Genomic DNA, 120,317 nt, shown 5'->3' with positions numbered 1-120,317 from the left:
TAAATCATAAAGACCTTTCTGTTTGGTTTATAACATCAACATTAACCTATTAATCATATTAATATGTTGTAGGGGGGAGCTAGAGCAATATAAGACTTTCCCAAACACATTTTTATAGGTTCAAAAATAGTGTTTGTTTTAGTTGCCGGCAAAGGATCCAGGTATGAATTTTTGTCAATATCGCACACCCCTAGGCTGCATAAATGCACAAAGGTAAGCTATTATTAGAGCAATAAGTTATTTTACACTTTTATGCGCATGCCCAGTTACGTGATTGGTCATGTTTCATGCGTTTACGGTCGTGTATAGTGTGGATAAAGATTATTTTTAAAATGCCAGTATAAACGAGGATCGTTTTCATCTTAAAATGCCGTTTTAAAACGCAAATGCTCTAATGTAAACAGGGCCTAAGACCGACAGAAAATTTTAAGTTGCGATTTTCTAGGCAGATGAGGCTAGGAACTATACACTAAAACTGGCGTAATAATTAAAGACTTTGCTGATGTAACACGGCTGCAGCAGGCGTAGTGATATTACGCACTGCCCGAAAATAGTCCCCTGCTATTGAAAGTAACCAAGGGGACTATTTTCGGGCTGTGCATAATATCACTACGCCTGCTGCGCCATGTACACGATGTAACTACAGAAAAGTCAAGTTTTAAATAGGAAAAATATTGAAACGCTTTGGTTATTTTTAGCGCAATGCTAATGCAGGGGCGAAAATCTCATCTAAATGTTGGGGGGGACAATAAACATAAAATTTTTCAAGAACAATTTTTGAAGGGGACACCAATAATACAGGCAAAATTGTACTTGCAAGGAAATGGGTACAGATAGAAAACGTTTCTCTTTCTCTATGAACGGACGCAAATTTAATTTTAATACATATGAATGCAGAGGTGAAAAGAGTAATACAATTTTCTACTTAAGTAATAGTAAAGTTACTTTAATAATATTTTACTTAAGTAAAAGTAAAGTTACTGGTCTAAAAATCTACTCAAGTAAAAAGTCATTTTAATTTTAAGAGTTACTTTTTTACAGCGGGGAGAGGTTTCTAGTATAGTTCACAAAGGAAGGATATATACATCTCAAACTATGTTTTTAATTGTAAACATCTCTACAATTAAAGTGCAATAACAAATGTTAATAAAATAAAAAGCTTTTTATAACTAAGAAACATTTATGGAATTATTTAATGATTTTTACAGGTGAGTTATGCACTTTTGAAGCAAAAATAATATGAGGTCAGCAGCTAGTAAATACAATCATTATATGAAGGTTGTAATTGATGTATTGCTGGTAACATACATTGTTATTAAACTATATACATAAATGAACATATAATGAGATGAGTGCCATGGCTATACACTATACATCCTTTACACGTTTATTAGCTCCCAGACCTGTGTACCTGATGTCTTTCAATCTATCTCTCTCGCGCTCTCTCTCTCTCTGCAATGTCTAATGATCTGCGCATTCTCGAGGACGTTCTCAAGTTGTTTGACTTGACGCGAAGCTGCTAGACCTCGGAAGATAATGCGCATGTATTAAAAATGCATCGTGCAAATTAGCGGTTAAACACGGTCGGCAATTCTCAAACTCCGTACTCAAGAGCATGAACCCTACCTGAATGAAACAATCGCTTTGCGTCAATGGCCAGGGGTTTCTTTCGTAAGAATTGAATTGAGGGTCTGCATTAGCCTGCGCCTGTCTCGTCCCTCTCCATGGTTCTTTTTGCGCGTTCCCCCGCCCATCAATCAATCATCCGACCGTGGCGCGTCTTTATCACCTTACTTTTTTATTTATTTTTACTCAGTAACGGATATGATTTAACATGTAGCGAAGTAACCAACAATACTTTAAACATACTTAAGTAAAAGTAAAGTACAGATTTTAAAAACTACTCAAAGTAAAAGTACACAAAAAACTCAGTTACAGCAAGGTGAGTAAATGTAATTTGTTACTTTCAGCTCTGCCTCACCTCTGCATGAATGCATAAAAATGTTTTCTTGATCGTTTATCTGCTTCTGTTCTCAGAAAACGAAATATGTTCATGTTTATATGTCAAAATAGTCCAGTTTTAAAACATATGAGGATAAACTGATAAGTGATGGGAAACGTTGTATTGTATATAGCTTATTAACGCGTCGGCTCCGTACACTTCTCTACCACCGGAATGTGTGGTGGTGAGGTAAAAGGGGCGTGGGCAGTGGACCAAACCACTGTGAGGCAAGGGAGGGGGAATCCAAATATTTAAAACGTTTTTTTGTTGTTGCTCCGTTTGCATTTGTATTGTTTCACTTCTTACACAACTAGTTTAAGTATTATAAATCATTAAATTATTTTCAATACACATATTCTAATGATAATTTAGGGGGGACAACCCTCAGATAGGGGGGGTCCTGTCCCCCCCGACCCCCCCGGGATTTCCGCCCATGTGCTAATGGTCTAATCAGAATCGATGGATTGTGCTAAGCTATGCTAAAAGTGCTAGCACCAGACCCGGAGATCGGCTGAATGAATCCCAAAACGGTAACAATCAAATGTTCAACTCTAGGGGAGCTGGAAAATTAGCATATTTTCAAAAAAAGTGGAATGTCCCTTTAACTAATATTTTTTAAACTGAATTAACACCAAATTTTAAGGCAACCTGGTAAATTTCTCTTTTTTATTTTAAGTTTAAACAACAAATCTCTTTTACATTGATAGTATTTTGTCCCTGTGGGGAAAGATGAGTGTCTAGGCCTATTTAAGACCCCCACAGATTTTGAAGTAAATAATGTAAGTGGGAGGGTGAGGGCAGAGAGGTGTGGCTTCATGGACTATGCTAGAATCTTCTGACGTTTTCTCCTGCACTGTGGCTTAATCCATGGAAATCACATGTTTGAATGGGTTTATGTAATGTTTTAGACACAGACTGTGTTATATTTGGTTTAATTGCTTAGCCTAAATGTTTTTTCCAGTGTGCTGCTATAATAACAATATATAGTTACAAAATAATGTAAAACTCCTATTCACACAGCTGTGTTGTCACATCTTCTGCACTGTCAGAGAAAAGGTACAAAAGCTGTCAATGGCACGGTACCCTCTTTAAAAGGTTGTAATGTGTACTATTTAGGTACAGATGAGTAGCAAAAGTACCTTTGAGGTACTAATGTGCACTCTTTAGGTGTATTTTTCGAAAGGTACCTTTTCCTCTTTTTTCTTAGAGTGTGATAAAGGCGTACTGCATAGTAAAATTATCTTAACTTCATTCTTATGAAATCTGTACTTTAATGATGCCCTTACTGTTGGAGAAAATGATTTTATTACCATTTATGGATATGTTTCTTTTTATTACCAATACTTTGCTTCTTCCTTATAGCAACATAAAAAGAATACGTACTGTTCTTTTAATCTTAAAACCCCCCACCCTTTAGAGTTTTGGTGTGGTGGAAAGTTTTGCTTATCTATTTAGAACACAGCTTTCATATAGTCCAGTTTAAAGATGTTTTAGATGTGTGTGTGTGTGTGTGTGTGTGTGTGTGTGTATGTGCGTGTTACATTCATGACGTATGTTGTCTTGCACTTATCTTTTTTGGGTGTCAACCCATCTAATAAAATGAGCTTGCAGACAAAGAATCTGAGAGAGACAGCTTAAGCATTTCTTGAAGAGAAATCTCTCTGGTTCTTTCCCTCGCGAGTTTAAAACCTTTATTCTTGGTCTGATGTGTCTTAATTGTTGTTAAGGTAAATTGAATAAACCTAACACTTACTAATTAAATTATGTAGAAAGGCCAGAAATCAACAGGCGTATGGTTATTTAAAGAACCGTTAGCTAAGTCAAAAGTGATATATTAAAAGGAAAGATCATTATAAAACAAAAGTTGTCTACTACTTTTGAGCTTCTAGAAATCTGTAAAATCCTTTAATTTTATAAATTTCACGTGAACTACTCTTGTGACAAGAGTGCATTGCCTTCTTTGTTCTTGATAGATTTGTGTTCTTCCTCATTACATCTATGAGACATCACGTAGCCAGAGCTATTAGCAGTTTGATTTGATAAGCACTGCTCATGTAGGAGATAGAGTTACAGACACAGGCTGCAGGGCAACAGACTCCCATCTGCTTGGATGGGTGAAACAAGAGGCAATGCACATTTATGTGCCCTGCCTTTGAAAGAGCTACCACAACAATGTTCCTCTTTGACTGTCTAAAGAATAAATCTGCAGTTATTTTGATGTATTTTAGAGGTAGGGTGAATTCAGGTAGAGTGGGACATCAGGTTGAGTGGGACACTTAAGCTTTTGGGTACTGTAAGGGGTTAATTTTGTAAGCCAATCACAATAATTGTTACTATGTTGTGGCTGAATGTCTATTGAATATGAAATAAAGGTTGTGATTGGTGTGACATCACAGATGTGGGCTGGTTGTTATTTGTCAAATTGCTTCACTCCTGGGACCTCACCGTAAGCCATCCGGCAAGTGCAAATCTATTGTAGAATAATAAGGTTGATAATTCTGTCACTTATGATATAACAATAAAACTTTTGCTTACACATACATTTATACTGTCTGTGCATTAGAGATTAATAACAATGAGCATCTAACTGTATACAATATTTGTAAAAATTAGATTCACAGCACTGTCCCACTCAACCTGACAGTGTTAGGTTGAGTGGGACAGTGCATTTCAGGTTGAGTGGGACAGTTTTAGGGGTAATGCTAGCAAACACAGTGCAGCCATTTCATGAACAAGAAAATGCAATTTTTAAGTTATAAGTAATAATAATGTGTAACATTTTTATAAAATGTATATTTTTCAATATACACAAGATGGCATCCTTACAGAGAGGAGAGGGAAAGAGAGAGAGAGAGAACCCCTGCTGAAAAAACAGCATCAAACCAGCATGGACCAGCATGGGAATTATGCTGGTCTATGCTGGTTTGATGCTGGTGGTCACCAGCATACCAGCACCAAAACACAACATATGCTGGTCTTGCTGGTATGACCAGCATGGGATGCTGGTGCTAATGCTGGTTTGATGGTGGTGGTTTAGCTGGTGCTAATGCTGGTTTGGTGCTGGTTTAGCTGGTGCTAATACTGGTTTGGTGCTGGTTTAGCTAGTGCTAATGCTGGTGCTGATGCTGGTTTAGCTGGTGTTCACTAACAAACCAGCACCAAAACACAACATATGCTGGTCTTGCTGGTATGCTGTTTTTTCAGCAGGGAGGAAAAAGTGACAGGGCAATACAGAAAAGAAAAAGACAGTAAAATACGAAAAGAAGAAAATTAAACCAGTGGAGTGAAGAGAGAATGGAAGGGGCTATTGAAGAATATGAGCAGGAGGTGACCGAAGGACACAAACCAAAATTAAGGTTTTTAGCCAGGGCCAAAAAATAGTGTCCCACTTTCCCTAACAAAGTGTCCCACTCAACCTGATTGCTTCCAGTTTGCTGAAGAGGGTGTCAGATGATGTTTAAAGATAAACAGTTTGTTAATAAATTCATAAATTGTAAAAATTTCACCATAGTGGCCTTCATTACAATCTATTTAAAAAAACACATACACTTTTAATACATTCTAACTGATTTAGGTTGTTTAAAATGCAATTTACCAAAAAGTGTCCCACTTTACCTGACTTCACCCTATATAACGTCTCTAGCACTTGCTTGTAATAAAAACATGATTGCATGGAAATTGCAGTATGACAGTTTTACCACCACTATATTGTTTTATACCTAAATTGTGCTCTTAAGTTGTTACTATAGTGGATGCTAAAGTATACTACAGTATTTCCATGTGGGGAGTTTTAGGTTTTAGGAGTCAACATTATTATTATAATATTATTATAATAAATGAAACGTGCTCGTGTGCACGTATAAACAAACAAATACACGCGAGGTTATTTTTAATAACACCATTGCTTAATGACTGAAGGTTACATGCTTTGTGAAACGTGTATTTGTGTACTGTTGTCATATAATGTGTGTGCGCACAGCCATGTCACGCGCTCGGCTTATTCGCGCGCGCATTGGGTCGCGCGGGGGTCTGGCCAGAGCGCGAGACGCTAGTGGCTGATGACAGGGTGGTGTTGCCCTTCAGTAGGTGGAGTCTCGGGATTTTGTGAGTACTGACAGCGTCCAGCGCGCGCACACATACCCTACTACTGTTCATGAGACGCGAATCCGCTCTGCCACAAAGGTAAGCGATGCGTTTTTACCCGTTTTTTCTTTAAAAAGCGAAAAGTTCAATACGCCTGTGGGCACTGGGTGTTAAACGGGTGTAGGTTGCCCTAGCTTGTGAGGAAATAGTGCTGAAGGGTGAGAGAGATAAGAGAGGTGTGGCCTCGAGCAGAGAACAGTGTAACTTTTTTTAATGTTGCAGCAGAGGAAACAAATATTACAGAGCAAGAATACACAACATAATAGCTATATCACGTGCAATGTATGACGTGCAATATATTAAAAATCTGAACATATAAAGCAATACCGAAGATACAGAAAACTACTAGGCTACAATTAACAGGTAGGTGCAGTATAAAACAAACAAGTCGTTACAAAACTATGTTAATCTTGTTTTTGAAAAAAAAATGCAATATTTACAACAGTATTTATTTCAAATATTAGACTATAAGGCATCTTATTCAAACCGCGCGAAAATCTCCCAGACTTCTTCCGCCGTTTACGTTTCTTTGTTAATTACAATTGCGAAGTTTATTATAAGAATTTATTTTGCTGAAATTTGTTCTTAACCTCGATGGACTGTGTTGTAATTTCATAAAAATACGAATTAAAAATAGTAGTCAACTTAAACTCTTTTCCTCATCCTGTCACGAATAAAAACCACAAGGAACTGTTCTAGGTACCGTTTAATTGTAAATACGGCACTGAGACTGAGCACGCGGTTCAATGGCAAAATGATGAAGCTTTCGGGGTGGGGCTATGGGACAGGAGTTGTTTGGTGTGTATTGAGAGAGTCAGCTGAGATACAGATAGGCTAGATCGTGCACGCTCGCATGGTCATATATTGGATATCCAGGAACAGGAGCGGTAATTCTGAAGAAGTCTGGGCATATTGAGATCACAGTGAGCGGGCAGACGCACGCAGGACACCGCGGTGAGTCTCGGATCATGAATGCTTTTAAATGTGATCACGGAGCTGCGTTTAAAGAGCAGGGCAAAGTTATTAAAGGGGTTTGAGGGAGACTCGTGCATGGCGGAGGTTTAAATGAAGAGTAGGGGGCAATTGTGTGGGGTGTGGGAAAGGTTTGTTAAACTTATCTTGTTCCCTTACGAAACTTAATAATGTATTTATTATAAAGAAAAGTATCGTAACATGTTTTATTTGTAGTGAAACCATTGATATTTTTGTAAATAATGTAATGCATCTTGATTCTCATGGACATTCACGTGTATTTAACCTTCTGACCAGATTTATAGGATTCATTAACAATAGACAAGCTTTTCCCACATGCAAGAATCCTGCAACCCTTTACTAAAATGTTTGGAACCTAACACTAGTAAATATTACAGTATACTACAGTATTTACTACAGTTTATCAATTAATTATAGTTAATACTACAAGATACTATAGTATTATTGAATTACAATACTGCAAACTTACTATGATATGCTAATAGTTTAGATTTATTAATTATTTACTGGATAACTATCTGAAGTATACTAGAATCATTTTTATGTGGATTTCTTTTAATGTAAGAAAGTTAAAATCCTATATACTTTTGTCATTGAATGTGTCCTAAATATCACCTTTACAATTTGATAATACTACACTAACTACAGAAAATAATGAACAATAAGTAGGCTACGTTTATCTGTTTAAATTTATTCACACTTGAAAAATAATGTAAAGAATTCTATTTGTTGTATTTGTTTATTCCCGTTACTGATAAAAGTGAATGCAGTATCTCTTCATATAACCCTGTATTATTATTTCCCCCGAATACTCCCTCCCTGTATATAACTTGTAAGTGTATTGGGCTTCTCTGTCTGGCCCTTGTATGTGTGCAGTAACGCAAAGACTAGGTAATTTATTTATTTAATGTGTTATTCCACGGTTCAGTTATTACATTATTGTCAGTTTTCATACTTCTGCGTCATCGTCCGCGTTGATGTGCAAACACACATGCAGACTGCTGGTAGGCAGTGTCCACGCGTGTAATCACAGTAGCAGCACGACCGTCAATGAAGAAGCAGCTTGGCAAGTTTAACCCACAAATGAAGAAGAAACAGCAGATTGTTGTGTATGATTTGAGAAGACCAGCAGTGATGGAATTAAATAAACAGCGACTAATGTTGCCGTTTAAGTTAAATCACTCATCAACTTGGCTTATCTCTAAACTCTCTGTAGCAAACAGAAATACCTAGGACGCAGTTTTTGTACACGACGGGAGGGGTTCTATTGGACCAATCACAGCACTTGCGGCCCGCATACAACTGACGCGCTGTTATAAATTTGGTGAGGTGCATGTCAGGCTATGGATAACTTACAGCGTAGACCTTACGCACGACTATAACATAGGCTTTAGACATTAGTGTTAGATTTACCTGTTCCAGGATATTTTTTATTAAACAATATTACATGGACAAATGATCCTGGACCATGAGATGCATACTGCAGAGGGAATTTATTACAGATTTTATGCCATTGACTTTTAATGGCCACTGGACTCTATTGATGCGTTCTATTCTACCTTCTGTCAGTTTGCAATTATTCAAAGTCTGTCTTGGGGCCATATTTCAATGATCTTAAGTGCATTGTCTAAAGCGCACAGTGTAAACGGGCATGTCTGAACCCACTTTTGTTAATTTAAGGACGGGGGAAATGGATTATGCCCCAAGTGCACGGCCTAAAAGGGTTGTTCCTATTTTCGTAATGAGTAATGGGTGTGTTTTGGGCGTAACGTGCAATAAACCAATGAGTCTTTAAAAGTCCCCTCTAAAAGCAAGTTGCACCTGGCGCTATGCCCAATCCCTATTTAGAAAGCGAAATTTATAAACTGAAAAACTAACCGGAGGAAGAAGATCACCAGTTTAAGATTAATGTTAAAAAATTGTGTTGCTTTTATTTGTATTGGAATTATAAGCCTTTTTCTTTCAGTCATGGAAGTAAAAATAGCAGGCTTTTAATTGCTGTAAATGTATTGATATCCTATACAATCACTGTAATCTCAAAATAATTTGCAAATATGCAAGAAAAGGTTTGTACTCTAAAAATTCAAACAAGAGATAAAGGATTTACAAACGTGAAGAGAGCCGAAGCGTTTCAGCACTCGGACAGCGCCATGGGATTTTTAAAAAGCATTACTTACAATGTTTCTCATTTCAGCATATCCACAGGTACAGGGTCATCATATACAATAAATCGGTAGGGTAGCATTTAAAAAACATTTGTTGGGGTAGCATTTAAAAAATAGATGCATTTGTTTAAAGCAGGGGTGGGGAACCCTGGTCCTGGAGGGCCACTGTCCTGCAGAGTTTAGTTCCAACCCTAATTAAACACACCTGAAAAATCTAACTCAAGTCTTCAGTATTACTTGAAAATGAAATTCGGGTGTGTTTGATTAGGGTTGGAACTAAACTGTGCAGGACAATGGCCCTAAAGGACCCAGGGTTCCCCACTCCTGGTTTAAAGCAAAGCATTTAATTACTTACCAGTCTACAGGTGATGCAGCTCTTTATGCCTTTTAACGTCTCATAATCGGTGCTCATTTATGTCCAAGAGACTCAATAATAATCTTTTACATTTTAATGCTTAAATTTTTCATATTTAAAAGCTTTTTTGTGCTGCTGCGCATCCATGTGTGTGATAAGCTAACCCGCGTTGTCGTCCTGTTTATAGGCGCATATTACTAAAGCTCTCTTTAAATAACGAAAACAATATTGTGCAATTGACTTTAGACTTAAGACCAGGTTTTAGTTGGTCAACGGCGTAGTCCATTTTAGTTGCCTCAAAATAGCAATTCGCCAACAATGTGCCTGAACACACCTCGTTTTCAGACCAGAACACCCATGGGCAAAATTGGGTGCAAATGCGTTTGCTATTTAAACAAAGTGGCGCTAAACATGAAAATGATAATTGCGCTGGGTTGAAACTAGCAAAAGACACATTGCGCTGGTTTATGATAGAGCCCTTGGTGTTAATACCCCTCGGACTTATTCGAGGACAGAACGCTATAGACCTGAGACATCACAGTTTGGCCCATGGAAAACCCTTCTGTTCATTAATTTAGCTCTCAAGTACATTGAGTAAGTGACTCATGAGGGATGATTATATTCTGTTGAGTACTGTGTGGGTCAGAGCGATCTGTCCCAGAGCTTAATGATCCCACGTTTCACCGCTTTAGGACTTACTGACAGTATAAATACACTTACTTCATCATTGCCGTGGTTATCTTTCGTCCTGGCTTGTGTTGCAACAATACACTAGGGGAAAAAAATTCAAGTTTGATATAAGGGCTTCTTTCCCCACCAGCGCTTTTAAAAAAGGCCAGCGCCAGCATTTTATGATTTTTACAAAGTTTAACTTTTATAAGTGTAATGCCTTCCAGAAAATGTTCTTCTTTAAATATATTAACATACAATATATCAAATGAAAGAAAAAACCCTCTACTCTAATTTGTTCTCTTTTTATCACCTCTCAAATATGGGTATGTTTCTTCAAAAAAAAAAAAATTGAGCAGAAAGCTGAGATAATTGCATTTTTTGTAAAGGACTTTTGATAGAAATCAGATTCAGAGTGATGATCAAAACATACACAAAGTTTTTACTGTTTTAAATCCATGCACACTTTAGGTTTTTATAAGTTGTGTAGAGCACCACCTAGTGGATAATTGCAGGAATATGGATTGCCGTAAAAATTCGTAATTGGCAGAGAAGCGTTTTGTCTAAAAGACAATATAACTCGTCAATGGCTGGAAATAGTTAAATGCTTAACAATTGCAAAAAAGGTGAAGGTGCTACACAATGCCATAGAAGAACTATTTTGGGCAAAATGGTTCCATAAAGAACATCTGAAGAACCTTTCTGTTGCACGATGAGTATAAAAAGATAAGAAAGAAATGGTTCTTAAGTAGGGATGCTTAACGATTAATCGCGATTAATCTATAGCAAAATAAAAGTTTTTGTTTACATCATATATGTGTGTGAACTGTGTATAATAATTATGTATATATAAATATGCACACATGCATGTATAACTATAAGAAAAAAATATATTTATATATTAGGTATTTATATTTATATATAATATAAATTATACATAAATATACAAATGTATATATACATGTAAACATTTCTTAAATATATACATGCATGTATCTGCATTTATTTATACAAATTTATTATATACAGTTCACACACATATCTCATGTAAACAAAAACTTTTATTCTGCTATAGATTAATCGCGATTAATCGTTAAGCATCCCTATTCTTTAGAGAACCTTTGACTGAATGTTTTTTTTTTTTTTTTGAGGCCAAAAATGGTTCTTCTGCGTCATCACTGTGAACCTTCTGTAGCACCTTTACTTTTAAGAGTGTGTCTTTGTATGATGTCTGTTTAAAAAGCATCACAGGATATAACAGGTTTAGCATGTGCAGAGCTGTAATAAATGCAGACTACTTTGCCTAATTTGAACGATTCTCATACTTCCATTTGTGTTTTCACAGTTCGGTTACTTTACGATTATGTGAATGTAAAAGTAGCAATAATAAAAAATTGATGGGTGTGTTCAAATTTAGTTCCAGGCATCTTGCTTCAATGCTTCTGCTTCTGCTTTCTTTCTAGTAAATCATAAAATTTCAGAAGTAGCCCAGTTGTAATTTTCAAATCCACAAAAAATGTTTTGCCAGTGTGTTAAGTGCCAAAGGATGACAAAAACATGAGAGTAACGTTTAAGAGAAATGTATACAAGTTTTATACGGCATGTAACTAAAAACAGAGGTTTGCTATTTTGCTTATTGCAGCAATTTATTACCTTATTGGAGACTTTCCCCCTTAGGAAAATCATTTCTTGTTCAGTCAGCAAGTTTTTTATGGCACCAGAAACTCTTTAATTATACAAATCAAACTATAAATTCAAGTAGAACTTATTGTAACGTATGATTCAGACGTGCTCATTGCCGCAGTTAAAGAAGGAGCCCAATTTCGGCCACCCATACAGCAAACTTGTGTACAAATGTAGGAACTTCACTTCCATTCATCATTCAAATTGCATAAGAGCCTTCTCCTCATTGCCCAGTGAATCGCTCATCCAATTAGCAGTTGTCCATGTTTCCAAAAGCTTTTCTCCCTGGTTGTCCATTCAGCTGTCCGTATGACATCATGCTTTCTTATAGGGCTAGAGAAAAATGCGATGTATGAAAATCTGCTAAAGGGCACGTCCACATACAATGTGCATGATGCAATTTTCGTCATTAGAAGAGTACTGTCTGGCGTACTGTAAGCGCACCGCCGGATTTTTCAAACCCTGCGTGCATTGTATGTGTAGGTCGCGCATGTGCCTACAAGAGAATGTAGTATGAAGCCAAGAAGATACATTGCATTTTGTCACAATGTGCATGCATCGTGGTAAACTAACCCTTTAGACTAGAAAATGTCCAAATTAGTTTTTTTACCCAATCATGTGTTGATACAACCCAGCATTGTTAAAAATGTGGGTTAACAGTTTTAAGGATCCAAGCCTACTGAAGTTACCGAGTTATTAGGCCACTAAGGCATATGTCTAAACTGGCAAGACCTCTGTTCATTGAGTAATATAAATAAATATTATTTTTGTTACAGTGAAGTCTCTCCCCATCCCACCTGTTTTCTCAAAGTGAAATCAAACCACACATCACTCCCCTAATGATGCAACAAAGCGTGTTTGTTTTGGAAGATAAGCTGGCAAATGGCCCGATCTTCTCTCTTTCAGTCTCTTCACTCGCTCAGCATTTGTGTGTCTTTCATAGCCTATTGTACATGTATGTACAAGTGTCTTGACACAGAGCTGTCTCTTGCGAAATAAAGCCTTTGCACAAAAATGTAGATTCTGTAGTCATCTGATATCCAGGCTTGTCTTCTCATCCTCACTTTTCTGTAGCCTGAAGATCATACACTCTTTAAAATAAAGGTGCTTTATGATGCCATAGAAGAACCTTTAACATCTGAAGAACCTTTCTGTTTCAAGAAAGGTTCTTTGTAGTGAAAACGGTTCTTCAGATTATCAAAAGGTGTGAAAGAAATGATTTTGTCAAATACACTGTACGTTCGCAGCATAAATTGCAGATTTTCGTGCGCAAAATATGCAGGGCTTGCATGATCATAATCCCTGCAATTATTGTTGCAAAAATCACATATATCTTAGCAGAAAGTTGAACAAATGTTGCATTTACTTCAAACAAATGCAGCCATGTCCCATGTTGCCATGGGAACGCTATGAAGTGACGTGATTATGTGACTAGTGAAAAGCTACAAAAGCTGCAAACAGTTTTTGCAAGTTCCCGCAGTTTTTGCAATTTTCGACAATTTCATCGCATAAAATTGCATAAATATCCCGCATATTCCATCGCATTTTTTAAGAAAATGTACCGCAAGATCAAGGATTTTTGCCCGCAACAATCACAAAAATTCGTTTTTTTGGAAGGACTGTTTTAAAGCACCTTTATTTTTAAGAGTGGTACTGTATTTATCTTTAAAAATAACCAACTTTCCATAGGTGGAGGTGTATGTACTGTTATATGATAGACAGGTATTAGATGTGGGTAATTAATGACTGACATAGATTTGGAGTCTAAAGTGAACGGTTTATCTTTAGTTCATAGTTACAATCTTCACTTTAAATCTTGACTTTAAATAATACATGCATCGTAAAAATGTGTCAGCCTATGTTCAAATTTAGTTTGTAAGTATTAGTGTAAGATATTTTAAAAGCTTCATATACAAAATCTCTTTCCACTTAGAAATGCCCAAAGCTATTCAAAAGTTGATTTCATTTGTCAATGCATTCTGAAGTATGTTGTAACACAATGCAGATAATTTATGTGCATTGTCAGCAATGCATAAACATTATTCATAAAGCAATGGTAAGAATCTCGCTGAGCAAGTTAAAGTTAGTTAAACTTATACCTAACTATTGTATCTATATAAAGCATGTGGTTTAATTACATAGATGTTTCATTTACATTTATGCATTTGGCAGATGCTTGCATTACAAGGTATAATTGTTTTTTTATCAGTATATGTATTCCCTCGGTTCTTTTGTGCCTCTCTACCAATGAACTATACAGGAGTTTTTTTACTGAGCTTTGAAAGTGTATACCTTTGAGTAAATATTAAGAGTATATTACCAAATACTACTATATTGTAAAATTGTGTTTGCTAATTCCTCTATTGTGTACAGTTTGCATTTAGATGTTAGCATTAGGATCTATTGAAAGTTAATTCTCCACTGTTGAACTGAAAAGTAAACTCTCCTCATCCATTGTGCAAAAGTTGTGGACTATAACTAAAAAAAAAAGCATGCACGCGTGTTTAAGTGCTTAGTGAATAGTGATGATGGATTGTTCCTGGCACAACTTCAACAACTACATATTGCCCAACACCATGTACTACTCACTATTCTGGCCACTATCTAAAGATGAATCAGCCCTGGTACATCTACAGAATACAGCATTTTCCTCAGGGAATTGGCTGTACAAAATCCATTTTTTCTGTTTTTATGGGTTTTCCAGTCCTCGAAATCCCAAGGAAGCATCCCAAATAATGCAGTACATCTTTCACAGTGATGTTCTCAGTTTGACCCAGAATTTGTTGAGTATTAAATTCTGTTGGTTAGTTTTATCAGACTATCTCACTAACTTTGTCAAAACTTAAGTTCATTTATTTATTTACAGAAACGTGCATTTACATTTATGTATTTTAACTCTTTCCCCGCCAGCATTTTTCATGATTTTCACAAAAGTTTAATGCCTTCCAGAAAATGCTCCTTTTTATATATATAAACATACAATATATGAAATAAAAGAACAGACCCTCTGCTTTCAAACAAAAAAATCTGTTTCATCCTACCTTCATGTGTTCTGTTTTATCACCTCTCAAATAGGTGTAGGTTTCATCAAAAACATAAAATTTTGAGCAAAAAGCTGAGATAATTCCATTTTTGTGAAGGACTTTTGATAGAGATCAGATGCAGAGCGATCTTTAAAACATACACAGACATACAGCCTAGGCCTAGGGCAGTAATTCTCAAAGTGTGGTCCGCGGACCACTAGTGGTCCGCCAAACCCCCCCAGTGGTCCGCCAAAAGATGACCTAAATTAGGCAAGTGTTTATACCAGGGCTATTCAATTGGCGGCCCGCGGGTCAGACCCAGCCCCCAAGGTAATTTGATCTGTCCCTTTATGTAGTCTGTAAAAAAGACATCTCTAGAATAAATTTAGTAAGTTAGACAACGGGCCCTACAGTTACGAGTTGATGCGCGTGCGTCTGTTTCATACAGCATGAGCTGCAGAGCGCGAGTCACGTGACTGGTGCGAGCAGCTGTGTCACGTGTTTATATTCGCGCTTTGGTCCACAAGTTCAACGCGATCGCCTCCCACGCTCGCGCCCGCGTCTCAAGACGCGATAGCTGACTGTGGTGAGTTAAGAGACCGGACTCTATGGCTGTTTTAACTTTATTTGTTGTATTTCCAGCTTTAAAACACTGCCTTTTCCGACAATTGTTGTCTGATAAGTCTGCTCAATTATGACTTGCTTATCAACAATGACATTTACGTTACATGTCTTAATAAATGAAACTGCCTTTTTTCCAAAATTCAAAGCATCGTTCACACACACAATAATGCAATTTAAAGGAGTAACAGTTCATTTGCACCACTGTATGCGTATCGTGCTGACAAACATACACCTGATTTCACTGCTCTTGCGAAATCTAAAAACATATTCTGTCTTATTAGAAGCTAGCCTAATGTTTGCCAATTATTAAGATGGCTGTTGTTGTTGAAATAGGGCTACTGTAATAATTAGCTTTGACAAAAAACTGCATAAAACAATGTTATGTTCCATGTTATAAACTTTTTTTGATATATGCACTGAAGTGAGTAAATGAGTTAAATTCTCAATGAGTGTGATATGGATCTTATTTACCTATTTAAATGTAGAATAAAGCTTAATGTCAAGCATAAACTGAAAGCAGCTAAAATCCACAGATCTATTAGTTTTGTAATGTACTAGTTTTTGTTTCATGTGTAAAATCCCTGTAATTTCAGTGATTTTGGACATTAAGGGGAATTTTTTTTCAGCATTATATTGTTACCATAGATACAACCATAGACTTCATATACCCACCACCTCAGTTTTAAACTAATGGCTCTTTGGAATGACATTAAGTGGGACCTAGGCTGTTACAGTATGTTTAATTGCAGTTTTTTTTCACATGTGCAGTTTGTCGTTCATATTAAGCTGCAACTCATTTTACATTTACTTTTTCAGATTAAATAAAATTCATTTAATAATTTCTGAACATAGCATTGCATTTGTGTTTAAAAAATTAGTTTTTGACTTAAAACAGTTGCATATTAAACTTAAATTTAGCTTATCTTTCCTATTTTGTTGTTTTTTTGGGGGCGTGTTAGAGTCAGATTCTGTTAGGTGGTCCTCAGAAAAATATTGGAAGATGAAGTGGTCCTTGGGCTGAAAAAGTTTGAGAAACACTGGCCTAGGGCAATACTACCTGGTGGATAACAGCGGTATTACAGATTGACGAGATAACTCGTCAATGGCGGGGAAAGAGTTAAAATTACTTTTATCCAATTCATACACATGACTTTCCAGGGAATCAAACCTTTTTGAGCTACAGAAAGGCTAATTTCAATCTCATGTGGGAGGAGTCAGACAGAAGGGGGTGGGGAATAGCTCATAAATAATCATGACGTGCTGTATTTGGGAAGGCCCCTTTGCCTCTGGATAGCACAGCTGGACATAAAAGTTCACATTCCAACTTCCCTCCCTACCAGATTTGCTCTTTCTCTCTTTCTCTCTCTCTCGTCCTATTTTCAGCATGTCTCTGTCTTATTGCTGCACTTTGCCCCACAAATCAATGCATCCCATTTTGCGGCTCTCTTCCCAGTACCCTATGTGGAAAGAATGTGCTCCTAGCATTCCCGAGAAGATGCTGCATTTTGGCTAATGGTCTCTGGAGTATTCCTTGGATGTTGCATGGGAATGTTGTAGTGGGCCTGGACTGAAATTCTTTCTCAGTGATGTAAATGTGTTTTAAATGGTCACAGCATGTGAAGTCATGTATAAATGTTTATATTAACCAAAAATAACTATAAAGTAACTGCATTACTGACATATACTTCTGTGTTTACTTATTTTTGTATGCGGTGGATCTTGTAAATGTCGTTTTGTCTGGATTAGTCATTTAGAATAACCTCTTTTGTGGTTATTTATGGGTATTATGGTTTTATTTATATAAGTAAAGACTTCAGGAGTGTGTGGTTGGCTGTTTTGATACAGGCAGGTCTAAAACAGGACCCAAATGTTTTCATATGCGCTTCAATTAGAAAGAAAGATAATTTTTAGACTGCAGAACACAGGCACAGTCTGGGAGTGGAGCAATTTCACCAAATACCACATGGAAGTCAACAGAAATCCCAGTGGATGTTATGTTACTGCCTCAGTATTTCAAATAGATGTCATTCATTCCATGCATTTTGACACACATTCTGTTATTTGCGCTAATATCACCCATTCACCCATTTTTTAAACCGATCTTGTGGTGTTTAAGTGTCACATTCCTTTTCAACGAGAGCCTTCTAGTCAGTGTAATGAATCTCAGTGCATACTTGGGGCATAACTGTAATGCTTTCTGCATTAAGGGATTTACTGTTCCTGCTCCGTGTCACGGATGAGTACGAGGCAAATGTACAGATGCTTTTGGGAAGAATTGAGTTTGGGATTGTGTAATACGGCAGGCTGCCATCCACCCTCCCCTCTTGCAGAAACCCTTACATTACGCAGTGGTTTTGTGGACTCTGACAACCACACAGAGAGGTTTAAACTGGAACTGAAGAAGACACTGGTGGAAATGTGTCACCAATCTAAAGTACCAGTGTGCCAATGTGATTGCAATCGCTTATGAAAACGAGATTTATTATCTGATCATTCTTTGGATGGTTATTCATAGATAATTTTTTATTGGAGATTTAGATCACCTGTTTATGTAAGCCTTCAGTATAATAAAGGTGTGTTGATGCCCCTGGACTTTTTATTAATTTAGTAATAGTCAAGCCAAGCCACTTGTGGTCAGATTTAATGAATGGTGCAAATTAGCGCAAGAGTACAATTCCAAAAACGCGCCCATGGGAGTGGTAATATTTGCGGGTTATTTACTAAAAAGTTGCCAATTACATAACACAGGCACAACAGCTGATTTCCATAATGACCAACGCAATCTACTAAGAGCAGTGCAAATTAGTTCAGGGGTGCAAATAAGCAGAGCTGATGATCTTGCAGGTGCAGGGGATCTACTTACGCCTGATGTGCTTGAGTTCAGCACCACGGACATCCCAACTGAAAATTTGGGGTGTGAAATCCCAGCTAACAAAGCCATAGTACACTAAAAAGAACAGTATATATCAAAGGAAGATATTTTGAGGAATGTTTACAACCAAACCAATCGAAGGCCCCATTGACTTCCAAAGTAGGAAAAATCAATACCATGGAAGTCAATAGGGTTTTTGGTTGCAAACATTACTCAAAATATCTTCCTTTGTGTTCATCAGGACAAAGAAATTGATACAGGTTTGTAACAACATGAGAGTGAGTAAATGATGAGTATCCCTTTAACATCCATCATTGGTCTTCAGCTTGAAACCTAAAGGTCTCCAAAGAGGACTGTTAGTCCAGTTTCAATAAGGATTTACTTTAAATAGCTGGTGGCTGGTGGTGTTTCTGGATTTGGCATTGGGCTGTTTACACTTGGTATTAAGATGTGTTTTCATCGATCGGATCACAAGTGGACGAGAGAGACACATTACGTTTACACCTGGTATTTAAATCCGTCTCTTTTGTCCACTTTCGATCGCTTCTGTCCTGAATACTGTGAGGGGGTGGTCTGTGAGACGGTGGGCGAGTCTCTCTGCTGTCATTCAAACGCGAGCGGGAGTAATTATGAGTTTATATGGATGCAAACTAATATTATGTTGGAGTCCGCTGCTTGTTTAGCAAGTATACATGCTGCACAGTGTTTTGTACATTTTTTTTTTTTGGAGCTTTCTCTGAATTTTCAGCGCAATTGATGAAATAGGATCGCGCAACTTTCACGCTTTAGAAACGAAACTACGGAGAACACCCGCAGTAGTTTTATCAATGAAAGGCTAAAAATAGCGCTGTTCACCGTATGTTCACGCCGGAAGTCAAAAAAGACGTAAAACTAAAATGGGCGGAGAGAAGGCGGTCGCGTGTGGCTGTTCGAACACATTCAACCACATATGCGTTCCGCAACTCCAAAGCGATCCGATCGAAAGTGGTTTCGATTACCTCTGGATGTGGTTGAAAGTGGTCGAAAGTGGACGAGCTCAAAACGTTTTGAACACCGTTTACACCTGGCATTAACGTCGTCCACTTGTGATCCGATCGACGAAAACGCATGTTAATGCCAAGTGTAAACAGCCTCTTACAGTCCTCTCTCAATCTGTTGTTTGGTCTGTAGTTAATAATGGAAAATGCAGTGCAAGTCTAAAATCCTAGAAATGAGTACAGCAGAATACTGGCTGCTTGACTTCACTCTTGTTTATTTAAACAAATTATAGACAACATATTGAAGAATGTTTTTGTATCCAGGACAAATCCAATTTAGCACATAATTGAAATCTGGTTGGCAAATGTAAACAACACAATCCGATTTATACCACACTTTATTTAAAATGCATTTCTGGAGATATTTTTCAGTGTCAGAATTGTAAAGACATTTTCCCCCAAATGTAATGAAACCTCTCATAATTCACTTACCTTTATTCTATCCTCTATGATTATGTTTTCTTTCTTCAGTTGAATGCAAGCAATGTTATCTTCTCATATATTTGAGCCAACATAGTAAAGTACACACATCTATCATTAAAGTAATCTATATGGTGGTGCCAGGGGGCCTAGTTTTATGACATTTAAAAATAATAATAATCATAAATTTAGTGTAATTAAACTTCAGAATAATTGGCTACTAAGCAATATCACTACATTGTATAATTTAATATGCTTTGGTTCATTTTAATACTAAATTTTAAGATCGTTTTATATCATAAATATTCTTTGGTGGGACGCACAAGGGGATGCAAGCTACACAAGGGCGGTACACAGCAAAAAGTTTGAGAACCACTGGCTTATTTTGATCGATACACTGCTTTTCTTTTTTAAATACAATTTTCTTTTAAACGTAAATTTTTTTACAATGGGAGGGCCCATAGTTGCTACATTTTTTTACATTTTGAATGTTTTGCTGTCTAAGAGCTTTGCACTTTTGATATTTTAAGATTTCTAAATGGGATGTCATCCCATGTGACATGACTTGTTAAGGAGAGGTGTGCTATATATATTTAAAAGGGATTATACTTGTGATTTTTGGCTTGTTGGAAAATAACGTAGGTAAAATAAAGCCCATGAAAGTGGGACCTGAGCCATACATTGAGGACAATGGTGTGTACATACCAAACGCGAGTTGAATATGCGCACCGCGTTAGTCGTTTTAGATTTATTTGTGGGATAATTTTTTTCAACATCATTTGCACAAATGAAAACAATGTTCTCCCTCTATTTTCTTATACAATTGGACATGTCTAACCAAATAAGCTCTTCACTGATTGGCTTGCTTGACAGTGCATCATGCGAACTTGAAATTCCAATTCAAACCATTTGCTTTGCATGGAGCGAATTTGCGTCTTTTTGCATCTTTGCATTGACTTAATATGTAATGTATTTGTGCAATTACATTTACTCTTTATGTGTATACTCTCAGAAATAAAGGTACAAAAGTTGTCAATAGGATGGGATATCTTTTGAAAAGGTACCATTTTGGTAAAAATATGCGATGCGCACGTGTTGATCGCCGGCTCTCCTGATTTTACCAAGTGGTTGATGTCCTCAGGGCAACATTATGTTGACCCTGGGACAACATTTAAATCAGCCAATCAGATTTCAGAAATAAGTTTACAGTTTGAGCTTACAACCAGGATTAGCTGTTTCTAGACCATTGTTTTTCACTTATCATGTCCCTCTGGTTTTAGGGTTTGGTTATGGTTAGGGTTAGGGTTTGGGGTGGGTTTAGGTTTTATTTCGAAAAATGTTGTCCTTAGGTCAACACAATATGTTGCCCTGAGGACATCTCTCACTTGGCAAAATCAGTTTGAGCGTTGATCATCTGTGTACACATACGAGTCAAATAAACTATACTTTCAAGGCTGTGCATTCGACGGTCTGCGTACGTTCGTGTACACATAAAAACAGACTACACTCCTGCTGAATGCCTAAATGTAATGTAGATAAAAGGTTCTTGAAATCCAGAAACTGTGTCCAGTAAGTTTCAAAATGGTGAATCAACAGAAAAAGCCATACGTTTTAGTTCCCTTTCAGTCGGTCACTACGACGTCACGTCGTGACCGACGAATTGGGAACCGCTTCGCGGGTGACCTATCTGCTTCGAGAAACCTTTAAAACGCCAATGAACTTGGCATGCAGATAATTGCATCTGCCGGCGCCGCCCCGCCGCACAGGTATTTAATGAGCGGCAGGTGCAGTTATCAAATCAGCTTTTTAGCTTCGAAAGCTGGCAGACTGACTGCTCACGAGAAGCTACTCTCTGCTCTTTGGAGAACTCTGCGTGTTTGATTTGGTTGGGCAAAGGCATTTCAGCGGAGGCTCGCGGGTGTTCCACCTCTCTTTTTAATTTTTTTTTTTTCTCACTCTTAGTTGAGTGTGTGCGTAGCCGTTCCCCTGTGTGCTTCATCAACATCAGCACATTAAAAGAGTGTTTCCTCTAAAAGAGTATTGCGGTGTTCTGCGTCTTTTTAAAGACAGCATTTCACTTGCACTGAGGCAGGAGCGTCTTTTTAAAGATGTCTTTCTGTCCGTGTTTCTGGATGCGGCAAATGTATGGGTCCCCGGGTGGCCACGATCGTCCTCTCTCGTGCGCAAGAGTGCATGCTGAGGCGGCGTTCGTGGAGGGTTCATACTCCTAAGAGAGCGTGAACCTCTTGGATGGCGGAGACGGGTTTCGTACCTCCGGGAACGTCACCCCCTTTTTTCCGTTGCGGAGCCCCGTTAAAGGTGCGGTGGCAAAACTCCGGAAATCTTATCTCCGTATAAACGGTGCTGAATCGGTTAGCTGGTTCGTCCAGTGACTCTCAGCACCCCCATCCACAGCCAGAGGTGCCGTAAGAGACGGGTGGCGCGTGTTCTACGTGCTCTCGTCCTCTTTCAGTCCTCACGAGGATTCTATGTCTGTCACAGCATCGGAGAGGGGGTCGTCTATTCGGTCGCCGACTCGGACCCACTCCCGCCTTCGGGTTGGGTAGGGGCTCCCGTGCTCGACCCCGAGTGGCGGCCATGTACGCTCGGGAGCGCGGAGACGGTCTGTGTGGAGCGGAGAGCTCCTCCCCCACCCGCACCGTCCCGCCTAGATGATTGGCACTTCAGGACTGCAAGAACAGCCCCAACCTTCTGTGCCTTTCTTCCCGGGGTGCATGTTGGTTGACACGGTCGTGGAAAACTCGTTTTCCTCCCGGAACCGACCGTTCAGCCATCACCTCTCACCTCTCCTGACGGCGGGGCCGCTAAGGGTTATGCTGCTCCAAGAGACCAGCCTCCCTCCCCTCACAGACCCACGGGCTTGTGAGAGGCGGCCTCTGCCGTGCGCGCCATGGCGCGATGCAGGTCCGCCAGGCTACGGCACTGAAGGATCTGCACAGGCGAGGTCACGGTTCGGCAACTAAAGAATCCTGTGTGGCTCTGACCTGGCGCTACGAGCGACTGGGTTCACCCCACAGGCCGCCGGACGTGGTATGCCCACCCCCCGGTGGTCCAGGGACGCCATCTCTGGTTGTGTCTTGCGGGCATTAAGTAGGTCATTAATAATCGCCCTAATGTTCCTTTTTAGACCAGCCATTTCGGCGACGCGGCTGAGAGTGTCCAACAATGATCGGCCGCTTTAGAGCAGACTGAGGCTTCATGCCACGTCGGAGCCTAGCTGCCCCCTCCGTTACGTCAGTATATTGGTCTGCTTTCCGCCGAGGGTGTCCTGCTACGGCTTTTTTCGTTCCTTCATCCCGGCAGCTCTGAGGAACCTGTCGTAAGCTGCTCACCCGCCCACTCAGCCCGCTACAAAGATGGAAAATGAAACTTAGCGGCTCTGAGTCGGGCGACCTGAAGATGGAGAGGATCGCTCGTCAGGAGATGGTGAAAACATCACTCTCCCCCCCACCCCGTAGGAGGGCCGGGTGGGGAATCCTTGGTTTCGTTTTGTGTTCCGCCGACTTCAATCGGCACCCACTAACCTCAAAGAGCGAATTCCTCTTCTTTCTCCAGGTCCCCGGAGGCATATAGGAGCTTCGGACGGGCTCAAAACCCTACGTTCTCCTCTTCCTCATTCGCCAGCGGATGTATCGAGCGGGACATCTACAAGGGAGCCCCTTTGCTCAGCATCCATCAGCGGTTTCGGGTGAGTGTTTCATTACACACAACATCTCACAATGCGGCCAAAGAGCACGCGTCGTTGAGTTCCCCGTCTCCGCTCGCCACGGGTACACATCGTGCCGTTAATTTCCTCTCGCTCGGTATCTGGGGGCCTGGAAAGAGCTTCCCAGCCCGTCGCGTTGGCTTTTACGCACGATCCGTCTCGGTTATACATTCAATGTGCCCGGCTACCTCTCAAATATTCAGGCTTCACCACGTTGAAGGCTGCCGATGCGCACGTACTGCGTGCGGAAGATTGCTGTCCTATTGGCGAAGGACGCGAGCGAGCCGGTCCCTCCAGCCGAGATAAAGTCGGGGCTTTACAGCCCTTACTCCATTGTACCCAAGAAGAGTGGCGGGTTGCGTCCGATCCTAGATCTGCGTACTGAGTCGAGAATTCACAGAATTCACATTCACAGAATGCTGTTCAAAATGTTTACGCAGAGGAGCATATTTTAATGCATCCGCCCCCAGGATTGGGTTGCAGCCTTCAACCTGAAGGACGCGTACTTTCATGTCTCCATACTTCCCCGACACAGGCCGTTTCTCTGCTTTGTGTTCGAGGGGTGGGCATATCAGTACAAAGTCTCACCGTTCGGGCTTCTCTCTCTCTCCCTGTGTCTTCACGAAAGTTGCGGAGGGCGCACTGCAGCCCCTGAGAGAGAGAGAGCGGTGTTTGCCTTTTGGCGTATTGGCTCATAATAGCTCAGTTTCGTCAGATGCTGTGCACACACATAAATCGTGTACTTAAACACCTCGCTCGTCTCGGTCTTCAGGTAAACTGGGAAAAGAGTAAACTTTGCCCCGTGCAGAGGATCTCTTTTCTCGGAATATAACGGGATTTGGTCGATTTAACAACACGTCTCATAGAAGCGCGTGTTCAGTCAATTCTGACTTGCCTAAACATTTAAAGGCAGGGTTGCGGTTCCACTAAAATAATTTTAAAAAAACTTCTGGGGCATATGGCAGTAGCTGCGGCTGTGACACCGCTCGGGCTGCTCCATATGAGACCGCTTCAGTGTTGGCTTTATGACCGAGTCCCGAGGAGAGCGTGGCTCACCGGCTTTCACAGTATTATAATTACATCGAGATGCCGTCACACTTTCACCCCGTGGTCAGACCCAGCGGTTCTCAGGGTGTGGATGCCACTGAGATAGGTCTCCAGGCATGCTATTGTTGGCAAAAATGTCTCTACAACGGGGTGGGGAGCTACGTACGGCGGGCTCGTCGCTTCGGGGGTCTGGTCGACATTCCAGCGACATTGGCATAAATTGCCTCGAGCTGTGCACTGTATATCTTGCGCTCGTCCGTTTCATCAACGCGATTCGATGCTTAAGATGTATTAGTGCGCACCGACAAAACTGCGGCTGTAGCGTATATCTATCGCCAAGGCGGTCTGCGCTCTCGTCACCTGTCGCATCTCGCCCGTCTCTCCTCTTCTGGAGTCAGAAGTATCTGAGGTCTCTTCGTGCCATTCACATATCGGGGTCGCTGAACACAGCGGCAGACGCGCTCTCACGAGCAGCGCGCCCCGGCGAGTGGCGGCTCCACCCCCGGTCGGTTCAGCTGTTTTGGAAATGTTTCGGCAGAGCAGTTAGATCTGTTTGCTTCTTCAGAGACAACCCATTGTCGCCTGTTTTATTCATTATCCGATGGAACACTCGGCGTGAATGCACTGGCACACAGCTGGCCGCGGGGTTTCCCCCCAGTAAGCTTTATTGCGCAGACACTGTGCAAGTCAGGGAGGACGAGGAGCGCATTCTATTAGTTGCGCCGTACCGGACAACTAGGAATTGGTTTAACAGAATTCACTCTCCTCGCGACAGTCCCTCCCTGGCTGATTCCCTGGCACATTATGGCACCCTCGCCCCGATCTGTGGAACCTCCATGTGTGGTCTCTGGACGGGGCGCGGAGGTTTTAGGTGATTTACCCCAGGCGGTATCTAACACCATCACTGTAGCGCGAGCGCCGTCTACGAGGCAGGCGTATACGCTGAAATGGAACCTGTTTGTTGTATGGTGTACTTCTCAACGAGAGGACCCCCGGGAATGCTCGATCAGTATTGTGCTTTTATATCTCCAGCACCGCTTGGAGAAGACACTTATCATTAAAATAGATATCGCGGCAATATCCGCGCATCACGTACCCATAGACGGTAGATCTGTGGGTCAGCACGATCTGGTCATTAGGTTTTTAAGAGGTGCACGGAGGCTGAATCCTTCGCGCCCTCCCTCTATTCCTCCTTGGGACTTGTCCATGGTGCTGAAAGCCCTTCAGGACTGCCCTTTCGAGCCTCTGCGGACTGTGAGCGTCAGGTTTCTCACTATGAAAACTTTGACGCTCCTCGCATTGGCTTCTATTAAAAGGATAGGGGATCTTCATGCATTTTCGGTCAACGATTCGTGCCTTCAGTTCGGACCGGTTGAATCCAGCGTTACACTAAGACCCCGGCCGGGCTACGTGCCTAAAGTTCCCACCACTCCCTTTAGAGATCACGTGGTGAATTTACAAGCGCTGCCTTTGGAGCAGGCAGACCCAGCCATGGCTTTGTTATGTCCTGTGCGTGCATTACGTGTGTATGTGGATTGCATTCAAAGCTTTCGGACCTCAGAACAGCTCTCTGTCTGTTACGGTGGTCAGCAGAAAGGGAAAGCTGTCACTAAACAGAGGATGTCTCATTGGATTGTAGACACAATCGCCCTGGCTTATGAAAAACAGGGCATTCCTTGCCCTTTTGGGTTGAGAGCCCATTCAACCAGAAGCGTGGCTTCATCTTGGGCTTTGGCTCGTGGTTCCTCACTTTCAGATATTTGTAGAGCTGTTGGCTGGGCGACACCTAATACGTTCACTAGATTCTATAGTGTTCGTGTTGAGCCGGTATCCTCTCGAGTTCTCTCGTCAGATCAGTGAGTACATCGAGGAACGGCTCCTGTGTCGGCTTGGTGCCTTTCTTTTCGGTGCTGCACGACCGCACCATTATGGAAGGCAGTTAAGGCAAAAACGTTACAAAAAGCTGTTTTTTGTCTCCTCCACCGCTTGGTGGCCGATGTTGCGGAGCATCGGCTGCCAGCCTCTCACTAGATGTATCCTTGACTATCTGGGTGAGGCTAGCGCCCACATTGCGCCCCCTAGTGGTTTCTTTGTGAGTATTTCCGTGGAAAGTTTCTGATTTACCATGTTTCCCTTAGCGGAGTTCGTTCCGCGCCTCTCTAGTGTTGCTAAGAGAGTGTATTTTTTATAGACCTCGTGTCTTTTTATCCATCACCTTAGTGGTAGACCCCTAGAGGGTTTTCTTTCCGCAGCGATCTTAGTCCCGCCTGACGAGTTCGCTTCCCAGTTCGCCTAGTCACTATCGTGGGTTAAGGAACAAGTAGTGACCGGCCTCTGCTTCAACCCCATTTCCGTTCCCTTAAAGAGGAGAGTCGGAGGGTTTATGCAGGCACTGGAAGGGTCAGCTTCAGTGGCGCTTTGGTAGGGATTCCCAATTCGTCGGTCACGACGTGACGTCGTAGTGACCGACTGAAAGGGAACGTCTCGGTTACATATGTAACCCTCGTTCCCTGAAGGAAGGGAACGGAGACGTCACGTCCCGTCGCCACAGTTTGCTGTTCCACTGCTGATATCGGCCGGACCCTTTCCTTCTGTCCAGCTTTCTCAGCAAAAAATAGCTGATTTGATAACTGCACCTGCCGCTCATTAAATACCTGTGCGGCGGGGCGGCGCCGGCAGATGCAATTATCTGCATGCCAAGTTCATTGGCGTTTTAAAGGTTTCTCGAAGCAGATAGGTCACCCGCGAAGCGGTTCCCAATTCGTCGGTCACGACGTGACGTCTCCGTTCCCTTCCTTCAGGGAACGAGGGTTACATATGTAACCGAGACGTTTCCTACAGGACATAATTTTACCCTCCAAAAATAAGATCCCATTATATGAGTGAATATGCAATTTTGGGCTCAGTGGAAATGTTTGCAATTGGAGGGCCATATGATCTGCTTTTTTTGGCTCATCGCAAGTCAAGACGCTTTTCCAATGTCTTCAATTTCTTCAAGAGAACGATCTAACTGGTCTGTGTATGTACATTATGTTGTAACTGCACGATTGGTCAGCTTTAGATTCTGTATTCCCCTCAATGTTTTTCTCAATGTTGTTTACTGACCCTGTAGGACTATTTGGGTTAAGAAGTGCTCTGTGCTATTTGGTAATAGCCACTTAGACTCAACTAAGCAATAGATTGCTTTTTACCTTGAAGAAATATTCAATGGAGCTGAGGTCTTTTGTTTTTGTTTCATTTCAGACTCTTTCCTCATCTGTCTGAGGTGAATGTGATATCTGACGGAGAAACATTTTACAACAAGTATTATGGCTGTGGCCGGATGTCCGGATTATTTTCTGCACCATCCAAACTACCAGGTAAACAATATTTATGTTTGTCTTGTTTGATTTTACTTAAAGGGGACATTTCTTTTTTAAGATGTCAAATAAATCTTTGGTGTACCAAGAGTATATATGTTAAGGTTTAGATCAATACCAAATAGATAATTTATTATAGCATGTTAAAGTGGCACTTTGTAAATGTGAGCAAAATACAGGTATGTGTCGTTTTTGGTGTGTTAAATCAACCAGATTACTCTAGAGATGTACTTAAAGATTTATATCACCCAGTATTACACAGTATTTCTTTGATATAAAAATAAGCAAACTAAAAGGAGATGTCATTTATACTTAATTATTGAGCTGTTAAACGATGAATCACAATTAATCACATACAAAATAAAAGTTTGTGTTTTGCATATTTACATATACACAGTGCACAGTATAAATGGATACAACCCCTTTGGAAATTAAGATTTTTCTCCATTTGTCAGTAAATATGAGACCAATTTGCTTTCTTTTTACAAAATAGTTTTATTAAGCATTTATTTTTATTAACAAAAGAGTGAAAGTCTTTCGACCATCTTTCGTATACAAAAAATAACTAATTTAAATCAAATGAGGTGATGCAAAAATGAGTACACCAATATGAATATGTTAGCAAAAAAATTAAGAAAAAATCTTAATTTTCAAAGGGGGTGTACTCATTTATGCTGTGCACTGTATATAATACACAAACATTCATGTGTATATTTAGAAAAAATTTACATTATATTAGTGCTGGGCAAAGATTAATCGCGATTAATCACTTAAAAATAAAAGTGCATTTTTGCGTAAAATATGAGTGTGTGTAATTATTATGCATATATAAATACACAAAACTTCATGTATATATTTAACAAACATTTACATGTGTATATTTATTTAGGTTTGTATATATTCTTTACAAAACATGGATATATAAATAAAAATGTTCTGAAATGTATACACATATATGTGAATGTGTGTGTGCGTGCGCATGCATGCGCGCGTGTGTGTGTGTAATGCATATAAATTATGCAATTATGCAAACACAGACTTTTATTTTGTATGCGATTAATTGTAAAAAATTATCTCTGCATTCCTTTTTATCTCCTCTCATAAACAGTCAATTATAGTAAGAATATATTGCTAAAAAAATATTATTGCAAGCAAGCAGAGTCTTAATTTTAAAAGAATACGAACAGAAGTTTCATATAGTTCATATCAAAATCTCTCACTTTTGATAGCACACTTTGGTATTTAGGCAAGTCTGAGCACAGCAAGTCTATAGACATCTTTGAGATATACCTCTGCAACCTTTCTCAGAAGTTCTCATTGCTATTTATTAATATCATTGCAAAGAACTGGGAGCTGAATTTAGAGAGAGAGAGAGAGAGAGAGAGAGAGAGAGAGAGAGAGAGCAGAAAATAAGGAGGGCTTCTGTGTATTTTGAATGTGTCTGTCATGAGCAGTAGATTTAGATTCTGATCATGAATGAAGACGGAGGGTCGGTGAATGGCTATGGCATCAGAGTGCATTCCTTTCAGCTGAACGCATTGGATTCACATGGTGTAACCTGACATAAGAGCATCTAAACTCACTGGCTGGATTAACCGGCTGCTTGCGAGGGGCTCTCTTTGGCATTGTCTGCATTCACGTGCAACGGTTACTGGGAAATATCAGTCAGGCCCATCGGGAGCTGGAATTGGTACAGCACGTCTTCTGGTGTCAGCCCTACACCATTTTATCATTCAAGACACTCAAATGAATTAGTCGTTTCAGTGATGCCTGTCAAGGAACGTTTATGTAAAGGTGTTTCTTCAACCATAGGCACTCCACGTATGTCTCAAGGGTTGTTTATTACTCAAACAAGCCGATTTTTTGCTATGAGGGTCACCATCGCAGCTAGCGAAAAATAACACAATTTTTTCAGCACTCTTTTGCCTTTTTACCTTGAATAATCATTTATTTATGCTACTTTTCAAATGATTTTGTAGGTATAGACTTTATTTTTTGATACTAGTACAAGACACTAGTATTTATCTTTGAAGAAAATATATCCTATTATATAGATTATGCTTAGAAAGATCCAGCACCCATAACTGTTTTTCTGAAGTTTTTTGTGTTTGGGAGGATGGGATAGGAAGAGGATTTTGGAAACGGGTAAATAACATGCAGTCGTCCGCAGCATCTGTCGGTGTAAGTCTGGTAAGTAAGTGGGATACTGGGCCGGGCTCCAGGCTTGGCTAACACATGAGGACTGGAGGTCTGCCCAAAGTACTTGGAGGAGAGCTCACTAACTACTGTTTTTAAAGAACTGCTGAACTGGCTTTTATTGAGCTGTGCCTCTCGCCTTTGTGCTCTCAATTAAGATGTTGAGCTAATGTTTGAATTGCTCTTAAAGTGTGAGCCCTCCATTTCTCGATTAGGCTCGGTCTTGAACTGAATGAAAATGTAGCGTTCTGCTATATTATCTGGTTTTCCTGAGCGTAGATACTTGAGGTCTGAATACCAAAGCATTGTGTGAATAGTAAAAGTATGTTAGTTGGGTGTATCTTTAAGTTTTCTTGTATGTACAGATGAACACTGCTGTACTGCTCCAGAAATGTGGGTTTGTCATTTGTTTGCCAGCCATGTGGTTATTAAAGGGCTTGTTGTCAGAGCGCTTCGTTTTTTCAGAGCAGTAAATTTTGAGGCTTTAGTTTTATAGCTGTTTTCGAAGGAAATTAAGAGCAACACATGCTTCCTTGTTCCTGGAAGTCAAAATTCCTTTCTCAGTATTTCTGGAAACTTGAGGATTCGGCATCAGGGCTTTTAAAATTGTGTTGTTTTCTGGAGATGTCAGATTTAGATGTATTGAAATAAAAACACCTTTATGTGGTGAGACCAGACAGTGAAAAAACAACATTAGACTAGCTTTAAGTAGGCAATACAGTATTATATATTAAAAAAAATTGACCCTGAAGCACAAAACCAGACATAAATTGAAATTTATACATCATCTAAATAAATAAATTTTCCATTAATTTATGATTTCTTAGGATAGTAATAATATTAATACAACTATTTGAAAATCTTGAATCTTAGGGTGCAAAAAACATCACCTTTAAAGTTGTCCAAGTGCAACACATATTACTAAGGATAAATATATATTTTTTTATATATTTACAGTAAGAAATTCAGAAAATATTTTACATAATATTCTAACCCTTTTTTTCCATGAAAATTTATCATTTTGACCCATACAATGTACTGTTGGCTATTGCTACAAATTAAGAGTTTGGTTCCAAAACAAGATAACTCCGTTTTTTTATTTTTGTCAAAATATCTTTATTATTATGCTATCATGTTTTATTGTGTTTTATTTGGCAAATTAGTTGTATTTTTTATTTATGAAGACTTAAATTAAAACAAGCCAACTGCAGTTCGATATTAATTGGAATGCACAAAAACAAGATTTTGGGAAACAATGAGTTAAACTCATCAAATATAACCTTGCAACTCACATATGATGTTTCTATTATTAGCTGTCATCTTAGCCCCCCTAAAACTAGCAACGCTATCAAACTATTAAAATATATTTCAGAAGTATCATTTTATTTAGAAAAGTATTAATTTATTGTAAATAGTGCACAATGCAGGACAATTTGATGAAAATGGAATAAGAAGCAGTTTAAATGGAGTTTAATTTAATTAGCTGTTTTGTGCATGCATGACAGCCGTGCTTCGCCATTGTGGTACCAGTGATTGAACGTGCTGCACATCACCTGGAGGCAGCGTCAAAATCACTTTTTTAACAGATCATAGGAGGTATTTTAACCACAAAGAATTCACATTTCTCAACCGGAACCTGAGGGTAAATCATCCGTCTTTTGAAGACTGCTTTGAAATCTTCTTTGCATGCTTCTTTAAGTAGTATAGATGATTCCTAGTAAATATTATTCATGTTTCATGACATTATGGCTGTTGGTTTCAGCCTTAATACTGTACATCCAGACATCAGAATAAAGCAATAACCGGAAAATGGGATATGTACACCCATAGATAGCCCAAAATTAGCAATTTTTACTAAAAATTGGCCTTGTTTTGTAAATGAATGTTTGAGATAGACGAGAAGTTGTGGTTTAAAAGTGCATATTTTTTATTTTTCTCGTCAAAAATGACAATCGTTTCGCTAGATAAGACCCTTATGCCTCGTTTGGGATCGTTTGAAACTCTGTTGCAAAAAACTGTTAAGTGTTGAGTTAAGTGTTAAGTGTTGGGTTCCATTAAAGTCCATTAAAATGAGAAAAATCCTGGAATGTTTCCTCCAAAAACATAATTTCTTCTCGACTGAACAAAGAAAGACATGAACATTTTGGATAAAATATTGGTGAGTAAATTATCTGTATTTCTTTTTCAGAAAAAAGAATTTTAAAATCCTTTAAAAGTACACATTTGCACACAAAAAGTTAATCATAGTAAGTCACAGGTACATATTGGTACCACAGAATGCATATTAGTACCTTAAAAGTACCAATTTGGTACCAAATATATACTTATCTGTACCTAATTGGTACATAGCAGGACTTTTTATAAAAACGTACAACCCTGACATCTAGGGACCATTTTTTGACCATTTTTTCTAACAGTGTAGAGTGCTGAGAGAAAAGGCTTATGAAAAGTATTGTGGGATTAACAATCAAAATCAAACAGTGTCGAATGAGAGCCTCAAGTTTCAGTTTGATTAATATTACAATATTGAATTATAACTGTAAATGAATTCTTTAAATGTAATTGTGCCTATGACTTCTTTTGACCAATCCATACTAAAGACAGTGCTCCATACAGTACAGACACAGATTCAATGTTTCCCAAACTAGTTGCACATTAATATTTAATTTCTAACTACAATTTTCCTAATAAATTCTGTAAAATGAACTTGGACATGGGATTTGTGATGATGTTTTTAAACAATAAAAAGGCTTGCAATAGTTGCCCATCTACATAAAAAATTCTGGTTGAAAATTAGTTTGACAAAAAGCATAAGCCGCAACTATTGTTTTCCTCAACGCCATAATCGTAACAAGCAGCACAGATGCATGCGTGCAGCACCCGCAACCGCTGCACATTTACACCAGAAAACGAAACAATCTCCCTCTGGAACATCCAGCAGTAAAACTACTGACGCTCTTCAACCACATCACAGCCAGACTCTGGGTCGTGCGGTCTCGCTCCGTACACCATCTCTAAATGGGAGGGTGTCACAGGACATTCTGTTCCCAGCTCGTGCTGTGAAAGCTCCAATCAGTGCTGAAAGAGATATCCCACAATCCTACATCCCACCACGCACAAACCGAGCTTTTGTTTTGGTACATCGTCCAAGAATTTGAAGTGTTGCCTTTCTGGTAAGAGAGTCGAGAGGCTTTGCTGTGTAACGGGACGAGTGATTGGATTTAGACAGTACAGAGGAACCCCTGGGAATGTGACTCTCAGCTGCCAGCTTTAGATCTTATGACGTCAGTGGCGCGGTCTCAGCTGATCACATGACAAGCCTGTGCATGAACGTTGCTGTTTTTCTTGTGGCATGTAAACATGCCTGTGACCCATCCTGGATACGATGTGGGGCATCTGAGGACAGTGGGAGAGCCTCCTCCCCTGTCCATCATCACACTCAATAATGAAAGTGCTCTCTTTAAAAAAAAAAAGAGGGGGAATCCACATACACTAGTAAAACCTTTTATTTTTAAAAGCGTAGGTTTGAATGCAAAATGCAGATGTAGTCTGTAAAATCGTTTGTGATGAAATTCCTAGATAACATTAGCGATAGAAATGCATCATTTCTACATACAGTACTGTGAAAGAGCCTTAGGCCACTATGCCACCATTAGATTTGTTGTTTTTGCAATGGTAAAGTGACCATATATTATTTCTAAGACTTTTTATCAAAATACAACTGGGGAACCTGCAGGCCCCCTTAAACCAAAATTACATAAGTCTCACTCAAAAAAATGAACTTTCACTTTTGCCAATTTTACTTAATTATGTCATGTTGTGATAACTTAAAAAAATCTATTTAACAATTTGAACTTAATTTAATCTAATTCATTCAACAAAAAAATGTGTCTTGTCAGCTTTATTTAAAACTTTGTTGTTTACCCAACATAACATTGTTGCATAAAAGTAACAAATTTATAAAATCAATACAGACTTGCATCTCATTGGCTGAAGATTTTGCAGTGCATTATGGGTAATTGTTGTTCTGGCACCCTCTTGCAGAAGTGTAGCACTATTAGATAGGTATGTGAGTAATAAGAGGCCAGGTATGAGTCAATGAACTTGTTCTGATATTTTTAAGAACAAAATAAACAATCAAACGGTTTGGATACGATTAAATCCTAATTAAAGGGGGTGGAGTTTATAAAATGGCATTATTCAAAATATTTGTCATCATTAATAAAAAAAATTGTGTACAATTAACTCAATTTTTATTTTAACTAAATAATTGTTTGTTGAGATTACTTAAGCAAATTGCGTGAAACCTGTTGACATAATTATTTTAATTAAACCCAACACTTTTTTTAGTTCTGATTTTAATTCTAATCAAATGACTTCAGTATTTCAGTCTCATTCAAAAAGTTCAAGATGTGCACACTAAAAACTGACCTTTACCTAAATTTTCTATTTGCATTTTAATAAAGAGAACCAAAAAATAATATGTCTGATTATTAAATGTGTGCAAGTGGTGCTTCAAATGTAAAATAAAAGTACTTTTTTTGCTTTGTTCTAGCAAGATACCGTAGATCGGGCTGCCAATCGCAGACAAGCAGATCTGATTGGGCAAGGATTTCAGCCGTCAACCATTCAGAGCTCACCCAGCCATCAAGGTCAGTAAACGTAGGGTGCACTCACATTGCCCGTTTCTCAAACGAAAGGCTGCAGCCTCCGGGAGTCGCATATGCATGCTGCATACTCATAAAGCATATTACAACAATTTACGATTAACTAAGAATAAATGTCAACTTTATAATTGTTAATATTCTGAAATTATGCAAACCAAACCCCCTGGTTCGATTTACCAGTGTGATCACTCCATACCATGTGCCTTGACCCGCTTGCAGAGGTGGGTTAGGGCACGGTTCACTTGTACTCGGGTGTAATCGCAAATCGCGGTTCAATACGCGAGACGTTTAGCCTGGCTAACACCAGACCAGTCTCATAGAGAATGAGACGTAGTCTGGGAACCACATTCTCATTTTCTCATATTTGAGGCATGGTTTACGAATTCCCAGAGCTGTTTATTGGGCGCTACGAATGTCTATCAAATGCGTCTGTATGTAGCTCATAGCCAATCGCTTCAATTATACCAGATGACGCACGTTGAGCGACATAAATTCAAATGTAAATGACTTTTATCGGTGCGTGTGCACACAGCTGAAGGCTATGCAACTAAACCGGTAGCTGTATATTGATATTGTAAAGCAACACAACTTTGTGGCACTGTGACAACCACAGTACAGGCATAATGACAATATGATATTAATAAATACCACTTACCATTTATAGGTTAAATGTTAGACTTATATGCCTAGCAGGTTGGGCCTATAAAACTCTGTGGCTATCATATCTTGCCATATCCAAACATCCTTCTTGGATATGAAATTGTTTAACGCCAAAAGTTGATCTTTTTTAAATAAACTTGTGTTCAAAACTACTTAACACTGTCTAAGGCTGCATCGAAAAGTAACTTTGCGTTTTTTTCTGTCTGGTTCACTTTTTCATACAGTCATACAGTCTTTCCATATTTATCAGTTTTTAACATCTAAATGCGAATGTGAATAGTGCTCATTTTACAACAATTGACACAGTTATTAAGTGTGTACAGGCATGCGTGTGCATACTCGATTTCGGGCGGGGTTCTTTCTCACACGTTTGGACCTAGGCTGGGGGCCGACTCTTGTAGTCGTCCTTTATAGTACTCGCTCATTGTGTTCAAACCAGGATCCATATTCAGGCCTCTTCCACAGTAAACACTCCAGCAGTTCAAAGGCTGGTTTATAAAGACACAGGGTGCCACTCATTAAGCCTTCAACTTAATTGTGCCATACAAAATACAGAGGCCCGATATTTGGAGCATGAGATTTAAGTACAATATCGCCTCAGCATGGGAGGTACAGGCCGAAATGTTTTCCGTAAGTCTGATGCTGTCATTGAAGTAAATGGAGCAGAAATTTCTCATTTACTCCCTGGACTTCTCAGAGTACACTGTGTTTCCTCACAGCTGTGATTACACTCGCTTGTAATATTTCACGATTCAATTTGTCGAGCAGTAAAACGCAGTTACTTAATAAGGACAAGTTGTTTTTCTTGTTAACTTTGTGATTTTGTTTAAATGTTTTGTGATGAACGCACATCATTCTGTTTGACGACGATCATCTGTTAGTAATGAAATCACTAAATGAATGAATGTGTGGAGAAAAAAATTAAAAGCAATGTTCCCATGCCTGTCCCTTGACCTCGCTGGTTTTCATACTCCATTGAAAACAACAAAGTGTGAAAACAAAGGTCTTTGGGAAGTTGGAATGCAGCTAAGAATAGATGAGAAGCGTTTGATGTATATGTCAAGGCCCAGATTTGGCCTGACAATGTGTTGCCGCATTAAAATCTAAATCTTGGGTGATGTTGTTAGGCTTTGCGCTTACAGATTAAAAAATTCTTAGTGTTAAGTGATGTAAAATAGCGTATTACAGTATTTTGTTCATTATGTATAATTAGTATTTTGCTGTAAATGAGATGCTTGTGGAAGTGTATTATTTAACTCTTTCCCCGCCAACGTGTTTTTTTTTTTTTACTTGCCAGCCAGCACCAGCATTTTTTATGATTTTCACAAAAGTTTAACGCCTTCCAGAAAATGTTCTTCTTTAAATATATAAACATACAATATAAAAAAAGTTTCCTTCTACTCTTATTTGTTCTCTTTTTAAATACCACATTTTGAGCAAAAAGCTAAGATAATGGCATTTTTGTAAAGGATTTTACAGATTTAGAGCAATCCTCAAGAAATACACAGAGTTTGAACTGTTTGCCCTAAGGGGTTACTTCCAGGTTTTATAAGTTAGGGTTAGGGTTAGGTGGATAATAGCGGAAATACGGATTCTGGAAAAACTCATAATTGGCAGGGAAAGAGTTAAGATTTTCAGCAGACAAATTACATTTGACAGATGTAAGTACATATTTAGCTTATGTTTTAGCATGTGAGATCTTTCTATTATTCCATATTATAAAAATTATGATTACAACATAGCACTTAAGTAGTGTTGTAGTTTAGACCACCTAAAGTGACCAAGACCAAGTTCAAAGTGTGTCGATACCAAAACTAGACCAAGATTGGAGGGGATGAGACCAAGATCAAACTAAGGCAGGGTGAGAACGAAATCAGATCAGCGCTCCTTAATTTCATCTGAAAGATCCTGATAACCTTAACCCAAAAGTCATAAAAAAGTTAAAATTAAAAGTCATTGCAGAGGTGAATTTTTTTTTTGGTTTCTATGAGCAAACAAATACAAACACTAAGGAGCTGAAATTAACATTCATTGTTTATTTTATATCAAGTTAAAACATTGCAAATTTTTTGTGCACGCAGAATTGCCCAACATTAAAGATACCATAACAATAATAATAATATCCTGTAAATGCCTGAGATATACTGAACTCTTCTGACTTTCTGATTCAAAATATACAAATACATATACTGTATGTATGTATCTGATTAAATAATGTTACAAGATTAATATTTTAAATACTACATTTTGAATAAGAGAAATATTGGATGACAGAAAAATGTTTAATATAAAAACATCTCATATAATTTCATATTATTCATTTTTGAAATATGAACAGTAATTAGGGATGCAACGATACCGATACTGGTATCGGGTATCGGCCTCGATACCACATTTTCTTAAGTACTCGTACTCGTTAAAGGCCCCCGATACCAGGGATCGATACCACGGTCTGAGAAATGTCTATGTTTGAGCGGCGTGTAAGGGGTTAATGCCTCTTGTGTTGTCCAAAGAGGCAGAGTTTACAACAAACTGGAAAACTAGTCCCTTGTTTTTTTTGCTAAATTTTATGACTAAAGCTGTTACCTGTAAATTTAAATCATGTTTTTTATTAAGTACTCGGTATTGGTTTCGGCAAGTACTGAAATGCAAGTACTCGTACTCGTACTCGTATTCCAAAAAAGTGGTATCGGTGCATCCCTTACATTAATACAATAATGTGTTAACACAATAATTATGTAAACAAATATTTATTTATACACAATAATGATATTATCTATATTTTTAGTGATTTATAAAGAAGACCATACATTATTAACCTGAATTGTTATGTTTTGATTACCTTAGATCGGTTTTTTGCACTGCCATGTTTTTACAGTAGCTCTACATGAACAAACTGCAATACAGAGCATGCTATGTCATTATGTTGTCTTAGACGATGTACGGCTACCATAGCTTCTCTATGTGCTTCGAAAGGGAGGGGTGAGCTGTGGCTGAGCCATTTGTTGCAATTCACAATATCACACACAGCACCTTTAACACACAATAATAAATGTAAAGGCAGGGTCCATGATCTGCGAAAGCCAATGTTGATATTCAAAAATCACCTAAACAAACACGGCCATACGTCAATGGAATCCGGACCTTTTTTGATAGACCCGCCCCACACATGCGTAACCCAGGCAACGATGTCGGTTAGTAGACACCACCTTATTGCTGATTGGCTACAAGTGCACAAGTGAAATCATGCACTCCGCCTTTAACAAATAAATCAGACAATGCACCGGCAATTTAGTGATATCATTTCATATGTTAATATAAACAGATTGTGGTCTTGACTGGTCTCGAGATAAAATCCCAAGTTTTCTTGGTCTGACACCGAGACAAGATCACGTACTAGTGCGATCGAGACCAAGACAAGACCTTCAAGATTAGTCTCGATTACAACATCACTACACTAATGTTAAATTAAGTGCTATTATACATTTTTTAACTGAAACATTTTACAAGACTTTTTCTAGATGTAAAATAAATATCTGGTGTCCCACGAGTATGTATGTGAAGTTTTAGCTCATACAGATAATTTATTATAGGATGTTAAAATTGCCACTTTGTAGGTATGAGCAAAATTTTAAATCCTTTAAAATGCAAATGAGCTGATCTCTGCACTAAATTGCAGTGTGGTGGTTGGATAGTGCAGGTTAAGGGGCAGATTATCTCCTTCTGACATCACAAGGGGAGCCAAATGTCAATAAGCTATTTACATGCTTACAGAGAATGGTTTATCAAAACTAAGTTACTGGGTTGTCCCTTTTCACATTTTTTAGGTTGATAGAAGCACTGGTGACCTTAAACATGGAAGAAGTCAGATTTTTATTATATAAGTGCCCTGTGTATGGATTTGTTACTAAAACGACAGAATTGGATCATTGTTTTTTGTTGGAATATTTGTGATTGTGGTACTTATTTTGTTAATCTCTGTAATTTATTAATTATTAGTTTCCAAAAAAAATCTTATTTAGAATTAAAACCTGCTATTGTTTTTTCTGGTTTTCCTTTATGTACACACTCAATCCTTTTTGACTGCTAGATGCAGTTTTACCCAGTTGTTGTTTTTCCATCTATTAAACCAACCACTTAGTTCAGGGTCTTAAGGGTCTTAAACTGAGATTAAAATCAAAATGACACATTTGTTCCAAACCTGTGTTTTGAGTTTTGACCTCAAAACATTATAAATGTCATCCGTATGTATTCCAATGCTCTGCCCAAAAATTGCTTGTGAATTGTGCTCCTGCTATTCCAATGGACTGTAAATGTAAGTAAATATTTCATTTTTGGATATACTATGCCTTACCAATTTTGAAGATATCATGGCCACCTCTCCAAACAGTGTCATAAATCCATTTCCTATACCAAATAATCCAGTAATGACTGTTTTATTTATTCACTGTGTTTCTACCACTCCATCTCCCATCATATGTCCTTCACTCGCCCTCCACCTCCTCTATAGTGCTTATAGTTACACACGCTTGCCATTGGTCCACTTGAAAATGCATTACAGTGTATCCATGAAAAGACCGCCTTCTTTCACATAAACATTCACATGCTTTGTTTGGAGGCCTTTCAGGGGCTCTTTTGAGTCTTTAGCTCTCATGTCTCCTACAGGACACAGCTGTCCAAGCAACTTCTGCTATGACTGTCTCTGTGTGCTTCTGCATTCACCTACAACTGATTTTAACTCAATGGCTTAAATGAACCATTTCAATGTTGATGGAAAACAATATCAAAAATCTTTAGCCTACTTAGCATACAACAAGAGTTAAACCAAGATGGAGACCAAAGCGTTTAAACGTGGCTGAAACACCAGGTGGGCACTTCTTCAGCAAAGGTCTTTGGTTGCTATAAACCTGTTTTGTTGTTGTATGATGTGGCGGTTGCTTGTTGTTGTATTTGTCCCGCCCCTCCTCTACTGTGATTGGACAGCTGAGTGAAAGTGACATTGACAAGCTGAGTGTTAATGACGTAAATGTACTCGGGTAGGAATCATAAAGTGCATCAGCGCTCACCAAGTGTGATGTGTGTCATGTGTGTCCTACTGCGTCCGAATGTGGACCCCATTAACAACCTGTATGCAGCCCTATCATCTTCGGATTACTCAAGAAGAATATTTATACCAAGTGTAAACAGGCTGACATGTGTAATGGTTGTACCATTTTGACAGATTTATATGTGGTGATGTTTTGTAATTCATGATAGCTGCATCATCTGCAGGTCTTATCTGACTGGCCTTTAACAGAGAAATGTAGCTCATAGTGACAAGAACCACTGCAGTGCGCTGATTTAAAGCAAGCAATCTGATAGAAATAGTAGTCTGCATCATATTATTATTAACACTGAAACTAGCTTGTTTTTTTCCTTGTCTTGAAATCAAATGCAATAATAAAATATTTCAAATCATCAATTAAACATCTCTGTTGACTGTTCTGTGATATTCTGGAGATGATGTCATTAGCTGTACTTAGATCAGCAGATTTAATGCAGTGTTCATGTTGTTGCTGAGTCAGATTACATTGTATTCTGCAGTCTCATTCATTTCCGCCTCCAAACCCTCCTCATCTACCCGAACAACATACTAAATTTACATTTTAATGACTTCACTGTAGCTTTCACAAACCCTTTTTCTCTAAAAGTGTCGACACTCAGGCTCGCTGACATCCTGAGGAAACCGTGACTATTCGTTCATATGTTTGCTCTTCTCGGAAGGTGTATCCTGAGGAACATTACTAGTCTTTACCTGTCATACGTCTGACTTCCTCTTAACTTTAAAAGACAAATATTCATTTCTCAGAGCTGCAGTTCAGACTTCATAAAGTAAAGCTGTTGTCATAGCCATCTCCTGTCTGCTTCTGTGCCGTCTGTAAAAGAGGTGAATTTATCTCATCAGATGTTTCGCCTAAACAAACTGTTGTCCAGATGTGTACTACTAGTTACGCCTTAGGGATGCTTTTGTTGAAAATGGACACTGGAGTATGTATTTGTTTGTTTTAGCACACTCTAGTGGACAATCATAAATGTGCTTTATTTCTTGCAGCAGGGATGTAAAGTTATTATAAAGTTATTATACATTATGAGATTATTAATTGTCTGGTTCAGGTTGCATAATGTGAAATGAAATAGAAGTGCAGGCTATTTTGTCATGCTGACAGATCATGTTTAATTGAAATATCACTGAGACCTGTTTGTCAAGATTTCATAACAGAAAGTTTGGGTTCAGAGCGAGGACACTGAAACACATCCCAAACCCTCAGTACTTTTCCCTTAATGTCAACATGCTGTCAACTTTACACAATGTATTCATTTCGCTTCCACAAAATAAACCTTCCTTTTCGTTTGACGTTACCATGTATCCTCCGCAGATTCAACCACTACATTTAACACAATTATTTATAGATAGCCCAGGTGTAAAATTGCTTTTATGTGTAATTTTGGATTTTTTTTTTAAATTTGCTTGTGTTCCAGATGTTATTAGAATGATAGAATTTTCTTTTTTGGGGGGAAAACTATTCCTTTAACCCTATAATGAGCCAAAAAAACCTAGACAAATTCATAAAAGGTGTAACCCACCATTCATTACATTTATCCTGATGTTAGCATGCATTATAAAAGCATGATAAAGGTGTCTCTGTTGAATTTTGGAGGCTTTCTGATTTGTTAGCTGTTTTTGCAGCACACATGTGGTCTGTGTGTCCATGTTATCCATGATGACGTGACTCTACTCTCAACCTCCCCACTAAGCCACAACCTGTCTCTGGTGTGTGTCATTGTATCTCTAGGATCTCTAAGTAGAGAAGGTGCTTACCTGTCTCTATTAATACAAAGGGATCAAATGATTACCTGAAGGGTTTTTCGAAAAAGGTCTTTCAAAGGGCACAGATAACTCAAGCTTTGGGTGAGAAGCGTAAGAAGAGAGGCCTAGAAAAAGAAGACAGTCAGCGTTGGGTGTAACTACTAAGTAATTAGTTACTGTAATTTAATTACTTTATCTTTAAAAAAGTAAAGTAAGGGATTATTCTTATTTTATAAATCCTAGTTTATATATCGTCTAGCAAAATGCACAAAATAAATGTACTTAATAAAATAATGATTTTATAAAATATTTACAGTAGGGTGAATTCAGATAGAGACAGTTTTACAGTCATCTCGATGCCTTAAAGGGACACAAGGCAGCATTTTTATGTGAATAAATCATCTTCGTAAGTCGGTATATGGTTAAATGACTCATTACATGACGAATGAAGACTCTCTCGCCCGCCCCTACCGTCTGTAGGAAGAATACCCCACTTGCAAGTTCGCTGTATCCGACCCGGTGTCCCTCAGTCTCGTATAGTCTTAGATATAGAACGCATTTACTCCCAGACACTAGGGGGAGCTAGTAGAGAAATAATACTCAGACTTGCCTTGTGTGCCTTTAAACTGCACCAATCTATCTGAATTTGTCTTAGCTTTATGTAGCTGTGCTACATTTTGAAAATAATTTTGATAATGCCTTTTAGACATGAACGTATGGTTTAAATGATTAATCTTCTTCTTTTTATGTCCCTATCAGAGGATGACGTGGATCTGGAGGCATTGGTGAATGATATGAACTCTTCCTTTGAGAGTTTGTACACATCCTATAATATGCCGGCTGATTCCGCTCCCCTGCTACACAACGGCCAGACACACAGAGTAACCTGTCACACAAACGCTCCACACCAGAAACTACAGCGATCCCAGCCAATGCACATCCTCGCTGTCAGGTAAACACAAACATACAGCTCTATGTACCCTTTATACAGTACAGTTTTAGATTACATTACAAATCAGGTTTTTTTTTCATTTAAACCCGGAAATAAATGAAGTTTAAAAACAAGTGTAACATTTGTTAAATTTAGATGTCAAATAAAGAAAAAAAAAATTTATTTAATTGTAGGTCATCAATTAAGTTTGAGTAATTTTCTTTGACTTTGACATTGCTTGCATTAAATCGCACAAGGAACTATCAAATCATACTGGGATGTCTTGATGTCATTAAAGGGTTAATTCACCCCAGAATGAAAATTTTGGCATTTATTATTCACCATCATGTCGTTCCACAACTGACTTTTGTTCATCTTCGAAACACAAATGAAGATATTTTTGATGAAATCCAAGAGCCTTCTGAGCCCCCATACACTGTCAGAAAAAAGGTACAAAACTGTACTTTTTTGTCACTGGAGTGGTACCCCAAGGTAGCTTTACGGGTATATAAACATCATACAATGTTGTACCTTTTGAGCTACATTACTGTTCCATAAGGATCTATTGTGTACCTTTAAAGGTACAGTTAACTGTTTTGTACCCCTAAAATTTAACTGGTACAAAATTGTTCCTTAAGGTACACAATTGGTCCTTAGGGCATAATATTGTACCCCATAAGGTACAACATTTTAATGTGTTGTATACCCATAAAGGTACAAAACGGTACCACCCCAGCGACATAAAAAGGAACAACTTTGTACCTTTTTTTCTGACAGTGTAGACAGCAACTTTCAGGGCCCAGAAAAAACTGTAAAGACATCGTAAAAAAGGTTACAGAGGTTCAACATTATTCATTTCATTAAGTGGCAAGAATACTTTTTATGCACTTAACTCATTCCCCACCAGCCCTTTTTAAAGAAGTTGCTGTGTTTTTCACAAACGTTTTACAATTGCCTTACAGTAATATTACCTTCTATAAATATATAAACATATATAAACATACAAATTTATTCTCTTTTTATAACCTCTTAAATATTGTAAGTTTCTTCAAAAATACCACATTTGGGGCAAAAAGCGGAAATAATTGCATTTTTGTAAAGTAATTTTGTTAGGGATCAGATTCAGAATGAAGATCAAACCATACACAGAGTTTAAAATTGATTAAATTAGTTTTTGCATCAGTGTTTTTATAAACTGGGTAACAGCGCCATTGAGTGGACAATAGCGGAATTACAGATTGTCATAAAAACTCGCCAGGAAAGCATCATTGGCAGGATTTTTGTTCAATTTATTGACGAGATAACTTGCAAATGCCGGAGAGAGAGTTAAAGTCAGCCCCCCACACATATTCACGATTCACGACAGCAGCACATGCACCAATGTTGTCTGTCAGCCATAGATAGAAATATACATAGATGCATCATTTGACCACTTCATAAATGTGTTAGCCAAACAGCCTTTAATAGGCCATCTATGTTTATTTATTCTGGGGTGAACTAATGCATAAAAAGCAAAAAGTTAACATACTGTAAACTAAGCTACTTTTCACTCAGGTGACCTCTTGTGGAAAACTGTGCTAATTAGCAAATCCAGGTGATTGGAACAAAATACTGGGGAGGACTTTTACTCATGGCACATGGATTTTCCACCTCTGGAAATAATGCAAGACAATTTCATTAGACCTTAGGCATTTGGATACCACTGCATGTACACACAACACATTTTGCTTGAAAAACCAAAGCATTTAAAGATCAAAGGTAGCTTAAAGGTGTAATGTGGGACTTTTAGTGGCATCTAGCACCAATGGCTCAGTCCACAGCTCAATCCTCTCTTCCGAAACGCATAGTGAAGCTACGGTAGCTGCCACAGGACAAACATGTCAACATCTGAGACAATGTAGTGACAAAATGTGCAATATAGAGCAGTTTGTCCATTTAGGGCTACTGTAGAAACATTGGCGAAACAAACGTTGGCGACATTCATGTAAGGGAACCCGTGGTGTAGATAAAAACAGCTCAGTCTAAGGTAAAAAAAAAAACAATAGGGTTCATTATGTAAAGTCTTTATACACCAATGATAATGTAGTTATGTATATTATATTGCATTTCTGTCAAGAGATCTTTCTTAAAGTCCGACATTGCAAGTAATTTTTTTGGGCTATTTTTGCCTTTATCGGATATATGTAATTAAGGAGATGACAGGAAAGTATAGGGTGAAGAGAAGGGTATGGGATTGGCAAAGGACCTCAGTCCAGGATTCGAACTCGGGTCCACTACACCGTCGGTCGGAGCCTTAAAAAAAAATACGCAAAATGATCTTTTTGAGCTAGCAGGTTTTTTTGTCTTAATCAAGAGCACTACTGGTGTTATTTCTTTGCTGTATTGTACCGAAACATCCGAGAATGAATGGTTTCCATTTGGTGAGCGTGTTTTTTCCTCAGCTGTGGATCAGGGCAGGAAGTTTAGCATGTTTAGTTCATGAACGATGGTTCACTGGAGCAAAGGTTCACTCAGAGGTTACCATTGAGAACTCCATATCTCTTCTTTTCCAAAATCCTCACTTCAAAAGTTATCCCTGTCTTATAGACCCAAGTGTGAAAGCTTATGAAGGTTGAGAAACAATGTCTATAATGTAGGCTTATATCCTAATCCAAATTATTTCTGTATTTCCCCAGAAGACTTCAGGAAGAGGAGCAACAGTACCGAACGTCGTCTCTACCTGCCATCCCCAACCCCTTTCCTGAGCTCTGCAGCCCTGCCGGTTCACCTACACTCAGCTCTGGCTCTTTACCTCAATGTCAGCCCACAGACAAATATGTAAGAAACCTTTATTTGATTCAACACTCACTTAGATGACCCAGAAATGACAGTTGTGTCATTATTTATTCACCCTATTGTCGAATGTGGATATTTTTCTTTGGGACACATAAGAAGAGATCTGAGAACTTCATAGAATCACTTTAGCTATGAAAGTGTAACTGCTATGCAATGACATTTTCTCTGGACACTATTTTTGTGTTCAGAGTTGGTAATTAACTGCAGTATTTTCATTTTTGGGAAAACCTTTTGCTCGAAACTGCCGGTATGGTTACCGAAAGTCTTGACAGCCAGTGGTGAGACTTAAGTGAATGACAGCTCTTCATCAAACATTGTGGGTGTGAATTGTGGTTTATTGCTTTTGCATGTATCCAGATACAGGTTTTTCTGGGAAACATGTGACTTCCTGTACAGTGTGTGACTCATGTGCGCTTACAGTAAGACTGTAAAAGTTGTGTACACAGGAATGTCCCCAGAATTATAATCGTGGGCTTTTTATATTTAATGCATTCACCCGATGAAAAATGACCGAATAATATTGGGAAAGGATGTGATCGTAAATGACTAGAGCCAGATTTGAGGTTGCCTTTAATCTCCACCACCACTCAGTGTTTCCACATGCTTCATTTTTGTGTATGTGCGCCTGTGATAATGCACCCGCACCTGTATGTATTTGTTTACGTTTTAATGTTTGTATCTGTGGGAGCGTTTGCTTACGTTTGTGTGTATATATAGTTATCTCTAGACCCCTGGCTGAAATTTGACTGTGAACCTTGACATATTCCTGGAAAGCTATATCATTCCTACAGGCTAACCACCTCCATATGGGGCCCGGATCTGTTACCGTAACATGGCCCCTACGTTACGGTAAAAATTGCTATAGACATTAATCAATTACCCTAATCCCTCTCTCTTCACTTTTATTGTGCTGTGGATGGAACCCAGCAGGGGTGTAAGTGCCAGAGAGGGCTTTCGGTCTGTCAATAAAAGAAAAAACCTGGAGGAACGCCTGGAAGTCATTTAAAACAGCTGAGAAATCTTCAGTGACTGATGATGTCCATAAATATAATCGAGACATAAAGCGCATTGCCTGTTGTTTGTATGTGAATAGCACACATTCCTTAAGAATATGGAAAATGTGAACATAAATGTTCCAGAGTCGTGGTGCTTTGCATGTCAGACAGGTACTGGAATTACACAAAAGCAAGAAATGCGCAACACATCAAAACAATTTTCTTCATTATACATACTTCATTTTACAAAAAAAAAACGTATAAGGTAAGGTGCTTCTTGATGCTTTCTGTGGAAATACGGCATCAGGCAGTAGAATTGGAAAAAAATTGTATGGATATGTCTGTAAATTGTTGTATGGAGGTGTCTGTAGAATTGTGTATACTGTGTCTGTAGAATTTTGTATGTACCTGTCTTTAGAATGTGTTATGCATGTGTTTGTAAAATGTGGTATGCATGTGTCTGTAGCATTTTGTATGCATCTGTTTGTAGAATGGTGTGTGCATGTGTCTGGAGAATGTGTATACTGTGTCTGAACAATGTTGTATGCATGTGTCTGTAGCATTTTGTGTAGCAGAATGTTTTTTTGGCCATGTCTGTCTGTAGAAGCTTATATGCATGTGACTGTCTGTAGATTGTTTTATGCATGTGTCTGTCTGTAGATTGTTGTTTGCCCATGTCTGTCTGTAGAATGTTGTATGCATGTGTTTGTCTGTAAAATGTTGTTTGCACATGTCTGTCTGTCTGTAGAATGTTGTATGCATGTGTTTGTCTGTAGAATTTTGTTTGCCCATGTCTGTCTGTAAAATCTTGTATGCACGTGTCTGTCTGTAGAACTTTTTATGCATATGTCTGTAGAATGTTGTATGCATGTGTCTGTCTGTAGAATGTTGTATGCATGTGTCTGTCTGTAGAATGTTGTATGCATGTGTTTGTCTGTAGAATGTTGTTTGCCCATGTCTGTCTGTAGAATCTTGTATGCATGTGTCTGTCTGTAGAACTTTTTATGCATGTGTCTGTCTGTAGAACTTTTTATGCATATGTCTGTAGAATGTTGTATACATGGGTCTGTCTGTAGAATCTTGTATGCATGTGTCTGTCTGTAGAATGTTGTTTGCTCATGTCTGTCTGTAGAATCTTGTATGCATGTGTCTGTCTGTAGAATGTTACATCTGTCTGTAGAATGTTGTATGCATGTGTCTATAGAATTTTGTATGCATGTGTCTGTATAATGCTGTATGCATTTGTCTGTCTGTAAAATGTTGTATACATGTGTCTGTCTGTAGAATGTTGAAAGCATGTGACTGTCTGTAGAATTTTGTGTGCATGTGTTTGTCTGTAGAATGTTGTTTGCCTATGTCTGTCTGTCTGTCTGTCTGTAGAATGTTGTATGCATGTGTTTTCTGTAGAATGTTGTTTGCCCATGTCTGTCTGTAAAATCTTGTATGCACGTGTCTGTCTGTAGAACTTTTTATGCATATGTCTGTAGAATGTTGTATACATGTGTCTATCTGTAGAATCTTGTATGCATGTGTCTGTCTGTAGAATGTTGTTTGCTCATGTCTGTCTGTAGAATGTTTTATACATGTGTCTGTCTGTCTGTAGAATGTTGTATGCACGTGTCTGTCTGTAGAATGGTGTTTGCTCATGTCTGTCTGTAGAATCTTGTATGCATGTGTCTGTCTGTAGAACTTTTTATGCATATGTCTGTAGAATGTGGTATACATGTGTCTGTCTGTAGAATCTTGTATGCATGTGTCTGTCTGTAGAATGTTGTATGCATGTGTTTGTCTGTAGAATGTTGTTTGCCCATGTCTGTCGGTCGGTAGAATGTTGTATGCATGTGTTTGTCTGTAGAATGTTGTTTGCCCATGTCTGTCGGTCGGTAGAATGTTGTATGCATGTGTTTGTCTGTAGAATGTTGTTTGCCCATGTCTGTCTGTAGAATGTTGTATACATGTGTCTGTCTGTCGGTAGAATGTTGTATACATGTGTCTGTCTGTAAAATGGTGTGTGCATGTGTTTGTCTGTAGAATGTTGTTTGCCCATGTCTGTCTGTAGAATGTTGTATGCATGTGTTTGTCTGTAGAATGTTGTTTGCACATGTCTGTCTGTCTGTAGAATGTTGTATGCATGTGTCTGTCTGTAGAATGTTGTTTGCTCATGTCTGTCTGTCTGTAGAATGTTGTATGCATGTGTTTGTCTGTAGAATGTTGTTTGCCCATGTCTGTCTGTCTGTAGAATGTTGTATGCATGTGTTTGTCTGTAGAATGTTGTTTTCCAATGTCTGTCTGTCTGTAGAATGTTGTATACATGTGTCTGTCGGTAGAATGTGTATGCATGTGTTTGTCTGTAGAATGTTGTTTGCCCATGTCTGTCGGTAGAATGTTGTATGCATGTGTTTGTCTGTAGAATGTTGTTTGCACATGTCTGTCTGTTTGTAGAATGTTGTTTGCCCATCTCTGTTTGTAGAATGTTGTATGCATGTGTTTGTCTGTAGAATGTTGTTTGCCCATGTCTGTCTGTCAGTAGAATGTTGTATGCATGTGTCTGTCTGTAGATTGTTGTTTGCCCATGTCTGTCTGTATAATCTTGTATGCACATGTCTGTCTGTAGAACTTTTAATGCATATGTCTGTAGAATGTTGTATGCATGTGTTTGTCTGTAGAATGTTGTTTGCCCATGTCTGTTGGCAGAATGTTGTATGCATGTGTTTGTCTGTAGAATGTTGTTTGCCAATGTCTGTCTGTCTGAAAAATGTTGTTTGCCCATGTCTGTCTGTAGAACTTTTTATGCATATGTCTGTAGAATGTTGTATGTGTCTGTCTGTAGAATGGTGTTTGCCCATGTCCATCTGTCTGTAGAATCTTGTATGCATGTGTCTGTCTGTAGAATGGTGTTTGTTCATGTCTGTCTGTAGAATCTTTTATGCATGTGTCTGTCTGTAGAATATTGTTTGCATGTGTCTGTGTGTAGAATGCTGTATGCATGTTTCTGTAGAAAGTTGTATATATGTGTCTGTAGAATATTCTTTACAAAGTGGAAAGGTTTGAGAATTTTTGATATGAAGCTGCTCTCTGGAATCTTTTGCATGTCACTGTCTCACAGCTGCCTTTGGTTTGCACCCCCTAGATAGTTTTTTTCACAAATGCACACTCATACAAGTACAGATGTCTTTCAGCCTGCTCGCCTGGTAAATTTTGTGTTTACAGAATTTTCCGAGCTGCAGGCGTTTTCTGACAGGCCCCCATTGCTCCCCCAGATTCCATGTGAAAGGCACGCGAACCAGAGCTCTTCCGCAAGCCAGAAGGACATTCGGTGGCACGGCATGGCTTTGCAGATCTAGAGTTCATTCTAACGACAGCTTGCTTGTCTGCCTACCTGACTTAAGATTAAAGTTTATTTGTAGCATACACCTCTATTCTTTTCTAGAACCTTTTAGCACGCCCTTACGAGATGTATATAACCACCCTATAGTGAGAAAGAAAGAGATGTAGGCTTTAATCCATTTAAAGCACTCACTGACATCAGTTTTTGGCACACGCTGAAAAGGCCTGGATCTCAAATAAGGGATGAGCAATATGTTTAATAGTATCTTACCTCACTTTAATGTGTTGATGCATTTTTACTCCAGGGTGAGGTAAGACGCTGGAAATAACCCAGCACTGGGAAGGGCTCTCAGGACTCATCAAGCCCACACAGGGCAAAACAACCTGAAACAGGACTAGGAGACGTTTGCACTGTATTTACTGCAGACACTGAGGTGTTGCACGGGCACATGTCAAGACCAATATTTGTATGTCAAGAGGAGCAAGAGATGTTATTTTAGTCATTGATGATGATCCCAGATCAAACACCTATGTTTTGGGTCTCACAAAGCCATTGTTGCTTTGATCCTTTATTTAGTTTAAAATTTAAAACCATGACACATGTATAGGCAATCATACAATGCTTACCTATGATGTGACACACTAACCATGGGCAAAGTGCCCTGCTCAAGCCTTTAAAGCCTTGAACCTTCAACCTTTTGGTTACCAGCCCTGAGCAGTAACCCTAAGACTATACTGTCATGCAAACCATGTTAAGTCACCACCCTGCATATCACCCTCTGATGGTGAGACAGTCTGGATCTTGATTATAGGGAAGTACTGTAATCCATTTTCTGGATCCTCCAGCTGTACACTAAATTCACAACTTGTTCAGTTAAAGATAATGACGGCTTCATCTCATGGTCTTAAGGGGGCAGTGAAAGATTTGGAGAATCTGCAAGCCTCTGATGGTTCACAACAAAGTTCCATGTATGTTTTAAATTGTGTCCCTAAAGGACCGGGGTAAGAAACATTCCTGCTGTCTCAAAGACATGATTGTGCTACCTCAAACCATTCTGATAGCCTGAGTGATTTAGCAGTATATAATTATATTTACATTTACATATACATTGCATAAATATGCAAATTACTCCCTGCCTCTACTCGATCAAATCAGCTTGAACCATAGATATGAATATGCAAATTAGTTTCTGGCTTCGTGTGAAAACGGAATTGTGTCTGGAACTGCTGAATGCGGCATCTATGTACATTTATATCTATGGTTTGAGCTGGTACGATTAAGTTTCACACAAATTAGTCCCACTTAATCGTACCAGATCAAACCATAGATATAAATGTACATAGACGATGCATTCAGCAGTTCCAGACACTTAGCTCCTAAGTCCGTTTTCACACAATGCATACGTGAGCTGTGCATTTGCAGCACAAATTTTTTTATCACTGATGTTAGCAGGTTTCTTTATCTACACTGCATATGTGCGCAGCGTGTGCTTGTGTCACATAAGTAGCTGAAGCAGCAATGCGGCAATTGTTTCAGAGATGAGTCAATGCGGCATCCTATGGCTCAAACAACTAATCCACTTGTTCAGCTGTGTTGATGTAATAGGCTGCATGTTTGTGACGTAGGAAACCAAAGTGATTTTAAACCAAAGTTTTGAGAAAACTCCAATTTTATGGAGAAAAATACTCACCGGTGGTGTTGATTGATGAATTTCCACATGTTTGTCTTAAAGCATATTAAAAACACCATATAGACATATAAATGACAATAAAAACTTGATTTTCACCACGTGGGGACTTTAACATCTGTTTATTTTTATTAGCATAAGTATTTCGTATTAGGGATATGGAATATTGCTAGGAATATTTTACTGGAAAATACAGTAAAAGTACTGATTATGAAAATACATTTTTGCTTTAATGGTATGGTAATGCAATTGTGAGGTAATGCAATGGTTCTTTATTATTAATCATGATAGTGGCATGTTACCGGTTTGTGTAGTATTTTAGAGAAATGTGGTGTGTCTAAGATATTCCAATAATAAATACAATAAAGCGTTTAACAGATAGTAAGGTATTTTCTCTCTCAGCGTCATTACACAAGGCATGACACTGATTGTGTGTGTACGTGTCAGGTCGCACGTCCAGGTGAGTTACTGTGCATGAAATCTGTGGAGTGGATTTGGTTTTCTCAGCTGTGCTGATACAAGTCACCATAGAGCTGTTGACAAATGCTGCTTTGGAGACATGCCAGGCTGTGGTTTAGTCTTTAGCCTCTCCTGAGTCATAGAGCCAATTTTATCTTTTACCCTACTGAACAAGTCGTAACCTGCCTGGATTACTGGTTTCTGAGTGCAGTCGTGACCAAGGACTGTGATTTAACTAGCTCCATCGCCAATTAAAACAAGCCATGGAGACAGCCAAGATACCCGCTAATGCTGTCATGCTGAGGTGCACTGCCATAAACCCTTTCCCAAAGGTCTCATGACCCTAGACTGGAATTTTAACCCATCGTTTGGGTTTGTCTATATGGCTCAACAATGAGTTAAAACAACTCAGCACTTTTTAGAGTGCAGTTAAGTTTGAAATCCCCAGATTCCCTGATCCAAAGATCAGAGTGCCCTTTACATAACTTGCCAACTGACACACTTGAAGATATCTTAAAGAGGACATATCATGAAAATCTAAATTTTCCACGTTTAAAGGATTAGTCCATTACCTTACAAAAATCCAGATAATTACTCACCACCATGTCTTCCAAAAAGTTGATATCTTTCTTTGTTCAGTCGAGAAGAAATTATGTTTTTTGAGGAAAACATTCCAGGATTTTTCTCATTTTAATGGAGTTTAATGGACCCCAACACTTAACAGTTTTAATGCAGTTTAAAATTGCAGTTTCAAAGGGTTCTAAACGATCTCAAAGGAGGCATAAGGGTTCTATCTAGCTAAACAATTGTCATTTTTGGCAAGAAAAAAAAAATGCACTTTTAAACCACAACTTCTCGTCTTCCTCCGTTTGTGTGACGCACCAGCGCGACCTCACGTAATACGTCATCACGTTAAGAGGTCATGGATGACGTATGCGAAACTACGCCTCAGTGTTTGCAAGTGTGGAGAAAGAGGACCGTTCCGACGTTGTTGAATGATACTAATTAATGTTTTTGTGTCAGTTTATTGTTTAAAATCGTCTGCAAATGTGCGTTTCATATATGTAACATGTGACCTTGCCACGGCATTACGCAATTATGTGAGGTTGTACTGGCGCGTCACACAGCCGGAGAAATACGAGATGTTGTGGTTTAAAGTGCATATTTTTTATTTTTCTTGCCAAAAATGACAATTGTTTCGCTAGATAAGACCCTTATGCCTCGTTTGGGATCGTTTAGAGTCCTTTGAAACTGCATTAAAACTGTTAAGTGTTGGGGTCCATTAAAGTCCATTTAAATTAGAAAAATCCTGCAATGTTTTCCTCAAAAAACATAATTTCTTCTCAACTGAACAAAGAAAGACATCAACATTTTGGATGACATGGTGGTGAGTAAATTATCTGGATTTTTTTAAGAAAATGGACTAATCCTTTAAGTGCTATATTTGAGTCCCTAATGCTTCTATTAACCTAGAAAATGTGTAAAAGATCAACCCAGCACCTTAGTTTTGGTAAACCATTCTCTGCAAGCATGTGAAAAAATACGTCATTGAAATTTGGCTTCCCTTGTGATGTCAGAAGGGGATAATAATGCCCCTTAATCTGCACTATCCAACCACTGTACTGCTATTAGTGCAGAGTTCAGCTCATTTGCATTCTGCACCACTATTGTTATTTTCACAGCATAGCTTAAATAATTATTGTTTCCAAACAGGTTTCACTGAACTGTACCCAATTGGTCATATAAAAAGCTCCACCTTGAACTTATTATTTTGATTGATTTGATGTTAGTATGTCGGTTAGTCAAGAAGCTCAAAGGGCCACGGTTTATCACAGTCCAGTTGGCTCCTGTTAAAAGATGTCATTCTTTACACCATCTTGACCAAAAAAGCAGATCAGAAATTGATCTGCCCAAATCTGCCCGACGGCCAACCGTTGGCTTGTGGTGCGCCTAACTTATAAAAATGCTGGGTTGTTTAAACCCATGGTTTGATAAAATATGGACAAACCCAACTTGTTTGGGACATTTTTGTATTTAACCAAACTATGTGTTGAAACGATCCAGCATTTTTAGCATGTACTGTAGTTAAGACTGTACAGTTCTTCTGGTGCCATCAGCCAATCAGCTTTGTCAAAATGTTATTTTCTCACAGCTATAGTGATTAATCACTTCACATGTAAAGCTGTCATTGGCCTAAAAAAGTGCTGAAAAACAAAATAAATCACATTTAAAGTAAGTAAGTAAAGAAATATCTTTCCATATGTGTTCGCTGATACATATGCAATGAATCTAGGCGGAATGAAAGCTCTACACTCTTGAGAAGTAATATATGGCTCATAGCTCCCAGCTATGTTTCTTGCTGTTTTTAACCCTTCACATTTACTGCGGTTCAGTGATTCTGCCCTGAACTGCTTTGTCAGCATTCAGAAGACTTATGGCTGAGGAGCTCAGATTTGTCAGCGCAGAGCAGCTGGATTCATGTAGGTCACACAGACGGCACGTAGCACAAGACTCTCATCTGGAGTGCAGGAATGCACGTCTGTCAAGTAGAAACTTCGGGACAGAGAGAGAGAGAAAAGGAACACAGGAAAGCCAAAAATTCTTTGTCAGCATGCAAAGTTTTGGAGTAGGAAATGACTGACAACTAACTTAATTTTGTGGCAGTAATTATGTCCAGAAAGAACCGGTGGAAAGGAGAGAAGAGGGAATGCCAGAAGAACATGGGACTTGGCAGTCACCCAGACCAGCCTCATTATGAAGACCCAGTGAGGCCGAGTGGGCTGTACTGTACAGAAACCCATGTTTCTTTCACCTTTGGCCTCATTTTTCAGTTTGAGGACCACATTCCTGTTGGTTCTTTACCCCATTCGTACTCAGATTGCTCCGGATAGTTTCAGCTTCAAAACAATGTTCTGGTTCAGTGATATGTTGAGTTGGACCGTTCTCTAAGGTTCAGCTATATTACAGGTCAGAGTTTAACTGTGTGATCCTCGGGGGAGGGCTTTTGGTGAAAACTCATTTATGGAAAAAGTGAGCTCATGTAGCCTTCCTCAATACTTTGCTAACAGTTATTTCAGTTAGTGGGAGTCTGTAACTAAAGTAGGGCCATCAGCCGATTAAAAAATAAAACTGACTGCCTGTAACAGCATTGTAAAAAGTGACAGAAGGATCTATTACTTCAATTGGTAACCCTTAAAAATATCTACGAAAATGTTTATCAACTTAAATTTCTTAACTTTAAGTGATTATTACTATTATCTTTTAGTGAAAATTATTTCAGTTAGTAACACCCCAAAATTTGTAGCTTTATCAACTAAAATGTTTCGCTCAAATTGAGAAAATTGAAAACTGGTTCTAAACTTTTTTTATTGTTTTTTTTTTCTGCTGTCTTGTTTTATCCGTACCGTGAGCTGAAAGTTTTAAGACATTGTGTGTAGTCTAAAGGTGGCGTAGAATGTAAAACTGTATTTACTTAGGCATAGATGAATAACAAAAGCTCTGTACATGGTAATGACATATCGTGAGCCTTAAACGCGTTTGTTTCCTTCTTTTTACGTAAACCTCATGCGCGTAAAACACTGCTGGAAAACAGGCCAATCTCAACATAACACCAACTGTGACGTTACAGTCATGATGTACGCCCCCAATATTAATTTACACATTAAATTGATTACAATGTTGTTAGAATGCTAAAAACAAAGTTGTGACTGATGAGTTAGCGCTATATGCTAGTTAATGTTTTATGCTAGCATCTAGGCTGAAGTTCTGCTATTGATGTCACAGTTATGTTTTGCAGATCCATACTGAAAAAAACAAACTTACCACTCAGAAACGTCCATTAACAATCTCCAAACAATTGATTATTCCTCAAATTCTGTATCTTCATCTGATACAAGCTCAAAAATATAAGGTCTGTTTGCACACACACAGAGCTACTGAAGAGCTGCTTTGTGAAACAGCCAATCAAAGCAGAGCTCAACATTATTATTCATGACCCCTTCAAATGAGGTAACAATGACTATTTCATTCTGAAGGCAAATCTTTGGGTTGTAAATGGACATCATGTCTCTGGATCATTTTTACACTTAATGTAGTCACATAACTTTTTTGTAAATATCAGAGAACAATGTAACATTTTATGTAAATGCATTCTTTGGCACCTTTAAGTAGTTCAACATGTTTAGATAACTGTGGTTTGGTGACTGAGGCATGTTGCCAGCGGTAGAATCTGGGGTTAGTGTGACTGCAAGCTAGCAAAAATAAAGGCAATTTAAATAAATTATTGCAAGTGCATTTAATCTTGCTATTTTGTAAAGAATTTATTATACTGAATTGAAGTAACATTGTTAGCTTTAATCTAACAATGAAATCTTTGCTGATATATTAACAAAATACTCTTTGAAAAACCGTGATTGATGTGGCGCCTGAGCACCCCAGTCTTGAAATTTCCCACATCACCATCTGCTCTAGAAAAACAGACAAATAATCACGCTGCCAGTTCTTCTGAGCATCGATCATTCCTAAACTTAACAGTTGTCATTTGTTGAACACAATTTGTGAATTTGTGACATGCATTTAAGATTGCTTGGTTATTTTCATCCCAGCTTTGGGTCAAAAATTAACAAACTGGGTTGAAAATAAAACCCCAAAGATATTTAGATTGGACCCAACAATGGGTTAAAACAACCCAGCATAGGTTAAATAACAACCAAACTTTTGACCCAATTTTTGACCCAATTCATTTCTGTTGCAATGACAACTGGTCAGAGAAACCAGAAATGTATGTGTCCCAGCTCCAAAAAGATGATTCACACCATGTCCTAACCAGATGCGATGCAAAATGATTCCAACGACAGGCAGTTTGTCCATACTGAACATAAAAAAGGGGTTTGGCATGACAAATCAATTACAATCACAGCCAATTGCAAAAAATTTTACTCTCGCACTTACCCAATTTATAAAAAAACTGAAGCAAAAATGTTTTTTCAGCTTTTAACTCTTTTTTTTTTTTTTTTTTTTTTAAAGAACTGTTCCTGATGAGTTTTTATGGTTATCTGTAATTCCGCGATTATCCACTAGATGGTGCACTTACCCAATTTATAAAAAAGTGAAGCAAAAAAATAATTTTATTTGTATTATTTATTATTTAAATTTTTTTTTGTTATATATTTCTGCTTTTAAAAGTACAATCTGTATCAGCTCATCCATGTATGATGATAAATATTTATTATGCACAGTACATTTTAATTGAATGGGATCTCTGTGAAGGCAGAGGTGTCAGCCGTGAAATAGAAACTGTTTCTAAAAAGAACACACTGTCGGTCGTTGCAACATCACATTGCGGCTGTTTAGGACAAAAATTCTGATTAACATAGTAAAGATACCTTTTATCGTGTCACGTGTAGTTAGGACACTGTGTTAGACAACTTTACGTTCCAAATAATAAATAGGATCGTACTTAATAATGAATGAAAGTGCATTAACAAAACTTTAAGTTTCAGATTTTTGCTGTGAGTGTTCAGACTTAAACTGTGATTTGTATTTCTTTTTTAAGGTAAATTAACATTATGCCACAAATGTTGCCTACAGTATATGTAGTCCTTAACTTGCTGGACTAGGATTACTGTATATTCAATCAATTTTGCTTTGTCTGGAATATCATCTTTGCCAAGTTTTACTGTGTGTAGTGATTGTCCGAGTGAATGGTCTTTAGTTGGCAACCGTTTATAGAGAGGAGGAGTTACTGTCTGGGTGGCATGGACAGGAAGCATTAATACGGTCCTGTCTGTTCTGCAATGATTGTTAAATTGACGTAATGATGTCATCCTTTTTGTGTGCAGATTTTTTGTCCCCAAACAGACAATGATTTGCTGTTGGGCTCAGTGGCGTTCCTGCGGCCCGAGTACACAACACAAAAACTCTCCGCTCTTATTGGGGAAATATTTTGGCTTTCTTTGGTTTGATCTCAGTTGGATGCCACAGGCTAAAGAGGCTGTCCATTCAGTGGTTGATTGTTAATGTCTATGTGTGTGGCTTAGAACGAGATGAAGGGCCAAAGGATCTGACAGCAGGGATTCATGCACACTGATAGTGTCCGTGTGATCTATATATACACTCTCTGTTCCTCCGATTGCTGGCCCAGATGAAAAAGAAGGCTTTCGCCCAAAAAATATGTCAGTTTGGCCATAAAAGATGTAGTATTTGGGAACTTAAAGATCTATCTATCTATCGATCTATCTATCTATCTATCTATCTATCTATCTATCTATCTATCTATCTATCTATCTATCTATCTATCTATCTATCTATCTATCTATCGGCCCAACTATGGGTTAAAACAATCCAGAATAGATTCAATTAACCCCCGCGATTGGTTTTGTCCATATTTTCCCGAAACAATCCATAAGTTCTTGAATTATATATATTTCCTTTATAAGTAATAAACAAAATTTAATGGCCGATAAAAAATATTAATTCCTCAAATATAATATAAATATGTAGACACACAAATCAAACATTCAGAACATTTTACAGTAACTAATAAATTGTAATATTATTTTATTTATTGTACACCTTTAAAATCTTTTGTTGGTCGTTGGGGTTAATATACTGAGTGAATAACATTATATGTATATGACTTATTAATGTCATTGCTTATAAAGTTTCTCGTCCAGTCTTTCTGGTCTCCTCTGTGTGGGGGTGTTGTGATGATGAATTGTTTCTGTGGTTTATGTTAACCTCAGTGTGGTGAAGACAGTAAGAGAACTGATGCAAGCTTGGCACTTTTGGACCAATCACAGACCTTACAGTAACCTTAAGACAGCTCTGGGCTATTTTAGCTCAAGGTTAATCATCGCAGATACATTTCTGCAGTCATGTCATCTGATAGGAGTGTCACAAATGCTCTCTTTGTCAATACACAGAAGACGTAATTACAGCCTGTTTAACACCTGTCTGTATTACGTAAGACTGAAGCATCTACTCGACCTCATGTGGCTCTTACTGCTGTTTATTAAAGTCGCAATGAAATTGAAATGAAAAACTATATATGTATTTTTAATAGTGTGGTATTATTAACAAATGACTTATCTGTGAGCTTCATTATTTTTTAAAAATTCGTGTGAACTCATAATCTTTAATCAAAAATGCAAATCTCCTCCCCTCCTCAAAACGATCTCTCTTCACTTCCGGTCAAAAGTATGGCAGGTGGGCGGGGTCCGGGAGAAGATCGCAGTGATTAGCAATCAGCAACACGACCCAACTTCAAACGATCCAATCAGATCTCGATGGACAAATTCAAATCCAGCCCTGCCTTATTTCATCTCAAAAGCCGTTTCATTCGGATATACGTCACCACGGGGAAAATAAGGCAATCTCTACTTCCGTTTCATGGCGACTTTAACTTATGCGAATGCATCCATGACTTGTAGGTTTGCAAATTTGCTCGGTTTAAAACATCCAGTAAATAAGGTTGGGATTTGTACGTTGTCAAAATGATCTACACTGTAAAATATGCAGCATGAAGTTAAACCAACTTGGTTTTGCAAGTAAATTCAACCAACTATTATTTTAAGTTTTGGCCTGGGAATAGTTGACATAACTTATAAAAATTAGTTTAAGTTATTTAACTTAAGTTACTACGCTGTAAAAATATTGTTGCACTTATATTTTTAAGTTAACTATTAGTGAGGACTTGGTATAAATTATAAAAATAAAGTTGAAATAACTTAAGCTAATTCAAACTAATTTTTTTAATGTATACAGTACTAAATTCTCACTAGTCAAGAAAGTTGAAATATATAATTTCAAAGTGATCTTACTTAAAAATTTAAGGGCAACAATGAATTTTTCACAGTGAACAGTAAACCATGCATTGTAAAAGAAATGCAGCATTTTTGTCAAATTAACATATATTTTTATACTACTTTAACTTTAAAAAGCATAGTTTTTTTGGTGTATTGATTAAACTGTAAAATGTATAATTTAGATCAACTTTAGAAATTACTTAAATTGGGAACACCTAAAATATTTAAACATTTTTAACTTGAATTTAAAAAAAAACTTTCAATTTAGGCGTTAACAATTGAAGTATTTTTTTAATTAATCTAACTTTTACTTTTCACAGTGTACTATTGGAAAAATCATAATTTTACTACAGTAACCATGGTTTATCCATGTTTTTTTTTTGTAGCAAAACCATGGTTATTTTGTGGTAACTGTGGTTTAAATATAGTAAACATGTTTTTTATTTTAAATTCAGGGTTGATTTGTCTTGAGTCTTAAACCAAAAATCTTTATTTTTTATTTTTTAGACTTTTATTATGCTTTTATATAATATTTAAAGTTGTTACATAAGGGAAAAGAAAAAGCTGTTTTGACAGCAACCACAAAGTTGTTAAATGAATTTCAAATTTCACTTTTACTCAATATTAATAATACCAGTCATAATATTTTCATTTAATTTATTTTAAGAGCAATACAGGCATGATTCCTACTTTAAGTGATCATGGACTTTGTGACACGGTTAGACCCAGTTTAAACCAATAAGAAGCATTTGACTCTTGACTAATAAGTCAAGAGTTTGGTGGTGAACGTGCTTTAGTGTCTCGTGTTTGCCTGGAAGTGTGTTGACAAGGAGCCATGTCTTTTTGAAGGCTTCTGTTTGTTCCTGCGCTGGTTTTGTCTGATTAGAGGTGAAGTCAGCCTCAGCTCGTGATGGGAGGAGCATGTCTGGTCATTATAAAGACACTTGTTAGCTCAGGGGAGGAGAAGGGGGAGACTCATCAAAGGATGACTTACATACAATACATTTGTAGGCCAGCGGAAAGTCATAGGGTCCCAGGATTAGTAATGACAATGGCATTTTGAAATCAGCCTGTTGGACGGGATTTTTTCTCTCATGCGTCATTACCACCCATTCTTCGTCATATAATTAGAGACAGGCATGATGTAAACCGAGTGGGAAATATGTAGGTTTTCTCTCAAAGAATAAGATCTTGTGCGAATCCTCCCTCATCTTGTATTTCATCCATACATGTTACAGGCTTTATTGCAGCATTACATAAAGAGCGTGTTTGTATGCTATTCAAACATAGATAGCAAGTTCTTTGGTGCCACATTCATCCATAAATAATCAAGTTTCCTAATATATGTACACTAGGCCTATCATACACTGTAAAACAATCCATGTTGCACTTAATTTTTTAAGTTTAATCAACTTGAATTGTGCAAAAAAAAAAAAAAACAGTAGGCAGAGGAACTGGCACTATATCGCCTAAAACTGGTTTTGAGTGGGATTATATAACAAAGAACCAGACTTTATCTTTCCACCATTTGCAGAATGGCCAGAGAGTATCAATCTTTCCCTTACCCATAAATGTAAGCAATTGTGAGCAGTTTTACAGGACTGATGATGGAAAACTCCCAGTCGTCACAGTAGTCCAGACTGACCCAGGATCATCTAACCTCTCCTAATTCCTCCCATAATAAATTTCACGAGAGAGTAAACACAAATCTGATGTCAGATCAGGTGGTGTGGACATTATGCGACCAGCTCAAAGAGAGTTGCCTATTCAGTCAGAGACAAACATACTGGAAACTGGGAACAGGAAAATGACTGGACATACTGGTCTTAGACTGGAACTGAAATCTAACACCATTCCTTTCCTATAACGGCTTTAATTAATGACTGGAAAACGAGGTGCGGTAATATGTGTTGGCTAGCGTAGCGTCTCACCACTTAATGCTGAATTAACAACCCGAAGTCATTCATTCTCGCAACACTGTTGGGAAAAATGCTCCTGCGTGACAATATAATTGTCTTATGTAACTTAATATGTGTGCGTTGGGTGGAACTGGTCTTCAGAAAGAGCCCAAGGCTGTTGGACTGTTGCAGTCATTATTTGTCCTCATAGCAGTCTGATTGCAAGCTAAGCTTTGTTTTTCTTACCCTAGAAGGGATTTTGCTTTGTTTTGGAGGCTCTTTCATGGTTAGAAATATTTCAATGATTTCCAGATTTGCAATGGAAAAAAGTTTCCTTTTTACACAATTTTGGAAACAAACACTTGTCAAAGTCATAGCCTGGGCGAGTCTGAAACACTAAAGGTTTCCAAAAGTGTTAAAGCTCCAAGAAGTAACCATGAAAGCAACATTAAAGCATTTTTACATTACTTATGCACTGTATGATAAGTCTTTTAAAGTTGTATGATAACATTGTATTAGAAACAGACCAAAGGATGTCACCGTAACTCTCAAATCACATTTTTCAGTCTGGACTGAAGATTTGTTATTAAAGGAGACAGAGAATGAAAAACCATTTTTACCTTGTCTTTGTTGAATAATAGTAGTCTACCCGCATTCACTAACATACAAAAAGTCCTAGACATGCTAAACATTTCAGTCTCATAGAAATTCCTCTTTTAGAAATGTCAGACAGAAAACGGCCCAATCTGAAAAACTGATGCTTATGACATCACAGGCATCTCACTGCCCCTTCACTTTAAAATAATTGGCTACACTTTTTGTGTGGCAGCAAAGTCAGCCAATCAGTAATAAGATTGCAAGTTAAGCCAGTAGGGGGAGCCAAATAGGTGCAAAACCACTTGTTTAAAATCCCCCACCCTAATAGAGCTATCTGAGAGAGGTTCAATCATTCTATGTCACCTTTAAAACAAGGCAAAATTAGGGCTGTGAAGATAAAATAAATTAAAATTTAATTTAATTTAATTTAATTTAATTTTAATTTAATTTAATTTAATTTAATTTAATTTAATTTAATTTAATTTAATTTAATTTAATTTAATTTAATTTATGAAAATTAAATTAAAAACAATACAAAACAAAACAAAGTAAAATAAAATAAAATAATATAAAATACTTTATCTTTCCACCATTTGCAGAATGGCCAGAGAGTATCAATCTTTCCCTTACCCATAAATGTAAGCAATTGTGAGGAGTTTTACAGGACTGATGATGGAAAACTCCCAGTCGTCACAGTAGTCCAGACTGACCCAGGATCATCTAACCTCTCCTAATTCCTCCCATAATAAATTTCACGAGAGAGTAAACACAAATCTGATGTCAGATCAGATGTCAAAAACAATACAAAACAAAACAAAGTAAAATAAAATAAAATAATATAAAATATAAGATATAACATATAAAGAATATAAAAAATAAAATAAAATAAAATACACCTTGTAATCAATGTTAACTTACATGTTGGAATATCATACATTTCACAAGTATTTTTGGCAAAAGCGACATGTAACCAAATTCACGTTTATTTTGGCTAGAAGTCTAGGTAAACCAGACTATATTGGGTTTACCTAGACGGTAAAATGCTATTGCCTGCTGGGTCACTACATCTAAACTACAAATAAAATGGCCAAACACAGTCCTGCCTTTCAGTTAACCTCTATAAAAATGCATTTTTACACAGTTTTATAAGTTTCGCATTTATAGTTTTGTTTTTACAGACAATTCAAGTTTGAACCTAGCTCGCAACATTTCCATCCCGACTCGCTCCCCAGCAATTTTGCTATAAATGCGTTTAAAAGACGTCTAATTGTTGTCCAAACACAGCCCAGACGTCTAGGCTAAAACAAGGCAAAATTAGAACTGTGAAAATAAAATAAAATAATAAAATAAAATAAAATTTAAAAAAAGTCATAGCCTGGGCGAGTCTGAAACACTAAAATTTCCCAAAAGCGTATAAGCTCCAAAAAGTAACCATGAAAGCAACATCAAAGCATTTCACATTACTTATGCACTGTATGATAAGTCTTTTAAAGTTGTATGATAACATTGTATTAGAAACAGACCAAAGGATGTCACCATAACTCTCAAATCAAAATTTAAAGACTGAAGATTTGTTATTAAAACAAGGCAAAATTAGGGCTGTGAAAATTAAATTAAATTAAATTAAATTAAATTAAATTAAATTAAATTAAATTAAATTAAATTAAATTAAATTAAATTAAAAACAAAACAAAACAAAACAAAGTAAAATAAAATAAAATAATATAAAATATAAGATATAACATATAAAGAATAAAAAAAATAAAATATAATAAAATAAAATAAAATCAAATACATCTTGTAATCAATGTTAACTTACATGTTGGAATATCATACACTGTAAAAAGTTTATTGTCAAATTAACAGTAACTTACTGGCAACAATTATCCAGTAGTTCCTGTATTTCAAACAACAGTAAAATTACTGTAGAAAGAATGACAGTAGTTTAAAGGATACTGCAAAATGAAGTACAGTATTATACTGTTTTTTGTAAGATCCAACATACAGCATTTTACTGTTATACTGGAAATGTTACTGTTATTTATTTTACAGTATAAAATATATACTACTGTATTTTCCAATTTTACTGTTATTTATTTTACAGTGTAAAATATATACTACTGTATTTTTTCAATTTTACTGTTATTTATTTTACAGTGTAAAATATATACTACTGTATTTTTTAAGATTAAATTAAATACTGTTATTTTATTGGTTGATGTTAAATATAAAGACAACAACTATATCTTTAAAAGCAGAAAATTTATTGTGCAGTTTTAACTGTATATTTGTAACAATATTAACAAAAATAACAAAAAAATGATTAGATTTTAAACAAAAAGTAAAGAAAAAATAACAAAATCAGTCAGCAATCAATGTATCCAATTGTTGCCATAGTGTAGTTACCCTAAATGAGAAAACCACATCATACAATACAGTGAAAAGCATAATTACAATACAGTTTTTTGTAGGTAGTATGGGTGGTGGTGGCAGGATGAAGGTGTAGGTCAGTAGTAGGCAACGTCGGTCCTGGAGTGCCGAAATCCTGCAGATTTCATTTCCAACCCTGATAAAACCTCGCCTACCTGTAGTTTTCTGGTGACTCTTCAGATCTAGTTGTTCAGGTGTGTTTGTTTAGAGCTGGAGCAAAACTCTGCAGGACAACGGCACTCCAGGACCGACATTTCCTACACCTGGTGTAGGTGGTGGGGGCGTCATATACAGCAGGGGCGACAGCACTTGTGATAATCCTGTAACAAATGATAAAACAAATTAATAATAAGTCAAAAAATTAACTAATCATCTAAAATGCTTGTTTTTAGCAATAATGTACTTTGAGCTCACCAGTTATAATCTAGAACATGGCCAAGTCTCGAGATCCACCTTGAGAGAACAGAGAAAATATTACGGAGAATGTTACAATAACATTACTGAAAGCTTAAATAACCCAGTCGCAGTGCTGGTTGGTGACTTCTTTTTCAAGGGTGCACGATGCAAAGCTTGTCACAACATGTATTTAGCGCGTCATGTAAACTTATGTGTATCACGCATCATGTCAAAATGCGTGTCTGCTGCAGATGCTTCAAAGGGGTTTATTATAAACGATCTCGCTAAATCTCATGTGTAATCAGAGTTTAGTGTTAAGTTAGTGTCTTGCGAGTATTTTGTGAAAGTGAGTGTCATAAAATCATAAACCCTTCTGACGCTTTTACAGCAGGCACGTATTTTCACATAAGGCAAGATGCACATGGTTAACATGACACAACGAACGCATACTTTGACATGATGAGCAACACACATTACACTCTGAACACATATTTTGAATTTGCACCACTTAGGAGAGAAGTCACCAGCCACCACTGCGAAGTAGAATTACATTTTGAATAAATATTATTTAATAGACCACAGGTAGACTATTAAATATTTTTGCACGATTTTACACATTTCAGTGACTAAAACATGACACAAATATTACCCATAAATAGGGGTGTGCCGGTTTCAGAATTGGTGATGTCGGTTATGACATGAGTCAAATGTGACGGTTCGTAACATAACTGTCGGTGGGGTGTGTTTTGCTCGTTTAAATGCTCGTGGATTGACGGGAAAGTGTCATTTTACCATAAAATCATGAATGTTATGCCAAGTGTGTTTCAAACAGTAATAATGTTGAACAATTTAACAGAAAGCAATGAAATATTTAAAAAACACACTATTGCAAGAAGACTGCGCTGTCACTCTCTGCCCAGCATAAATTAATCCTCTATCTATCATCTATCTTAATAATCTTTAGAGAAACAAATTTGTGCCATGGGCTTTTTATGTCTGTAATTGTGTCTATATTTATCTGTCAGTACAGAACAGCACAAAAACAATGTGGATTTAAAGCGTATTGAAGAGGTTTTGCTCATAAATGCAGGTAAAAGAAAGTAATGTGAACTTCAGATTGTTATTAAACTGCACTCTATGCGCTGCAAACGCAACCGGTGTAAAAGCACAATGGCCACGCGCAGCAAACGCTCTCCACAGACGCGCTGCAGAGTGCTCACCCGGCGTTTGAATAAACTAGACACTGATTAGCTACTTGCTCTACGTTTCTTTAAAATTAACAGCAAGCAGTGAATGTGCGTTCAGGAGAGTTAGTAGGTTAGCATGGGAGGATTTGAACTTGAAAAGCGGAGTGTACTGACGGAAGAGATGATTTGAAAGGTGAGACTTTGTTTAATATGTTTAATCTCAAAAGTAACCGAAAAGTAACCTGGTTTGTCCTGTATGTCAGCGCGTTGTCAGTGTTGCTCCGCTCTGTATTTTCACTGCGTGAGAACATGAGGGGGCGTGTAACACAGACTGTTAACAATTGTTTTTAATTAGTATTTTAAAATTCTTTGATAAAAAATGTTTTTAAAAATATTTTAATAACACGGTTTTGCCGGTTATAGAGTTCTAATGACGGTGTTCAACTATAACCGTCGGTCTCACGGTTATATAATGACCGTCACACCCCTACCCATAAATAATAACTGGTGTATGAAATAAATAAATGTGTTAACTATAATAATTATTATCAATAAACACAAAACTAATTCCGTATAGACCATTCCAAACTTAAGACGTTAAATGAACAAATTTACACAAAACTATATACGAACCAATTACCACTAAGTAAGGTTTGTTATGGCAAAACAATTTATAGAAATACGTTGTTTGTACAATTTTAGAAGTGTTATAGACTGTCTTTTGTAGTCACCAAAAATGTTTAACGTTTAGTGTGCAATGATGGGTTTGGACATGCTACACTGAAGGAGACAAAAAAGAGATACAGTACCTCTGTTACCTCCACTTTCAGGATATTGACACCATCCATTCTGATGCTGGCTCCTCACATCAAGGTGGTTTAAAGTGCCATGAAAAATTGTTGTTGGTGTTAGCTTTGCTGAATCCTGTGAAAATAACATGTACTGAGTAACTAAAAATACAAGTTAAAGAGATGAGTAATAAATTGCATCAAAATCTAACCTCTATTGTTAGCCAAACTCAAAACTTACATTTTCCAGACAAAAGGTAAACTTGCTGTATTCTCAAGAAATAAAATGAGCAGTGCAGGGTTTTTCTCCATATCAGAAACACCTGTGTAAACATAAAAATAAAACACAAGTTATTGCCACACTGATTAAAATATACTGTACTAAGTATGGGAGCTGTAAGAGATTAATACACACTCATTAAATACACTCAGCAAGTAGTTGCTTACCTATAAATATTAAAATAATTATTGGATAAATTTAATCATTGTTAATGTGCTCCCAACTGATGTGCTGTTCCAGTTCTGTGCATTTTTCAAGTGTATAGGCAGTTCCTGACCAAACGCTTGACCAGTCCAGTACAGTAAAGTAAAGTAAAGTAATTTCAAATTGGGTATAAAAAAAATTATACCTTTTTGAGCCAGTATGTCCTGTCTTCAGATTTAGATGAAGGTCCTTCCCAAACCACATCTTGATGTCATAAAGAATCTTAAACACATAACATTTCAACAGAATGATTCAGGGCACTTGCACAGTTATACCTGAAAATGAATAGATTTTGTTCTAACTCAGATGATCACATGATATTGTCATAACAACATAATAATAAGTAAGATATTGTTTCTGTCTTAATAGATTGATTGCAGGCTTTGCCTGATGCTAAATGCATGGTAAAAAATTTTTATTAACAGATAATTGAACCACGTAAAAAAATAATAATAATTGAACCACGTGACTTCTCCCGATCATCCGGGACATATGACCATCATGTAATGGCAGCGTATACAAAACAGGGATACAAAGGAAAACGTTGATCATTGGATTAATCCATATCAGGTCCTAGAACACATTTTCAGATCTCATGTCAGCAGAACACTAATACATTTTCACATAAATATTCGCAGATATTACTTAAATCCACAATACATATTTGTGTATGGATAGTCCTATTATTAGCAGATGAACAAAAGTTATGTGACTGAAAAGAGTAAGGCTTTTATGAAACTACACAATAATAAGTTAGTACTCACCCACTGTTTAAAAAAGCACTGCTGGTCTCAATCCAAGTGAGCACACAAACACACCGCCACGCAAGCACAGGATCTCTTCAGTGCGATGTCCGCTGAAGTGATGATATCCCCGCGATAGACGAAAGGACCAGCATGCAGGCGTAAAACTAGAAAATTTGTCGTGGACTGTAGCCCAGATTTACATACACTAATAAAGAAGATAAAACATTGTTAAATCTATTATACGTCTTTTCAATACTTCTAGCTGCCATAATGTTCAGTCAAGTTCACGTTCAGTCATTAATGTATTATTTTAAACCTATTCCACAGATATTCATTAAACAACGTATTCTGGCACAACATAATTCAAGTTTATAACGTTATTTATTTAACACATTAATTTCTTTCTCTTACTTACCTCAGCAAAGTCTCTGTCAACACAACACGATAAGCTCAGACTCGCCCTGACCGTTAATTTGAAAATGCCCTGCGCGGGGTTTTACACAGTGAACGTGCTTTATTTTGCACACAGGCAGACAATCATTGTGTAGTTGCAGAAGTTGTTTGCTGTTATGACAGAAATTAAGTAAAATTTAGCCGAAAGAACCCTTTAGTGCCAATAAAGTCTCATACCAGATATTGCATATAGCACTTACCAGATAATGATGAAGTGAGTGAAGACAAACACGACGACACAATATCTCGTATAATAGCTCGCTGTCATTTTGTGGTCACAAAATTAATGTTAGCATATACGTATTAATATTCACCCAGCAGATATTAATAAAGAAATACGCGCTAGATGAGCAGAACAGATACGACGACACACACGCGTTCTCCCACTCCCCCTACTGACAGAACTGAGGAGCACATCACGTGACCGACTCGCGCCTGAACCCTCCGCATTTGTTTAATCAAATTCTAAAATTAGCGCTTTTTTAACTAATCGACTGTTATTTGAAGATTATACATATATATTATCGCCTAAACTAATCTTAAAAATACATTTTGTGACCCAGAGGCAACAATATTAAGAACTGATGGTATGTCTATTGAATTGGCTGGTGATTTCATTAAAGCCTCAGAAAAGGCACCTGATTTATGTTAAAGGAACACACCGAGCATCTGATGTGAAAACAGACATTAAACCAAATATCTCACAAAAAAATTAAGCATTTAAGATATAAATAGACGTTTGTCATTGTGTTTTGCAGTTGGTTGGTAATACTGTATTCAGAGTAATATTTCCCATAATGCATTGGAAAACTACAGTAGCCTACTGTACAAAGCTTATGCAGTAAAAAACTGTTGAAAATACATTAAAATACTGTGGAAACAACAAATCTATAGTAACAAACTGTAAACAACTTATACAGTAAGAAACTGTCGAGAAAAACAGTAAAAAACTGTGAAAACAACGAAAATTATTTACAGTGTACATCTCACACGTATTTTTGGCAAAAGCGACATGTAACCAAATTCACGTTTATTTTGGCTAGAAGTCTAGGTAGTCTAGGCTGTGAAAATTAAATTATATTAAATTAAATTACATTACATTACATTACATTACATTAAATTTAAAGAATAAAATAAAATTTAAAAAAGTCATAGCCTGGGCTAGTCTGAAACACTAAAATTGTTACAAATAAAATTTATATATTTCACAATTAAATGAAATGAAATGAAATGAAATGAAATGAAATGAAATGAAATAAAAATATAAGATATAAAATATAAAGAATATAAAAATAAAATAAAATATTGTATTCAATGTTAACTTACATTTTGGAATATCATACATCTCACAAGTAATTTTGTCAAAAGCGACATGTAACCAAATTCATGTTCATTTTGGCTAGAAATCTAGGTAAACCAGACTATATCGGGTTTACCTAGACGGTGAATTGACAGCTATTGCCTGCTGGGTCTCTACATCTAAACGACAAATAAAACGGCCAAAAACGAACACAGTCGTGCCTTTCAGTTAACCTCTTTGAAACTGCACCAGTCATCATGTGATAATATAGGTCAGCTGGATAATGACGGACGCGCTGCACGATACGTCTGCAGCTTATGGCTCTATGAGCTGGTGTGAGCACATATGTGACCCAGTCGTCTCCCCGCCGACCGCCTAAATGCCGGAGTGATGAGTGAAAGAGAGGAGGAGGAGAAAAGGAGGAGCGGTGGAGCCAGCTGGAGCACTGGAGAGTTTGCATACCTTTCATGTTACCACCCCTACTGACTCTTTCTTCTGGATTGATTCCAGCTCTCCCTCCAGCCCTCGATCCCCGACTTCCTCTCGTTCCCTCCCCACCCCCATAACTGAAATAGTCTCCTAAAGGATTGAAAGGGATTGAGTCATCCTTTCTGTCCGGTTTCCTGTGGTCACAAAGTTAAATTTAGCAGCAGCAGTGGCCGGCCGAGACGACGTGCGTGCATTTAACCTGAAGTTTCGTTGCAATCTCTGCGGTTTGTTATACGAAGATGTAGTTCACTTCCACAGAAGTGCAGAAGGAGCGAGCGGGGCGTGTCTTCTCTTCATGTCAGACTTCTGTTGAATTAGCAGTCTGAAAGTTTGTATCCCTGTTTGTGATGAAACCTCTGTGGGTTTGCTTTGTGCTTTTTCTCGGGTTTAGTAGAGGAATGTTGGCTGGGGGAAGCCGGCGAGCGCCGTCTCAAGCACTCATTTCGTCTGTAATGAGGCTCGCCCTGCCGTGAAAGCTTCAGAACTTCAAAGCTGGGCTTTTGAAAGTACGAAAACTTTTCGACAAGTCCTCACTCGAAACTTTAGGAAATTAAGTTAAGGTTTAGACAGCCGAGAAGCTTTGCTCTGTCCGCTTCAATCACTCCCATCTCCACTTGAGAAGGGAAAAAAGCGAGCCGCTCTCCTTGCGAGAGCAAACAGAAACCAAAGGCTTGCAGACGGAGGGAGAGAAAAGTTAAGGCTGTGCGTGCGTATGACTGCGCAACTGTCTGTGTGTGTGTGTGCGTGCGCGCACGAGGGGTGTGTGAACGTGTGCGCGTCTGTGTCTGTGTGGGAATGATTACATCAGCTCGAGCTAGCTCTATGATTGGTTAGGGATGTGTGGTTTGATTCACTACCTAAAAGCCTGTGGCTGTAACCCTTTGTGAGAGGAACAGAAGGAAGTTGCCTGCCAAGCTGGAAACAGTGCCATCCGCATGCTCTGTCCTGCGCCAAAGCTAAGCAGCGGGAGAAAGAGAGGAATTGTGTGACAGGTAGGACGCGTAAAGCCGCCGACAGGAGGAAGCGTCTGGGAAGCATCCTGCTTTTTTCTTCATTTTTCTTCTTTCCCGTGGAGTTGTGGAGACATTGGGGGAGCGGGTCCATCTCTCGGTTTGCGAAGGAGCACACAGGCTGCTGGGGGAAATGCCATCTTGTTCTCCTGACTGCTGCCTGCTCAGGCCTGGGGAGGTAAGATTGCCGACTATGGCTACTTGAGTTTCTTTTACCCCCGGGCGACTGGAAGCCGAGTCCGAGGAGTTGGTGCCGTTGGTGCCTGTTTGATGTGAGGTGAAACCTGTAGAATGCAAACCTGTAGCGGGCACCGATACGTTATGTCGACCGTTTGGGTTTAGATGATGAAGAAAGAATGTGGTGTGTGTGAAGTGTGTAAAGATTTTGTCGAGACGTACGAGTCCTTAACATGTGAACTAGCACAAAATGCCATGAATGGCGAATTTTCTGGAAAAAACTACAGTAGCATGAGAGGGGTACTGGTGCAGGGGACACAATGACACGAGACACATTCGGTGTCGAGTGTCAAACCGCTCCGAATGAAACATTTTTCTGCACTTTATCGTATTTAGCGTAGACATAAAGCCCAGGTTTTGTGTGGTAATGGCTGTAGCTTTGAGAAAGTTGTGTTTTAGTGTTGCATCGAATCCTCCTGTGAATTGTTACATTTACGTTTATTTCATTTCTGTCGGGCCCCTAAAGCCAAATCGTCCCGTGACGCAGTAAAATTTGCAAAGCAATTTAGCAGTTTTATGCAGTCGTTCCAACTAATGTCTTTTTAATTTTGTTTATTTCAGATCATTAAAATCTTCAGCGAGGATGGGATGGGAAAGATGGTGGAGATTCCAGCCGACATGACGGCGCGAGACCTGTGCCAGCTCCTCGTCTATAAAAACCATTGTGTGGACGATAACAGTTGGGCACTTGTGGAGCATCATCCGGCCCTGGGACTCGGTAACTGGCTAGTTAGTTTTGTAGGCTACAGGGGTGTATGTGAATTTATAGAGCTGTTTCACAATGCCTATGTGTGTGTGCGTGTCAGCCACTTTGGATGCTGTAATTATAGTCTTTGTGTTGGAGTTGAAATCAATGATGACCACGTAAAGGAAGATGACAGACTTCCTTGATTCATGCTTTTATGTCTTGAGGCGGAAGGCAAAAGATTAACAGTTTCCGAGGGGAAATTCCATCATATGGAGGAAGTTAGTTTCACCAGATCTGTTACGTCACAACTCTTACACAATTTACATTGGCATGTACAGTTGTTTTAATTGTTTAAAGCAGTGGTTCGCATTTTGGGGACATTCATGACACACAAATGTGACCTAAAATACCGTAGGGTCTGACCGGATGCAGGGCTTGGTATGGATAGGGTGCAAGGATCTTTACTGTAGATTGCATTTAGCTGCCAGTGAGACCAGATGGGTTTAGAGTAAGCTCTTTAAAATCAAATATGGTCAGTGGGTTTTTTGACATGGAGGGTTGCTGTCAGCGTGCACATGTTGTGGGTAAAGCTCAGGCCCAGAGCGTGCTGTGTGTTAATTGGTCACCTCAAATAACCTGTGGCGTGAGCGCCGGGCTCACCAGTGGCACCGCAGCGCTGACAGAGTTGAAGTTATATAGGAAGTTCAGACGTCCGAGTACTTGGTCTGGACAGGATTTTACATCCCACTATTTGTTTTGTTTGGCAAATAACATTTCTCGCTTTTTATTTGCATTTTTATGTGCGATTTTACTTTCGGTTTCCCGATGGGTACAGGGATACAGTGAATATAGTTTCTATCGAGGGTTTTGCCCATTTCTGGAATGCAGACCAAGTTTTTGTCCAATTTCCCAAAGCGTGTTTCCTGTAGCAGTGGTTTTTATTTTGGTTGTTGCCAAACACCTTGTTAGAAACCCCCCTTGAAATAAAATACTTTTGTGCATTTCGTAAACAAATTAGCTTTCAGCTAAGAGTCAAGTCTATAAAGAAAAGTGTACCGAGAAAAAAAGGTATTTCAAGCTATCACATGGGTAAATGTTTCAAATGTATATAATTTCATAACTGCAATATTGCCCTATGCAACTAAGCCTGTTTTGTCCATGTTTGTACATTTCAGTTTTTATTACAATTTTGCTAAAAAGCCTAAATGTTTATTGGCAGTTTACATTGTGACAACATGCCCCATATACACTACTATGAGAACATGTTCTGCTTATGTTTTTTATCCAGTGATAAAAATGTTTAATAGTTTTGTTCGTAGCCAACATTTTGTGCGAGAAATTGACATTGATGAATAAGCCTTCTCTTACCGTGAGTTCACACCAGCCGCGTTTGAGGTGTCAAATTTGTGTGTAATGCTGCTAGTTTGCCGCTTAAATCGTTTGAGTTTACTCGCTTCATTCGCGCATGAAATTCTAGTCATCGAGACATTCACGCGGAAATTTGCGTCATGTGAGGGGCTTTTGTGACTCCGCTCGCTTTCTGTAATCATGTCCAGGGCTCCAGACTAACTTTTTTCAATAGGAGCACAGTGGCCCCCAACTGAAAATTTTAGGGGCGCAACCAGAAAATTTAGGGGCACACACTGTAAATCAACATGCTATCCAAATTCACATTTCAACTAATTTCCACTGTATTACTGATAAATATTTTAATGATAGGTTCAGAAAGTACAATGTGCTGTTTCAAATCCAGTGTCACATCACCAAAAAAGGTAAAATTTACTGGTCGCACATGTGCAACTGGATGTAAAATTCAGTGGCACACTCAAATTTTGGTGACAAAATGCCCTCATTTGGTGGCAGTCTGGAGCTCTGATGTCACTACTAGAGCAAGCTCCTGATTGGTTAACGCGGTGCGTTTTTCTGCCAAAGTTCAAATTGTTCAACTCGAGTGGTTGCTGCGGCAACGTTCAATTCGCGTCTACCGCACCACGCTAAACGCCTCATTCGCGTCGCAAGACCTCCAGATGGGCGTCAACCCATCTTCACATTGACTTAACATTGAAATCACTCATGCTTGATGCCTCTACCGCGGCTGGTGTGAATGCAGCATTAGGAGTGTTCACTGGTGTAAAGTGTGACAACAAGCCCCGGTCTCCATATTCAACAAGAACATTACCTTGTATTTGTGTAGAAAACTAAATTTTTATACTAAACCCTAAACTGGACATTTTTTAACATTTTAAATACTGTGAATCATTAATGGCACATTTAAAAAACGAATGTGAGTGTCCCTCAATTCATTTTATATTCGGCACGGTTTAGCTCTGAAAACACCAAAGTGTGTCCGTTTCTCATTTGTTATTGATCCACTCAGCTGCAACTGTGTGAAGTATGGTTGAGCTGAGCATGACATCATCTCTCCAAACACCCGACTCTCGTTTATTAAGTCCAATATTGAAGAGCAGGATGATGGAGCAGCTTGTCACTCCAGAGTACCTTTGTATCTCCAAGTGTCACTTCAAGATGAATGTGTTGTGGGAAAAAGTCATAAGCAGATGTGTTGTAAAGTATATTAAAGTGTGCATGAATTGAAAATTGAAAGTGCTTAAAAAACAGAGAGAAGAAAACTATTTTCTTATTTATATTTGCTTTTTACTTTAGTAGTGTTGTCTGCATTTTAACTTGATGTACACTGTTACTGTGTGTACTATTTCATGTCAAGCTGCTTTGAAACAATGCAACATTGTAAAAAAAAGAGCTTTATAAATACATTTATATTTATTTCTAAATGAGACATATTTTATTTATAAATAAACTTTATAAAGTTTAAAGGTGAGTCAACCCTACCCCCAACACTTTCCTGTTGCCAAACAATGTCTGTGGCTTTGGCTCCACAGTCGAATGAAGAACATGTGTTGATGTGCAAGTTCAGAGACGCTTTTCTGACCGGTCATGGGTTGCGTCAGATCTGCCATCCATCAGATTGATGAGAAAGATATTGCGATGAAGAAGGGAAAGCGATAGGGAATAGAAGTGTGTGTGTGTGTGTGTAGATCAGATGTTGGATTTGTTAGTCAGAAAGTCCCTCCGTTAGTTAAGCTGAAGGCGGGGAGGGGGTCTGTTCACTCCTCCAGACAAACTGTCTTTTCATCGGGCAGGGATCGCTCACCCTGTTTATTTTTTGTCTGCCTGGATGAATGCTAACAGACAATGATGTCATTCAAGATGCAAATATTACACCACATGCGAGTCTTCGGTTTCAAATGTGCATTTTTTGTCGTGATGTGCAGCGCAGACACAGAGCTTTTTATAAGTGCAATGCGTATTTTGGAGCGAGCGCTGTGCGCGTGTGACTCATTTCCACCTGTGTTTTTCCCATCATTTCACAGAAAGATGTTTAGAAGATCACGAGCTGGTTGTCCAAGTTCAGGCGTCCATGACCAGCGAGAGTAAATTTCTCTTCAGAAAGAACTATGCCAAATATGAATTCTTTAAAAGTCCTTTGGTAAGTTCACATCTCAGACATCATGTAATAAGGGCATAATGAATTACTGTACATTCATTGTAGGGGGTTTCTGTTTCACTTTCACTCCTACCCGCATTAGAGGACGGTTTTCGTTCTTGCTCACCAGACACAGAAATCACATAAAAGACGGTTACAGTTCAGTGATTGTCTTCAGTAAATCGTAAAGAAAGTTCAGCGTCACATTGTTTAGGCGGATAATAAAACACTTTGTGTCTTTTTAATTCAACTGCACATAAAAAGAGATGAAAATCTGTGCTGTGAATGTGAGATCTTAATCACAAGTCGAGATACTAATTTTTAGTTAAAAGCAAATTTGGCCCTTGACTATGTTTTCAATTGCTGTAACAGAAACGTATGTTGAAAGATTCGTTAACATCAGTTAATGCATTAGCAATGAACAATACTTTAACAGGTTTATTCATTTTAATTCAAGTTAATTTCTGCATAGTAATAATTTTTTTTAAATCATAAGATGTAGCTGTTAACATTAGTTAATGCACAGTGAACTAACATGAAGAATTGTATTGGCATTAACTAACGTTAACAAAAAAATGAATAAAGATTAAAAAAAACTACACTGTAGTTCATGTGTTAGCTATTGCATTTACTTTTATTGTTAACAATTACAACCTTATTGTAAAGTGTTAATGGTTCATTATTTTAAAGGTGCCATAGAATAAAAAACTGTACTTACATAGGCATAGATGAATAATAAGAGTAATGACAAATCATGAGCCTTAAACACGTTTGTTTCCTCATTTTTATGTAAACGTAATGCAGGCAAAAGACCGCTAGAAAACAGACCAATCACAACATAACACCAACTGTGAGGTCACAGTCAAGATGTACACCCCAACATTAAATTACACATTAAATTAATTACAAAATTGTTACAATGCTAAAAACAACGTTGTGAGTCAATTAATGCTTTATGCTAGCGTTTAGGCTGAAGTCCTACTATTACGTTTTGCAGGTCCATACTGAAAAAAACTCAAACTTACCACTCAGAAACAAAACTCAGATTGTCCATTAACAATCTCCAAACAATAAGTTGTTCCTCAAAATCTGTATTTTCATCTGATACAGGCTCAAACATATAAAGTCTGTTTACTATTGTGAGCTACTGACATGAGCCTCAGAGCAGAGCAACCAGAGCAGAGCTCAACATTATTATTCATGACCCTTTCAAATAAAGTAATAAAAGACCATTTCATTCTAAGGACATATCCTAGTGTTGTAAATTGACATTTAAAATCGTCTCTGAATAATTTTTGCACTTAATAAAGTCGCATACCTTCTATGTAAATAATCAAAGAACAATTTAACAGATTATTTCAATGCATTCTTTGGCACCTTTAACAAATGCTATTTAATGTATAACCAAATAATCTTATATAATATATATTTGACTATTGTCCCTGAGAGTCATTCTCTTACACTGTGTTTCATAGCACTCGTATAGTATGGTTATTTTTATGTTATACCGTGGGCCTGTTGAATGCTTTATTCTGATTGATTGAGAAATGTTCCACGGGTATGCAACACACCTGACTTGTCAAATGTCTCAAAATAAATGTCTTGAATTTAAAATAAAATAAACAGAATAACTGACTTTGAATTATTTGAAAATAATGCACATTATTGGTCCATTGGCAATTATTTCTTACGTAACCTCTGGCTGATATATGTTATCCTTTTTTTACAGTAAATAATGCTTAATTTTAAATAACATATATAATTATACAATTACTTCAGAAATGCAGAGTTAGTACCATAATACAGAATTGCATAAGCCTTATTATGTATTACGGATTTACACAATGGTTTTTCATGTAACTTGAAAATTATTGGCTCTGGCACCATCAGTATGAAATTCTAAGGAATAATGTGATACATAACAAAGCTTTGGACCTAATTTAGAGAATTCTTGTTGCTGACAGAAAGTCATTAGTGGAAGGGTAATGGGTGGCAGGCTTATGTTTAAAAAGATTACGTAATACTTGTATTGTTTGAAACAAAGACTTTCTCGAATGATTTAGAATAATTGCAGTTCTTTTTTCATCGACCTTAACCACAGAAGACAAAGTTTTCCAAAATATTTCCCTTTGTTGAATAATTTGTATGTTTACCACTGTTACATCAGATAAATCTTTCTTTCCTTGCATTCCTGTATAATCATGTTTGTTATCAAACTGATTTAAAGTTGCTTGTTACTTTTAAGTGGTGCATGGCATTAAATTGATTAAATTGATTTTTGTTTGGAACTAAAATGGATTTAGTTCGAACTTAAATAGGATTTATTCATTATCTGAAAGTGTTTAGTGTTTCTATAGTGTTGTGTGTAATGAGTTACATCAATGTTTTTTCCACAGAACTTTTTCCCAGAGCAGATGGTGGCCTGGTGTCAGGAGAGTAATGGGACGATTCCTCCGTCTCAGCTCCTGCAGGTATGTGCATTTTCCCCCTGATCTAAGATCAGCCCATATGACTCTTTAACAGATAAGAGCCTTCTCCGGTCATCCAACTGACTGCTGTCCTAATGAGCCACTAACACTAAATATCTGCACTTAAAAAAAGTAAAAGCTCTTTTATTGTGTCTCTTCAGAACTTTTTAAATTCTAGCAGTTGTCCGGAGATCCAGGGATTTTTGCATGTGAAAGAGTTGGGCAGGAAATCGTGGAAGAAATTGTATGTGTTGTTAAGACGGTCAGGGTTGTACATATCAACGAAAGGAACGTCAAAGGTGAGTTAACTTTCATACTGTACTGTAAATGCTGGAATGGCAACCATAAATCTTAAATGTGCTTGGTCTACGTACAATTGTCTGTTAATGCCATTAGGTCTTGGCCAGACCCCCCTTCCCCTCTCCACTCTTGAGTGCTGTTTTAGTGCCCTCTCCCCTCTTATCCATTAAATGACATGAGCTGTTGGCTGATCGTTCACAGGAACCCAGGCATTTACAGCTACTAGCAGACCTGGAGGATAGCAATGTCTTTACAGTAATAACAGGGAAAAAACTGCACAATGCACCGACGGAATATGAGTTTTGCATAAAAGTAAGTTTATTTGATCTGTTGTATAAACTTAATAGAAAAGTTTAGTAAAGTTTAGAAAAGTTAAATGGAAAACACACTGTTCAGTAATAGGCATAAACTGATATTTAGTTTAGAAAATGTTTGTGCATTATAACGTTTACCACACAACAGCACAGTTTTATTATTAACAGAGAGGCTAACGTTGTGTCCTGCGATTGTTTGCAGCCTAACAAAGTAAGGAATGAAGTGAAGGAACTGAGGATGTTGTGTGCAGAGGACGAGCAAAGCCGAACGTGCTGGATGACGGCCTTCAGACTCTTCAAGGTTGGTAGAACACCCCCACTGTGTAATCTAGTATTTGCAGCCTTTAACTGGGTGATCTAGAACCTGCCCCTTTTACAGGGTGATCTAGAACCCGCCCCATTTACTGGCCAATCTAGAACCCACACCCTTTAATGGGTAATATAAAACCTGCCCCTTTTAATGGGTAATCTAGAACCAGCCCATTTCAATAAGCGATCTAAAACATGCTTCTTTCACTGGGAGATCTAGAACCAACACCCTTTCAATGGGTGATCTAAGACCTGCCCCTTTACTGGGTGATCTAGAAACTGCCCCTTTCAATAAGCAATCTAAAACATGCTTCTTTCACTGGGAGATCTAGAACCCACCCCATTTATTGCTCAATCTAGAACCCACACCCTTTCAGTGGGTGATCTAAAACCTCCCCATTTTAATGGGTAATCTAGAATCTGCCCCTTTCAATAAGCGATCTAAAACATGCTTCTTTCACTGGGAGATCTAGAACCAACACCCTTTCAATGGGTGATCTAAGACCTGCCCCTTTACTGGGTGATCTAGAAACTGCCCCTTTCAATAAGCAATCTAAAACATGCTTCTTTCACTGGGAGATCTAGAACCCGCCCCATTTATTGCTCAATCTAGAACCCACACCCTTTCAGTGGGTGATCTAAACCCCCCCCCCTTTTACTGAGTGATCTAGAACCTGCCCCTTTCACTGGGTGATGTAGAACTTACCTCTTTCACTGGGTGATCTAGAACCCACTCCCTTTCAATGGCTGATCTAGAAGCAATGCCTTTCACTAGGTGATCTAGAAACTGGCCCTTTCAATAAGCAATCTAAAACATGCTTCTTTCACTGGGAGATCTAGAACCCACCACATTTATTGCTCAATCTAGAACCCACACCCTTTTAGTGGGTGATCTAAAACCTCCCCCTTTTACTGGGTGATCTAGAACCTGCCCCTTTCACTGGGTGATGTAGAACTTACCTCTTTCACTGGGTGATCTAGAACCCGCCCATTTACTGGCCGATTTAGAACTCACCCCTTGCAGTGGGTAATATAAAACCTGCCCCTTTCAATAAGCGATCTAAAACATGGCTCCTTTACTGGGAGATCTAGAACCCGCCCCATTTATTGCTAGATCTAGAATCCACACCCTTTCAGTGGGTGATCTAAAACCTGCCCCTTTTTACTGGGTGATCTAGAACCTGCCCCTTTCACTGGGTGATGTAGAACCTACCTCTTTCACTGGGTGATCTAGAACCCATTCCCTTTCATTGGGTGATCTAGAACCAATCCCTTTCACTAGGTGATCTAAAACCTGGCCCTTTCACCTAGCAATCTAAAACCTGCCCCATTAATTGGCTGATCTAGAACCTACAACCTTTCAATGGGTGATCTAGCCTTTAACTAAGTGATTTGGAACTCACCCCTCTCACTGGGTGATCTAGAAGACACCATTATATTAATTTAAGGAAAATGCATAAATTGTTTGATGTTTTGTCTTCCTTCTAGTATGGGATTCTGCTCTATCAAAATTACAAGATCCCCCAGCAGAGGAAAACGTTACTGTCACACTTCCCAGCCCCTGTGGTAAGACTCTGTCTCTTTAACTGTACACCCTCAGTCTTCACAGATGGAGCATTATTCAGACATGTGCCAGTATGTGGGCCATGATGTCACATTATGGAATGATTGTTCAAGTGTTGGCAGTTAAACACAATTATTGCAGCTTGTCCTATGGATATTACGTAATGCAGACTGTTTCGGGAACATGCAGGAGCGAGTTCAAGAATACGTTAATACTAGCATAAACTAGCATAAATTGACAAAGGCACATTTAATTATTCGAAAATAATGCACAAGCAAGGTGTTAATGCGAGACAAAGTGTTGTTACACCGTGGGTGTGCATTATGTTAGCAATAATTGATGACGGCCATTGAATTATTCAAAAATAATGCACACCCAAGGTGGTAATGCGGCCCAACGCAAAGCTGAGTGCATTATTTTCAAATAATTCAAAGGGCTGGTGTCAATTTTTTTGCTTATACCACGGTTACCACAAACATTGCTCTGGTGGTTATTTTAAGACATTTGACAGGTCCGGTTTGCGTTTATCGAAAAATAATGCATATGTGTGGAACATTTCTCAACCAATCTGAATAAAGCATTCAACAGTCCCATGGTATAAGCATTTATACGTTTGGCAGTATAAAGGCCATGAGGAGATAATCATTATACGATTATAACCATCATTCATGTTTTTCAGAGGAGTGTCTCAGAGAACTCTCTGGTTGCCATGGATTTCTCAGGGAGTATCGGCAGAGTGATTGACAATCCTGTGGAGGCTCAGAGCGCCGCCATGGAGGAGGGACACGCCTGGAGAGTCAGTACCACCAATCAGCTTCATTTACTTATCATCTCTTTTTACTATGATGATTCACTATACTGATTCTTGATACTTTAGGAAGATGACGTGTTGAAATGAACCTGACATTTTGCAATGAGTCATTTAAGCCTCTTAACATCACTGATATTAATAATTGCGTGCAACAAGTTTACACGAGTTTAACATAATTACTGTGTCAACAGTAGGTTTCAGTTCCTCGAAAATTTTTCAGTTCCTCGAATGTCAGAACTGTAATGTTAATGAACTCTATGACTTTGTTTGTGTTATATCAGAAGAGAAGTCAGCGCATGAATGTCCTGGGCAGCCCCAGCCCTTTGCACCCCACATCGTTGAGTGGAGGTACTGCTTATCTTCTAAAATGCTTAAGATCAATGTTATAAGCGTAATGACATTTATGTTTAATGACTACAATATTAAAACCTTGAAAAACTGTTAAAATGTTCAAGTATAAGCTTTTAGATCAAAATATCACTTAAAGAATGCATTAAAACGTCTACATTTTGAATGTATATATAAGAGTTGTTATATACACATTGTTATAACATTAGACATTCTTTGCAATATGAAGACATGCCGCACATATTAACATCAGACTCTCATGATCATCTCTGTTCCAGCTATCCACAGAACTCAGCTGTGGTTCCATGGTCGTATTTCACGAGAGGAGTCCCACAAGATGATCCATCAGCAGGGCAGAGTGGACGGGTACAGACTATTAGTTACTCTCAAACATACCTTGAGATCTTTACATTAACCGTCTGAGACTTACACTCCATTGTCTTTTGTGCAACAGAATGTTTTTGTTACGGGACAGTCAGAGCAACCCCAGGGCATTTGTGCTCACACTGTGTCACCACCAGAAGATCAAACATTTCCAGATTTTACCGGTAAGACTTTACAGCATCAGAATATACTCATGTTCACTTCCTGATGGACACGGTTAGGAAAACATACAATGTGCGAAAGTTATTTACTGTACAAGTGGGACATTGAATTAAAAGTATTCAACAGTCCTGTGGTATAATATTCAGAGCTCGCAAATTCGCTAGCCCAACGTCTCGTAAAATTTTTTTATCTCTCGCAGCAAGCTTCAAGGTGATATAGATTGTACGGGTAGTGATGAGAAATACGAAAAAGGCAACATGTGACTCTGTGCAGAATCTCTCTTAAAGCGACAGTAGCCCCTAATTTTTTGATCGAAAAAATTATCCAATCTGTAACTGGATTATCCATACTGTGAGTTTTGTGCCCATTGAACCACTATTAAATGGTGAGTGTATCCGGTGTGGAGATGAACAGTTGGTTTGCATGGAAATCCAGTTTTTCAAAACAACAACAAGAATAGCAGATTAAACATTGTGGTTAGAGGCCCTATTGGCTTTGTATTGGCAACATTTGGCCTATGTTAAAACTAATTGAGGAACCCTGTGCTATGCCTACAAAGTCAAATGGCATTTATGTATCTGTGACATCAGTTAAAGGTGACATAGAATGATTGAACTGAGTATTTATCCCTGTTCTGTGATGTGACATGTAGACAAAAAAGTTTTTGTTTGGGTCTGTAATGCCTTAGAAGCTTCCTAAAAACCTCTCTCAGATAGCTCTATTAGGGTGGGGGATTTTTAACAAGTGGTTTTGCACCTATTTGGCTCCCCCTACTGGCTTAACTTGCAATCTCATTACAGATTGGCTGACTTTGCTGCCACTCAAAAAATGTAGCCAATTATTTTAAAGTGGAGGGGCAGTGAGATGCCTGTGATGTCATAAGTATCAGTTTTTCAGATTGGGCCGTTTTCTGGCTGACATTTCTAAAAGAGGAATTTCTATGAGACAGAGATGTTTAGCATGTCTAGCACTTTTTGTATGTTTGTGAATGCGGGTAGGCTACCATTATTCAACATTTTTTTATGAATATATTTATATTTTAATAAAAAAAATTATTGGTTACACCAATTGGTTACACTACATTGACAATTTTTTGCAATTATCCCCCAAATATTCTTTCAAAATGAAATAAAACAGAAATGTTAGACGTGTTCCTCAAAAAAGAGAATGTATCCAAGTAATCTGCAAATTATTTTGTAATCCTTTTACATGAAATTGAACCATACAGACACTGAATAATTAATGTCACATCACTGACCCATATGCAATACTGTGCAAAAGTCTTAGGCCACCTTAGCACCATTAGATTTGTTATTGTAATGGTATATTGACGGTATAATTACTTCTTTATTACAGGGGTGTGCATTGCTGGTCCTGGAGGGCCACTGTCCTGCAAAGTTTAGCACCAGTCCTAATCATACACACCTAAATGTCATTTCCAAGCAATCCTGCAGCCTTTAATTAGATTTTTCAGGTGTGTTTGATTAGGGTTGGAGCTAAACTTTGCAGGACAGTGGCCCTCCAAGACTAAAAATGCCCACCCTTGCTTGATTAGAATGTAGTGCAGAATTCTTGCATGCAGTATTTAAAATCATCTGTGCCGTAGTTACCTCAATGGAGCATCCATAGCAGTTGCACCGCTGTGAAAAAATAAATAACACATTTCTTTGCACACCACAAGTTGCTTGGTCATACTTTCTCACCTGACAAAGATATCCAAGAAGCTGTTAGTTAAAATGTCCATATTTGATCTAAGCATGGGTTGAAACAATCCAGCATTTTTATACCGTATTAAATCTTGAATCTCTTTTCTCAGTGTGAGGAAGACGGTGAGATGTTCTTGAGCCTCGACGAGGGCGCCACCAAATTCTCGGACCTGATCCAATTTGTGGAGTTCTACAGTCTAAACAGAGGAGTTCTGCCTTGTAAACTGAAGCACCCCTGCACCGCTGTGGCCTTATGACCCTCACATGCCTGATTCTGGCTTAAGACAAACACTGCGGTGGTGTGAGTGTGCTGTTGGGCTGGAGAAAAGCACACCGCAAGCCGCTCTCTGTCCGTGAGAGACCGGCAAAAATCGAACGGGGGACAAACACTCGTGTGTACGAACCTTCAGGCCACACGCACACTCCACCGTGGCCGGACCAGGTTCTCAGGACAAATCCTCCAGACTAGAGGGTTTCTTCAGGATCTGCGGTCTGAATGCATTAGTAGTTTTGGGAAGACCAGCAGAACACTCTTAAATCATTTCATTTTGCACTCGTGAACCAGGAATAACCATGCTATGGCAATTTTGGCTTTCGTAAATCGAGCGGGTTCTAGAAAGGTCTGTAAGATGTGGACGGCCGATAGGGTTTTTGTTTTTTTAGTACTGTGAAAAGATGTTGCCGTTAAATTTGTGCATTCTCTTCTTCTTATCCGTACTTCAGTTGGATGGGTAGGAGTTTTAGACAGGTTTCTTCTGCAATCGCTTCTTTTATTTTGTAATATTTTGGGGCTATTTGCTCATGTTTTTGAGCATCTCTCATGCATAAACGCGTATGCCTTCGTATCTAGACTGTTAAATACATTGCTACTCCAATCACAAACCATTAACTGCAGCGCTCTCTACTGGCCATACTTAGAAGTTACACATCCCAATGCACCTTTAAGAATTCTTTATCGTGTTGTTTCAAGCCCATATGACTTTATTTCTTCTCTATAACACAAACTGAGACATTTTTAACGTTAAAAAACAACAAAAAAATATATAAGGATACTGGTTAACTACTATCTACTTACATAAGATAAACACGTCTATTGCATTTACATTACATTAAGTCATTTAGCAGACTCTATTGTGTCAATATGTGTTATTACATTGTACTTACATATAAAGTATATGCATGTAAATACAAAACTGTACCATTTCTGTCACTGGGGTGGTACCCTCAAAGATTAATTTTTGTCCCGTTCTGGGTATACAACACATTAAAATGTTGTACCTTTTGGGGTATAATATTACACATTAAGGACCTTTAAGGACCAATTTTGTACCAATTAATGTTAGGGGTACAAAGCATTTAACTGCACCTTTACAGGTACACAATAGATCCTTTAGGTACAGTAATGTCCCCAAAATGGTACAACGTTGTATTATGTTTAGTATACCTGTAAATGTACAAAACATAACTTTAGGGTACCACCCCAGCTACAGAAAAAGTTTTGTACCTTTTTTCTGACAGTGTACCCCGAACAACACATAGGTACACAATATATATATGATATATAAAATGTTTTATTTTTTATGTAAGTACACAGTAGTCACCTTATATAAAGTATATAATGTTTCTCAAATTCCAGTGAACTATCCCATTAAACACAAGTATAAGCAGCCCGTAGCTTCTCTGCAGACATCAACCCCACATTTATTAGGAACGGTGCCTTGATTTTAAAGACGAATCTGTTGAGTTGAGTGAAAATAACCACTAAACCCTCTGATGGATCTCTGCTTTATCAGGAACTACAGCAACTTCATTGTCCATGTTTCAATAGATTGTCTTCAGTACATCACACTGTGAAGTCCAGGCTACAGACCACCTGCACTATACGGTGGGGTTCGAATTAAAATTCTGCCTTGTCCACGGTAGCAATCGATACAAACAGATTTGTAGAGATATTTTTGTATGCAATGTAAAAAAAAAGAGCCATGTTTTTAGTATACAGTATGTACCTATAATGTATTAAGCTAGATGGAGAGGGCGTCTACAAGTTCACCCAGAAGAGCGTTAAAGGCGCTCTAAGCGAATAATGTGCGACGTCACTTCCTGTTGATGTTTGAACTGTTTTCAAACAGACAGAGCGTAGCTAACTACTCCCCCTCCCCCTCCCTTCCGTGCTTTCATGAACGCGCCCAACCCCCACCCCCAAATCCTTCTTGTCGTTTATTGGCTGGAATACTTTGTTTGGTTTTGTGCTGCTAGGTTTGGCCATTTGTTGATATTGCCGTTTGTGAAGTCTGGGCTGTCTACAGAGATCGCGTTTTTTTACAGTTTGATCAGCGGACAGGCAGCAAGCAGATAGTGAGGAGATGTTTCCGGTATGTAACAAAAAATGTTTTATGGTCTAAAACGCTTCAATTCGCTTAGAGCACCTTTAAGTAGAAAATGCAAACGACGCAATCATTTAAAGTATTGTTTTGACAAACTTATTTATTTATCTGGATTCAAATGATTACTTGAAACGTAGTTTAGTGTTTTCTTTCAGCGCTGTACTTTCACAACTCGATAAATAGATCCCATTTTTACCTAACACTTCTCCATCATCCTGCTTTAGTACTATAACAGTCTCTTGTTTTTTATTTGTTTTCCCTCCCAAAAATCAACTGTACAATGCTAGAAGCAACAAAAACATAACTTTAAAAAGAAGTTTTATTGTATATTCCAAAGCCCAGTGTCACAGACAAGCCTTAAAGGGACAGTTCACCCAAAAAGAATGAAAATTCTTTCAATTTTTACTCCCGCTCATGTTGTCACAAACCTGTATTAATTTATTTGTTCTAATAGACACAAATGATTATTTGAGGAATGTTTGTAACCAAACCCATCATGAGCCCCATTCACTTCCATAGTATTATTTTATCCTACTATGGATCTCAATGGGGCCTCTTATTGGTTTGGTTTCAAACATTCCCACAAAATATCTTCATGTTTAGCAGAACAAAGAAATATGTACAGGTTTGTAACAACATGAGAGTGAGTAAATATTTACATAATTTTCATTTTTGGGTGAACTATCCCTTTAAGACTAGAATTAATGAGGTTTATGGTGTCTTAACTGAAAATAACTTGCCCTGACCAAATCTTAAAATATGTGAGTGTCATTATTTTGACCTTAAGATGCACACCAGTATTTTTTTCTGGGGCTTTTTTATAAAAGTGACTTAAAATGCTAATTTGACTTAGCTTAAGCTAAGCCTTGTCTGTGAAACCGGGCCTTTGTATCATCATTCATGACTTAAGGATAAGAAGTTAAGGATATGACATCATTTACACTTAAAGTTAAAATTCATTGGATAATTTAGCCACAGAAAGAGACCACAGGGCTTCTTGAACATTTCTGCATATTACATTTAGTGGTCAGTCTCAATAAACCCAGGCTTTGTTTTGTGTGGCTGTTGATATTTTGCTTTGGAAGTGTCACAATCACACACAAGCCTTTTTGACATTTCGTTATCTTTATTTTTCAGAGTTTGTCTATACAATCTATACAATCAGCAAGGCAATGATTAAACATTTCACTTTATCGAGTAGCATATTCTGCAGCCAGTTTTGATATGCGTCCGTTCATGATAGAGGATGTTGTATGTTACGTGAGAGTTAGTTTATTGTATGTTACTGGTGAAAATGGCCTGTAGGACTTTCAGCACTTCTTCTACCAGTTAATATGTCCAATACACGTCATTTCTGAAATACCACAGTTATATGGTGCAATCACATTGTCTGTGATACTTTATTTGGTTCACAAAATATTTAAGACACTCCATTCACCCATTCAACTGTTCACATAGATATCACACTGAATTTTTGGATGCAGATTTTTTCCACGATGACATAAAATGAAGAAACTTGACTTGTTTTAGTGCATTTTCTGTTTTATTTGGTTAAGTGTGTATATATTGAATCTGTTTTATTTTATGTTGCTTTGTCGTGCTAATCGACCTTAAAGATTATGTTATATTTGCATTGTGCTGATTGAAAACTGGACTTGTACTCACTGAAGGTCATCATTAAGCTAAATCGCTGTTTTAAAAACTCGCAAATACGTTTATTATGCTAACAAATGTATGCCTTGTAGATACTTTAGAAATGTTCCTTTAATATGAATCAAAGAGGGCAATGTTTGCGTTTTCTTCATTGTTGTTGAAAGGAGCCTTCGGGATCATCGGCGAAACATGTGAGCTGTTGAAAGTGAAAGAAATAAATGTCATTTTTATATTTAAAACAGATGAATGTAACTGGGTTTGCTCAGGGTTGAAGCGGAGGCTGTTTAAAACTGGTCCTGTGGACCAGCAAGATTTCTTTTCCTGTATTTTTCTTTTTATTAAACTAACATTGACTCCTTTCATTAAGTTTTTGACCACACCATTCCTCTGTACTTTCCATTTTTCTTTTATGATGAATCTCCGACCTGAATGATGAATAATGTAATCTAGCAAATAACTTCACTTTCTGCATTCATTTAGCTTAAGGTCTCTCTCTCTCTCTCTCTCTCTCTCTCTCTCTCTCTCTCTCTCTCTCTCTCTCTCTCTCTCTCTCCAGTCAGGTTATGGTGGGTACTGATCTATGATTTCTGATCATTTGTCATTATTAGTAGTTTAGATGGTAGAGGTTATGCATTACATTACAGTTTGTGTTACATTTTAATTACACAGAGTCATTTTAACCTACACCATGCACTTACTGTGTAATTATTTTCAGGATTGCTCTTAATAACACATTTGTCTTGTTATTGCTTATGTTATGAATCATAATAACATGTTATATATATAACGTGCAGTGTAATGTAAAGCAGAACCTCACACCGCAGGAATATTATTACAGTATTTTTACAGTAAGCTTTGCTTTTTTTTCTCAATGCAAAAAAAGTGTTGTGACCGTTAATATAAATATATACAAATCTGTGTCTTTCAGGGAATGAAAAAAAAAACGAAAAGAAAAATATTTCTCCGTCTCATATTCTGTGTTGATAATGTTTTCAGCCTGGATATGTAAATAGCTGAATGGCTTACAAATCCTAATTGTAACCTTTTCAGGTATTTTTGTACAAATAAGGGACTGATATATTCTGTTTAGAATAAAATATTAATTCATTGCTTAAAGTTGTGTTGATATTATCTAAGCAAACAAAAATATGTATATATATATATATATATATATATATATATATATATATATATATATATATATACACATACATACATACATACATACATACATACATAAAAGCGAACATCTGTAAGTATATAATATCACACGAAGAACATACTGCACTGTATATATGAGAACTAAAAGTGTGAAAATCATCTGACTACACTAAATATATTACAATGTATTCACTGTAAAAAATATGCAGCTTGTTTTTTAAGTTAACACAATTTTTATAAATTCAAGTAAAATAACTTAATTTTTAAATTTATGTCAACTGTTTTAAGCCAAAACTTAAAATAGTAGATTGATTTGACTTGCAAAACCAATTTTAACTTCGTGCTGCATTTTTGTCAGCGTTTGAAACTAGAGAGCTTCAACAAGTATACACTTGAATTATTAATGAATTATTATAGATCAGTCACTGTAATGAGCATGCTAAATATTATGCAATATTATATATATAATGACTACACCACTGTACATGTAATCAGCTGTTACAGTGTGATGCAAGTCTTCAGCATTTCCACTAGAGGGCAGACATTTCATAAAAGTAAATAATTTTAGTGTAGCCATACTGTTGAAATGTTTATTTTCTTGAACATTTGGGATCTAGCAGTTGATATAGTGATCTATCAGTCACTAGTGTCATTATAACCTAATTGTGCCCTTAAATGTGATATTCAAATAAAGTCAAAAATATGACAAGATCAATGAAAGTCATTTTAAGAGTCAGGTCATGGGTGAAATGTCATATTTGTCTATTCAGTAATTTCCATCCTCGCTACTGCTTGACCCTATTGGTGTCACGGGGAGTGATGGAGCCATATAGGTGTCTTAAGCGTAGGCAAAGAAAAAACTACACATGTTGCCACTTGGCAGTATATTTAAAATAAAGCATACATACATATAATTATACTAATGTATAAAATATATAACTTGAATACACTCTAAGGAAAAAAAATAGTCAAAAAAGCTGTCATTGGGAAGGTAACCTTTCGAAAAGTACACCTAAATTGTACCTAAAGAGTTTATATTAGTACCTCATAGTAACAAATTGCTACCAAATGTATACACATGATTTGTATCAAATGGAACATAGGACCTTTTAAAGGGGATTACTATTGTTTAACATTTTTTTTCTGACAGTGTACAGTAAGTTGCTTTGGATATAATACAAAATAGTTGTACAGAAAATGCATAAGTGCATATTATAATGCATAATATAATATTAAAGGTAACATAGAATGTAAAACTGTATTTACATAAATTAATAATAAGACTTCTATACATGGTAATGACATATATGAGCCTCAAACACGATTGTTCCTCCTTCTTATGTAAACCTTGTGCATGCAAAAGACAGCTGGAAAACAGACCAATCACAAAATAACTGTGAAGTTACAGTCGAGATGTATGTCCCATCATTAAATTACACTATAAATTAATTACAATGTTGTTACAAAGCTTAAACAAAGATGTGATGGCTGAGTAAGCGTGATATTCTAGTTAATGCATTGCAGAGCAGAGCTCAACATTATTATTCATGACTCTTTCAAATGATGTAATAATAGACCATTTCATTCTTAAGGCAAATCCAAGGGTTGTAAATGCACTAAATAAAGCCACATACCTTCTATGTAGATATCAGAGAACAATGTAACAGATTGTATCAATGCATTCCTTAGGCAACTTTAAGGCATCTACACAGTAAAACCATAAAATAGCACTGATTATTACAATAATTGTAAAAATGTACAACAGTAAAATGATACTAACAGGTAAAATGCAAAAGCAAACATAAACATTTAATGCAGTGCAATCGCTGAGCTTTGACTCAGATTCTGTAATATATTTTAATATCATAATGCAGATTTGGATCAGAAGCTAATTTATTCCAGATGTGTGAGATAAAGGTGTGATCTAATTTAAATCTTATGACTAACTTTACAATAGATTATTGGTCGATTGATGAGTCATTTTAATATGAAATAGCTGTAAATGTTACAGACGCCACAGTTTATCAGTAATGACAGCTAACCAGGTAAAACCATAATAATCTGCGTGAGTTATTCCACGTGTGACATATCAACTAATTTACTACAGTACAGTTACTACAGTATTATGATTGTAAAGCAATATGATAATTATGAGTATGTGCACTTTTTGCATATTGAGTGTGTGTGTGTGTGTGTGTGTGTGTGTGTGTGTGTATATGTGTGGAAAGTGAATAGTTTTTCATTAACTCCTGCCGTGCCCGTGTGTGTCATTGTCAATGAAAGCTTCGCTCTGATTGGCTGGTCTGAATGGTAGCAGGGCTGATAAACCCCCAGGCTTTTCCTGCTGCTCGACATCACTCTGCTTTGCTCTGTGTGTGTTTGTGTGTTTATCTATGTTTGTTTGAAAGAAAGCAAAAGCGTTTGAACACTGGCGAGAGGGAAGACATCTCTGACACTGTGAGTAAGAGTCAGATAATACTTTATGAGCAACACTTGTTGAATACAGTCCAGGTACGAGCAAGGTGCAAATGCAGGACTCTATATTGTTTCAGGACATGTGATTTTGTCAGGTTGATGACACAAAATGACAGCTGAGGTGGATTGTCTATACTTAATTAAGGGTGCCATTTCAAGAAAAATGTCAGTACTTGTATCTTTATGGCATATTTATTGCACATGCTTTTGTAAATCATTACATGTGATTCAAGTTTTTGTCTACAGAATTTGTCAAGAATATGCTGCATGTGCTTTGTAATCTGGACTATAACTTATTTAAGAGTTAATAAAGCTTTTTTTTTACTATAATCACAAGTGTGTGTTTAGGGTAGGATGACTTAGCTGTACTTCAAGGGAATATTTGTCTTGTTAACTTTGTATGACTAAATTTGACAAATACAAAACCTAATTTCAGGCACAATTTGGTATGCAAAAGTATGTCATGTTTAGTCTTTGTAAGTCTACTCAGTATGTCTTTATTTAGAGATCAATTGTCTGTGTATCTGTGTGTGCATGTAAAGATAAAAATCTTTTATGGTACTATGCAATCAAAGAGATCGGCTACATTGTAGTTGAGTTTTTCACGTGCACACACACACACACACACACACACACACACACACACACACACACACACACACACACACACACACACACACACACACACACACACACACACACGCACACACACACACACACACGCACACACGCACACCTCAATCCATTTGTATTATGTGGATTAGGGTTAAGGGATTTATGTGTTACATGCGTAGAAATAATTAGCAGTCACTCTTATTAACCCTGCACAGATATCTTTCAGAAGTCTTATTGATACACTGTTAAAATTTATTGTAGAAATGACAGTATTACTAGCAGCTTTTTGCCAGTAACTTACTGTAGATTTAAATGCATGTTATTTACTGGCAACAGTTTGTTCGAAGGTAAATAAACATTAAACATAAGCAAGTCTTTGTCTTTACAGAATAAAACTATAAAATAACAGACTCATGCAAAGCATTCTAGGAACCAAAATCTTAAGAAAAAAAGTTGATTTTTGGTTTCCAGAATGCTTTGCATGAGTCTGTTATTTTATAGTTTTATTCTGTAAAGAAAAAGACTTGCTAATGTTTAATGTTCATTTAACTTTGAGCAAACCAGTAAATAAATTTAAATCTACAGTAAGTTACTGACAAACAAATGCACAAATACAGCAATTTTGTTACAGTGATACTGTAGTCTGTCTTATATTTACTTTAAATAAAACTCTCTCATTTAAAACTTCTTAAACGCTGCGGACCCTGTACCGGGTCCAAAATAACTTATTATTACTTAATATAAAAGATTCCTTTAATATTTAATGGCCTGTCATGGACACAGTACCACATATGAATCTCTACTTTCTGCAGATATGCATCACTTTGACATATATTTTACTGTAAAAAAAGTCATTTACACTTAATTTACACTATTTGTTTCTTTATCATCACATATCCAACAATCGTCGAATGAATAATGAGGTAAAAAATGGTATTTTGTAAATTTATGTGAAACTTGAGTGTGGACTGCCTCGGAGTCCATTCACAGCATTTTCTTTGGTTGTGTTCATTAATAATCCCTTGCTTTTTATTATATGTGCAAAACAAAACAAATTACTTTTATATGAAAAAGGTATTTTCACACCCTTCAGTAAAATGAGAATAACTTTTGAATGCGACATGCTAAAGAGTTCATTCTTTTTTGGGGGGGGTGTTTACTGTCTGCTGCTGGTAACAACCAGAACTGTCTGCTAGAGCACACAGAACCAGAGTTATACACTTTCAAAGACAGTGTTTACAACATAAAAAAAGAAAACATAAATAATAATATTTGTCACAAACAGCAGCTTTTTATGTAATCTCAAAGAGTTTTCTGTAAAATAATATGTGGTTATGGAAACACTTCAAATGTTTTAGGCAGAAATTGAATGAAATTTTTTATTATTCCTCCTTTTTCTTTTTTTCCTGTTTCCTCTGTAAGCTGACATTTGCTGGGATCAAACAAAACTTTCTGCAGGTTTCGTTACCACTCAGGACCAGAGTTATACACTTTCAAATACAGACTTCAGAAAAACAATCAAAAACCGCCTTTTATATTTGTGTTTATTAGAGGACTGACAACACATACAACAATGTTGAGCACTTTCAACAGTGTTTTATGTAATTTCAAAGGGTTTCCTGTAAAATGATACCAAACTTTTGTATGTAAACCTCTGCATGTAGGTATGGGAAGCTTTTGAATATGGGTAGGCCAAATCCAGGCGGAAATCCCAAAATAACCTCAAAGCGTCCAGTAAGCAATGTGAGGAGAATAAACATAACCATAACTGTATACAAATGTGTATAACTTTTTCATTAGCTTTATTAGTTGAAGAGTTTGTCAAAATTAACAGCATTTACTTTCTCCTTTTTCAAATTCACACATTTGAAATGACATGCACATGGTCTTTGATAGCAAGATCCATAGACCTCATGATTTAGTGTCATATATCTCACAGTATACTGTCATTCATATTGTGCAATTTTACAATCTAGTGAGGAGATCATTTACATTTAATGGGGATAATCACTCAAGCAAGTGGTTCAGATTGTACTTGGTTGAGTTTATTTGCTCAACAATTTCATATCTTAAACATTTGACCCTAGATTTCTGTTGATAGATACTCTAAGTCACAATGATAATGCAAACAACTCCAGTATCATGATTTCTCTCCTCATTGAGAGGACCATCATATAGACCAAATCTCCACACTGACCGACTCTCCAAACCTCTCCACAGACAAGAAGATGGATGCTGCTGAATTCAGAAGGCGTGGGAAAGAGATGGTGGATTACGTGGCCGATTATTTAGAGAACATTGAGAAGAGACAGGTTTATCCTGATGTGGAGCCTGGATATTTGAAATCACTGATTCCTGAGGAGGCACCGGAGGAGCCAGAGAGTTATGAGGATGTGGTCAAAGACATTGAGAGGGTGATCATGCCAGGGGTGAGTCAGTATCAATGCAAGGCGACAAATAAATCTTGAAGTGGTAGTTCACTTAAAGGGCCCCTTTTACAAGATGTAATATAAGTCTCAGGTGTGTCTAGAATGTGTCTGTGAAGTTTCAGCTCAAAATACCCCACAGATCATTTATTATTGCATGTCCAAAATGCCCATATTTGGGTGGGAGCAAAATGTGTGTACCTTTAAATGCAAACGAGCTACAGCTCCTCACTCCCTTGCCAACAGACAGTGAGAGCTTTTGGTTAAAAATAGGTCTGATTTCTATCAATACAGCCTGGGACAGTAGTATCTTTAGCCACATTAGCACTACAGCATGCTAACATATTTAGAAAAACTTTACTGTAGTCAGTCAGAGGATGTGGCTTTGTTTTTGTGATGTCACATTCACAAGATACTCAAAACAGCAAGTCTAATGAGAATTAAAAGGTTTTGATTTAATGGAAATTTAAAAAGAAATAGAGAGTTGATTTTTTTTATTGTAAGGTTGTTATACTCACACACTGCCAACACACTTTTTTGCATAATACAGTAGGTGCCCTTTAAAAACTTTTTTTTTCTGTTAATATACTCAACCTCTGGCCATTTATTTTGTAAGTTGCATTAAGTGTAAGAAGATTTACTGGACAAAATGAGCACGATTTTATCAAAAAAAAATTCTTTACTATTCTGCTGAAGAATCCCTATCACCTTTAACCATGGGTTCAAACAACCCAGCATATCTTAATTTATAACCCAGTGGTTGGGTTTGTCCATTTTTAACCCAATCATACATTAGGTTTTTGACTGATACATTGTACACATGCTGTAAAAAGTCTTACTTGTGATAAGATGCGGTAAAATTACTATGGTTTCAAAAAATAACCCTATTTATCCGATTTTTTTTTTTTTTGTGCAGTTAAAGTATAAGACACACTTTAAAGTAAGCGTGTAGGCAGGAAGTATTATATTATAAGTACCATAGTTGGCAGGAAGCATCTCAGATATCATGCTGCAATTCTATTATAGACAGCAAAACTTCTGTTTATAAACTTTTAAGGTTAAGCCTTTATGTCAAAAAAATCTAAAATTGGTATTTCTAACCAACAAAAAGAAGATATAAAGTACCTGCCAAAAACAGTCAGTCTGTTTCTACATACGAACAAGTATTGCCAAAGAAAAGCTGGTAATCACTTTTATTCATAAATATAACATCAATAAAATCCCTCATATTTCACTTGTTTATAAAATACTGTATATCACATAACTACAGTTTATAGCTTTTATGCAATTAAACTATTATGAATCGCAACACAGGTCTTAAACTTTGCAAACAAAAATGAAAGTTATCAATTAATTGATATGTGACAAATATGTAACTTATCCTACTACAAATATGATGATCACGCATTGTTAAGTATAGTATATCTTATCCAGATACAGACATTTTACCCTCCACGTTTAGACAAGTTTAAAGTTCATTTCTTTCTGTACTGAAATCTAAAAGTTATATATTAATCAGTAAACTCTAAGCTGGGGTCAAAGAAACGCCTCTCCCACCCACTTAATTCAGAGGAACACTTTTAATTCATTTAAAGTGTTAACATTCACTCTGTGTCCAATCAGATTGATTTTCCCTTTTAAAAGTGCTTGAAGTGTTGTGTTAGGGCTAATAAATGACTCACAATCGGAAAATCCAGTAAGAGAGGGGAAAAACCACAACGCCTCAAGCACTTTCCTTCACCGAACACATGGAATAATCTCACTTAACCTTCATAATTTCATTTAATGTTGTCAGTGAAAAATCCCAGATGTCACTGATTCTGCAGTCATAGTCCCTAAATTTCCAAAAAAGCCAAGGTGAACAAAAGTACAACTGATCTAATACTGTAATAAATGCTGCATCTTTTAATCAACTTGGTTTGCAAGTAAATTCAACAAAAAACATGTAAAAAATGTTTAACGTAATTTGTTAAGTTAAAGAAACATATCACTTATACTGACTTACTGACTAAAAACATTTAAATTGATATGATTTACTGATCTACATTTTTTTACAGTAGATTACTGTAGTCCTTATGTTTTACACTAAGTTACTGTTTAATTTATATGTCCCTGTACAGTAGCTCAAGTAGAGCAATGCTTTAACATCACAAAGGTCAAAGGTTCGATCCCCAGGGAACAAACATACTAAAAAAAAATGCTAATGCAAAAAAATTCTACCTTGCATCAGCTGTAAGTGGTTTGGGATAAAAGCGTCTACCAAAAGCATGAATGTAAATGTTTATATTTAAAATAAAAATAGACTTACAGTAAAAGTCATTTTCTTTTCAAGGTTATTAAAGATTTATTTGAAATGAATGTTTTTTTAAATGTATGTTTATGGCACTATTTCAGGTGACTCATTGGCACAGCCCATACTTTTATGCGTATTTCCCTACTGCCAACTCTTTTCCTGCAATGCTGGCAGATATGTTGTGTGGGGCAATTGGTTGCATTGGATTCTCTTGGGTATGTTTTTCCATCCATCTATCCATTTTATACTCTCTCTTTCTGGTATGACCTTATTGTCAGCGCTTGTTTTGATTGTTTTACACTGTAGGCAGCGAGTCCGGCCTGTACAGAGTTGGAAACAGTGATGCTGGACTGGCTGGGAAAGATGCTGAAGCTACCAGATGATTTTCTCGCTGGCACAGAGGGCAGAGGTGGAGGAGTCATCCAGGTAAGATCATTCACCTAAAACCTTGTTGTCTAACATGACGTTTGTAGTTATTTAACCTTTATCTGTGCACAATACGTGTTTTGGAAAAAATATACAAATTAAAATTCTGACAATTGCCCCTTCAAACAAGATGTTTATCCAGGTGACATCTGAAACCACTTTAATGCCGCCTGTGCTCAGACATTGTTTATAGACAATTTTGTGAACACCGTCAAATTTGTTTGTCATTGATTTATCCTTGTTGTTACGTCCTGTAGAAATTGGCTCTTAAGACGTCAGCCACACACGAGTAGGCCGAGCGTGAGTCGAGAGCGGTTTGTGTTCATTTCATCACTATAGATGCAGCGGTCGAGCAGCTGTGGCCGTTCGGAAAGAGCGTCAGGATGCACAATGCACGGAAAGCCCACTGGTGACAGGCGGTTTGATGCCCTGTCATTAGGGACGCTTGGAGTGTGTGTGTCCTCCTCCTGTATGGTTTTGTCCGAGGGCTTTTCAGTGAGCTCACTATGGCAACAGGCAGCATCATTTAAAATGATAGCACGCACTAATGAGGGAGTTTGTGGGTTTTGTTTGCGATGCGTCTCAGTAAAGGTGGGCAGAGTGGGGAGGGAGAAACAGGTGGAAGATCTTTAGAAAAGATAATTGAGCATTATTGTGCACAAAATTCAATTGTACGTCATATAAATAAAGACATTGCATTAAACCTCTGCATAAAAATCTATTTGAAAGTGTTTGAAACTACACTGTGGTCAAAAAATGGTCACTGAGGTGTCGATTTGATTCTTGGATTGCCAGATAAGTATGTCTGTAGTTTTCAGGTTATATCATAAATAAAAGGGAGTAATTGGTAATGTGGGTGTTCACCATACCATACGCCCGTGGATAGAGATCAAAGACAGCTCGTGCTTCACAATGAGAAGATGTGATCTGTGTTAAGGGCTTTCGGGTGGATTCTTCTCATTCACTCATTGAGAACAGAGCCGGAGAGCTGATGAAAATTCATCACTGCATTTACAATACCTGAGCAACATCACGCTTTATTGATCGATGTTGTTTGGCTTAGTGCAATATTCAAGATGAAGGAAATTATGAAATATTTTCCAGTTGAGACGAGCCACTCGGTATATTGTAGCCATTAGATCAGCTGTTGGATTGGTTTTCACACTTTAAACAAAAGCATGTTGTACTGTTGTGTGTAAATGTTTAAAATGTAATATAAATAAAAGAGGAAAAGTAAAGATGATATATTTAGACAGAAATAGAAACAAACAACAAATGAACTTAATTTAATGATAAATATATTATATATAAAGAATTTTATATCTAAAGATAAATAATGTGCTGTGTGTTTATACAGGGCACTGCCAGTGAAGCCACACTCGTAGCTCTTCTGGCAGCTCGCTCCAGAATCATCAGACTCATCAAGTCTGACCAGCCCGACCGATCCGAGACAGACATCATATCCAAACTAGTTGCTTACTCCTCTGACCAGGTGAGACAAGAAATTCAGGAGACGGCTGCATAAGTACATTAAACCTAGACTGGTCACTACATTGTAAAAAACATTTTGGTACAAAACTTATGTTACCTGGTTGCCTTCATTTTTTGAGGTAATTCAACTTAAAAATATAAAATTTTAAAGTTGCCATGAAAATAAAACCAAAATCATTTATTTTGGAATATTGTAGGTTTTTTTAACAAATGACTTTTTAAATTAATGTGCCCTAATAATCTATAATCTAACTCCTTCCCTGCCAGACATTTTTTGAAAAGTTGCCCACCAGAATTTTTTGTGATTTTCACAAAAGTTTCACAAAATGCCTTCCAGGAAAATTTTCTTCAAAAAATAAATAAACAAACATACAATTATATCAAATGAAAGAGCAGACCCTCTGCTTTCAAACAAACAATAAACAACAAAAAACTGTTTCATCGTATCTATATATTTTTTCTGCTTATAAACCAGGGGCGTTGCTAGACATAAAGCTCTACTGGGGCACAGGCCCCCAATTTTTTGCTCATTTTTTTTGAAAGCCTGCTGTGTGCGAGAAGTGTGCAACACTATACAATGTCATTTGCTTAACCCACTATTCTACAGTGCAACAGTAACTGCGGAAGATACATATACACAAGTGTAATCTTCATCATACCTAACATTATTAACATGTTTGGAGGCATAAATGGCATAAAATGTTTGGAAATAATGGCAGCAGAGAAATATTTTCTACATTATACAATGATAGCAATGATTAATAACTTCTTTTTACAAGAATATTTTAAGAAACCAGTAATTTTATGACTGCTATACTAAATAATCTCAGTCACAGTTACTGCTAACTGTTTATAGTGTCCTAGTCCTAGAGTTAAATATTAGTAAACTAAATATTAATTTCATATCTCAAAATACAGAACAGTATAACACATCCATCTGTTGATTTTCTCAGCAACGATGCAATTCTATAGAGTTGATAAGAGGTTTTCCTGAGATTTTTCCTCTAATGTTTGAGACCTGACAGGGTGAGGAGTTTGTCTTAACTCCCTTAAACTTATCATCTATCCTTTCTGCTTCCCTTTCCCTGCTTTGCACAAAACATTTCTGATGTACATCTACATAAGCCAATAATGATCGAGTCAAAATAAGATTAGCATTATTATTTAGAAACTTACTTTAGTTTCGTTATGCTTTCATAAGCACTCGCGTGGCGTCACCTTTTGAATGCGGTTGTGCGCGGTGAACGCAAACGCGCGCGTCCATGGATACATGGGTGCACGCGTCAATGCGACTGCTTCGTCGCAGCCTAAATTGCGTAACTACTTTGCATAAAGATCCGTTTTTGCCGCGATTGTCTTTGTAAAGGAATACACTAGTTAACTGCTAAAATTTAAACTTGAGATTTACACCGGGGCACAAAAGATTTACACTGGGGCACGTGCCCCAGTAAAAGGGGTCTAGCGCCCCTGTTATAAACTCTTAAATGTGGGTATTTTTCTTCAAAAATATTTTTTTTAGCAAAAAACTGAAATAATGGCATTTTTGTAAGAGCGATATTACAGATAACCATAAAAAAAACTCACCAGGAACACGTTTTATCATGCAAATGTTTTTTCTTAATTGACAAGATAACTTGTCAATGTTGGGGAAAGAGTCTCAAATCTCCTCCCCTCGTCAAAACAATCTCTCTTTACTTCAGGTCATGGCAGGTGGGCGGGGTCCGGGAGAAGATTGCTGCGATTAGCAATTAGCAACACGACCCAACTTTAATTGATCCATTCAAATCTTGATGGACAAATTCAAATCTAGCCCTGCCTTATTTCATTTCAGGCTTCACTCGTATATAGACCGTTTCAGCAGTAACAATATAAACAAGCGGCTGTCACGGTCCGCACGTAACTTCCGGTAAACTCCGCTAAGAATAAATAACAACAAAGTTCTTTAAACGTAGTTTATTTATATAACAAGCAAAAAAACAACACATAGATTACCTAGGAAACCAAAACATTTGTTATTTTTGACGAGGCATTCGTTCAAGAGATCAGTTTAGTAACTAGTCAGACCATTAAAAAAACGAAACCGGAAGTAAGGTTCGGATCCAGACGTGTATCACGTGCGTCCAATGAAACCGTCTATATGTCACCACGTGGAAAATAAGGCAAACCCTACTTCCGTTTCATGGCGACTTTAACTTTTTTTGAGTTTACTAATATTTTTAAGTTGAATTAACTCAAAATCTTAGGGCAACCAGGTAACTTACTTTTCTAAGTTTCCAAAAATTCTTAAGTATTTTAGGAATGAGTAGTAGGGTATAAATATTTGGTAGCGTGTAAAAAATTCTTTGCTGCCTTAATTTTTTTAAAGTAATTTCAGCTTACTATTATTTATCTGAACTAGAGATGAGTTGGTTTAACTTAAAAATGTACTTTTTTCGAGGGCGCTTGATGCGAAGTTCGTCACAACATGTATGTAGCCCATCATGTGTGTGGTTCGTAATTTCAAAGTATGTGTTCGGCGCGTCGCGTGATTCTGTGTGCATCACGTGTCTTGTCAAAATAAGTGCCTGCTGCAGAACACATATTTTGAAAACACAAGCAACACACATGACACTCCGAACACATATTTTGAATCTGCGCCCCTCGGAAGAGCAGTCACGAGCCGCCACTAGCAACTCATCTCTTGTCAAGATAAATAATAGTAAGTTGACATGACTTGTAAATCTGAGTTGATTCATCAAAAAATTAAGGCAGCAAAGATTTTTTTATGGTGCATGAATTAGACATATCTGTGGAAATTCAATCTTGAATCAAGATTCCATTTTTGGGGTGAAAACTGTAGTGTTTTTGTTGTCATTTCAGGCTCATTCATCAGTTGAGAGAGCAGGGCTGATCGCTGGAGTGACAATGAAGAAAATTTCCACAAACAGTAAATTTGCTGTGCGAGGAGATGCCTTACAAAGGGCTCTACAAGAGGACAGAGCTGCAGGACTCGTACCATTTTTTGTATGTACTGTACACAACATGACTAATTTGTTTGGAGACAATATGTGACCATGCACTGTCAAAAAAAGTCAAAAATTGGTCCCAAGCTATTACTGGGACGGTACTCTTTGGAAAGGTACTAAAATGTTCCATTGAGGTACAGATATGCATACATTTGGTATACCAATATGTACCTTTGATATACTACTGGCCTATTTATTCTTTGGTAATATGATCTCTTTACTGTAGGTCCAAATGTGCACTTTTAAAAGGGTACTGCCTGGTGACAACTAGGGACCATTTTTTTCTGACAGTGTCTGTAAATCCAGAATAAATCTTATAATTTAATAATTAGTCTTTAATTAATAGACTTCAATCTTTGTCATGACCTTTCTCAGTCAATATTAAAGTCATCAATGCTATATTTTCACAGAATGTACGTTATGTAGCATGATTTTATGTTTTCACAGACCGGGACACTTATCACAAACAAAGCTCATCAAATTCCCATTTTTCCTTAACTTTAATTTCATTCTTAGCATTTCAATTTAATGAGGCTATACCTCACTATTAGTACATCAAGCAATTGTACATATATACTGTGATAAAGCAAAATCATACAATCTGTTGAACAGTTTTGTGAAAGGAAAGCAGTTACTCAGACTGTTATAGAGAGCTTGAAAGAGAGAAATGAGATGAAATTGGCCATTTGTTTCTGCTCTTTCTCTGAACCTGTCTCCCCTTCGGTCTTCATGATGGCTATAATGCTGTTTGGAGAGCCTGTTTTCTGAATCACATTAGTCAAATTAGCCCCGGGCTCATCCAGCAGACATGCGTGTTAGAAAAATCTTTGTGTAATGACAAACCAAGCAAGAACAAATCATGTTTCACATTCTGGTTAAGGATAAAACAATGTCTGGATTGATTTATCTGTATTGTTAGGACAACACAGCATTAATTTTTAAAATTGAGACATAATGATTCATCCGTTTAATTTTCTATATGTTTTTTTTTTTTGTAGTTTTGTGCAACGTTGGGAACGACACCATCCTGTGCATTTGACTGCATCACTGAGCTTGGTCCTATTTGTAAGATGTTTCATAATTTAATGTTGTGACTTATTTGTGGATTTAAAATAATTATGCAGTTTAAAACTGTTGACACTGTCATTGCTTTTATATCTCAGGTAAAGCGGAGAATATCTGGATGCACATTGATGCTGCGTATGCTGGCAGTGCATTTATCTGTCCTGAGTTCAGGCCTTTGTTGAACGGCATTGAGGTGAGACAATACTCAAATCACAATCCTCAAAAACGTACTCCACACAAGGCACTGTTGTAGGCCTGAAAGCAATCATAGGCTGGTCTATCTATTGATCCTGCTACTTAGGAACCAATGTGTGCGAAGTCATGTGCAGGCGAATGAAAATATTTAAATGTCACAGATGATGTGAGCCGGCATGAGCGATGTCTTCTGGCATCATCGGGATATGAGAGATCCTCAATCGTCCCTTTGAGTTGTCGTTGCGCCCGGCTGGGTGTCACAATGATAAGGGTAAAGTAATTTCCTGAGGCAGAGAAAGACCTTTAGATAAGTTCCTATTTTTCCTCGCTAAAGAAATATCACTGTTTATTAGCATGAACTTCAAACAATAACCGTGCCTGCGCTTCCCTGTAAAGACTTTGGTCTTTATCATTGACCTTAATGACGTGGGCTGCTGTTTCCTGAGTGATGTTGGTTACCAGGAAGTGAAATACAGACAGACCCAGGATAGAAACAATCGCAATATCATGCCAGTGTCTGCTTTATTGCAGCAGATGGAGAGGATATTGGAAAGCAGATAGCGAGCAAAAAGATTAGCTATGAGATAGCGTTTTCCTTTGAATGCTCATTGGACAGCTGATTTTGAAATATAATATGCTTTGGTGTCAGTTAAGTATGTTACAAACCCTGCCAATAAGCACACTGTCAGAAAAAAAGGTAAAAAATTTGCTCGAGCTAGCACTGGGGCAGTACCCTTTGAAAAGATACTAATATGCACCATTTACTGTATATACAGAAATATACATTTGGTACCAATATGTACCAAGATAATAGTATGAAATCTTTAGGTGCAAAGGTATATTTTTTGAAAGTGTGGCAGCTAAGGACAATTTTATCTCATGACCATCATTGGCAGTGTAGGTGACAGACAAATCATAAATTGTTTTCCAATTAAAATACATGTATGTACAAACCCAACTGTTGGTTACAGTTAACCTAAAAATGTCCATATGTGACCCTAGTTTTCCTCAGTTTAAACGAATCCACCCCACAAGACTACAATTATAAGCACGAACCTCGATTAAAGGGGAGAGGGGGTGGTGTAGCTACAATATACAACAAAACTTTTAAAGTAACCCAAAAAGCTGAACTAAAATTTAAATCATTTGAACTAATGTTGTTAAATATGGAAATAACTGATCGCAACAACAAACAGCTTTCTTTTGCCTTAGCTACAATCTATAGACCTCTGGGCCACCACGCAGATTTCCTTAAAGAAATAGCAGATTTCCTGTCTGAACTTGTAGTCAATGTAGATAAAGCTCTTATCGTTGGTGATTTTAATATCCATGTGGATAACCCAAAAGATGCATTAGGATGGGCGTTTATGGATATTCTGAATTCTCTCAATATTAGACAAAACGTGACAGTGCCCACGCATACTCGTAAGCATACATTTGACCTTGTTCTGTCACTCGGGCTTAATATTAATGACATCGAAATATCACCTCAGAGCGATGTAGTTTCTGACCATTGCCTTGTGTCATACACTGTACTTATGGGTATAAAGTTACTGTAAATAGTTTTGGATTAAAGCATCTGCCAGATACATAAACTTCCTCAAACTAAGCTGGTATGCCTACTGCCTACTGAATAAATAGCTAAAACCAGGTGAGCTGGTGTAGCAAGCTGATTTAACTGTGTTTTTGGTCACATTTTAAGCTGGAAGACCAGCTGACCCACTAGCTTGACCAACTTTGCCAGGCTGGGGAGCACCAGCTTAAACCAGTATACTGCCACCTTAAAGCTAAACCAGCATGGCAAAGGTCATGGGTTCCATCATGAAACACAGATAAAAAATAATTTTGAATACTGCCAAATGCATATGTGTAAATGTTATGTAACACTAATCTTACTTTAGATATTCACTTTAAACGTTTGACTTTAGTTTGCAGATTCCTTCAACTTCAATCCTCATAAATGGCTTCTTGTCAACTTTGATTGCTCTACAATGTGGTAAGTTGTCTAGAGTCACTGTGTCCTCTGACCCTCTAGTTTCTCTCTGCTTAAAGATGCTATAATTCAGCTTTATCCGCAGAAATAGTCCCAGCTGCCTTTCTCTCAACATCAGGCAAATAAATGCCTGCTTATTTATATAAAGAGAACATTAAAGACAGGGTTCACACTGTTGACACTGATATACTGTACATAGATACACTTTCACAAAATACACAAAATCATACTTTAGGAATTACACTGCATTAGAAACACAATATCAAACCTAGTGCCATCTCTCAGAATATGGTTTTTAAAATATCAATATCTGTTGCGGCATCTCTACACTGTAAATGCAGCATCAAGTTAAAACAACTTGGTTTTGCAAGTTAATTCAACCTACACCGTAAAAAAATATAAAGGCTGGATTTACTTCAAAATATAGTTCATAATTTTTGCACCCATTTTTTATGCATTTATGCAACTGCTTAAAATTTCAAGTCAAACTTACATAAAAAGTGGATGTTAAAATGATGCACTATATTTTTAAGTAAATCCAGCATATTCTTTTTTTACAGTGTACTATTTTAAGTTTTGACTTGCTATAAGTTGACATAACAACAGTTGAAATTGTTTAACTTTTTTAAGTTAAAGTAACAAAAACATAATGTTGATTTGACAAAAATGCTGCATTTTATTTTTTTAAAGACTGATAGTAAAAAAATTAATTAATAAATAATAAATTAATAGTCACTCTTGATAACACTGTAAAAATGTCAGGAAACTTAAAAAAGTAACAATTTAATATATTTGTATAGTGCCCATATTGTGAAACAGAGTGGAATCATCAATATTTCTTGTTTAAATCCCTCATGATTTAAAAGTCAAAGTCAAAGTCAAAGTCTCTTTATTTGTCTCCCTAGGGAGAAATTTGGTTTGGAAATAAGGGAAATTGCTACAGGACAAATTAAGACAAAAACACAGCACAGATAAAAAGATAAAAGCAAAACAAATTGATTTACACAATTGAATTTCTCTGTGTGCAGGGTAAAGAAAAGATCAGACATCATCGGAGCATTTAAGATGGAGCCTCTTTATCTGAAGCATGATCACCAAGAGTCAGGTGACCAAATACAGCTTAGCACCATACTAAACACAGGACACTACGCATTTTGTTTGATGAAATATATAATATACTGACATGTACTCATTTTATAAACAGTGAGATGAATAAAAGATTGAAATAGTGAATAGGATGTTTATAAATGAAACATGACGCTGTGTACAAACACATGTTCTGCGTCACACAGAGAGTTTCATTAGATTAATGCTTGACTGTACTGTATTTGCTGTAAGCCTCTCTCTGCATGTGAGAGTAAACAACGGCTTTCTGACACCCTACACTTACACACAGCCGTATGTGTTTAATCATGTCAAATAAGTAAAGTATGTCAAATAAAGTGGGCCCAAAACATATATAAGCCACACTTAAAATCTCCTATTTTATAACATAATATGCAACCGAGAGATTTGTATTTGTAAGGCTATCTTGAATTGCATTAAGTATTTTAAACGTTAAATATGCTACATCCATTAATAATGACGGGTACCAGAAATATAAACTCAGTTGTAAAAAATGTGTCATTATTGATACTTTGATATTTTATTTGTCCAAATACTTTATATAAACCAATGTGTATATCAAATGGTCACATCAGAAAATCCATTTCTTTCCTTTATATGTCGTTTCCTCACACCTGTCAACCAATGAGCTGCCTGTTGTATGTCGGCCATTTAAACATGACTAAACAAAAGCTGTGGGCAGCGTGCAGCTGTGCAGACGATTGTGCTGACAGAAAGACAAAAGAGCAGCCCTTTCTCTCAACCCACTACACGCACGCACACACACACACACACACACACACCTTGAAGCCATTTCCACAATGAACAACTTCCTGATTGAATTAACAACAGTCTTGGTCAGACGCAAAAAAAATAAACTAAACAACATATAGTTTGCTATATAAATAATCATCTGTGTGTTTTTCTATTCAATGTGCATTATACACAAAATTGAAATTTTATCTTAAAGGGACAGTTCACCCAAAAATTAAAATTCTGTCATTATTTGCTCCCCCGTCAAATTGTTACAAACCTTTATAAATGTCTTTGTGTTCATCAGAATGAAGACATATAAGGTTTGTAACAACACGAGTGTGTTTAAATTATGACATAATTTTCATTTTTGGGTACTTTATTGAATTTTTTTTTGAAATGGTGTTTAATGTTATTACAATTTTATTACATGTCAAATGACTGAAATCTGAACTCTCTTCTTTATTCATAGGACTTGTCACAGATTATAGAGTAAGTATACTTCATTCAAAATATGTATGTGTATAAAACAGATATAATATCACTTAAATCAACTTGTTTATTCAAATAAGTCTCTTTTATTATATTTTTATTGCCATGATTGTGAAAAAGCAACTAAAAGTAACTTAAGGCTGTACTTTACAGTAAATATAACCAAAGGTACTTTATCTTAGGTGTAGTGAAATCACCGAAATTTGGACTGATGCAATGGTTTACTGCTTTTAAAATAAATGACTACTAAGAACCATGGATAAAATTATATACACACAGTAGTTCACTGGTTTTTATAGAAGTGTGTACTTCATGTATTTATTTGTACACATGTTCACATGTCATAATGCATCCCATCTTTCTTTAGCACTGGCAGATCCCATTAGGTCGCAGGTTTCGCTCGCTGAAGATGTGGTTTGTGTTCCGGATGTACGGACTCAAAGGTCTGCAGGCTTATATCCGCAAGGTAACTGCTCATAACCCATGCTGTCAATCAGGTTAGCCCTGCCAATCTTATTTAACTCTACAGTTCATATGGTTTGACACAAACCAGTCAGTGTCTTATATCTTCATTAGGTTTTTGCTATTTGATATAGATTGTATATTTGCTGAGCTAGAAATATGGCATGTGCAAGACTTACATGGGTTTGCTTGCAATGCTAATAAATATGGAGTGTTGTATGATTTTAAGGACATTTTGGTTTAGAGTTGTACAATTGTTGCTGTTTTTGGGGTCATAATTATTACTAAAACCTGTTAAGATCTCTTTTGTAATGTTATACTCAATATTATGCTGCAATGTATGATTTCCAATATATTCATATTTATAATCTATTAATGATCATTAGAGAACATTATGTTCAGCTTACTTTCTTCAGTAAGAAATGATTTGTATCAGGTTTAGTTGTCATCTTCTAACTGTTGGACATATAATTATTACATTACATAATGATAACATAATTAAAACACATGATTGGATTAATAAATTCAATAGTAAAGGAAGATCGGCTATACATATTTATTACATGTTTTGTCACTGATCTGGACAAGTTTCTCATTTTTAATAACAGATCGCCCCCTGCTGGTGTGATATTGACATTTATTTATACAAGCCTTTTGGCACCTTAAGTAGAAGATTTTTTTCCCATGGGACACAAAAAACAAACAACAAGACTCCAGATATTTCTTCTATGTTTGAAAAGTTTGATTCATAAAATAATTGTTCATTATTCTGATTAATATGAAATACTAAAGATTAAACAAAAAAGTAATTTTGTATGTGTTTTTCAAATGGGTTCATTTGTAATTTATTTGAATAATGTAGTCATTTGGACACCAAACGTACCTGCAATTATATAATCATCCATATATGTCTAGATAAAATGCTTTTTATCTCATGTCTAATGTAATGTGTTCATATTGTTTCAGCATGTAGGACTGGCCAAAGAGTTTGAGGGTTTTGTGAGAGCGGATCAACGCTTTGAGATCTGTGCTGATGTTGTGCTGGGTCTCGTCTGCTTTAGACTCAAGGTAAAACAATAAACACCACACAAAGCAAACATCTTCCGGTAGTTATAAGAGATTGCATCTGAGATGTGGTTAACTATGGAAAATTGTAGGATACTTATTTTAATATCCCCAGATCCCCAAATACACAAATGATGTTGTTACTATCAAGAGCAGAATGCGTGTCTTTTATAGCACTTATTTGAAATAATATTTTTTTATAAATGACATTTATTTTATAAACCAATATTAGGTAATTGAGGAATAAACTTAACAATATGTTCATTTTCATGTGCATTTCCAAGTAAAGATTTTATAATTACAATTTAGCTTTTCACAATTCAAATTCAAAGTAATGCATTTATAAAACAATTAAATTAGGTGATAAGGATGCTAAAGTCTCATAATCTAATGATGATATTTGGAGTATCAATTACTAATTTTACACTGATTTCAATGTTTGCCATGACCATACCCAGTCAATATTGAAGATATCAAAGCAATATTTTCACAGAATGTTTTTATGATTTTATGTGATAAATCATAAAAAAATGTATAGATTGGTTTTAACAGACTGCGTCACAAAAAATTACTATTCAATGCTAAACACGTCATCATGTATTCATAGGACTTAATCGTCAAGGTCAGTGAGTATTTACAGAAAGTCTGTTTCAAACCCTATACAGGGCTCCAATGAATTAAACGAAAAGCTGTTGAAGAGGATCAACAACGCACGCAAGATTCATCTGGTACCATGTCAGTTGGCAGGCACATTTGTGTTGCGTTTCGCAATCTGTGCCCGTACTACAGAGTCACGTCATGTTCAGGAGGCCTGGTGTCACATCAGTGAGCTGGCATCAGAGCTGCTGCAGAAACTGCACCACTGATCTCTGTGATGGATGTTTGATGTTGAGTCTGCATCACTCCTGTTAACCACACTGTCTTTGCTTCAGTCTGCTGTTATTCATTATTGTATTTATTGCCAGTGTTTACACGTGTGAGCATGGGTGTTTATGTGCGGGTGTACCTGTTTTGTGAGCCTGTGACCCTTGCTGTGTTTTCCACAAACACACTGTTGTGGTGTTCTGCACTTAAAAATGTGTCTGAAATCTGTTTTTTAAGACACATGAAGACTATCTGAATTTCTATTTCTCGATTTCTGTAGCTAGAGCATCGCAAGTCATGTGTTCAATTCAAACACATATCAAAAAATGAAAGGCTGTTTACTGTTGAATGCTCTGCAAGTGTCTTTGGATAAAAGCGTCTGCCAAATGCATAAATGTAAATGAAAAATGTGTTTTCTTCTAAATAGAGTATTAAGTTTACAGCTTTATTACTGCATAACGCCTAAAAGTTTTTTCACTTTGGCTTTGCTCACTAGTTCTATAGGCTAATTTCTTATTTCATTTCTTTTTCTAAAAACACATCACAATTTGTGTCAGTTGTCCCCAAACTAGGGTGCACAAGATGGTGCAAGGGCCCCGGTTTATGACATTTTATCAAATACATTATCATAAATTATCTGTAATCAAACCTCAGAAAAATATAACACTATTGTATCATTTAATATGTTGTGTTTAATTCGAATTTTAAGGTTTGAGATTGTTTTATGTCATTAATTTTTTTGTGGGGACGGGGTGCTAAGGGATGCACCTTACACAAAGGGGGGTGGCACTCCGAAAAGTTTGAGATCTATTCTCTAATCTTCTGTGATGGACAGTTCTTATGCCTCTTTAGCAAATGTTTGACTCTGGTGTATTAAACAAAAGTAGTGTATGTTTGGATGGATGTATCAACATTGACAATAAATTGCATTCCACCTAAAACAGTGATTGTTTTATTTTGTAATTTATTCTTACAAAATATATTTTAAATGTATGCTTAATACAAGTTAATTGTATTAAGTATATTTTTGTAGTTGAAAATAGGCTATATAAAATTTTAATCTATTCAAACCTGTTATTTTTAAAACTTTTGTAACATAAACAAAGTTTTTCTTTCAAAGCGACGTGAATATGAAGAGTTTGGTTCCAAAACGCGATAAACGCTATTAAAAGAAAAAAAAATGTTACCGCCAAAATCAGTATTGTATCAGGTCAGTATTACAAAAGTAAATTCTTAATTTTACGCAAAATCCAATAACCGCCATGTTATTATGTTATCTTTTCTACCTTTTTTCCAAACTGTGACAATCGCCAGTCCTCCTTCACTGCAGAACGAAATAAAACCGCTTAACCAATCACAGGGCACCATTCCACACATTGTAAACAAAAATGGCGGCACGTTGAATACACATGGACTTAGTGGTTTTCATCTTATCACTTTCTTGGTATAGAAAACACGTCTTTACCAAAATTAATCCAAATGGATTTATTGCGTTTTGGAACAAAACTCTTCATATATTTCCTTGGTTTGAAATACTGTATGTAGAGGGCTATATATATATATATATATATATAATTAAATGCTTTAAATATATTTATTTTATTTCAAAATATACAAAAAATGGCCAAAAATATATATTGGTGTAAATATATTTTTGTAAACATATTCCAAAATATATTTCAGCAAATATAGTTTTTGCCGTATGGGACTGCTGGTTTTAAACCAGTCTGCTTTATGTTTTCCACTGTAAACAATAAGATATTAAAATTGTACACCTCTTTAAGATGATATAACAGTGTGCCTTTTATAGATTTGTGCAACACAGATTTTTCACTAATATTATATAACCTGAAGACTTATAATCAATCACATAGAGTCAACCTTTTCATTTCAGGTTCTCAGTACAGGTTTATTTCTAAAAGTCAAATCTAAAAGTCTTCACACCAACAAATATGTAAAGTAATTTTGCTCAAGTACATTTTCAACCGTATACCTCGAACGGTGACAAGGAAACTTTGAACAAACGCTACGCCAAACAACGACTGACATGACAAAGGCGTTAACAAAATAACAAGACACACCTGGAGAAACAATCATACGAGAATCAAAGAACAAAAGAACTACAAACATGGACGACAAAAGAAGCACAGGAACTAAAAGACAAACTAAAGGTGCATAGAATACAGAACTTCAACTTCAAAATAAAAGTACAAAAGCGGGAACACAGAACAGGACCTAGTAGGCTAGATTAAAAATAGTAATTTCTTACTTGTACTGAGGGTAATGTTTTATTTACTTTCATCAAATATTTTTTACGTAATTATGAAATATACATGAAATTAATATGAAATGTAGGCTTAGCTTAGTGGAGTAAAAAGTGTGAGATATGCTTCAGAATGTAACGTAAGTGAAGTAAAAGAAAAACACTCTGATAAAGTACAGATACTTAAAAAAATTTACTACCATACACATGCATATGTTTTACAGTTAGTGTTAAACCCAGCAGATGTCAGTATTGCATCTGAGTCAATGTGATGGAGTTTCCTCTCTGTCTGGTGCATTGAGTTCGCGGATTTAACAGACTGGGGATGGGTTTCCCGATAACATTGCAAATCGTGCTCTTAAGGTTGTATTAAATTACGTCGTTTATTGTTTTACGGTGTAAAAACGCCCGTTTCCCAAACCAGCACGTCAGATGTGCGTCACAATGTGCAACCTTATGGGAATTTCCTGTAGTGAGGTGCTAAATTAAGGCATTAAAATGTTATTAAATTATACTGAATAGATATAGAAGTCAGTGGCTATTTATACAGCACTTTTAAAGTATAAAAGTGTTTCTGCAATGCAGCATGATTTGTTTCTACATGCAATGGACAGGGGTGTATCCAATATGTCCATTTGACCTGGCTTTTGTTATGCCTATCAAGGTCTTCAAAAAATACATGTAGGCATATTATGGACATTCTGTTGTTTCAGAGGTGGTTTTCCAGTTAAAAAATCTCTTATGCGCAGGGCAGGAAAAAATCTGGTTAAGTTGCACTTAAACAGCTTACAAGTGGTCAATGCTGTTACATGACGTATACTGCATTAATTTTGTTTTTGTACTTGTAGCCTACAGTATAGTACCCAGAGTACTCTCCTGCATTACAGTCTTCTTGAAAACCCATCCTTAAAAGATTTTGCTGTGAAAACATTTTGAGATGTCTATAAAGTGCTCAGAAATGTCTTAACCAGATTTAATAATATTCGATTTAGAAATGCATATTTTATATCACAATAAACAACAAAAGCCCTTTGAGACTATGAAATGCCAAGCACTATTATAGATGTTGTAAGTGTAACTATAGTAATAGTGAGATGTATTCTTTTGAAGAAGAAGTCTGTGTGCTTGCTTTTAAAGCTGTTTGTTTAGGTGTGTTTTTGTCTCTGTACAGAGTGAGAGGTGTTGATAGGGAAATTAATAGAGAGCTGTCAGGCAGTACTTATGATGTACTAGTGTGTGTTTGTTACTCTGTTGTCAGACAGATGCTGTTGAAACATGTTGATGAAAATATTGGAAAGCTTTCTTTTGTACCCTGACATGATTGTAATTCATGTTTCATTCGATATGATTCAGTAGTACACTGTAAATGTGTTCTAGCACCTTTCCAAAACTGTAATGACACGCAAAAAAAAAACAGATTTTAGGCTGTATCTTCACCAAACTTAGGCCTATTGACACGACACTTGGTACTTGAGATGCCAGTCAGGAACTAAGGGTGCATGCACAGTTTCGTTGCAGCGCCACCTAGTGGTCAGACATGTGCTTTACATGCCTATAACTTTGGCTCTGATCAACGTATTTTTACGAGACTTGTTTCATTGAAGTCCTGAATAGTTGCCGAGTCCAACGATACCAAACATGCCAGGTTTCGCCTTACGCTTAGCTCTGTGCATCAAAATAGCACTTAAAAACACACCCGAATATCTCCGCGAGCGTTGTTCTGATCGACTCGAAAACACCATAGGAAGAACATTGCATTACCTTCTGAACAAAAAGTTCTTTTGGAGTTATATTAAAATTTTCATCACAAATGGCCGAAAATTGCAAAAAACGAAAAATTACCTTTAAATTTTGTGTTTTTTACACATAAATGGTTATAACTTCGCAACGAAAAGAGATTTTTTAACCAGATTTGATACGCTGATGTAAGACCACAGTCTGAGGCAACACAAAAAAAATTGTATGCTTGCACCACTAGTTGGCCTCATAGTTAAAACCTTTGAAATCAAGCAACCCTATGGTCATACAACTGTTTCTTCTCTAAACTAAAGTGTATAGTCATGAAACTAGCTAGATGTAACAGAGTTATAACCTAAGTTTGCGTGCACAATTTTGTCATTGCACCACCTAGTGGTTTTGAGATAGAAATATGTTTTTTTGCCTAAAACTACTGCAACAGTACATCTAAAAACTTGAGTCGTCATGGACTGTTCCTTTCATGGCCCGGAGTATAATCATTGGTGTTTGCCAAATCACTCCCTAGCAACCAAATAGAATACCTTATCAACCGTTTTTGCAAGAGCTATATCTCTGCATAAGAACATTGTAAAGACATGGGGGGGGGGGCTCTTTTGACTCATTAACACCAATGTAACATTTTGTGAGCCGAGTATTGCTACTACCAGCACCACTCACTTTTCCTTCAGTGTTTTAGTTATCAATGCTAGTCGAGAAGAAAGGGAGAGATTTCACTAAATGAGAACACAGCTTTTTTACTGATAACTGTTATATTATTTTGTCTGAAATCAAGAGATTTTCTTAGGTTCTTTAAACTGCTCTTCCGAACTCAACTTTACTTTCTTCTGTGCCCTTTTTGGCTTGACCCCGGTAATTGCTGCTTGCAGCTATATTTATTAATATTATTATTATTATTATTATAATAGGAAAATGTTCTTACATTTAAAGTAATAGCTACACAACAACTAATCTTTATTTACTTTCATTTCTTTTTACATTTGTATTATTTTCTTTTATTCTGTGGAACACAAAACCATCTTAACCCATTGTGTTTTGTCCAGCTTTTGAAATATTCTGAAAAATATTAATTACATTTATGCATTTATTAGTGACTTACAATGCTTAAAGTTTATACATTATACAGTATGTATGTGTTTTCCCTGCACTATAAAAAAAGGCTGGGTTATTTTCAACACAGTGTTGGGTCAAAAAGGGACCAATGCAACCCATTGGGTTGTAAATTTACATATGCTGGATTGTTTCAACTCAAAATGTTGGGTCAAATATAAAAAATGATGGGGTTAATTTAACCCAATGGCTTGGTTCATTTCTTTTTGACCCAACACTGGGTTAAACCCATGAACATTGTGTTGCTGTCACAATGCTCTATCAATTGAGTAACAGGAACAAGCTTTGTTTAAATAACAGACTGAAGGTTATATTGTTCCCGCCATAGCTCCCCATTGTCCCAATACTTCATTCAAAATTAAAATATAAATTCCCAACTATTATCTGTGGTAGTGCACACACTGTGCAAAAATTTAATTGCCTGTTATGAGACATGTAAAAACAATTTTGCTAGCGTATAAAAATGCTAATTAAAAGTATTAATGAGATCTGTGAAGTAATGGTCATATTTATGGTTAACAATGATTTTAAATTGCTATCAACATGCAAAGAAATTAATTCAGAAGAGCTTTAATTTTTATGTATATCCCAGTTCAACATTTTTGTTGTTGTTAAAACAAAACACATCTAGCCTACAACAAAACAACACTTTCATGAAATATCATTACCATATCTTACTTTCATGCATTGAAGTTTGAGCTGTCTGAAGTGTCAGCCGTCTGATAATTGGCTTACAAAAGGATACAGAGGAATGTTGCAATGATCAGAAATCATAATACTTGTGTCATTATGTGCTAATGCACTTCCTCACAAGCATATCTCATTGCACACTTTACTCCAAATGTGTTTACTTAATCATTCTAACTTCATTAGCACGGATGTATAGATGCAATACAACACTAATGAGTTTGCACTTATCTCTAAGAGTATAGACTGGACAGTTCTTTTGTCATCACACAAACTTATCTCTCAATATATTTACAGATATTTTCAGAATTAGCCATGTATATTGATCATTTAGATGCGAGACTGTTAACACCTGAAACTTCAATAACCAGAAAGCAGTCCTATTAGAGTAGAAAACCCCACATTTATCAGGATTAAAGGGGTTACAAATGATGGATTGATAACAGAATAAGTTTATTACCTTTTTTGTTACAAATCAGCCTACTGACAGTTGCATGGAACAGTTTCCAAATTTGGGTGGTCGCAGTGAGTCACAGTATACACAACTGCCCCATTGTGTGATTGGCATATTTCAATCCACTTTTGACTTTGAGGGTCTCGAGGAACACCATGTCCAATTGTGGACCTACTGTTGTACAGTAAGTGATGTCACATATGAAGTATGAACAATTAGCAGATGGAAAGCCCTCTGGCAAGTCTGTTTGAAGGGCATCCCAAAATCGGACTTTTATTCTGATGATGATAGATGCGCCGTCTGAAATTAGGGGAAATGTATCATCACGGCAGCATGAATATTTTCGGTTGCAAGTGTCCAGTCTACTGTGCATTATATATCCTATTATATTTCACATTCTGAGGTTTGGACATTATTTTCTAGCATGAAATCAACTATTTGTTTTTTGGATCTCATTCCCACAAAGTTACCAAAGAATGTCCTGTCCTCTGTGTCGCCTAGCCTATTTTCTATTGTCAATAGCCCTTTACAAACAAGTACTGTTCCATCTTGTCTTAAAACAGGCTGTGGTCTATCCTCTACCTGAAAAAGCTAATCATGATCCCTCTGATTTTAATAATTACAGGCCCATTTCTAAACTTCCTCATTTGCATTTTTGCATTTCTGGAAAAATGTGTTTTGAGCCAAATTTCTTTCTACTTATTAATCTCAAACAACATCCTGGATCCTTTTCAGTCTAGTTTCAGAGCTAAACACAGTACTGAATCTACTCTTTTAAAGGTAGTAAATTATCTCTTAATATCTGTAGATCTGGTTACTGTATCATTCTTTTATTGCTGGACTTGAGTGCAGCTTTTAATAGAGTGGACCACAGTATCCTGTTATAGAGATTAGACCTTGAAGCTGGCATTTGTGAATTTGCATTGTATACTGTAGGTTTGCATCATATCTCACAAATAGGAGTTTTTCTGTGGAAATTGGAACATTTACATCAAACTCAGTTCCCATCATTGGTGGGGAGCCCCAGGGCTCAATTCTGGGTCCAATCTTATTTTTTCTTTATTTACTGCCTCTCTGTTTAAATTTCACATTTATGCTGACAACAGATTATTTTCCTTTTTTACAGCTTAAAGGAATTTGCAAGCTTAAAATATACTGAGTTTCAATGATTTGGAGACAGTTATTCATGCATTTATTTAAACTAGTTTGGATTATTGTTATGCTTTATGCTGGAATGAGTCAGTCCTCATTATCATGCTTACAATGATACTACTTATATTTTGGATCTTCTCCATCTCTACTTCCCTGAGAGAACACCAAGATCATCCACCCAGATGTTATTGAGTGTTCCAAAATCATGACTCAAATCTAAATGTGACAAGGCTTTTTCATGACTCGACCCAAAGCACTGGAATTTCTTACCACTGTCCATTACATTATCCCCTACACCATCCACATTTAACGTATTTTCTGGACTATAAGTCACACTTTTTTCATAGTTTGGTGGGTCCTGGACTTTAGAGTTGGGGTACTCAAACTTGGACTCGGACTCGAGTCCGGACTCGAGTCCAATTTTGAATGAACTCGGACTTGTCACGCACCCGGGTGAATTTGTACTCGGACTTGACACGGACTTGGGCATTTTGGACTCGGAAAATATCCCGAGTACAGTCGAGTCCACGTCATGTGCAACATTAAAAACAGCATGAACTTGAGATGAGAAATTAATTAATGTCTCGTCTCGTACACACTGCAAACTTTCGAGAGTGACAACCGCATTTAAATGCGGGAGTGAATCCCCTAAATGTTCGTTTCATGTCTGTATGGAACAAGACTTACTCCCGAAAATGTGATGATTGACACAGAAATAACCATAGCAACGTTCTGCCGTCTCGCGTGCTTATCACTCACAGCTTTGACCAAAATAATCTTACAGCATTGTGTTTTGCAATGAACCTCCGTCCGGGCGTTGTGTACTGTACGCTTCTTTTGTGAGGCTGCTTCACAGCGCGCGGTCTTGCAGTGTTGCCAGGTCCTCTGCTTTTTTGTACGTAAATAGCGTAAATTACTGAAGTGTGTGTGTACAGAACAGGATTAAGCATTAAAATGTGAAGTGACAACCAAATTTAATATGCAGTGTGTACGGGACTGTCTCCCCTCCTGTTATTTTACTGCAACACACTGGCAGGCAGCAGTCAGTCGCATCATACTTGCAGACAAACACATCACACACATCAATGCGTGGCTAGCACGATGTCCTCAAAGTCAGAAATAATTTGTTTTGCTTACGAAAATCATAGATAATTTATTTGCAAGACATCTGGTAAAAAGAAGATACCTTTATATCCCTTTCTTTTCTTTGAAATCAGTTTTGATAGGAAACAAGTTGACATAGAATAAAAATGTTCAATGGCAATGACAAGACGCAATAGAGGTATTTTTATTGCATTTTTATATTGCCATTGGTTAAATAGGTTGAAGGGTTAAAGAAAGTAACCATTTACAATACAAATTTTGTATCTTTTTTCAATTTAATTACTTTCTGGACTCGGGCGGACTCGACTTGGACTCGGCCTTTAAGAACTCGGACTTGAGTCCAACTCGGACCCTTTTGGACTTGGACTCGGACTTGAAGTTTAAGGACTTGGTCTTGACTCGCACTCGACAAAGGTGGACTCGGACCCAACTCTACTGGACTTTCTAGTCAGGTGCGATTTATATGTCAAAATTATTTTATATGAACGAAGAGAAAACATTACCGTCTACAGCCGCGAGAGTCTGCTTTATGCTGCTCCTGTGTTTATGTAATTCAGTGGATTCAGTGATAAGGAATGACTTCAGGAACGTTTTAAACTTGATTTGGCTTGTGCTATTTTAGCCTATTCAGCTTCCCAGGTATGTTCTGTATGCTATTGTTTATTATGCAAATAACTGTTTACGTTACTTTAACATGTACAGACACCTATTCAGCCTGCTGTTCTGTGTCCCATTGTTTAGTTGAATAACCTGCGTTTCCAGATTAA

At 37.2% G+C, this 120,317-nt stretch overlaps 2 protein-coding genes and 1 long non-coding RNA gene across 13 annotated transcripts; 2 read left to right on the top strand and 1 right to left on the bottom strand.

The window, feature by feature from the left end:
- Positions 1-6,079: 6,079 nt before the first annotated feature.
- Positions 6,080-89,502, top strand: grb10b (growth factor receptor-bound protein 10b). 8 transcript variants are annotated; one of them, XM_065246235.2, is made up of 17 exons: positions 6,080-6,184; positions 28,004-28,119; positions 34,875-34,967; positions 43,249-43,441; positions 46,099-46,237; positions 73,106-73,262; positions 76,625-76,740; positions 79,134-79,208; positions 79,367-79,504; positions 79,707-79,817; positions 80,022-80,120; positions 81,617-81,694; positions 82,372-82,488; positions 82,785-82,851; positions 83,130-83,217; positions 83,306-83,399; positions 85,214-89,502. In XM_065246235.2, the coding sequence occupies exons 1-17, from the start codon at positions 6,156-6,158 to the stop codon at positions 85,358-85,360; spliced, it is 1,857 nt and encodes a 618-aa protein (XP_065102307.2). In that variant the 5' UTR covers positions 6,080-6,155; the 3' UTR covers positions 85,361-89,502. The 8 variants fall into 8 exon arrangements, with proteins under 8 accessions (XP_065102307.2, XP_065102306.2, XP_065102308.2 ...); XM_065246234.2 differs by having other exon boundaries at positions 46,096-46,237; XM_065246236.2 differs by having other exon boundaries at positions 34,871-34,967; positions 46,096-46,237.
- LOC135782497 (uncharacterized) lies at positions 65,272-70,489 on the bottom strand. Of its 4 annotated transcripts, none has more exons than XR_012334797.1 (6): positions 69,074-70,489; positions 68,455-68,531; positions 68,067-68,148; positions 67,847-67,961; positions 65,869-65,907; positions 65,272-65,774 (listed from the first exon to the last, which is right to left on the bottom strand). It is a non-coding gene; the product is annotated as an uncharacterized lncRNA (long non-coding RNA). The 4 variants fall into 4 exon arrangements; XR_012334795.1 differs by having other exon boundaries at positions 68,455-69,260; positions 69,471-70,489; XR_012334796.1 differs by having other exon boundaries at positions 68,455-69,619; positions 69,709-70,489.
- Positions 89,503-92,605: 3,103 nt separating the features above from the next.
- On the top strand, positions 92,606-111,707 carry ddc (dopa decarboxylase). Its single transcript, XM_065246222.2, has 14 exons — positions 92,606-92,758; positions 95,612-95,820; positions 98,212-98,325; positions 98,417-98,536; positions 99,894-100,028; positions 102,887-103,030; positions 104,031-104,097; positions 104,196-104,290; positions 106,221-106,288; positions 107,314-107,390; positions 108,615-108,634; positions 109,002-109,100; positions 110,063-110,164; positions 110,827-111,707. The coding sequence occupies exons 2-14, from the start codon at positions 95,620-95,622 to the stop codon at positions 111,025-111,027; spliced, it is 1,443 nt and encodes a 480-aa protein (XP_065102294.2). The 5' UTR covers positions 92,606-92,758; positions 95,612-95,619; the 3' UTR covers positions 111,028-111,707.
- The last annotated feature ends 8,610 nt before the right edge of the window (positions 111,708-120,317 follow it).

The sequence above is a fragment of the Paramisgurnus dabryanus genome, chromosome 13 (genome assembly GCF_030506205.2).
Source record: "Paramisgurnus dabryanus chromosome 13, PD_genome_1.1, whole genome shotgun sequence".
Lineage (NCBI taxonomy): Eukaryota > Metazoa > Chordata > Actinopteri > Cypriniformes > Cobitidae > Paramisgurnus > Paramisgurnus dabryanus.
The sequence above is the reverse complement of the archived record's forward strand: the minus strand, read 5'-3'. Positions and strand labels throughout refer to the sequence as shown.

Bases quoted from the DNA above. Each gene is read 5' to 3' on its own strand.
- ddc (XM_065246222.2), top strand. From the start codon at position 95,620: ATGGATGCTGCTGAATTCAGAAGGCGTGGGAAAGAGATGGTGGATTAC. The intron at 95,821-98,211 runs GTGAGTCAGTAT...GCACTATTTCAG, and splicing joins AGAGGGTGATCATGCCAGGG to GTGACTCATTGGCACAGCCC. The intron at 100,029-102,886 runs GTGAGACAAGAA...TTGTCATTTCAG, and splicing joins TTGCTTACTCCTCTGACCAG to GCTCATTCATCAGTTGAGAG.
- grb10b (XM_065246234.2), top strand. From the start codon at position 6,156: ATGAGACGCGAATCCGCTCTGCCACAAAG. The intron at 80,121-81,616 runs GTTGGTAGAACA...TCTTCCTTCTAG, and splicing joins CGGCCTTCAGACTCTTCAAG to TATGGGATTCTGCTCTATCA. The intron at 82,852-83,129 runs GTACTGCTTATC...TCTCTGTTCCAG, and splicing joins CCCCACATCGTTGAGTGGAG to CTATCCACAGAACTCAGCTG.